Genomic DNA, 144,179 nt, shown 5'->3' with positions numbered 1-144,179 from the left:
GGGGCAAGGCAGGCACCGTTCCTGGCAGTGACAGCTGGGGCTCACAGCTGCCGGATGCAAACCCTTATCCGACCATGACCATGTGATTCATGCTAGTGGTAAATTTTGGTTGATATGATTTGCGTATATTTATTAAAATATCGAAAACTCGACAAAAAAATTAAGATTTCGCAATTTTCAAACTTAAAATTCTTATGCCCTTAAATCAGAGACGAATGTCAGGCAAAATAATCCTCAAAAGTCCTCAAAAACACATTCAAGAAGTGTATTAACCCTTCAGGTGCTTTACAGGAATTAATGGAATGTGGAAGGGAAAAAGGAACATTTTACTTTTTTCACAAAAACTTTGCTTTAGCCCACAATTTCATACTTTCACAAGGGTAACATGAGAAAATGGACCCTATAAGTTGTTGTGCAATTTCTCCTGAGTACGCAGATACCCCATATGTGGGGGAAAACTACTATTTGGGTGCACAGCAGGGCTCAGGAACGGCGCTGTTTGACGTTTTGAACATAAAAATGACTGGAATCATTAGCAGATGCCATGTCACTTTTGGAAAGTCCCTGATGTGCATAAAGAGGGGAAAAAAACACAAATGACCCCATTTTGGAAACTACACTCCTCAAGAATTTTATCCAGGGGTATAGTGAGGATTTTTAACCCAATCTTACTACACAGAATTTGATAACATGAGGTTGTCATATTGAATATGTTATCATTAGTGTTGTTAGTTTGGATCAGGTGCTCAGGTATGCACTTAGTATCTTGAGCGACCCCGATGCAAACTCGAGTAGCAAGCACTTGCGCTCAACACTAGTTGTCATATCGTCATAATTTTTTTTTACTTTTGAAAAATCCTTAACCCCAATGCTAACCCTAACCCTAGCCTAAGTCTAACCCTAGCATAACCTCAAACATAACCTAACCTCAACCCTAACACTAGACTAATCCCAAACCTAACCCTAATGGTAAAGAATGAAAGAAATAAAAATTAAAAAAAAATGTAATCTGACTAAGGGGATGACACAGGAATGGGGGTGCATACTAATTATTGGCTTTTGATCACTGTGATAGAGTCTATCAAAGTGAAAATGAACCAGTAGGAAAAATCCCTGCTGTTACCAGGTGCCAGCTGGCAATTCTCGGCAGGCGCACTGCGCATGCCCCACTTTTTTTTTTTCAGGAAGAGTTGGCGGAGGTACCGGGGGTGACTTGAGGACCTAATTTCTCTCTCCTCTGACATGCATATCATGTCAGAAGAGAGAGAGGAATGTTTTTAAGAGCAGGCACATTCTTTTTTCTTTTCTATGTGATCGCCGTTATTAATTATTAATTGAATAACAGCCTCATATGATCTTCCATCCTGGCCCCATATGATCTCCCATCCTGGCCTCATGTGTCTCCATCCTGCCCCCAGGACCCATATATCCTCCAACCTGCCCCTAGGCCCCATCTGTCCTCCCATCCTGCCGCCAAGTCCCATATGATCTCCCATCCTGGCCCCATACAGAAACCCTCAAAGTTTCTCCTTAACTGGCCGTGGTCCAGTGGCGTCTTCTTCCTCATCCATATGAGGTGCGAACACACCAGCACATGGCAATGAAGTCATAGGCCGGTGATGTGCATGTCGACATAAGCTGCCGGCCTCTGACGGCAATAGATTTTAACTGAGCGTTAGTCCAAGGATGCACATTCAGTTACTGAATTGTCTGAATCCTGCCCCTCCTTGCTTCTGCTCATTCAGCCCTATATGCCAGTAAGGGCAGTAATGCCCTGATGGCGGCCCTGAATGCTGTTATGTAGTGTTTTCCAAGGTGACAGGTTCTCTTGAAGAAAGATCTGCTCAGTGTTTCAAACAGAGCATTTCAGAGCCCATTTTTTTTGGGGTGATATAGGTGATAACTTCCCGAGATGAGATGGATAATTGATAAGACTATTTTGGAGCAGGTGATATGTAGCTATCTGCAATGATATTAATAAAATAGTGGAATGTATTGGTTTAGCATCAGAGAGTTCAAAAAACATTTCCTAATGTGTTGCAAATCAGCTCTCCATTCTAATCTGAAATAAGCTGCCACACATTTCAGAATATTATTGTGATGATAAATGCAGTGGTGATGGAATGTTACACATACCTTCTCCTCTTCTTACATTCCTCGTATGGAACAGTTAGAAAATACCTTAGGTCAAATACATCATCCAAATTCCTAAAACAATACATCATGGATTATTTTCACATATAAATTTTTTTTAAATAATTTTAAATTCTTATCACACATGGCAGCATATTACTTTCATTTATATAAACTGTACCTATAATTTTCATTTTTATTACATAAATCAATAGAACATGGGAAAATAAGCAACTTTGTAATATATCTTATCAGAAAAATTTGCTTCTTTCTCCTCCTGGACTGATCGTTCACTCTTACTTCATGGATAAAATCTTTATTCAGTGAAGACAAACTTTCCCATTACGGAGATAGGGGATAACAGCTGATGCTCATAAAGTTCTATGGAGGGGTGTGTGAAGAAAGAGGAGGATCAAGAGGCAGACACAGACATCCCGCTGCAAGTTCTCCTGAATCTACAGTTACACTTTAAAATAATATGTGACCTAAAAAGATATCAAAAGCATCTAGTATCTCATTAAAATACTTCAGTCTCTTCCTGAAACCACAAGTGTCTATTGGCTTTATCCAGTAGTCCCAATGAATGGAGTGGAGGTTGACTACTCAAGTCCATGTTCTGCACGTTCTGGTTCAAGAGATCCCTGCAGGTCCCAGCAGTAAGTTGTTCGCTATCCAATAGATAGGATAATGTATCATTTTGAGTTTAATACTTTACAGGGGTTGTCCTGAGTTAGCCTAAGTTCACACTAGGCGTTTTTGCTGCTTTTTTATGCTAATTTTTGTTGCATTTTGCTGCCAAGAGTGCAGGTTTTGCTGCAGAAAAACAGCAGCAAAAAAGCCTAGTATGAACTTAGCCTAACTCAGGACAACCCCTGTAAAGTATTAAACTTAAAATAATACATTATCTCCTATCTAGTGGATAATGGATTCACCAGTAGTCTGCAGCCATATAGAGTGACCCCAGCGTTCTACCCTAAGGTCGGACAACCCCTATAAGTTTTAGAAATTAGGTGTACAAGAGCTTCTCACAAAATTAGAATACCATCAAAAAGTTAATTTATTTCAGTTCTTCAATACAAAAAGTTAAACTCATATATTATATAGGGTCATTACAAACAGAGTGATCTATTTCAAGTGTTTATTTCTGTTAAAGTTGAGGATTATGGCTTTACAGCCAATGAAAACCCAAACGTCATTATCTCAGTAAATTAGAATACTTTATAACACCAGCTTGAAAAATTATTTTAAAATCCGAAATGTTGGCCTACTGAAATGTATGTTCAGTAAATGCACTCAGTACTTGGTCAGGGCTCCTTTTGCATCAATTACTGCATCAATGCGGCGTGGTATGGAGGCGATCAGCCTGTGGCACTGCTGAGGTGTTATGGAAGCCCAGGTTGCTTTGATAGCAGCCTTCAGCTTGTCTGCATTGTTGGGTCTGGTGTCTCTCATCTTCCTCTTTACAATACCCCATAGATTCTCTGTGGGGTTATTGTCAGGCGAGTTTGCTGGCCAATCAAACACAGTGATACTGTTGTTTTTAAACCAGGAATTGGTACTTTTGTCAGTGGGGACAGGTGCCAAGTCCTGCTGGAGAATGAAATTTACATCCTCAAAAAGCTTGTCGGCAGAGGGAAGCATGATGTGCTGTAAAATTTACTGGTAGACGACTGCCCTGACTTTGGTCTACTGCAGATGATATGGCTCCCCAAACTATCACTGATTGTGAAAACTTCACACTAGACCTCAAGCAGCTTGGATTGTGGCCTCTCCACTCTTCCTCCAGACTCTGGGACCTTGATTTCCAAATAAAATGCAAAATGACTCATCTGAAAACAACACCTTGGACCACTGAGCAACAGTCCAGTTATTTTTCTCCTCAGCCCAAGTAAGACGCTTCTGGCGTTATCTATTGGTCATAAGCTTGACACAAGGAATGCGACACTTGTAGCCCATGTCCTAGATACATCTGTGTGTGGTGGCTCTTGAAGCAATGACTCCAGCAGCAGTCCACTCCTTGTGAATCTCCCCAAAATTTTTGAATGGCCTTTTCCTAACAATCCTTTCAAGGCTGCGGTTATCCCATCTTTTTCTACCACCCTTTTTCCTTCCACTCAACTTTCCATTAATATGCTTTGATACAGGACTCTGTGAGCAGCCAGCTTCTTTAGCAATTACCCTTTGTGGCTTATCCTCCTTGTGGAGTGTGTCAATGACTGCCTCCTGGACATCTGTCAAGTCAGCAGTCTTCCCCATGATTGTGCAGCCTACTGAAACTGACTAAGGGGCCCTTTTAAATGCTTAGGAAGCCTTTGTAGGTGTTTTTTGCTAATTATTCTAACTTATTGAGATAATGACTTTTGGGTTTTCATTGGCTGTAAGCCATAATCATCAATATTAACAGAAATAAACACTTGAAACAGATCACTCTGTAATGACTCTATATGAGTTTCACTTTTTGTATTAAAGAACTGAAATAAATTAATTTTTTGATAATCTAATTTTGTGAGAAGCACCTCTTTGTCTACAAAAGAAAATGTATAAAAACTGTGTTTTCTTTATTTGCCAAAATCTTCATTGAACAGCCATATCGAAAATGCACAATTCCTTCCTGTATGAACTGTGTAGACAGTGCAACATGGTGTTGAGTTTATAGCTGTTGCAATGAATTGTAGCTGATGGGGTTGTCTCCAGTTGTGTAGCAGGAGTGCACCATTCCTCAGCCTCCCAGCTTCCTGCTTGCCGAGGACGTGTGCTCCTGACTGACCGTGTGGACCAAGGGTATCTTTGCCCTACCAGCCCATTCTGTCTGTTGCTTTGCCCCTGCACTCATCCAATGCTGCATAGACAAAGAAGCCAGTCAGATCTGGCTAGCTTCCAAATTCTATAGCAAAGAAATTGCAAGCATGGCACTCCTTGCCTAGGAGACCAACCGCTTCTCGTAGATTCCGGAGGTTGCCAGTAACCCAGGCAATAAGCAGTAGACCATAAACCAGGTATTACTAGCCAGGAAAACTTACATACTTGTAGTGGTAAAGAAGAAAGCCTTCAATTATCAAAAACTGCACAGGTTTTTCACATTTTTCTTGTAATGTTTTTGGTTGTTTCTTTCCTTTATGCTGCATGGTCCATGAAAGTACATCTGACATCATTGCTTCCATTTGTAAGGCCTCGAGCACTACAAAGATAGTATATGTTTGCGTTACTCATTAGAATTTAATTCTTATATATATATTTGTATTATAGGATACAGTTGATTAAGGTCACAAAATAATCAAACCATTATGTCCATAAGTTTTAGCCACGGTTGTTATTGATCTTTTACCACTGTTACCTAATTAGATTAAACATGGCCCCCAATACACAATGTGCAACCAGTAACTCCTGGAGTGAAGCTTGTCCGTATGTCTTTCTCCATTCTTGTCCACAATATTTTCATTCTTCTTTTTGGCATGTCTCGACTCGATAAAATTTTCATTTTTACATTGCCTGTGAGGGATAATTATACACTGAAAAGAGGCACATATTTAACTATTCTGGATGCCTACATACAGTGCCTTGCGAAAGTATTTGGCTCCCTAGAACTTTTCAACCTTTTCCCACATATCATGCTTCAAACATAAAGATACCAAATGTAAATTTTTGGTGAAGAATCAACAACAAGTGGAACACAATTGTGAAGTTGAACGAAATTTATTGGTTATTTTAAATTTTTGTGGAAATTCAAAACTGATAAGTGGGGCGTGCAATATTATTCGGCCCCTTTAGCTTAATACTTTGTTGCACCACCTTTTGCTGCAATTACAGCTGCAAGTCGCTTGGGGTATGTCTCTATCAGTTTTGTACATCGAGAGACTGAAATTCTTGCCCATTCTTCCTTGGCAAACAGCTCGAGCTCAGTGAGGTTTGATGGAGATCGTTTGTGAACCGCAGTTTTCAGCTCTTTCCACAGATTCTCGATTGGATTGAGGTATTCTGTACACCTACATTTTTGCATATTTATGCTAATGTGTAATGTATGAATTCATTTTGCCATCTACTCTTTTAAGAGGTTATAGAAATATACAAATGTTGGAACAGTTTGGATATTCTTGTCTCTACGTGCATCTAACGTTTAGAAAACTGTCATCCTATCGATTTTACTTAAGAGCTTCCAATGTACCGTAAATCATTAAGCCATAAACGACTACAATCCTTATATCTACTTTCTAGCTGCTTAATCCTGGGACAGCTGCAATATAAATATAATTGCACATCTTCATTTGAAGATCATTGCAGACCGAAACCTCAAAAGTATATATTTAACCCCTTCACCGCATTGGGTTTTTCCGTTTGAGTTTCCATTTTTTGCTCCTCTTCTTCCCACAGCCATAACTTTTAAATTTTTCCTTCAATATGGCCATGTGAGGGCTTGATTTTTTGCGCGACGAGTTTTATTTTGGAACAGTACCACTGATTTTACCATATCGTGTACTGGAAAACGGGAGAACAATTGCGGTGAAATTGCAAAAAACGTGCAATTTCACAATTGTTTTTTGTTTTGCTTTTGTTGTTGCCATGTACGCTAAAAATGACCTTCCATTATGATTCTCCAGGGCATTACCAGTTTGTAGCTACCAAACATGTCTAGGTTCTTTTTTAAGTGGTGTAAAAAAATCCACAGTTTCTTTAAAAAAAAACCGATGGGTTGGCATAACCACCAGAGGTCTCCTGCAAACGTCTATGGTTATCATAGCCAGATTGCTATAAGCGCTGACGGTGGTCGGTGCTCATAGCAAGTGAGTAATTCTGCTATATACAGGCAATCTGATTATCGCCTGTATGTAGCAGAAACGATCAAGTAATGGCAGCTTCTAGTCTCTCATGGAGAATATTGGAGCATGCCAAAAGTGATAAAAAAAGTTTTTAAAAATATTAAAAAAATAAAAATAAATAAAAGTTCAAATCACCCCCCTTTCGCCCCATTCAAAATAAAAGAATTAAAAAAAAATCAAACATACAGATATTTGGTATCGCCGCGTTCAGAATAGCCTGATCTATCAAGCTATAAAAAGAATTAATCTGATTGGTAAAAGGCGTAGCGGAAAAAAAAAAGTAAAAATGCCAAAATTACATTTTTTTTTGTTTGCCACATCATTCCTTTAAATCGGGTGATCAAAAGATCATATCTGCTCCAAAATGGTATCAATAAAAACGTCAGCTTGGCACACAAACAATAAGCCCTCACCCAACCCGAGATCATGAAAATTAGAGACGCTACGGGTATCGGAATATCACAAAGGTACCCAGAATATTTAGTTTGGTAGGATTAGAGCACTGCTGTTTACCCCTCTTATTACTGCTATTCTGCACCTCCAGCATATATGATGATCAGGGACATATGTTCTGTAGGTCTGATAATTAGCAGATCACATAGATCCTTTCTATATGATTATCACTATCAGCATTCTTACATAGATCAGAGCAATAATAATGACAGATAATCCAAACCTTTATATGTATACACAGTCTATGTATGGATATGACAATTAAGCGTACTTCATTTATGAGCGCACATGGTGATAACACAAGTTCTTACCATCAAACTGTTTAAATCCTCTTTCATCTGTTGCAACTTCTTCCTCTGGCTAAACTCCAAATGATAAAAATGTAACAGTCACATAATGACATGTCCATAAAAAAAGAGTAAGAATATAAAATTCAGAGTAAAAAAAAGCACAAACAGTATGATGAAGTTTAAATAAGTGCAAAGAAAAAAATTATTATTTTGAAAATGTTTTCTTTAGTAAACATATGAGAATTTTGTCTGTAAAGGTACCGTCACATTAAGCGACGCTGCAGCAATATCGACAACGATGCCGATCGCTGCAGCGTCGCTGTGTGGTCGCTGGAGAGCTGTCACACAGACCGCTCTCCAGCGACCAACGATGCCGAAGTCCCCGGGTAACCAGGGTAAACATCGGGTTACTAAGTGCAGGGCCGCGCTTAGTAACCCGATATTTACCCTGGTTACCATTGTAAATGTAAAAAAAAAACACTACATACTCACCTTCTGATGTCCGTCAGGTCCCCGGCCATCTGCTTCCCGCACTGACTGTGAGCGCCGGCCGGCCGTAAAGTAAAAGCAGAGCACAGCGGTGACGTCACCGCTGTGCTGTGCTTTACGGCCGGCCGGCGCTCACAGTCAGTGCGGGAAGCAGACGGCCAGGGACCTGACGGACATCAGAAGGTGAGTATGTAGTGTTTTTTTTTTTACATTTACAATCGTAACCAGGGTAAATATCGGGTTACTAAGCACGGCCCTGCACTTATAAACCCGATATTTACCCTGGTTACCATTGTAAAACATTGCTGGCATCGTTGCTTTTGCTGTCAAACATGACGATACACACTGATCTGACGACCAAATAAAGTTCTGGACTTTCAGCAACGACCAGCGATATCACAGCGGGATCCAGATCGCTGCTGCGTGTCAAACACAACGATATCGCTATCCAGGATGCTGCAACGTCACGGATCGCTATCGTTATCGTTGCAAAGTTGTTTAGTGTGAAGGTACCTCAAGAATAGCGACAGCTTTTTACATAAAGGAGTAGGATTGCTTTCTACGCAGCCCCTGATTTAAAGGGACTCTGTCAGCACACAATGTCTGTTCAAAATAAATCCCACTGCTCGGTGCTTCATGGCGGGGCCAATCAGTTATATACACCTTCCCACCTGCTTGGTTTCCTATCTCCTCCCTTCTCTGGTTTCATGAGGCCAGAGCTGTCAATCAAACAAGAGGGTGGTGAAGAGAGAGAGAGAGAAAACAAGCAAATGGGAAGGTGTATATTAGGCTACTTTCACACTAGCGTTTTTTGGCATACGTCGCAATGCGTCGTTTTGGCGAAAAAACGCATCCTGCAAAGTCGTCTGCAGGATGCGTTTTTTCCCCATAGACTAACATTAGTGACGCATTGCGACGTATTGACACACATCGCAACCGTCGTGCGACGGTTGCGTCGTGTTGTGGCGGACCGCCGGCAGCAGAAAACGTTACATGTAACTTTTTTTGTGCCGACGGTCTGCCATTTCGGAACTCCGCCCCCACCTCCCCGCACCTCACAATGGGGCAGCGGATGCGTGGAAAAACAGCATCCGTTGCCCCCGTTGTGCGGCGCTTGCACAGTATGCGCCGGTACGTCGGGCCAACGCAGCGCGACGGCCCCGTACCGACGCTAGTGTGAAAGTAGCCTTAGGCTACTTTCACATTAGCGTTGGACGACGCACGACGAATTGCGTCGTTGCGACGTACCGACGCTAGCAGTGAATGCGCCGCACAACGGGGGCAGCGGATGCTGTTTTTCAACGCATCTGCTGCTTCATTGTGAGGTGTGGGAAGGCGGGGGCAGAGTTCCAGCCGCGCATGCGCGGTTGGAAAAGACGGGAACGACACACCAAAAAATGTTACAAGCAACATTTTTTGGTGGCGACGGTCCGACGCAACACGACCCAACTGTCGCACAACGGTTGCGACGTGTGGCAATGCGTCGCACTGCGTCGCTAATGCAAGTCAATGGAGAACAAACGCATCCTGCAAGCACTTTTGTAGGATGCGTTTTTTCTACAAAACGATGCATGGCGACGTGCTGTGCACGACACTAGTGTGAAAGTAGGCTAAAAGACTAGTTCCACCATGACGCACAGAACTTGGTTTGAACAGTCATTCCGTCGCTTTAAGGCTATGTGCACACGTTGCAGATTTGACTGTGGAATTTTCTGCGCAGATTCTGCATTTCTTGGCAGAAAACGCAGGTCAGAATCTGCGCCTTTTTTTGGTATATGCACACGTTGCAGATTTTTGTGCAGATTTCTTCCTTTTTTACCCCTGCAGATTTCTATTATGGAATGGGTGCAGAAACGCAGCAGATCTGCACAAAAGAATTGACATGGTCCTTTTTTGAATCTGCTGCATTTTCCGTGCAGATTTTTCCACACCATCAGCACAGCATTTTTTTTTGCCATTGATTTACATTGTACTGTAAATCACTTGCATATCTGCAGCGTTTCTGCGCGGAAAAAAAGCTGCAGTTCTGCAGGAAATCCGAAACATGTGCACATACCCTTAAGCAGTTTTCCAAAACAACAATATTCTTGGCCTATCCTTAGGGATAACCATCAATGTCAGATCTCACGGCAGCTGTCTATGAGAGGGTGAAGCCATACCCCAAGGGCTAAATCCCCTCTATTGTTTACCAGGGGGCTATACTTTTAATAGTGGCTTTGCCTGGTATTACAGCCTTCTTCTGTTGAAGTGACACAAATTTCAGACTAAAAAGTACACACTGGGATACACATTTTTATGGATGATTTTTTTTGTTATTAAATAAACATATAATATAACAAAATACTCTGATGTTGTGTAATAAAGTCCAAAGCATGTAGGTAAAGTTCATTAAAGGGGTATTCCCAAGGTTTGAAGTTATTCGCTATCCATGAGAGAGGGGATAGCTTCCCGATTGCTGAAGCTCGTAGCACTGAAATCTCCACTGATCCCATAAACAGGAGCTCTAAAGAGCCCCATGTAAATAGAGCGGAGGTCAAGCGTGCACACTGCGGATTCCATTTGTTAATAAGACCGCTAGATACAGCGGAGCGGAGTGCTCAGCCGGTCTGCAGCAGTCCCATAATAATGAATGGAGAGGCAGCATGCATGATCGACCTCCGCACTTCCCCAGCTCTCGAAATCAATAGACATCCCAGTCCGAAATAGGACCCCCAGCAATCAAGAAGTTATTCCCTATTCCACGGAGAGGGGATAGCTTCGAAACTTGAGAATTACCTTTTAGAGATTGTAATCCTCCAATATGGTTACTGTCATTGATACCTTGAAATAGTTATCCTGGCTGATCAGACTGCAGTTCGGAAGTGTTTTCAGAAGTTTATTGGCAAGTGTTGTTTTTCCACCATTTGTCACACTACCAAAATAAAAATGTAATATGTCAAAATCCACATATATAATAATAATAATAATAACAACAACAACATTATGGATAAAACAATAAAGGGAAGCAGAGAACATGACTATCCAGATCTGTTACAGCTTTTCAACTGGCTGTGTACAAAAATGGGAAGAAGATTGCCTGGATACACTGGAACAATGTCCAGTCTCTGAAAGGAAACAATATTCCCAAGAAGAGCAATTGAAACACAATATATTAAAGAATCCCTCCCAAGAATATTTTTCTACATCAATTGTGTGTGTATATATGTATGTATATAATGTAGTGTGGTGTATTAATATACTCGCCTAGTGGTGCTCTCGCCGGTATCCTGCGTCATTGTGCTCTGCTTCTCAGTAACTTCACCACTCTGCAGAATCTCTAGGTCACGCATAGTGCAGTGGCTTTTACAATGTAAGTCTATGTAGCATCAGGATGAGGTTCCATAGACTTACATTGTAAAAGAGACTTCCGGCTTCCGCACTGAGTGAGCCAGATGGTCTGAATTGCAGTGACGTCACTGAAAAACTAAGCAGAACGGGGCTGGACACTAGAGAAGGAGCTGTCAATCAGGCTAGGTGGAGGAAGAGTGTCTGTAAACTTTAAAAATTAAAATTATACAGCCATTCTAACATGGATGTTCATAGTAAGTACACCAGCCTCATCGTATCTTCCATATGTACCGTATATTACTGAATTTAATAATCTGATTGTGGCTGACTGAAATATATGGAAGAACAGACAGTTCTAACATGAGCTGTATAACTGTATAAATATGTTTGTGTCGATTACATATAATGCACGTGCCCTATGATAGACCCTGACCCTGCAGTATCTGGTGGCTCCATGCAGAAAGGAGAGTCAACCTTATGACACTGGCAAGATGGAGGGGTGATTAAGAATCCACATTTAGGCTATGTTCACACGGTGCGTTTTTTGGTGCGGATCCGGAGCGGAATTTCAGCTGCGGATCCGCATCCGTTTTCCATGTAGGTTACAGTACAATGTAACCCAATGGAAAACAAAATCCGCTGTGCCGACGATCCTTTTTTCCCCAGGAAAATCCGCGCGGATTTGCCTGCGGAAAAAAGAAGTACCATGTCAATTCTTTCTCCGGATTCCGCTGCGGGTTTCCAGCAGCACCAATAGGAAACTGCATTTGGAAACCCGCAGTGGAATCCGCAGAAGAAAAAGGATCAAAATCCGCAGCTAAAATCAGCGCTGAATTTTAGCTGCGGATTTTCAAAACAGGACAGGAAAAAAAACTGATGAAAAAACTGAACGTGTGAACGTAGCCTAATAGTATAGTATAAGAAACATTGAGATGTGATCTGCTATGTTATTGTAAGAACACTTACCCACCAATTCCAACAATGAACGTTTTCATGGCCTGCCCTTCTTTGTTTCTACTTCTGTGTTAAAACAATGCAAGAAGGTATTATATTTTACAGTTTAAAACATCAGAAAATAGTATGTTAAATATCATATTCAGAAATGTCACTTTCTGTTAAATAAATGTCAATAAGAACTCATTAAAAATAAACTTTTTTAAATAATCTAACACCAGGGGTGGTGCAAAGGTCACCCCAATCCAAAAATAGAAAAGTAACACTACAGATAACACAGTTCTACCTCTCAGCATACAAATAATGTAGTAGATGATACCTGCTGTCCCATGCATAACTATGGACACCATTTGCAGTGATACTGTCACATGGTAACATTGTGCTGCTTGATAGATGAAGTGTCATGATCTGCCAGGGTAATGACGAGTCTCCTGTAGTCCTGCAGCTCCTGAACCCAGTCCTGAATCCAATAATTTTGTCATGTCTTGTGACATTTCTTTTCCATGTGGTGCCATTGCTAACAGCATGGAAAACGGAAGATGTCAAGCAGTTCTATCAGCTGATAAAAGGCAGCAACCAGTGGGACCCAGCTATACCCATCTACTATTTGGAGAAGTCTGACCAAAAGTGGGTCTTCGTGGAAGAATTGTGACCAAAAACTATGACTTTGATATGGAAAGAATGGCAAGTTGCTAAACTATGCATGAAAATGTAGAAACAGAGTGCAGAAAAATGGAAGTGGGTGTTCTGGACTGATGAGTCAAAATGTAAGTATCTATGAATTTTTGCACCTTTCTTTCTTCATGTGTTCAATACTTTTTCCATGTGTCATCGGTCATTATTACACATAACTTAATTTATGGACATTTCATCATAAATATGCCGCAACCAGGTACTCCCCACAAGATTCCAGATAGAGGAGTGAAAGGAATTACCAGAAAAGTTGTCCAAGAGCCAAGGACCACCAGAGGAGAGATACAGAAAGACATAAAATCAGCAGGTACAATTGTTTCAATGAAAACTATAAGGAATGCACTCAACCTGCATGGCCTGCATGGACACTCACCATGAAAGACTCAATTGCTGAACATAAAGCATGTTCAAGGGCATTTAAAGTTTGCCCAACAACATTTAGACCAGCCTGTGAAATACTGAGAGTATATTGTCTGGTCAGATGAGACCAGAATTTAAGTTTTTGGATGCCATAATACACACCTTGTTTGGAGGCCAAAAGGCACTGCATATCACTCCAAAAACACCATACCAACTGTGAAGTTTTGAAGTTGGAACATCATATTGTGGGCCTGTTTTTTCAGCACACTGCACTGGCAAATTTCATTTAATTGAAGGAAGGATAAATTGACAGATGTACCAAGACATTCTTCATGAAAAAATCTGCTGCCATCTACCATGATGATGAAGATGAAACAAGAGAGAACATTTCAACAAGACCATAATCCCAAACACACAGCCAAGGAAACTATTAATTGGTTTCAGAGAGAGAAAATAAAGCTGCTAAAATGGCCCAGCCAAACACCTGACCTGAATCCAAGCGAAAATGTATGGAAGGAATTAAAGTTCAGAGTCCATAGAAGGAGCCCACAGAGCCTTCAGGATTTGAAGAGTGTGTGGAAGAATGGGCCAAAATCACACCTGAGCAATGCTTGTACAAAGTATTACTGAAATTTAATTAAGCATATTCAATACTTTTACCCTGTGTCATTTCTCATTATTACACATAACTTTATTTATGGACATCAATGGTTTGATTACTTTGCTGTGTGGATTGGTTGGGTTGTTGTCTGGTGAGAATTTCATGTCAATCGCATCTTTAGAAATATATTTACTTAGAAAATTGGTGATGTGTTCAATATTTAAAAAAATAAAAAATCTTATTGTATGATTGTTAAATAATTAAATTGCATTTTATTGCATGAAATAAGTATTTGGTCACCCATCTACCAGCAAGAATCCTGGCTCTCACACACATTTAAATTTTTCTTTAAGAAGTCCTCCTACTCTGCAGTCATTACCTGTATTTAATTGCACATGTTTCAACTCATTACCTGTATAAAGTACACCAGTCCACACACTCAATCGGTCACACTAAAACCTCTCCACCATGGCCAAAACCAAAGGAAAAAAATGGTAGATCTGCACATGGCTGGGATTTGCTACAGGACAATAGGCAAGCAGCTTGTTGAGATGGCAACAACTGTTGGCACAGTTATTAGAAAATGGAAGAAACACAAAATGACTCTCAATCTTTCTTGGCCTGGGACTCCATGTGATCTCACCTTGTGGGGTAAGGATTCTTCGGAGAAAAGTCAGCAATCAGCCCAGAACTACAGGGGAGGACCTGGTCAATGACTTGAAGAGAGCTTTGACCACAGTCTCAAACATTATCATTAGTAACACACTATGCCGTCATGTCTTAAAATCCTGCAGGGCACGCAAGGTCCCCCTGCTCATGCCAGCACATATCCAGGTCCATTTGATGCTCACAAATAGCTATCTGGATGATCCAGAGGCAGCATGGGAGAATGTCATATGGTCAGATGATACCAAAATATTTTTTTTGGTATCAACTCCACTCACCATATTTGGAGGAAGAAGAACAATGAGTACAACCCCAAGAACATCGTCCCAACCTTTAAGCATGGTGGGGGGAAACATCATACTTTAGGAGTGCTTTTCTGCAAAGGGGACAGGAGGACTGCACAATATTGAAGGGAGGATAGATGGGGTCATGTATCGCAAGATTTTGGCCAACAACCTCCTTCTCTCAGTAAGAACATTGAACATGAGTTGTGACTGGGTCTTCCAACATGACAGTGACCCCAAAGAAACAGCCATCGCAACTAAGATGTGGCACTGTAAGAAGCATTTCAAGGTCCTGGAGTGGCCTAGCCAGTCTCCAGGCCTGAACCTAATAGAAAAACTTTGGAGGGAGCTGAAACTCAATGTTGCCCAGCGACAGCACTGAAACCTGGAAGATCTGGAGAACATCTGCATGGAGGAGTGGGCCAAAATCCCTGCTGCAGTGTGTGCAAACTTGATCAAGAACTACAGGAAAAGTAGTTTGTTTATTACAAACAAAGATTTCTGTACCAAACATTAAGTTCTGTTTTTCTATTGTATCAAATACCTATTTCATGCAATAAAATGCAAATTAATTATGTGAAAATCATACAATGTGATTTTCTGATTTTTTTTTAAGATTCTGACTCTTGCTGTTGAAGTATACCTACGATAAAAATTACAGACCTCTCCATTCGTTGTAGGCTTGAAAACTTGCAAAATCGTCAGTGTATCAAATACTTACCGTATTTGTCCCACTGTATGTACCTTATGTGGGCAAGAAAAAAATATATATATATCCCGTATTTGGAGACCTTGGCCTTGGAGGATGTTCATTCAGTTGTTTAATTTTGTAGAAAAAAAGCAGATCACAGACATGGCACAAAACTAAAGTCATTTTCTGGCTTTAAGAAACACTAAAAGAAATCAAGAACAAAAAATGTGCCAGTCAGTAATTTAATTTTTTTAACCAAGCATAGGGAAAAAATTATGGAATCACTTAATTCTGAGAAAAAATTATGGAATCATGAAAAACAAGCAAACTAAAAAACACTCCAACACATCACTAGTATTTTGTTGCACCACCTCTGGCTTTTATAACAGCTTGCAGTCTCTGAGGCATGGACTTAATGAGTGTCCACTAGTCTTCATCAATCTGGCTCCAACTTTCTCTGATTGCTGTTGCCAGATCAGCTTTGCAGGTTGGAGCCTTGTCATGGACCATTTTCTTCAACTTCCAAGAAAGATTTTCAATTGGATTGAGATCTGGACTATTTGCAGGCCGTGACATTGACCTTATGTGTCTTTTTTCAAGGAATGTTTGCACAGTTTTTGCTCTATGGCAGGATGCATTATCATCTTGAAAAATGATTTCATCATCCCCAAACATCCTTTCAATTGATGGGATAAGAAAAGTGTCCAAAATATCAACATAAACTTGTGCATTTATTGAAAATGTAATGACAGCCATCTCCCCAGTGCCTTTACCTGACATGCAGCCCCATGTCATCAATGACTGTGGAAATTTGTATATTCTCTTCAGGCAGTCTTCTTTACAAATCTCATTGGAACGGCACCAAACAAAAGTTCCAGCATCATCACCTTGCCCAATGCAGATTCGCGATTCATCACTGAATATGACTTTCATCCAGTCATCCACAGTCCACGATTGCTTTTCCTTAGCCCATTGTAACCTTGCTTTTTTCTGTTTAGGTGTTAATGATGGCTTTCATTTAACTTTTCTGTATGTAAATCCCATTTCCTTTAGGCGGTTTCTTACAGTTCGGTCACAGACGTTGACTCCAGTTTCCTCCCATTAGTTCCTCATTTGTTTTGTTGTGTATTTCCTGTTTTGGAGACATATTGCTTTAAGTTTCCGGTCTTGACGCTTTGATGTCTTCCTTGGTTTACCAGTATGTTTGCTTTTAACAACTTTCCCATGTTGTTTGTATTTGGTCCAGATTTTAGACACAGCTGACTGTGAACAACCAACATCTTTTGCAACATTGTATAATGATTTACCCTCTTCTAAGAGTTTGATAATCCTCTCCTTTGTTTCAATTGACATTCTCGTGTTGGAGCCATGATTCATGTCAGTCCACTTGGTGCTACAGCTCTCCAAGGTGTGATCACTGCTTTTTAGATGCAGACTAAATTTTATATAAAATATTATTTTTGGGTATGAAAATTTACAGGGTGATTCCATAATTTTTTCCTCAGAATTGAGTGATTCCATAATTTTTTCCCTATGCTTGGTTAAAAAAAGTAACCATTAGTGACTACCACATTTTTTGTTCTTGATTTCTTTTAGTGTTTCTTAAAGCCAGAAAGTTGCCATTTGAAATGACTTTAGTTTTGTGCCATGTCTGTGATCTGCTTTTTTTCTACAAAATTAAACAACTGAATGAACATCCTCCAAGGCCGGTGATTCCATAATTTTTGCTAGGGGTTTTATATATCCACGTTTTATCTATACACTACAAATGTTCAGGGATTTCCATAGGCAGTACATCTACACGGCAGCCCAGTTCTGTCCAGGAACAAAAACAGCATCATTTCGGATATGAACTCCATAGTCTCATTGATGCGTTGTGTCAGGTCATTCAGATCCTGTAGATTTCTGGTTTGGGGCATATACACCGAGTCCTTTATATAGCCTCCGTAGCGTAACTACTGGGGGGGCAGAGGGGGTGGTCGCCAAGGGCCCCGCACTCTGAGGGGGCCCACCTGGAGCTACGCTACTGTAACTGTATCGGCATGCATATCACGCCCATACAGTTACATTCTGTGGCAGAGCAGGGAGAATAGATCTCACTGCACTGCCGCTATGGGGCCCCTGTGCCAGTAGTGGGCTCCCAGCCCATCATCGCAGGGTCAGCTCCCTCTCCCATTATCCCCATCAGCATCTGATGTCACCGACGCCGACACTGACAGCGGGCGCGATGACATCAGTATTCGGCGCCTGCAGTCGGAGATGAGCGGGAGCAGGGAGCAGCGCAGGAACCAGGAGGAAGAGAGGTATTTAGTTTATGGGGCTAAATTACACTACAGAGGATGGCTATGGGGTGCATTATACTACAGAGGGTGGCTATGTGGGTTCATCATTACATTATAAAGGATGCCTATGGGGGTGCATTATACTACAGAGGGTGGCTATGGGGTGAATTATACTACAGAGGGTCGCTGGGGGTGCATTACATTATAAATGATGCCTATGGGGGTGCATTACACTACAGACGGTGGTTATGGGGCTGCATTACACTACAGGGGCTGCCTATGGGGGTGTAGTACACTACAGAGGCTGCCTATGGGGGAGCATTACATTATAGAGGATGCCTATGGGGTGCATTAGACTACAGAGGCTGCCTATGGAGGTGCATTACATTATAGAGGCTGCCTATGAGGGAGCATTACACTATACAGACTGCCTATAGGGGTACATTACACTACAGATGCTGCCTATCGGGGTGCATTACACTACAGAGGCTGCCTATTGGGGTGCATTACATTATAGAGGCTGCCTGCGGGGGTGCATTATATTATAGAGGCTGCCTATGGGGATGCATTACACTACAGAGGCTGCCTATAGGGGTGCATTACGCTATAGAGTCTGCCTATGGGAAGTTCAGGATACTATAGAGTCTGCCTATTGGGAGTGCATTTTACAGTATAGAGTCTGTCTATGTGGAGTGCATTATACTATATGGAGCCCTATGGGGAGTGCATTATACTTGATCCCTTTTTCCTATAGATTGTAAGCTTGCGAGCAGGGCCCTCACTCCTATTGGTATCTATTTTGAACTGTGATTTTTGTTATGGTGTAATGTCTATTGTCTGTACAAATCCCCTCTATAATTTGTAAAGCGCTGCAGAAGATGTTGGCGCTATATAAATAAAATTATTATTATTATAATTATTATTATATAGAGTCTGCCTATGGGGAGTGCATTATACAATATGGAGGCCTATGGGGCGTGCATTATACTATAAGGAGGCCTATGGGGCATGCATTATACTATATGGAGGCCTATGGGGAGTGCATTATACTATATAGATTCTAGCTATGGAGAGAGCATTATACAATATGGAGACCTATGGGAAATACATTATACTATGTGGAGACCTATGGGTAGTGCATTATACTATATTGAGGACTATCTGGTGTATTATGCTATATAGAGGCTTTCTAGGGGGCCATCATACAGTGTGGAGATTACAGTGAGGGGGCCATCATACAGCATTGGAGCCATTAAACAGTTTAGGGATTCTAAGAGGTCAGTATATATACTGTGAGGGGACATTATATTGTGTATAAGAGAGCATCATACTGTGTATAGGTGAGCTGTACAGAGGGAGACTCGGGACATTATTAAATATAAAGTGGGCACTCATTGTTATAGGGGAACTCAGGTTACTGTGACCATCAAAGGGGCACACAGGGTATTATTACTTTTTGGGGGGCAAAATGTGGGGCACTGTTTTCTAGGGCATTTGCACCCGGCATTACTATATTATAGAGGGGTGCTTTAGAATTTAGAGGGCACAGAGTACCACACAACAGGTGCAGTAATGGGGACACATACGACAGCAGTATTGGGGTACCAGAAGGATAAGGAGGTTGGGAATAGATGGTGATATGCTTAAAATGTGAGATGTGAAATGTGTTTTTCTTGTAATCTCTTCAGCCAAGTCCTGGGTGGAAGAAGTTGTCATGTCGGTTTGGGCAAGATGGCGAGAAAAGTGAACAACTCCATCAGAAAGGACGTCAGCTGTAAGTCACCATCTATAACTGTGCTGTGATCTCTTATATGTTCTGTAGGGCTGGTATCTACCACTGACCATATGGCGGTAATATCAATATTGGTCGTTATATAGAGATTATTTTCAGTAACAGCGCGGTCATCTGCTGGGGTTCTCCTCCACTATTAGGGTGCGTCACCCAGTGATAATCAAGGTTACCTGGTTAGGGGCCCACTCAGAAGTTCCCACCGAACCAAAATCCTAGGATAGCCTTATAGAAAGAAGTCATAGGGTGTTAGATCTGGTGATCATGGAGGCTAGTGCAACATTGGTGAATTGGTCTGAGACAAAAATGGAGCTCACTATTGAACATTCGAAGTGTATAGATAATAATAATTTTATTTATACAGCGCCAACATATTCCGCAGTGCTTTACAATTATAGATGAAAAGACACAATATCCGTCCAAGTATTATAAATGCTTGTCATGTCATGTTCTACGGTGGCTATCATGTTTGGATCATCCTTTTTGAATCACTCTGTATATTACCTATAAAGTAGATAGCTCTGGGTCAGTCTGCCACATGGGAATATACCCTGTAGGATCTTCCCACTGAGGTGATGAGCTGCGCAGACACAGCTCTCGTTCTCCTATAGCCAGGCTGTAATGTCTACAGCAAGGAGCAGATACAATACACAAATACATTCAGAGAAGTCGGATAATTGCCGTAATGATTAGTATCACGCCTCGCCTTATTTCATACACTATTCCTATGTCGTGTTGTGTAAATATGTGACTCTTCGAATACCATGCTTGATTAAGACAGCTAAGTAGTCTCGTAAGCTTGTATCAAGCACTGAGGACTCTCTATTTAGGAGTACATTTTATTTTGGGTAAATATATAGGAAGTTGTAACATTCACTTTTGAATGCAGCTGAAATAGTGTAGCCTACTATAGAGAATACATTGCATATGCCCCCTGCTTACCTTGTGTAGGGCCATGGAGAACGCCTCCTGTCTGCTCAGTGGAAGTGGGCAGGAGGAGCTCACATGGCTGTCCTAGTCACACATCATGTGCTCATGTAGCTGATGGGTGGAGATTCACTACAGAAAGGGAAAATGGCCCTATAGATAGAAAAAAAGGGAGACAAATTACACTGTCACAGGAGCGTATAACTCGGGCGAGTGCTATGTGATGTTTTATCGGACATCACTCTGACACACGTGACATAATCATCCCACATTTCTGGAGGAGATTGGGATAGATTGTCTTACATGGTCGTGAGACTCCAGTCTTAAGGTACCGTCACATTAAGCGACGCTGCAGCGATAGCGACAGCGATGCCGATCGCTGCAGCGTCGCTGTTTGGTCGCTGGAGAGCTGTCACACAGACCGCTCTCCAGCGACCAACGATGCCGAGGTCCCCGGGTAACCAGGGTAAACATCGGGTTACTAAGCGCAGGGCTGCGCTTAGTAACCCGATGTTTACCCTGGTTACCAGCGTAAAAGTAAAAAAAACAAACAGTACATACTCACCCAGCGTCCCCCAGCTTCTGCTTCCTGACACTGACTGAGCTCCGGCCCTAACAGCACAGCGGCTTTCACTTTCACTTTAGGGCCGGCGCTCAGTCAGTGTCAGGAAGCAGACGCTGGGGGAGGTATGACGCTGGGTGAGTATGTACTGTTTGTTTTTTTTTACTTTTACGCTGGTAACCAGGGTAAACATCGGGTTACTAAGCGCGGCCCTGCGCTTGGTAACCCGATGTTTACCCTGGTTACCAGTGTAAAACATCGCTGGTATCGTTGCTTTTGGTGTCAAACACAACGATACACAGCGATCGGACGACCAAATAAAGTTCTGGACTTTATTCAGCGACCAGCGACATCACAGCAGGATCCTGATCGCTGCTGCGTGTCAAACTAAACGATATCGCTAGCGAGGACGCTGCAACGTCACGGATCGCTAGCGATATCGTTTAGTGTGACGGTACCTTTAGTTTCACTGACGTCTGGAGGGGAAAAGGACTGTGGAATATAAAGAGATGACACCAGGCAAATAACAGCTTCATGATATAGTACAATTATCGGCAGCTTCTTATTAGGTGGACTTATAATATGTATGACCAAACATGCTTTCTAAGTGCTTTCTAAGATTGTAGAAGATTTTGTAGGATTTATTCCACACACTTTTTATTTGAGGCATCCTATTTTATTTAATTTTTTTTACTCCTGGATTGTGAGTAGCTTCTGTACACTACAGCTCACTCTCTAACTTCCCCTATACATTATCCCCTGCATTTGTCTGCGAATTGAGATACTGATTTGGCTCTTATACTTAAGTCATATTGCAAGACTCGTTAAAGGGTTGATTGTGACTTGTAGGATCGCTACTTCCAACAGGTGGAGCTATAGAGTTCAAGTCCTCTTTTTCTCTGAAGAAGCAATTAGGTTTAGGTCAGGGTCCTGGCTGGGCCAGTCAAGAATCGCCACAGAGTTGTTCTGAAGCCACACCTTTGTTATTTTAGCTGTGTGCTTAGGGTAATTGTCTTGTTGGAAGGTGAACCTTCGGCCAAGTCTGAGGTCCAGAGCTCTCTGGAAGAGGTTTTCATCCAGGATATCTCTGAAGGGTCAGTGTCACACTTGGGTGTGCAATACGAGAAACTCGCACGAGTCTCTCGCATCAATACCCGGCACTGACGCCGGCACTCGGGACCGGAGTGTGCAGCTGCATAGAAATATTGAGTGTCGGTGGCAGTGCCGGGTATTGATGCGCAAGTTTCTCGCATTGCACACGCAAGTGTGACCCCAGCCTACTTGGCTGCATTCATGCTTCCTTCAATGACAACCAGTCGTACTGTCCCTGCAGCTAAAAAACACACCCATAGAATGGTTCTTGCCGCCACCATGTTTCACTGTTGGTATTGTATTGGGCAGGTGATGAGCAGTGCCTGGTTTTCTCCACACATACCACCAAAAAGGTCTATCTTCATCTCATCAGACTAGTGAATCTTATTTCTCATAGTCTGGGAGTCCTTCGTGTGTTTTTTTAGCAAACTCTATGTGGGATTTCATATGTTTTGTCCTGAGGAGAGGCTTCCATCGGGCCACTCTGCCATAAAAGCCCGACTGGTGGAGGGCTGCAGTGATAGTTGACTTTGTGGAACTTTCTCCCATCTCCCTGCTGCATCTCTGGAGTTCAGCCACAGTGATCTTGGGGTTTTTCTTTACCTCTCTCACAAGGCTCTTCTCCCATGATTGCTCAGTTTGGTTGGACGGAAAGGTCTAGGAAGACTTCTGGTGGTCCCAAACTTCTGCCATTTAAGGACTATGGAGGCCACTGTGCTCATAGGAACCTTGAGTACTGCAGGATTTCTGTTGTTACCTTGGTCAGATCTGTGCCTTGCCACAATTCTGTCTCTGAGCTCCTTGGCCAGTTCATTTGACCTCATGATTCTCATTTGGTCTGACATGCACTGTGAGCTGTGAGGTCTTATATATACAGGTTTGTGCCTTCCCAAATAAAGTCCTATCAGTTTAGATAAACACAGCTGGACTCCAGTGAAGGAGTGGAACCATCTCAAGGAGGTTCACAAGGAAATGGACAGCATGTGACTTAATTTGCAAAAATTTCTACATTTCAATTTTTTTTCTTATAAGTATGACACTACATACTTATGCAGCATCAATCCCACAGCAGCCAGATATTACAATATTACAGCATAGTGGATGGGATTTCAAGAAATTCCATGTGCACTATGCATCCATAGACACCAGCGGAGACTGACATGCGGCGCATCTTTCCAGACCGCTGCATGTCAATTTCTCTTGCAGAGAAATTGCATCAATAGAATGTATTGAACGCTGTGAATCCGCACTCTTCATTGATCACATGTGGATTCACCTGCGTTCAACACAAGGCAGCGCTTTGGACACAGTGAACATGCGCTGCATCCAAAGCGCTGCTAGTTCCGGATCGTGGGAACCTGGCCTGACTTACCAGTCTAGTAATGAGGGTGTCTGTGAAGCGATGACCGAGGGACCACCACGGTGCAGGAAGACTACTGTACACAAGATGAGGTGCAAACAACAAAGGGTAGATTTATTGGAAGGCAAGGGATGAAGTGAATGAGGAAGATGCAAACAGGGGTATACAATGGCAAAAGACAATTTACAAGAGTTATAAACGTTATCTTTCCCGTAAAATAGCATAGTCCTCCAGCTATTACAGACTCAAAATATGTCTAACCAGCAAATGTAAACAATAAACAGGTGATGATGCTACTCTACGTATAACCTCCCTGGCCTTTACTAAGCATGCCACACGGCTCCCGTGTACTGACTATTGAAGCCTACACTAGGCCCTAACAGGTGCACCAAACAGGAACAAACTCACGGTGATGTTGGAGAATCAGCTCCAGTCCCAGGGGGCCCTGTTGTGAACTCTGTTCTCGAGCTCCCTCCTGTGGTCAGGAATGGTATTTCTGTGAGTTCTGTCCATGGGTTCCCTCTGGTGGCTGAAAGTGGAGCTGCTGGTCTGGAGGTGGCTTCCTCAGCTGCATCGTTTAAGACTGGGCTGGTTCCTCTATTTAACTCTGCTCAGATCGTTACCTGATGCCAGTTGTCAATGCATCTGTACTGGTTCAGATCTCACTTGGATCTCCTGATGACCTGTCTACTTCAGCAGAAGCTAAGTCCCTGTTAAGCTCATTTGTTGTTCATTTGTGTGCTGAATATATTTCTGAGTACCTGCTAAGTTTTGTCCAGCTGGCTATCATGATATTGTCTCGCTAGCTGGAAGCTCTGGGTTGCAGAGTGGCACCTACCGCGCCGTGAGTCGGCGCGGGGGGTTTCTTGCTCACTCTGCATGGCTTTTTGTAGTTTTTTGTGTTGACCGCAAAGATCCCTTTATCTATCTTCTGTCTATTTAGTAAGTCGGGCCTCCTTTGCTGAAACCTGTCTCATTCCTGTGTTTGTGCCTTCCTCTTAACTCACAGTCAATATATGTGGGGGGCTGCTCTTTTCCTTTGGGGAATTTCTCTGAGGCAAGGTGAGGCTATATTTCTCTTTAGGAGTAGTTACCTCTCAGGCTGTGAAGAGTCGTCTAGGCAGAGTCAGGTACGATCCACGGCTAATTCTAGTGTGTGTGATAATAGATTAGGGCTGCGGTCAGCAGAGCTCCCACTTCCCAGAGCTCGCTCTATTTTGCAGTTTTGACTATCAGGTCATTCCCGGTGCTCCTAACCACCAGGTCCAGCCATAACAGTACAACTGGCCCAAAAGTGTTAATGCATCTCAATAGAGGGATAAGAGAAGTTCTGAGACCATTTTTTTTTCTCTGCAGTGTGTTTAGTCTTTTTTTTCCCCTAAACTTCTGGGTGGTTCAGGACTCAGGTGTAGATATGGACATTCAAGGCCTGTCCTCTTGTGTGGATAATCTCACTGCAAGGGTACAAGGCATTCAGGATTATATAGTTCAGAATCCTATGTTAGAGCCTAGAATCCCAATTCCTGATTTGTTTTCTGGGGATAGATCAAAGTTTCTGAATTTCAAGAATAATTGTAAACTGTTTCTTGCCCTGAAACCTCGCTCCTCTGGTGACCCTAGTCAGCAAGTAAAAATCATTATTTCCTTGTTGCGTGGTGACCCTCAAGACTGGGCATTCTCCCTTGTGCCAGGAGATCCTGCATTGCTTAACGTAGATGCGTTTTTTCTGGCGCTTGGATTTCTCTATGACGAACCAAATTCTGTGGATCAGGCAGAGAAAATCTTGCTGGCTCTATGTCAGGGTCAGGATGATGCTGAAATGTATTGTCAGAAGTTTAGAAAGTGGTCTGTGCTTACTCAATGGAATGAGTGTGCTCTGTGTTGTGAATTTGGATTCTGGGCTCCCCCGGTGGCCGCTTGTGGAATTGGACTTGTCATCCTCTTTCCTGTTTCACCTGGTTCCATCAGTAGTGGGTGTCGCTATTTAAGCTCATTTCTCTGGTGGTTTCTTGCCGGTCAACAATGTTATCTGATGCCTCTCAGTGCTTGTTCCTGCTTCTAGACAACTACTAGATAAGTTGGACTTTTGTCCATGTTTTGTTTTGCCTATTTGTTCCAGTTCACAGCTGAAGTTTTGTTACTGTGTCTGGAAAGCTCTCGTTGATCAGGGATTGCTACTCTGGCGTTATGAGTTAATGCCAGAGTTTAAGGTAATCTCTGGATGGTGTTTTGTTAGTGTTTTTCTGCTGACCATGAAAGTATACTATCTGTCTTCTGCTATCTAGTAAGCGGACCTCAAATTTGCTAAGACTATTTTCCTGCTGCGTTTGTTGTTTCATCTGAACTCACCGTCATTATATGTGGGGGGCTACTGTCTTCTTTGGAATATTTCTCTAGAGGTGAGCCAGGTCTTATATTTCCCTCTGCTAGCTATTTAGGTCTTAGGCCAGAGCTGGGCATCTAGTGATAAATAGGAAATGCTACCTGGCTATTTCTAGTTGCGCGGCAGGCTTAGTTCATGGTCAGTATAGTTCCATCTTCCGAGAGCTTGTCCCTCTATAGGCTTGCTATGATCTCTGCCTGCAGAGATCATGACAGTTTGACCGGCCCATAAAGTGTTAAAGACCCAGGTTGAGAAAGGAGAGTTATAAGAAGTCTGCTGGAATTTTTTTTTTTTTTTTTTTTCCTTCAGTCTGCCTTGCTGCAGTCTTTTTTCTCTCTCTCCTCCTAATCTCTGTATGCTCTGTGTGCACCTGATAATAATGGATCTCCAGAGTGTAACTGTGGGTTTGAATAATCTCATCACGAAAGTACAAAATTTACAAGATTTTGTGGTACATGCTCCGGTATCTGAGCCGAGAATTCCTTTGCCGGAGTTCTTTACAGGGAATAGAGCTAGCTTCCAGAATTTCCGAAATAATTGTAAGCTTTATTTGTCCCTGAAGTCTCGTTCAGCTGGAGACCCTGCTCAGCAGGTTAGGATTGTGATTTCCTTGCTCAGGGGTGACCCTCAAGATTGGGCCTTCTCATTGCCAGCAGGGGATCCTGCGTTACGCGATGTGGATGCGTTTTTTCTGGCCTTGGGCTTGCTTTATGAGGAACCTCATTTGGAACTTCAGGCAGAAAAAACTTTGATGGCACTATCTCAGGGGCAAGACGAAGCTGAAGTTTTCTGCCAAAAATTCCGTAAATGGTCTGTGCTTACTCAGTGGAATGAGTGCGCCTTGGCGGCAACTTTCAGAGAAGGTCTCTCTGATGCCGTTAAGGATGTTATGGTGGGGTTCCCTTTGCCTGCAGGTCTGAATGAGTCCATGACAATGGCTATTCAGATTGATAGGCGTCTGCGGGAGCGCAAACCGGTGCACCATCTGGCGGTGTCTATGGAAAAGACGCCAGAAAGTATGCAGTGTGATAGAATTCTGTCCAGGAGCGAGCGACAGAATTTTAGACGGAAGAATGGATTGTGTTTCTATTGTGGGGATTCTACTCATGTTATATCAGCATGCTCTAGGCGTACAAAGAAGCTTGATAAGTCTGTTTCCATTGGCACCATTCAGTCTAAGTTTATTTTGTCTGTAACCCTGATTTGCTCTTTGTCATCCATTGCCACGGATGCCTATGTTGACTCTGGCGCCGCTCTGAGTCTTATGGATTGGTCCTTTGCCAATCGTTGTGGTTTTGATTTAGAGCCTTTGGAGACTCTTATTCCTCTGAAGGGGATTGACTCCACCCCATTGGCTAATAATAAACCACAATACTGGACACAAGTAACCATGCGTATCAATCCGGATCACCAGGAGATTATTCGTTTCCTGGTGCTGTATAATTTACATGACGATTTGGTACTGGGATTGCCATGGTTGCAGTCTCACAACCCAGTCTTGGACTGGAGAGCAATGTCTGTGTTGAGCTGGGGATGTAAGGGTATTCATGGGGACGTATCTTTGGTTTCTATTTCGTCGTCCATTCCCTCTGAAGTCCCTGAGTTCCTCTCTGATTATCAAGACGTCTTTGACGAACCCAAGCTTGGGTCGTTACCTCCGCACCGTGAGTGCGATTGTGCCATAGATTTGATACCGGGTTGTAAATATCCAAAGGGTCGTTTGTTTAATTTGTCTGTGCCGGAACATGCTGCTATGCGGGAATATATAAAGGAGTCTTTGGAAAAGGGACATATTCGTCCATCTTCTTCTCCCTTGGGAGCTGGGTTTTTCTTTGTCTCAAAAAAAGACGGCTCTTTGAGACCATGTATTGATTATCGGCTTCTGAATAAGATCACTGTTAAGTATCAATACCCATTGCCATTGCTTACTGATTTGTTTGCTCGTATAGAGGGTGCTAAGTGGTTCTCTAAAATTGATCTTCGTGGGGCGTATAATTTGGTGCGGATCAGGCAGGGGGATGAGTGGAAGACCGCATTTAATACGCCCGAGGGCCACTTTGAGTATTTGGTCATGCCTTTTGGTCTTTCTAATGCCCCTTCAGTTTTCCAGTCTTTTATGCATGATATTTTCCGCGATTTTCTGGATAAATTTATGATAATATATCTGGATGATATTCTGATTTTTTCTGATGACTGGGACTCTCATGTCCAGCAGGTCAGGAGAGTTTTTCAGGTTCTGCGGTCTAATTCTTTATGTGTGAAGGGGTCTAAGTGCGTTTTTGGGGTCCAGAAAATTTCCTTTTTGGGGTATATTTTTTCTCCCTCTTCCATTGAGATGGATCCCGTCAAGGTGCAAGCTATTTGTGACTGGACTCAGCCCTCCTCTCTTAAGGGTCTTCAGAGATTTTTGGGCTTTGCCAACTTTTACCGCCGATTTATTGCTGGTTTTTCGGATGTCGTTAAACCACTGACTGATTTGACCAGACAAGGCGCTGATGTTGCTAATTGGTCCCCTCATGCTGTAGAGGCCTTTCAGGAGCTTAAGCGCCGTTTTGCCTCTGCCCCTGTGTTGCGTCAGCCTGATGTGAATCTGCCTTTTCAGGTTGAGGTTGACGCTTCGGAGATCGGAGCTGGGGCAGTGTTGTCGCAGAAAGGTTCCGACTGCTCCGTCATTAGGCCTTGTGCCTTCTTTTCTCGCAAATTTTCGCCCGCAGAGCGGAATTATGATGTTGGGAATCGGGAGCTTTTGGCCATGAAGTGGGCGTTTGAGGAGTGGCGCCATTGGCTCGAGGGGGCTAGGCATCAGGTGGTGGTATTGACTGACCACAAAAATTTGATTTATCTTGAGACTGCCAGACGCCTGAATCCTAGACAGGCGCGCTGGTCTTTATTTTTTTCTCGCTTTAATTTTGTGGTGTCATACCTACCGGGTTCTAAGAATGTTAAGGCAGATGCCCTTTCTAGGAGTTTTGACCCGGACTCTCCTGGTAATTCTGAACCCACAGGTATCCTTAGGGAGGGAGTAATTTTGTCGGCCGTTTCTCCTGATCTGCGGCGGTCCTTGCAAGAGTTTCAGGCGGATAGACCGGATCGTTGTCCGCCTGATAGACTGTTTGTTCCGGATGATTGGACCAGCAGAGTCATCTCTGAGGTACATTCTTCTGCATTGGCAGGTCATCCCGGAATTTTTGGTACCAGGGATTTGGTGGCAAGATCCTTCTGGTGGCCTTCCCTGTCACGAGATGTGCGAGTCTTTGTGCAGTCATGTGACGTTTGTGCTCGGGCCAAGTCTTGTAGTTCTCGGGCTAGCGGACTGCTGTTGCCCTTGCCTATTCCTAAGAGGCCTTGGACACACATCTCGATGGATTTTATTTCAGATCTGCCTGTTTCCCAGAAGATGTCTGTCATCTGGGTGGTCTGTGACCGTTTCTCTAAAATGGTCCATTTGGTTCCTCTGCCCAAGTTGCCTTCTTCTTCTGAGTTGGTTCCTCTGTTTTTTCAGAATGTTGTCCGATTGCACGGTATTCCTGAGAATATTGTTTCTGACAGAGGTACCCAATTTGTGTCTAGATTTTGGCGGGCATTCTGTGCTAGGATGGGCATAGATTTGTCTTTTTCATCTGCTTTTCACCCTCAGACTAATGGCCAGACCGAGCGGACTAATCAGACCCTTGAGACATATCTGAGGTGTTTTGTCTCTGCTGACCAGGATGATTGGGTTGCTTTTTTGCCATTGGCAGAGTTCGCCCTCAATAATCGGGCCAGTTCTTCCACCTTGGTGTCCCCGTTTTTCTGTAATTCGGGGTTTCACCCTCGATTTTCCTCCGGTCAGGTGGAATCCTCGGATTGTCCTGGAGTGGATGCGGTGGTGGAGAGATTGCATCACATCTGGGGGCAGGTTATGGACAATTTGAAGTTGTCCCAGGAGAAGACTCAGCGTTTTGCCAACCGTCATCGTCGTGTTGGTTCTCGGCTTTGTGTTGGAGATTTAGTGTGGTTGTCTTCTCGTTTTGTCCCTATGAGGGTCTCTTCTCCTAAGTTTAAACCTCGGTTCATCGGCCCTTATAGAATATTGGAGATTCTTAATCCTGTTTCTTTCCGTTTGGACCTCCCTGCGTCCTTTTCCATTCATAACGTTTTTCATCGGTCGTTATTGCGCAGGTATGAGGTACCTGTTGTACCTTCAGTTGAGCCTCCTGCTCCGGTGTTGGTTGAGGGTGAGTTGGAGTACGTTGTGGAGAAAATTTTGGACTCTCGTGTTTCCAGACGGAAACTCCAGTATCTGGTCAACTGGAAGGGTTACGGCCAGGAGGATAATTCTTGGGTCAATGCATCTGATGTTCATGCTTCTGATCTTGTTCGTGCCTTCCATAGGGCTCATCCTGGTCGCCCTGGTGGATCTGGTGAGGGTTCGGTGCCCCCTCCTTGAGGGGGGGGTACTGTTGTGAATTTGGATTCTGGGCTCCCCCGGTGGCCGCTTGTGGAATTGGACTTGTCATCCTCTTTCCTGTTTCACCTGGTTCCATCAGTAGTGGGTGTCGCTATTTAAGCTCATTTCTCTGGTGGTTTCTTGCCGGTCAACAATGTTATCTGATGCCTCTCAGTGCTTGTTCCTGCTTCTAGACAACTACTAGATAAGTTGGACTTTTGTCCATGTTTTGTTTTGCCTATTTGTTCCAGTTCACAGCTGAAGTTTTGTTACTGTGTCTGGAAAGCTCTCGTTGATCAGGGATTGCTACTCTGGCGTTATGAGTTAATGCCAGAGTTTAAGGTAATCTCTGGATGGTGTTTTGTTAGTGTTTTTCTGCTGACCATGAAAGTATACTATCTGTCTTCTGCTATCTAGTAAGCGGACCTCAAATTTGCTAAGACTATTTTCCTGCTGCGTTTGTTGTTTCATCTGAACTCACCGTCATTATATGTGGGGGGCTACTGTCTTCTTTGGAATATTTCTCTAGAGGTGAGCCAGGTCTTATATTTCCCTCTGCTAGCTATTTAGGTCTTAGGCCAGAGCTGGGCATCTAGTGATAAATAGGAAATGCTACCTGGCTATTTCTAGTTGCGCGGCAGGCTTAGTTCATGGTCAGTATAGTTCCATCTTCCGAGAGCTTGTCCCTCTATAGGCTTGCTATGATCTCTGCCTGCAGAGATCATGACAGCTCTGGCAGCGATTTTTAGAAAGGGTCTTTCTGAGGGCCTTAAGGATGTTATGGTGGGGTTCCCCACGCCTGCTGGTCTGAATGAATCAATGTCCTTGGCTATTCAGATCGATCGGCGTTTGCGGGAGCGGAAAGTTGTGCACCATATGGCGGTGTCCTCTGAGCAGAGGCCTGAGCCTATGCAATGTGATAGGACTTTGACCAGAACTGAACAGCGAGAGCACAGACGTCAGAATGGGCTGTGTTTTTACTGTGGTGACTCCACTCATGCTATCTCTGATTGTCCTAAGCGCACTAAGCGGTCCGCTAGGTCTGTCACCATTGGTACTATACAGCCTAAATTTCTTTTGTCCGTTACTTTGATTTGCTCTTTGTCATCCTACTCTGTTATGGCGTTTGTGGATTCAGGCGCAGCCCTGAATTTGATGGACTTAGAGTATGCCAGGCGCTGTGGTTTTTTCTTGGAGCCCTTGCAGCATCCTATTCCATTAAGGGGAATTGATGCTACACCTTTGGCCAAGAATAAGCCTTAGTACTGGACCCAGTTGACCATGTGCATGGCTCCTGCACATCAGGAAGATATTCGCTTTTTGGTGTTGCATAATTTGCATGATGTGGTCATGTTGGGTTTGCCATGGCTACAGGTCCATAATCCAGTATTGGACTGGAAATCTATGTCTGTGTCCAGTTGGGGTTGTCAAGGGGCCCATGGTGATGTTCCAGCGTTGTCAACTTCTTCTTCCACTCATTCTGAAGTACCTGAGTTTTTGTCGGATTACCAGGATGTATTTGATGAGCCCAAGCCCAGTGCCCTGCCTCCTCATAGGGATTGTGATTGTGCTATTAATTTGATTCCTGGTAGTAAGTTTCCTAAAGGCCGACTTTTCAATTTATCTGTGCCAGAACACGCCGCTATGCGGAGCTATATAAAGGAGTCCTTGGAGAAGGGGCATATTCGCCCGTTGTTGTCACCGTTGGGAGCAGGGTTCTTTTTCGTGGCCAAGAAGGATGGTTCTCTGAGACCTTGTATAGATTACCGCCTTCTTAATAAAATCACGGTCAAGTTTCAGTACCCTTTGCCTCTATTGTCTGATTTGTTTGCTCGGATTAAGGGGGCTAGTTGGTTTACCAAGATAGATCTTCGAGGAGCGTATAATCTTGTGCGTATTAAGCGGGGTGATGAATGGAAAACCGCATTTAATACGCCCGAGGGCCATTTTGAGTATCTGGTGATGCCATTCGGGCTTTCTAATGCGCCATCTGTATTCCAGTCCTTTATGCATGACATCTTCCGAAAGTATCTGGATAGATTCATGATAGTATATTTGGATGATATTTTGGTCTTTTCGGATGATTGGGAGTCTCATGTGAAGCAGGTCAGAATGGTGGTCCAAGTCCTTCGTGCTAATTCCTTTTTGTGAAGGGGTCTACGTGTCTCTTCGGAGTTCAGAAGGTTTCCTTTTTGGGCTTCATTTTTTCCCCTTCTACTATCGAGATGGATCCAGTTAAAGTCCAGGCCATTTATGATTGGACTCAGCCTACATCTGTAAAGAACCTTCAGAAATTCCTGGGCTTTGCGAATTTTTACCGTCGCTTTATCTCTAATTTTTCTAGTGTTGTCAAACCACTGACTGATTTGACCAAGAAAGGTGCGGATGTGGTGAATTGGTCCTCTGCGGCCGTTGAGGCGTTTCAGGAGCTGAAACGTCGTTTTTCTTCGGCTCCTGTGTTGTGTCAGCCAGATGTTTCGCTCCCTTTTCAGGTCGAGGTTGATGCTTCTGAGATTGGAGCAGGGGCTGTTTTGTCTCAGAGAAGTTCTGATGGCTCTGTGATGAAGCCATGTGCTTTCTTTTCTAGAAAGTTTTCGCCTGCTGAGCGTAATTATGATGTTGGCAATCGGGAGTTGTTGGCCATGAAGTGGGCATTCGAGGAGTGGCGACATTGGCTTGAGGGCGCCAAGAATCGCGTGGTGGTTTTGACGGATCACAAGAATTTGACTTATCTCGAGTCTGCCAAGAGGTTGAACCCTAGACAGGCTCGATGGTCACTGTTTTTCTCCCGTTTCGATTTCGTGGTTTCATACCTTCCGGGTTCTAAGAATGTGAAGGCTGATGCCCTTTCAAGGAGTTTTGTGCCTGATTCTCCGGGAGTTTCTGAGCCGGCTGGTATTCTCAAAGAGGGGGTGATTTTGTCTGCCATCTCCCCTGATTTGCGGCGGGTTCTGCAGGAGTTTCAGGCGGATAAACCTGACCGCTGTCCTGCAGAGAGACTGTTTGTCCCTGATAGATGGACTAGTAAGGTTATCTCGGAGGTTCATTGTTCAGTGTTGGCTGGTCATCCTGGAATTTTTGGTACCAGAGATTTGGTGGCTAGGTCCTTTTGGTGGCCTTCCTTGTCCCGGGATGTGCGTGCTTTTGTGCAGTCCTGTGGGACTTGTGCTCGGGCGAAGCCCTGCTGTTCTCGTGCCAGTGGGTTACTTTTGCCCTTGCCGGTCCCGAAGAGGCCCTGGACGCATGTTTCCATGGATTTTATTTCAGATCTCCCTGTCTCTCAAAGGATGTCGGTCATCTGGGTGGTTTGTGATCGCTTCTCTAAGATGGTCCATTTGGTACCCTTGCCTAAGTTGCCTTCATCCTCTGATTTGGTTCCGTTGTTTTTCCAGCATGTGGTTCGTTTGCATGGCATTCCGGAGAACATTGTGTCGGACAGAGGTTCCCAGTTTGTTTCGAGGTTTTGGCGGTCCTTTTGTGCTAAGATGGGCATTGATTTGTCTTTTTCTTCTGCTTTCCATCCTCAGACAAATGGCCAAACTGATCGAACCAATCAGACTTTGGAGACCTATCTGAGATGCTTTGTTTCTGCTGATCAGGATGATTGGGTGACCTTCTTGCCATTGGCTGAGTTCGCCCTTAATAATTGGGCCAGTTCGGCTACTTTGGTTTCACCTTTTTATTGTAATTCTGGTTTCCATCCTCGTTTCTCTTCAGGGCAGGTTGAGCCTTCGGACTGTCCTGGTGTGGATTCTGTGGTGGACAGGTTGCAGCAAATTTGGACTCATGTAGTGGACAATTTGACATTGTCACAGGAGAAGGCTCAACGTTTCGCTAACCGCCGTCGCCGTGTTGGTCCTCGACTTCGTGTTGGGGATCTGGTTTGGCTGTCATCTCGTTATGTTCCTATGAAGGTTTCTTCTCCTAAGTTTAAGCTTCGTTTTATTGGGCCTTATAAGATTTCTGAAATCCTCAATCCTGTGTCGTTTCGTTTGGACCTTCCAGCTTCTTTTGCCATCCATAATGTGTTCCATAGGTCGTTGTTGCAGAGATATGTGGCGCCTATGGTTCCTTCCGTTGACCCTCCTGCTCCGGTGTTGGTCGAGGGAGAATTGGAGTATGTGGTGGAGAAGATTTTAGATTCTCGTATCTCGAGACGGAAACTTCAGTATCTGGTCAAATGGAAGGGCTATGGTCAGGAAGATAATTCCTGGGTTCTTGCCTCCGATGTCCATGCTGCCGATTTGGTTCGTGCCTTTCATTTGGCTCGTCCTAATCGGCCGGGGGGTTCTGGTGAGGGTTCGGTGACCCCTCCTCAAGGGGGGGGTACTGTTGTGAACTCTGTTCTCGAGCTCCCTCCTGTGGTCAGGAATGGTATTTCTGTGAGTTCTGTCCGTGGGTTCCCTCTGGTGGCTGAAAGTGGAGCTGCTGGTCTGGAGGTGGCTTCCTCAGCTGCATCGTTTAAGACTGGGCTGGTTCCTCTATTTAACTCTGCTCAGATCGTTACCTGATGCCAGTTGTCAATGTATCTGTACTGGTTCAGATCTCACTTGGATCTCCTTATGACCTGTCTACTTCAGCAGAAGCTAAGTCCCTGTTAAGCTCATTTGTTGTTCATTTGTGTGCTGAATATATTTCTGAGTACCTGCTAAGTTTTGTCCAGCTGGCTATCATGATATTGTCTCGCTAGCTGGAAGCTCTGGGTTGCAGAGTGGCACCTACCGCGCCGTGAGTCGGCGCGGGGGGTTTCTTGCTCACTCTGCGTGGCTTTTTGTAGTTTTTTGTGTTGACCGCAAAGATCCCTTTATCTATCTTCTGTCTATTTAGTAAGTCGGGCCTCCTTTGCTGAAACCTGTCTCATTCCTGTGTTTGTGCCTTCCTCTTAACTCACAGTCAATATATGTGGGGGGCTGCTCTTTTCCTTTGGGGAATTTCTCTGAGGCAAGGTGAGGCTATATTTCTCTTTAGGAGTAGTTACCTCTCAGGCTGTGAAGAGTCGTCTAGGCAGAGTCAGGTACGATCCACGGCTAATTCTAGTGTGTGTGATAATAGATTAGGGCTGCGGTCAGCAGAGCTCCCACTTCCCAGAGCTCGCTCTATTTTGCAGTTTTGACTATCAGGTCATTCCCGGTGCTCCTAACCACCAGGTCCAGCCATAACAGGGCCCCCAGCAGTCTAATATGGTGATGTGCACGGCTTTCTGTCAGCTCTGTGAAGCGTGGTCTTCTCCTTGCTTCTGAATCCTAAGGATGCTCCTGGAAACTGTAAATTCCTTTCTCTGTATCTTCGTGGCTCTCTGGCAGCTATATCAGGACACAGTTCCTCTCTTTTTCAGCTATCAGCACAAAAAGTCCTCTCTGCAGCAGCCTCAGCTCACACACGCTGCTCCAGCTCCACACCTGCACTCTGCCAGACTAGTTCATCACACCGACTATTGCAGGGGAGAAGCAGAACATTCCATCATGCCACACAAGGGGGTGCAGCCTCTTAAAGTGACAGCGTGTTCCTTACTGTCCATAACCACCCTCTTACATCTGGCTGACACCTCTTTATTCCTACACCTAGGGCTTGGTGTCAATGGCAGCTGCTGACAACAACCCCTAATCTAATTACCAAGACAATACTGAATCAGAATGAAAATGGTGCTGAGACAAAAAATTACATAAAAAACATTTTTTTAAATATCTCTATTTTGCTAAAAAAAAAGCATTAATTACTGTACAAAAACACATGCAATAAAAACGTATACAAAACAGCAGCAAAAATTATGCCAAAAAATGCAGAAATCTTGCAGAAATTTCTGCAAGCAAATACTCAACGTGCGCACATAGCTTAAGGGCTTTTTCAGACATTCGAGAAACTCTGATCGAGTTTCACAAAAGTCTAAATGAGCCCTAAGGGTGAGTGCACGTGGTTTCTTTCAGATACCGATGTAGCTGCATAACTTTTAAAGCAGAAGACACTTTATGAAAACGTCCGCGGTGGTTTCCCTAAAGCGTCTTATTAGACGTCCTTTGTGGAAACTTTGATGTTGACTTTTTTTATTTTATTTTAAATTCCATATATAACATTGTAGCATCTTCCAAGTGTAAGCCACTATAAAAATGGACGAGTCCCATCTTTTAGCTGATTCACAAAGCTTTTGAAGCCTGAAGCTGTTAAAAGAAGTTGCAAAAGATAAAATATATTTCCAGCAATATCATTTTTACATTGCTGTGCACATGTTAAAGGGAACCTGTCCGGCACAGGCGTACTTTTTCTGCCCTGTTGAGGGTAGAGCAAAGTACTGTAGTGCGCAGGTGCTGGGCCTCTCTGACCTTTCCCGGCACCTGCGCACTGCAGTACTTTGCTCTGCCCTCAACAGGGCAGACAAAGTAGTCATGAGCCGCAGTGTGACTACAAGAAGAGGATGTCATCGTAAGAAGATTGGAGGCCCCGGACCGCGACGCCTATCAGATCGGACCGCAGCGGGACCGCCCCTGGGTGAGTATAATATAACCTCTTTTTCTCATCTTTCAGGATACATCGGGGGCTTATCTACAGCATTACAGAATGCTGTAGATAAGCCCCTGATGCCGGTGGGCTTAGTTCATCTTCGATTTTGGGGGTGTCAGCTTCCCTTTAACTCTTTTGGAAGTCAGATGATTTTTGCTATGCAATCTGAGAGCTGCATGATGTAGGGGCTGACAGCGTGATTCCAGTGATGTGTCACTTATTGAGCTGCTTAGTGCAGTTTTGATAGAATCCCTATTTTCTCTGCTGTAGATGTAATATTGGTCAGAATGCTGAGCGGTGTATGACTTCGTCCACACCACTGATTGTACACTGTGAATTGTCTGCAAGCTGCCATTCAGTGAGAGGTGGGTCTGGGTTGCACAGATTAGCCGACTGGCCTGTTTGTGAGACCTAGTCTGGCAGTGATAATCTCCTGTTGATAAAACACTGATTGTATTTAAACTATAACTACAGCCTAGTGACATATCCCTGTAATCAAGCTCTCTTGCCCTACATCATGCAGCTCTCAGATTAAATAGCAAAAACCTGTTAACTTTCCCTTTAAGCATTTTTCTTATCAGTAACATACCCTAAGGGCTCCTTTTCACTTGCGAGAAATACATCTGAGTCTCGCAGGTTAAAACCCTGCTCTGGCGCAAGCACTCCAGAGCGTAGCGTGCGGCCGCACAGCAATACATGGAGCTGCACGCTCCGCTCTGGAATGCCGGCGTCAGAGCAGGGTTTTAACCTGCGAGACTCGGACGTATTTCTCGCAAGTGAGAAGGAGCCCTAAAGCAGAAAGTGAGATTTTCTAACCCCTTTATGAACGATGATGTACACATACGCCATCGCCTGTGTTCCTGCCTTTAATGCGGGCTCCGTCGCTGAGGTCACATCTTTCCCTGAGGTCACTGCAGATCATCATATAGGAGATGATGATTTCTGCTACACATAGCAGCGCTCTAATCATAGCTTCAAGTCTCCTAAGGAAACTATTGAAGCAAGTAAAAAAGGAAAATGATTAAAAAAAATTTAAAAAAAATATAAACTCCCCCTTTTGCCCCATTAAAAGTAGAACAATTAAAAAAAATTCACATAATTGGTATCACTGAATTCAGAAATGTCCAATCTATCAAAATATAAAGAGAATTAATCGATCAATAAATGGCGTAATTAAAAAAAAAAATCCAGCCGCAGATCCTAAAAAATTGTGACGCTGTGGGTGACTTTTTTTTTCTTACAATGTTTAGATTTTTTTTTCACCACTTAAAAAATAACCTATACATGTTTGGTGTCTATGAACTCGTAATGACCTGAAGAATCATAATGGCAGCAGGTCAGTTTTAGCATTTAATCAATATGGTAAAAACAATCCCCAAAAACAACTGTGGAATTCCACTTTTGTTTGCAATTTTGTAGCGCTTGGATTTTTTTTCCGTTTTTCAGTACATTATATGGTAAAATCGATGGTGTTGTCTCACAAAAAACAAGTACTCACACGGCCATGTTGGTGAAAAATAAAAAAGATATGGCTCTGGGAGAAGAAAAGGAGCAAAAAATGAAAGTGCAAAACCAGAAAATAGTCATGGATGAAGGGATTAAGCTATTCCTATGTTTGACTTAAAAACACTGCATTAAAAACTTCAGGTGTGATTCCAGCCTAATCCTGGTCTAGAACAGTCGCAGTAGAGATTCTAGTTGTATCTTTTAGGCTGCAGTCACACTAGCAGTATTTGGTCAGTATTTTACATCAGTATTTGTAAGCCAAAACCAGGAGTGGAACAATTAGAGGAAAAGTATAATAGAAACATATGCACCACTTCTGTATTTATCACCCACTCCTGGTTTTGGCTTACAAATACTGAGGTAAAATACTGACCAAATACTGCTAGTGTGACGGCAGCCTTAGGCCGGGGTCACACTAGCGAGTTTTACGGACGTATGAGCGCATAAACTACGTCCGTAAAATACGCATTGCACACAGCCCAATGATTCCCTATGTCCCAGCTCCTATCAGCCGTATGTTACGCATCCGTAATATACGGTCTTGTACGGCCGTACAAAATCGCAGCATGCTGCGTTTGTCACCGTATTGCGCAAAAAAATCGCCAATGAAAGTCTATGGGGGCGAGAAAAATACGGATTACACACGGACCAGCAGTGTGACCTGCGAGAAATACGCACCGATGTTAGAGAAAAGCCGGTAATTCAATTGCCGGCTTTTCATTTCTCCTTCCCAAACCTACAGCGGCCAAATTTTGCACATACACACTTCTAACAGTAGTGTGGAATACGCAAAAAAAAAAGGGATATGAGATGGTTTACTGTATGTAAACCATGTCTCATATCATGTCGGGTTTGTGAAGGAGAAATGAAAAGCCGTCAATTGAATTACCGACTTTTCTGCTATATCGCGCTGAAGTAAATCTAAATATATATATATGTGTCTCAATGACATACAGTTAGGTCCATATATATTTGGACAGAGACAACATTTTTCTTATTTTGGTTATAGACATTACCACAATGAATTTTAAACAAAACAATTCAGATGCAGTTGAAGTTCAGACTTTCAGCTTTCATTTGAGGGTATCCACATTAAAATTGGATGAAGAGTTTAGAAGTTTCAGCTTCTTAACATGTGCCACCCTGTTTTTAAAGGGACCAAAAGTAATTGGACAATTGACTCCAAGGCTTAAAATTAGAATACTTTATAACACCAGCTTGAAAAAATTATTTTAAAATCCAAAATGTTGGCCTACTGAAATGTATGTTCAGTAAATGCACTCAATACTTGGTCGGGGCTCCTTTGGCACCAATTGCTGCATCAGTGCGACGTGGCATGGGGGCGATCAGCCTGTGGCACTGCTGAGGTGTTATGAAAACCCAGGTTGCTTTGATAGCAGCCTTCAGTTCGTCTGCATTGTGAGGTCTGGTGTCTCTCATCTTCCTCTTTACAATACCCCATAGATTCTCTATGGGATTAAGGTCAGGCGAGTTTGCTGGCCAATCAAGCACAGTTATACTGTTGTTTTTAAACCAGATATTGGTACTTTTGGCAGTGTGGACAGGTGCCAAGTCCAGCTGGAGAATGAAATTACCATCTCCAAAAAGCTTGTCTGCAGAGGGAAGCATGAAGTGCTCTAAACTTTCCTGGTAGACGGCTGCGCTGACATTGGTCTTGATAAAACACAGTGGATCTATACCAGCAGATGACATAGCGCCCCAAACCATCACTGATTGATCCAAAGAAATTCTGGAACAAATGAGAAACAAAGTAATTGAAATCTATTAGTCAGAAAAAGGTTATAAAGCCATTTCTAAAGCTTTGGGACCCCAGGGAACCACAGTGAACTTTTTGAAGGTGTATGTCCCATTACATCTGGCGCAGAAGTAACACAGCATTTCAGAAAAGGAACATCATACCAACAGTAAAATATGGTGGTGTTAGTGTGAGGGTCTTGGGGCTGTTTTGCTGCTTCATGACCTGGAAGACATGCTGTGGTAAATGGAACCATGAATTCTACTGTCTACCAAAAATCCTGAAGGAGAATGCCCAGCCACCTATTTGTGACCTCAAGCTGAATCAGCACACTTGGATTATGCAGCAGGACAATGATCCAAAGCACACCAGCAAGTCCACCTCTGAATGGCTTAAGAAAAACAAAATTAAAACTTTGGAGTGGCCTAGTCAAAGACCTGACCTTAATCCGAGTGAGATGCTGTGACATGACATTACAAAGGCGGTTCATGCTCGAAAAGCCTCCAATGTGGCTGAATTACAGCAATTCTTCAAAAATTATTAGGCCAAAATTCCTACATAGAGTTGTAAAAGACTGATTGCCAGTTATCGCAAACGCTTGATTGCAGATGTTGATGCTAAGTGTGGCCCAACCAGTTAGTGGGCAATTTCTTTTTCACAGGGCCTTGTAGGTTTGGATTTCTTTTTTCCTTAATACCTTCTTTTAAAAACTGCATTTTGTGTTTACTTGTGTTATCTTTGTCTAATATTTACATTTGTTTCGTGACCTGAAACATTTAAGTGTGACAAACATGCAAAAGAAAAGGAAATCAGGAAGGGGGGAAACCACTTTTTAACACAACTGTATGTGCATATGTTAATGTATGTCATGTATTTAACCTGTAGATTATATAAGTGAATGTTATATTAATAATGGAGCTTTAAATTAACCCCTTTACCCCTGAGGGTGGTTTGCATGCTAATGACCTGGCCAACTTTTACAATTCTGACCACTGTCATTTTGAGAGGTAATAACTCTGGAATGCTTCAAAGAATCCCAGTGATCCTGAGACTCTTTTCTTCGTGACACACTGTACTTCATGATAGTGGTAAAATTTATTTGATATGACTTGTGTTTATTTGCGAAAAAAATGGAAATTTGGCAAAAATTTCACAATTTTCCAACTTTGAATTTTCATGCCCATAAATCACAGAGATATGTCACACAAAATAGTTAAAGGGAATCTGTCACCCCCAAAATCGCGGGTGAGGTAAGCCCACCGGCATCAGGGGCTTATCTACAGCATTCTGTAATGCTGTAGATAAGCTCCTGATGTAACCTGAAAGATGAGAAAAAGACGTTAGATTATACTCACCCAGGGGCGTTCCCGCTGCTGGTCCGGGTCCGGCGCCTCCCATCTTCATCAGATGACTTCCTCTTCTGGTCTTCACCCTGCGGCTCCTGCGCAGGCGTACTTTGTCTGCCCTGTTGAGGGCAGAGCAAAGTACTGCATTGCACAGGTGCCAGGAAAGGTCAGGGAGGCCCTGCGCCTGCGCACTGCAGTACTTTGCTCTGCCCTCAACTGGGCAAAGTACGCCTGCGCAGGAGCCGCAGGGTGAAGATCAGAAGAGGAAGTCATCTGATGAAGATGGGAGGCGCCGGACCCGGATCAGCAGCGGGAACGCCCCTGGGTGAGTATAATCTAACCTCTTTTTCTCATCTTTTAGGATACATCGGGGGTTATCTACAGCATTACAGAATGCTGTAGATAAGCCCCTGATGCCGGTGGGCTTACCTCACCCCCGATTTTGGGGGTGACAGGTTCCCTTTAATAAATAACATTTCACACATGCCTACTTTACATCAGCACAATTTTGGAACCAATTTTTTTTTTTTTTTAGGAAGTTATAAGGGTTAAAAGTTGACCAGCAATTTTTCATTTTAACAGAAAAATTTTTTTTTAGAGTCCACATCACATTTAAAGTCACTTTGAGGGGCCTATATGATAGTAGACACCCAAAAGTGACACCATTCTAAAATTTTCACCCCTCAAGGTGCTCAAAACCACATTCAAGAAGGTTATTAATATTTTAGTTGCTTAACAGGAATTTTTTGAAAAAAAAAAACATTTAACTTTTCACACAAAATTTACTTCAGATCCAATTTTTTTAATTTTGACAAGGGTAACAAGGCAAAACGGACCCCACAATTTGTTGTGTAATTTCTCCTGAGCATGCCGATACCACATATGAGGGAGAAAACCTCTATTTGGGCGCATGGCAGAGCTTGGAAGGGAAGGAGCGCCATTTGACTTTCTGAATGCAAAATTTGCTGGAACAATTGGTGGATGCCATGTTGCGTTTGGAGAGCCCCTGATGTGCCTAAAGAGTGAAAATACCCCACAAGTGACACCATTTTGGAAACTAGACACCTCAGGGAACTGATCTAGATGTGTGGTGAACATATTGAACCCTCAGGTGCTTCACAGAAGTCTGTAACGTTGAGCCATAAAAATAAAAAAAAATGTCACCACAAATGTTTTTAGCACAAAATATTGCTTTTTCATAAGGGTACTAGGAGAAATTGCACCAATTTGTTGTGCATTTTCTCCTGAGTACGCCAATACCCAATATGAGGGATAAAACTACTGTTAGGGCGCATGGCAGGGCTTGGAAGGGAAGGAGCGTCATTTGACTTTTTGAATGTAAAATTTCCTGGAATCATTAGCAGTGTCATATCCCATTTGGAGGTCCCCTGATGTGCCTAAACAGTGGAATCCCCCACAAGTGACCCCATTTTGGAAACTAGACCCCTCCCCTCAAGGAATATATTATGATGCTAGGTGAGCACCTTGAACCCCCAGGTGCTTCACAGAAGTTTATAACATTGAGCCGTGAAAAATGTTATTTTGGCCCCAAATATTGCATTTTCATAAGGGTAACAGGAGATATTGCACAGTACAGTTTGTTGTGCAATTTTTCCAGAGTACGCTGATACCCCATATGTGGGGCAAGGGCTGGCTGGCATTTTTCAGCCAGGGGGGCAATCACAAGACAGTGGCCCTCGAGTTGCATTCGCCCACCTTTGCCCTACTTATCTCTGGCTGCTGAATTAAAGCAACAGAGATAACAGACTTTAAAAACAGGTTTGTACATAGATATATAAATAGAATGGAGCTTGCTGCATAGATATGGGAGCAGAACCAAGCTTACTGCCTACATAGATACTGTAACAGAAGCAAGCTGACTACTGTACATAGACACGAGAAGGATGGATTACTACGTAGATAAGGGAGCAGAACCAAACTTACTACAGAGATATGGGAGCAGAACTGAGCTTACTACAGAGATATGGGAGCAGAACCGAGCTTACTACAGAGATATGGGAGCAGAACCAAGCTTACTACAGAGATATGGGAGCAGAACCGAGCTTACTACAGAGATATGGGAGCAGAACCGAGCTTACTACAGGGATATGGGAGCAGAACCGAGCTTACTACAGAGATATGGGAGCAGAACCGAGCTTACTACAGAGATATGGGAGCAGAACCGAGCTTACTACAGAGATATGGGAGCAGAACTGAGCTTACTACAGAGATATGGGAGCAGAACCGAGCTTACTACAGAGATATGGGAGCAGAACCGAGCTTACTACAGAGATATGGGAGCAGAACTGAGCTTACTACAGAGATAAGGGAGCAGAACCGATCTTACTACAGAGATATGGGAGCAGAACCAAGCTTACTACAGAGATATGGGAGCAGAACTGAGCTTACTACAGAGATATGGGAGCAGAACCGAGCTTACTACAGAGATATGGGAGCAGAACTGAGCTTACTACAGAGATATGGGAGCAGAACCAAGTATACTACAGAGATATGGGAGCAGAACCGAGCTTACCACGGAGATATGGGAGCAGAACCGAGCTTACTACAGGGATATGGGAGCAGAACCAAGCTTACTACAGAGATATGGGAGCAGAACCGAGCTTACTACAGAGATATGGGAGCAGAACCGAGCTTACTACAGAGATATGGGAGCAGAACCGAGCTTATTACAGAGATAATGGAGCAGAACAGAAATTACTAGAGATAAGGGAGCAGAACTGAGCTTACTACAGAGATATGGGAGCAGAACAGAGCTTACTACAGATGTAAGGGAACAGAATAGAGCTTACTACAGAGATATGGGAGAAGAACCAAGCTTACTACAGAGATAATGGAGCAGCAGAACAGAGCTTACTACAGAGCTGTGGGAGAAGAATCGAGCTTACTACAGAGATATGGGAGCAGAACTGAGCTTACTACAGAGATATAGGAGCAGAACCAAGCTTACTACAGAGATATGGGAGCAGAACCGAGCTTACTACAGAGATATGGGAGTAGATCCGAGCTTACTACAGAGATAAGGGAGCAGAAGCAAGCTTACTGAGTCTACTACATAGATACTGGAACAGAACCAAGCTTACGGCATGCATATGGTACCAGAATCTAGATTACTACATCGATACAGTACCACAATCAAGCTTACTGCTTACATATGGTACCATAACTGAGCTTACTTACAAACATACATATATCTCTAGAAACACTGACAAGTAAACACACGGTACGGCAGGGAAATCGCTAGGGTTCTAAAAGGTCAGGGGTCCAAGCCCCAAAGTGCATGTCTCCCCATTAATGATAAGCGAGTATACTCGTTGCTCGGGTTTTCCCGAGCATGCTTGGGTGTCCTCTAAGTATTTTGGCATGCTCGGATTTAGTTTTTGTCCACACAGCTGCATGATTTGCAGCTGCTGTACAGCCTGAACACATGCAGGGATTGCCTGTTTGTTAGGGAATCCTCACATGCATTCAGACTGTCTAGCAGCTGCAAATCATGCAGCTGTGTCAACAAAAACTAAATCTCTGAGCATGCCCAAATACTCAGAGGACACCCGAGCAACGAGTATAGTCACTCATTACTACTCCCCATCTAACCCCCCTATAATCATTTAAAAGAGCATCTATACATATAATTACAGTATACCACTGTTGCTAACCAAAAACATACAATCCAAAGACCAATATTATCAAAATTACTACTATAAAAGACCAAAACAATAAAACTACTCAATGTCCACCACCATCACCACTACACAGTGAATACATAATATAACATAATATGACCATTACCTTTACATAACAAAACAGTATACAGAGACCAATGACACCACCATACACCTTCTACTACATAATGACAAACAAATTCAGCTGTTACTAAATTAAAAAAAAAACTACTAGAAAGAGCAATATTACCACCTTACTGTAACCATATATAGGTAGACACCAGTCCCGCTGAACATACACATGAGTACAGTACAGTTATATATAGTGACTTACACATGACAATCTCTCTGATTCGGGTTCCTCACTTTTCCCATCTTTTCCATCTCGCCCAGACCTCCATTACCACTTCTCCAGCCACAACTCATCTGCACAGATTACTACAAAAACACATATGACTTCTCACATTTCTAGTGATGTCTCCATCTATTCCCAACCTACAAAAACTCCCCACTCTGCATGCACCTGAGGCATAGAATACTGACCCCAATATTTAAAAAAAAACTGTGTCATTACTATGATTACTCCCTCCCCCAAAAATTAAAGTGTCTCATAGAAAGTATTAATGCCCCCACTGTGAAAAGGCCTGTATGCTCCTTTGAAGGATATAATATCCCATGTGCCCCCTTCCAGCAACAAATAACCTTGAGTGTCCATTTCAAGATAAGTGTCCCCACTCAAAAAAAATACTGGAACCTGAGTGCCTCTATCAAAACTATGAATGTCCCCATTTATAACAAATAATGTCCTGAGTGCCCACACAGCTCTGTATATAGAGTATGATGGTCTTACATCCCTGAATACACAATATGGTGGTCCCCAAAGCCCTTTATTACACATTGAGGACCTCATAGCTCCCCATATAGTAAAATGGCTACATAGCCCCTACATACAATGTGATGTCCCCACTGCCCCGTATATAGAGAATGATGACCCCCACTGCCCCTGTATATAGTATCATTGTCCCCACTCCCCTATATATGGCCCCAGTTTTCACCACATATATAGTATGATGGCCCTAGTTCTCCTATATATATAGTAGGATGGCCCCAGTTCCCCCATATATATATATATAGTAGGATGGTCCCAGTTCCCCCATATATAGTAGGATGGTCCCAGTTCCTGTATATATATATATATATATATATATATATATATATATATATATATATATATATATATAGTTTAGGATAGCCCCAGTTCCCCCATATATATAGTAGGATGGTCCCAGTTCTCTCCATATCAGTATCAGAAAAACCTGACTGAAACGAGAACTAGTCTGAATAGGTGCATACAAAAAACGACTTGTATATCAAAATACGAAAAAAGGTTGCACTCAATAGTGTTAAAGCAAGTCAATGTGAAATACATGAAGTGTGAATAGCAAAATGGCTTTTGAAATTTAGTACAAAAATAAACGAGACGCTTAGCACAAAATTTGGTCAAATAATGTGAGCCCATCCACCATCGTCAAGGTAATCTCATGAATTGGATGGGTCCCTGGCCTAACTGCCCAGTGTGAACACTTACCTATGGCTAATCTCTGAATGTATGGGTGAATACAAACATCTTTGTAAAGCCTACATTTATGGGTTGGTCAGAACCTGATGTGATCAGATTAGTGATAAGCAAGTAAACTCGTTGCTCTCGTTCTCCCGAGCATGCTCGGGTGGTCTCTGAGTATTTTGGCGTGCTCGGAGATTTAGTTTTTGTTGACACAGCTGCATGATTTGCGGATGCTAGACAGCCTTAACACATGCAGGGATTTTTTGCACGACAAAATACTCGGCGACCACCCGAGCATGCTTGGAGAAACCCGAGCAACGAGTATACTCTTTTATCACTAGATCAGATGTAATTAATCTCACCGCATGGTGAAGGGCGGAGTGCTCAGTCAGAATGCTTAGCATATAAATTAGGCCGGGGTCACACTTGCGAGTGTGATGCGAGTCTCTCGCATCAACACCCAGCACTGCCACCGGCACTCGGAGCGGAGTGTGCTGTTGCATAGAAATATATGCAGCCGCATGCTCCGGTCCAGAGAGCCGGGTGTTGGTGCCCTCCGCCCTTCACCATGCGGTGATTTAAATTACATCTGATCACATCAGGTTCTGACCAACCCATAAATGTAGGCTTTATATTCACCCATGCATTCAGAGATTACCCATAGGTAAGTGTTCACACTGGGCAGGTAGGTCAGGGACCCATCCGATTCATGATGGCTCCAGTTCTCCCATATATAGTATGATGGCCCCAGTTCTCCCCATATATATAGTATAATGGCCCCAGTTCCCCCCATATATATAGTATAATGGCCCCAGTTCCCCATATACAGTATGATGGCCCCAGCCCTCATATATACAGTATGATGGCCCCAGTTCCTCATATATACAGTATGATGGCCCCAGTTCCTTCTATATATGCAATATGATGGCCCCAGCCCCCATATATACAGTATGATGGCCCCAGTTCCCCCATATATACAGTATGATGGCCCCAGTTCCCCCCATATATACAGTATGATGGCCCCAGTTCCCCCATATATATATATAGTATAATGGCCCCAGTTCCTCCATATATAGTATGATGGCCCCAGTTCTCCCCATATATATAGTATAATGGCCCCAGTTCCCCCATATATAGTATGATGGCCCCAGTTCCCCCCATATATACAGTATGATGGCCCCAGCCCCCATATATACAGTATGATGGCCCCAACCTCCATATACCCAGTATGATGGCCTCAGCCCCCATATATACAGTACGATGGCCCCAGCCCCATATATACAGTATGATGGTCCCAGCCCCATATATACAGTATGATGGTCCCAGCCACATATACACAGTATGAAGGTGCCAGCCCCATATATACAGCATGATGGCCCCAGCCTCATATACACAGTATGAAGGTGCAAGCCCCATATATACAGTATGATGACCCCGGCCCCCATATATACAGTATGATGGCCCCAGCCACATATACACAGTATAAAGGTGCCAGCCCTATATATACAGTATGATGACCCCGGCCCCCATATATACAGTATGATGGCCCCAACCTCCATATACACAGTATGATGGCCTCAGCCCCATATATACAGTACGATGGCCCTAGCCCCATATATACAGTATGATGTTCCCAGCCCCATATATGCAGTATGATGGTCCCAGCCCCATATATACAGTATGATGGTCCCAGCCCCATATATACAGTATGATGGCCCTAGCCTCATATATACAGTATGATGGCCCATAGCCCCCTTATATACAGTATGATGGCTCCACAGCCTGTTTATACTCACCTCATCTTAATTCCCGGAACCGCAGCATCCGTCTTCTATTCTGGCCTGTAGAGCGGCATGAAACAATGACGTCATCGCGCCCCACGCAGGAGCACGCCGAGATCTCACAAGCCGTGGTCTGTAGCTTATGAGACTGACTGATGCATGTGGCCGTGTTTGCTGCCTGCCACATCACAGCACAGCGGACACTGCCGAGCGCAGTTTGCTGTGCGTGGCCATCAGGCGGCCGGCCCTGCACAGCTGCTGGGGTAGCGGCCCGGGGGGCATTTGCCTCCCAGCCATCCGGCCCAGCCCGATCCTGTGTAGGAGAATACTACTTTTGAGGCACAGTGCAAAGCTCAGAAGGGAAGAGGCGTCATATTGGAGTTCAGCTTTCGCTGGACTGGTTTGCGGGTGCCATGTCACATTGGTAGAGCCCCTGAGGGTGAGAGAACAACAGAAATCCCCTATATGTGAACTCATTTTACAAACTAAACTCCCCAATGAATGGCAGGCACAGTACTGCACAAGGAATGAGCCTCTGACTGTGGAGCCCATATGACAAAACGACAATAAAATAATGTCAGTGCCCAGTCCCCCCCTCGCACCACTCCCCTTGGTGATGCACTAATTGGGATGCCCCTGCTGGCAAATGGTTCTTAAAGGGGAAGGCTCCTACGGCCACACCTACAGGGGTTAAATCCAGGTGTCCAGGCCAGTAACTTCCTCTTTCCCCCTCAGCGGACACCTGGAAGCTTTTGTCCCACCCTCCCTCCCTTATAGACGTCAATGAGGTGTGAACTGCTATACTAACTGGCGGATAGAAGTAAACGTGTAAAAAAAAACCAAAAAAAAAAAACACGATTATGTATATATAACTAACCATTGTTAACGATACTAAGTCACAGCGGAAGGAGCGGAGGAGGGCAAAGGTTCGTAACCGCTCGTTGGCCAAATTGCCTGCCAATCGCGGACAGGAGCTCAGCGACGAGCAGCCCGTTACAAAATGTAATTGCCTTTCTCTGCTGATGTATTTAATAAACTGTGACCGACCTGTTCAATCCACCTAGGAGTGTCTGTGTGTCATTGCGGGATTGGTGGGAGGGGGGGGAAGGCACTGTTTACGACACACAGGTCTCCACAGTCTTAATCTAGTGGTGTGCCTCACAGAATTTTATACCACTTAGCGATGAAGAAAGAATAAATTACATTTTTACCACTAAAATGTTGTTTTATCCCCAAGTTTTTATTTTTTCTTTTACAATAAACTGAGGTCTATTTTTCCTGAGTGTGCCAATACCCTACATGTAATCAGGAAATATTTTTCAGGCACAGTGCAAAGCTCAGAAGGGAATGAGCGCCAGATTTTACTGTTATGGTTTGCAGGTGCCATGACCAACTGGGAGAGCCCATGAGGTGCCAGAAAAGCAGAACCCCTCATAAGTGACCCCATTTTACAGACTACACCTCTCAGTTAATTCATCTAGGGTTGCAGTGATCATATTGATACCACAAGTGTGTCATAGAATTTTATGCCATTGGGCAGTGAAGAAAAAACAACTACATTTTTACCACCAAAATTCAGTTTTAGCCCCAGATTTTCCATTTTCATCAAAGAAGTGGGTAAAAATGGCACCAAAATTTGTCTCACAATTTCTACTGAACATGGCAGTACCCCATACAGATGTTTATCACAAAATTAGATCAAAAAGTTAATTTATTTCGGTTCTTCAATACAAGTGAAACTCACATATTATGTAGTCATTACAAACAGTGTGATCTATTTCAAGTGTTCATTTCTGTTTATGTCGATGATTATGGATTACGGCCAATGAGAGCCCAAAAGTCATTATCTCAGTAAATTAGAATAATTAACAAAAAACACTGGCAAAAGGCTTCCTAAGCGTTTAAAAAGGTCCCTTAGTCTGTTTCAGTAGGCTCCATAATCATGGGGAAGACTGTTGACTTAACAGATGTCCAGAAGGCAGTCATTGACGCATTCCAGGGCAAGCCACAAAAGGTCATTGCTAAAGAAGCTGGCTGTTCACAGAGTACTGTATCCAAGCATATTAATGGACAGTTGAGTGGAAGGAAAAAGTGTGGTAGAAAAAGGTGCACAATCAACAGGGATAACTGCAGCCTTGAAAGAATTGTTAAGAAAAGGCCATTCAAAAATTTGGGGGAGATTCACAAGGAGTGGACTGCTGCTGGAGTCATTGCTTCAAGAGCCACCACACACCAATGCATCCAGGACATGGGCTACAAGTGTCGCATTCCTTGTGTCAAGCCACTCATGACCAATAGACAACGCCAGAAGCGTCTAACCTGGGCCAAGGAGAAAAGAACTGGACTCAGTGGTCCAAGGTGATGTTTTCAGATGAAAGTAAATTTTGCATTTCATCTGGAAATCAAGGTCCCAGAATCTGGAGGAAGAGTGGAGAGGCACACAATCCAAGCTGCTTGAGGTCTAGTGTGAAGTATCCACAATCAGTGATGGTTTCAGGAGCCATGTCACCTGCTGGTGTAGGTCCACTGTGTTTTATCAAGACCAAAGTCAGGGCCGCCGTCTACCAGGAAATTTCAGAGCACTACATGCTTCCCTCTGCAGACCAGCTTTTTGGAGAATGAAATTTCATTCCCAAGCAGGACTTGACACCTGTCCACACTGCCAAAAGTACCAATACCTGGTTTAAAAACAACAGTATCACTGTGCTTGATTTGCCAGCAAACTTGCTTGACCTGAACCCCATAGAGAATCTATGTCAATAGGAAGATGAGAGACACCAGACCCAACAATGCAGACGAGCTCAAGGCTGCTATCAAGCAACCTGGGCTCACATAACACCTCAGCAGAGCCACAGGCTGATCACCAATGCCATGCTGCATTGAAGCAGTAATTGATGCAAAAGGAGCCCCGACCAAGTATTAAGTGCATTTACTGAACATACATTTCAGTATGCCAACATTTCGGTTTTTAAAATCATTTTTTCAAGCTGGTGTTATAAAGTATTCTAATTTACTGAGATGACTTTTGGGCTTTCATAGGCTGTAAGCCATAATCATAAACAGAAATAAACACTTGAAATAGATCACTCTGTTTGTAATGACTCTATATAATACAGGGTGGGCCATGTATATGGATACACATAAAATGGGAATGGTTGGTGATATCAACTTCCTTTTTGTGGCACATTAGCATATGGGAGGGGGAAAACTTTTCAAGATGGGTGGTGGCCATCGCGCCCATTTTGAAGTCGGCCATTTTGGATCCAACTTTATTTCTTCCAAAGGGAAGAGGGTCATGTGACACATCAAACATTGAGAATTTCACAAGAAAAACAATGGTGTGCTTGGTTTTAACGTAACGTTATTCTTTCATGAGTTATTTACAAGTTTCTCTTTGTTTACAGCCATTGACATGTTGCAGAGGTTAACACGTGAGGAGCGGGTAGAAATTGTGTTGATGTCTGGTGAACGCAGTACCCAGGTCATTGCAGCAAATTTCAATGCAAGACACCCTACGCACGAAAACTGTCACCATTCCCATGTTATTTAGGTGTATCCATATAAATGGCCCACTGTTATGATCTGGTGGCCTAAGCATGAGACGTACTCTGGAGGAGGTGGTACCTGTACTGACCGCAGACCCTGAACTTAACACCACAACTAGAAGTAGCCGTGGAATGTACCTAGCGCTCCCTAGACATCTCGACACAGCCGGAGGACTAATTACCCCTAGAGATAGAAAAGGGAAAACTATCTTGCCTCAGAGAAAATCCCCAAAAGATAGGCAGCCCCCCACAAATATTGACTGTGAGAGGAGAGGGAAAAAACATACACAGACGGAAATGAGAATTTAGCAAAGGAGGCCACTTCTAGCTAAACAGAAAGGATAGGACAGAGTACTATGCGGTCAGTATTAAAACACTAGAAAATATCCACCACAGAAAATACAAAATCTCCACAGCTAACTAAAGATATGGAGGGTATATCTGCATCTCCAGAGATACCAGCTTGGCTAAACAAATCCTTATACAGACCAAGCTGGACAAGACAAAAACATGGAAAAGAACTGAACAATAAGTCCACAGCATGTGGACAGCAAAATCAAGGTCAGAACTTAGCTTTGTTGAAATGAACTGCAAAGCAGAAGAGACCAGGCAGGCATGTGAAACCTCCAGGAACCATGGACAATTGGCACTGGCTAAAGGGTGAAGCAAGACTAAATAGCCCAGTCAAAATTGCAAAAAGTGAACACACCTGATAACTGCTGCAATTCAGAGACAGCAGCGCTACCACTTACAACCACCGGAGGGAGCCCAAGAGCAGAATTCACAACAGCCCACCCAAAAAAAGCTTGCCTCATCACTGAACATAATGTTCTGTGTAAACTGTGGGTCCTGTTCCAATTTTAGTTTTGCCCATTCTGCAAATTCAGCTCCTGGAATGCTGCAATCTCGTTCGATCGCAGCATTTCAGGGGTTAAAATGCCGGGAGTGGTGCGTAACCGCTCGTGGCACTTAGCGCCAGGTGTCAGCTGTCAGAATCATCTGACACGCAGCAGCGATCGCCCACACACCACCTGTGTGCAAGGGTGATTGCCCAGACGTAATAATCCGTCCCTGGTCAGATAGACCCAGGTCACATGGACGGATTATTACGTCTAATGTCAGAAAGGGGTTAATAATGTTTTGTTAAATATGAATGTGTGTATAGTGCAGAAACGAAAGTCTACAGATCTCTATTAAAATGATAGGTTTTTGTTTTGTAACAAAAAAAAAAAGAATACCAAGAAGAATCATTTTTAGATTTTTTTTCCACCTTTAATGTCACCCATAATCTGCACAAAATCAACGAGTAACAAACTGAAAAAATTTCAAGATAAAAATCTAAAATAATGTGGTTGCATAAGAGTGAGCACCCTCTTATAATTGGGGAGGTGGTTGTTTTCAGCATTAGCCTGTCACTAAAAGGGCTCGCTCATAATGGCGTGTAATACGGCGGAGTGCAATGTGAGAAAACATCATTGCACTGTGACCAAGGTTAGGAAATGAGTCAGTGCTCATCTGTGAGTTTTTTCTCAGATCGGATCGGTGTGCGGCCTGATTTTTACACACACATCTCAGAGGAAACCTGACATTTCATCAGCCAAGTACAGTAAATTCACAGCGTGATCTGTCAGAATAGAATAAATAAAATAGATATATTGAACAGATGTCATGTAGAAATTTAATGTCACAAGCACCCTACCCTAAAGTGGCACCCTTTTAGTGGCTTTCATGTGGCACTAAAGGGTGCTTAGCCTTATTAAACCTATTAAATAAATAATAGTTATACTAGGATGGGAGGCATATATCAGCATAGGGAACATATAGCAGGATGGGGGATCCAATTTAGCTATCTGATGTTCTCCCATTTCTAATGGATGTTTTTTGCTTTCTGGATCCTTTAGAAATGGAAGACAATGGATGGCTAATTAACGGTTCTGTTGTCTATAGACTTTAATGTTAAAAAAACGGATCCAGCAGAGATCACTTTTTGAATAGCGGACTAAAAGGTTGATTCTGCACAAAGGATTGCTGCTGGATCCATTCTAACACATCATTACTGGACATGTGAACATAGCCTAACAGGAGCGTGTAGACTTTTTATATCCAATGTATGTGTGAATGCTATTGTTTTGATATTTACATAATGAAAGAATCTCGCTTTCTGTCAGCAGGAAGCTCAGTGGAATAGCTGGTATATAGAAGTATTGTCTCCCATATGATTTATGCTTACTGACAATAGTTCTGTGTAACATAATACTGAGTTTATTGTGTGGCGGAGAGCAGGAGATTCTCTGATTACCATGATAATCCTCATGTCTTCATGTTTATCTAGGCCCCTGCAACCATTTCTGCTTATGAGCACTGTTTAGAGATGGCAAAATAGTAGGTTTACATACAACTGCAAGCCTCTGGAGGATCCTACAACTTGAGCTTCGTTGACTCGAGAGGCACCAGCAGCGTTTAATACCTGTTTGATGGTTTGTAATTAGGATGAGCGAATAGCTTCAGATAAGTCCTTATCTGAATAGCTGCATCGGGACCCCGGATACCTGGAGCACTCCCAATAATCAGCTGTTCGGCGCCGCAGCTGCATGTGTCGCAGCTGGGTGACAGTGAGCCTGTTTGTCCATGCATGTGTTGACTGTCACAGAGCCACAACACATGCAGCTAAAGCGATGAACAGCTGATTATCGGGAGCGCTCCAGTTAGCCAGGTTCCCGATTCAATTATTTGGTAAGTGCTATCCATTTTTTTTGCATGGATAGCACTCGTACCTATGGCAGTCTTATGGGGCTGTCCTATGTCAGTTTTGTTTGGTCCATGCAAAATCACAGAGAAATGTCCGATATTGATGCAAAGATCAGCAATGCAAGCCTACAGTTCAGTAAGTGAAAAAAAAAAAAAATTGGACAGCACTTGGATGACATCCATTTCGCTTGTGCGCACAAAAAACTGAAGTCTGAATGAGCGCTAACCAACATACACTGTGTGCAGAATTATTAGGCAAGTTGTATTTTAGAGGATTATTTTTATTATTGATCAACAACTATGTTCCCAATCAACCCAAAAGACTCAAATATCAAAGCTTAATATTTTTGGAAGTTGGAGTGGTTTTTTTTAGATTTGGCTATCTTAGGAAGATATCTGTTTGTGCAGGTAACTATTACTGTGCAGAATTATTAGGCAACTTAATAAAACCCAAATATATTCCCATATCACTTGTTTATTTTCACCAGGTAAACCAATATAACTGCACAAAATTTAGAAATAAACATTTCTAACATGCAAAAACAAACCCCCCAAAAATTAGTGACCAATATAGCCACCTTTCTTTATGATGACACTCAGCAGCCTTCCATCCATAGATTCTGTCAGTTGCTTGATCTGTTTACGATCAACATTGCGTGCAGCAGCCACCACAGCCTCCCAGACACTGTTCCGAGAGGTGGACTGTTTTCCCTCCCTGTAGATCTCACATTTTATGAAGGACCACAGGTTCTCTATGGGTTTCAGATTAGGTGAACAAGGGAGCCATGTCATTATTTTTTCTTCTTTGAGACCTTTACTGGCCAGCCACGCTGTGGAGTAGTTGGAGGCATGTGATGGAGCATTGTACTGCATGAAAATCATGTTTTTCTTGAACGATGCCGACTTCTTCCTGTACCACTGCTTGAAGAAGTTGTCTTCCAGAAACTGGCAGTAGGTCTGGGAGTTGAGCTTTACTCCATCCTCAACCCGAAAAGGTCCCACAAGTTCATCTTTGATGATACCAGCACATACCAGAACCCCACCTCCACCTTGCTGGCGTCTGAGTCGGAGTGGCGCTCTTTGCCCTTTACTGATCCATCCTCCGGCCCATCCATCTGGCCCATCAAGAGTCACTCTCATTTCATCAGTCCATAAAACCTTAGAAAAGTCAGTCTTAAGATATTTCTAGTCCCAGTCTTGATGTTTTATCTTATGTGTCTTGTTCAAAGGTGGTCGTTTTTCAGCCTTCCTTACCTTGGCCATGTCCCTGAGTATCGCACACCTTGTGCTTTTTGTTACTCCAGTAACGTTGCAGCTCTGAAATATGGCAAAACTGGTGGCAAATGGCATCTTGACGGTTGATTTTCCTCATTTCATGGGCAGTTATTTTGCGCTTTTTTGCCCAACACGCTTCTTGCGACCCTGTTGGCTATTTGCCATGAAACGCTTGATTGTTCGGTGATGACACTTCAGAAGTTTGGCAATTTTAAGACTGCTGCATCCCTCTGCAAGACAGCTCACAATTTTTGACTTTTCAGAGCCCGTCAAATCTCTCTTCTGACCAATTTTGCCAAAGGAAAGGAAGTTGCCTAATAATTAAGCACACCTTATATAGGGTTTTGATGTCATTAGACAACAGCCCTCCTCATTACAGAGATGGACATCACCTGATTTACTTAATTGGTAGTTGGCTCTCAAGCCTGAACAGCTTGGAGTAGGACATGTATAAAAAGTATCATGTGATCAAAATATAACTTGCCTAATAATTCTGCACACAGTGTATATGCAGACTGATGATGTCTGCTTACAGAAAATCTGTTGTCAGGATCAGGCACGTTACACTAAATGTATGGGCACAAAGGCGCTGTCCTACTGGTTTAATAGGCATCTTCACTGTAGAAACCGCAGCCTGGTTGTTCTTTAATTATCTTTAGAAGTTTGTGTGCAATAAGTTATTTGTGCACTGGGGCAGGCCTGTGGGGAGGGTCTTCAGCTTTGCACTGGCCCCTTAGCTGTCTCTAGTGTCCGCATCTTGTGCCGCAAGAGACAATTGTCCACATTGACTTTGCAGTGGCCTTCTGGAAAATGGTGAGCCAATATCTTAATCTGCACATGCGCCACCTCTGGTGCCATTTTTTTTCCCAACAATAGATCTTTATTGAAGAATTATTCAAATAACAAAAAGGTACATTAATGTGATCAAGAAGAAAACAAAACATTTAGATGGGTGGAGTACCTCCGGTCGCCATTTTACTGAAGCCTGCTGGGTGATCAATGTATGCATACGCTGACACCGGCGCCATTTTACTGAAGCCAGCTGTGAGGTGAATGTTCGCAAGCGCAGCCTGTGGATAGGACAGCGCCAGCGCTAAAATTAAACAGTAACAAGATACTGACACCAGACAGCTGAGAGGCCGGGGCAGAGCTGAAGACCCTCCCCACAGGCCCACCCTAATGCATGAACAGCATATTGCACACAAACTTCTAAAGATAATTACAGAACAACCCGGCTGCGGTTTCTACAGTGAAGATTAGAGTTGAGCGAATTTCATCGGGTCCCCGCTTATTTAGCAAACTATAGCGCTTACCGAATAATCTGCAGAGGGAACCGGATACATGGAGCGCACTGACTGAGCGGCGCCACAGCTGCATGTGCATGGACAGCCCAACACACAGGTTCTCCGTGCATGTGCTGTGACAGCCGCGACGCATGCAGCTGTGGCGCTGATCAGCCGGGTTCCCTCTGCAGCTTATTCGGCAAGCGCTACAGCTTGCCGAATAAGCAGGGACCTGAACAAATTCACCCAGCTCTAGTGAAGATACAGTACCTATTAAAACAGAAGGTCACCGCCTTTTTGCACCTACATCGTGTAAGATGCCTGATCCTAATGACAGGTTCTCTTTAAAGCCGTGTGACATTTTTTTTACGGAGACATATCCCAACTGGGGGAATGCTGGTAATTGTATATCAGAGGTCCCTCTTTTATTTTGCTGACCTTGCATTGTAAGGAATTAATTCTATGTATTGTACATGGTCCAATGCATCAAGATTGGCGTTTTTCACTCCGACCTTGAGGTGGAGTGCAGCAGTGTGTTCCCTGTGTACACCTGTGTAGTATTTGCAGTGTGCTCCCTGTGTACACCCGTATAGTATTTGCAGTGTGCTCCCTGTGTACACCCGTGTAGTGTTTGCAGTGTGCCGCCTGTGTACACCTGTGTAGTATTTGCAGTGTGCTCCCTGTGTACACCCGTGTAGTATTTGCAGTGTGCTCCCTGTGTACACCCGTGTAGTGTTTTGCAGTGTTGCTCCCTGTGTACACCCGTGTAGTGTTTTGCAGTGTGCCGCCTGTGTACACCCGTGTAGTGTTTGCAGTGTGCTCCCTGTGTACACCCGTGTAGTGTTTGCAGTGTGCTCCCTGTGTACACCCGTGTAGTTTGCAGTGTGTTCCCTGTGTACACCCGTGTAGTGTTTTGCAGTGTTGCTCCCTGTGTACACCCGTGTAGTGTTTTGCAGTGTGCCGCCTGTGTACACCCGTGTAGTGTTTGCAGTGTGCTCCCTGTGTACACCCGTGTAGTGTTTGCAGTGTGCTCCCTGTGTACACCCGTGTAGTGTTTGCAGTGTGTTCCCTGTGTACACCCGTGTAGTGTTTTGCAGTGTTGCTCCCTGTGTACACCCGTGCAGTGTTTGCAGTGTGCCATCTGTGTACACCCGTGTAGTGTTTTGCAGTGTTGCTCCCTGTGTACACCCGTGTAGTGTTTTGCAGTCCCACCTGTGTACACCCGTGTAGTGTTTGCAGTGTGCTCCCTGTGTACACCCGTGTAGTGTTTGCAGTGTGCTCCCTGTGTACACCCGTGTAGTGTTTTGCAGTGTGCTCCCTGTGTACACCCGTGTAGTGTTTTGCAGTGTGCTCCCTGTGTACACCCGTGTAGTGTTTTGCAGTGTTGCTCCCTGTGTACACCCGTGTAGTGTTTTGCAGTGTTGCTCCCTGTGTACACCCGTGTAGTGTTTTGCAGTGTGCCACCTGTGTACACCCGTGTAGTGTTTGCAGTGTGCTCCCTGTGTACACCCGTGTAGTGTTTGCAGTGTGCTCCCTGTGTACACCCGTGTAGTGTTTGCAGTGTGTTCCCTGTGTACACCCGTGTAGTGTTTTGCAGTGTTGCTCCCTGTGTTCACCCGTGTAGTGTTTTGCAGTGTGCCGCCTGTGTACACCCGTGTAGTGTTTGCAGTGTGCTCCCTGTGTACACCCGTGTAGTGTTTGCAGTGTGCTCCCTGTGTACACCCGTGTAGTGTTTGCAGTGTGTTACCTGTGTACACCCGTGTAGTGTTTTGCAGTGTTGCTCCCTGTGTACACCCGTGCAGTGTTTGCAGTGTGCCGTCTGTGTACACCCGTGTAGTGTTTTGCAGTGTGCCGCCTGTGTACACCCGTGTAGTGTTTGCAGTGTGCTCCCTGTGTACACCCGTGTAGTGTTTTGCAGTGTGCTCCCTGTGTACACCCGTGTAGTGTTTTGCAGTGTTGCTCCCTGTGTACACCCGTGTAGTGTTTTGCAGTGTTGCTCCCTGTGTACACCCGTGTAGTGTTTTGCAGTCCCACCTGTGTACACCCGTGTAGTGTTTGCAGTGTGCTCCCTGTGTACACCCGTGTAGTGTTTGCAGTGTGCTCCCTGTGTACACCCGTGTAGTGTTTTGCAGTGTGCTCCCTGTGTACACCCGTGTAGTGTTTTGCAGTGTGCTCCCTGTGTACACCCTGCAGTGTGCTCCCTGTGTACACCCGTGTAGTGTTTTGCAGTGTTGCTCCCTGTGTACACGCGTGTAGTGTTTTGCAGTGTGCCACCTGTGTACACCCGTGTAGTGTTTGCAGTGTGCTCCCTGTGTACACTGTTGTGAATTCTGTTTTTTGCTCCTTCTGGTGGCTACTGGTGGTACTGGCTTACTTTTGTCTTTTGTTTCCAGTGCACCTGTTCCCATCAGGGTTTGGGAGTTTCCTATTTAGTTTGGCTTCTCAGTCATTCTAGTGCCGGCAATCAATGTTATCAGAGCACCTCTGTTGCTTGCTACCTGCTCCAAGTCTGCAATTCAGCTAAGTTGGATCTTTTGTATTTTTGTGTTTGTTTTGTCCAGCACGCATTTATACACTCTTGCTGCTGGAAGCTCTAGTGATCTGAAATTACTACTCCGGTGTCATGAGTTGATATCGGAGTTAAAGTAATTTCAGGATGGCTGATTAGGGTTTTGAGGTGACCGCGAAGTCCTCTTTTGTACTTTCTGCTATCTAGTCAGAGGGCCTCTCTTTGCTGAACCTATATTCATACTGCGTACGTGTTTTCCTCTTACCTAACCGTTATTATATGTGGGGGGCTACTATCACTTTTGGGGTTTCCCTGGAGGCAAGTCAGGTCTGTGTATTCCTCTATTAGGGGTAGCTAGATCTTCGGCTGGTGCGAGACGTCTAGGGATAAAAACGTAGGCACGCCCCCCGGCTATTGTTATTTGTGTGTTAGGTTCAGCATCGCGGTCATCTGAGTTACCATCTTCCTAGAGCTAGTCCGTTTTTGCCTAAGTCCCTGCCATTGGGAATCATGACAGTATTGCCGGCCAAAATGTATTAAAGGTATTGGCTGAAGAAAGAGAGAAAAAATAAGTTTCTGACACTTTTTTTTTTTTTTTTACTCAGAAGTTCTGTCTAGCCATAATTTCAATCTGCTGTTTTTTTTTTTTTTTTCTCTCCTCTTAATCCCTGAATGGCTCAGATCTCAGCTGTTGAGAAATGGATATCCAGAGTTTAGCTTCAAACCTGAATACTCTTGCCTCTAAGGTTCAAAATATCCAAGACTTTGTTATACATGCTCCTATGTCTGAACCCAAGATTCCTATACCTGAGTTTTTTTCTGGAGATAGATCTCGTTTTTTGAATTTTAAGCACAATTGTAAATTATATCTTTCTCTGAGATCTCACTCCGCTGGAGACCCCGCTCAGCAGGTTAAAATTGTTATTTCCTTGTTACGGGGTGACCCCCAGAATTGGGCATTTGCATTGGCACCAGGGGATCCTGCGCTGCTCAATGTGGATGCGTTTTTTCTGGCACTGGGGTTGCTCTATGAGGAACCTAATTTGGAGATTCAGGCTGAAAAAGCCTTGATGGCCCTCTCTCAGGGGCATGATGAAGCTGAAATATATTGTCAAAAATTTCGAAAATGGTCTGTGCTTACTCAGTGGAATGAGTGCGCCCTGGCGGCGAATTTCAGAGAAGGTCTCTCTGACGCCGTTAAAGATGTCATGGTGGGGTTTCCTACGCCTACAGGTCTGAATGAATCCATGACTATGGCTATTCAGATTGATCGGCGTTTACGGGAGCGCAAACCTGTGCACCATTTGGAGGTGTCTTCTGAGCAGGCACTGGAGAATATGCAATGTGACAGAATTCTGTCCAGAAATGAACGGCAGAATTATAGACGTAAAAATGGGTTGTGCTTCTACTGTGGTGATTCTGCTCATGTTATATCAGCATGCTCTAAACGCACAAAAAAGGGTGATAAGTCGTTTGCAATTGGCACTTTACAGTCTAAGTTTATTTTGTCTGTAACTTTGATTTGTTCATTATCATCTATTACCGTGGATGCCTATGTGGATTCTGGCGCTTCCTTGAGTCTTATGGATTGGTCCTTTGCCAGACGCTGTGGGTTTAGCCTAGAGCCTTTGGAAGTTCCTATCCCTCTGAAGGGTATCGACTCCACACCATTGGCTAGGAATAAACCACAATACTGGACACAAGTGACTATGTGTATGACTCCTGACCATCGGGAGGTGATTCGCTTCCTTGTGTTGCATAACTTGCATGATGTCTTAGTGCTTGGATTGCCATGGTTGCAAACTCATAATCCAGCCCTTGACTGGAAGACAATGTCTGTGTTAAGCTGGGAATGTCAGGGGGCTCATGGGGAAGTACCTTTGGTTTCCATTGCTTCATCTACTCCCTCTGAAGTTCCGGCATTTTTGTCTGACTATTGTGATGTTTTTGAGGAGCCTAAACTTAGTTCTCTCCCCCCTCACAGGGATTGCGATTGTGCTATAGACTTAATTCCTGGCAGCAAGTTTCCTAAGGGTCGTTTGTTCAATCTGTCTGTGCCTGAGCATGCTGCTATGCGAGAGTATATTAAGGAGTCCTTGGAAAAGGGACATATCCATCCATCCTCATCCCCTTTAGGAGCAGGTTTTTTTTTCGTGAATAAAAAAGATGGCTCCCTGAGGCCCTGCATTGATTATCGCCTGTTGAATAAGATTACAGTCAAATACCAGTATCCTTTGCCACTATTGACTGATTTATTTGCTCGTATTAAAGGGGCAAAGTGGTTCTCTAAGATTGATCTTCAGGGTGCGTATAATTTGGTGCGGATTAAGCAGGGAGATGAGTGGAAAACTGCATTTAATACGCCCGAGGGCCATTTTGAGTATTTGGTAATGCCTTTTGGTCTTTCTAATGCCACTTCAGTCTTTCAGTCCTTTATGCACGATATTTTCCGTGAATATCTGGATAAATTTATGATTGTGTATTTGGATGATATTTTGATTTTTTCAGATGACTGGGAGTCGCATGTTCAACAGGTTAGGAAGGTTTTTCAGGTTTTGCGGGCCAATTCTTTGTTTGTAAAGGGTTCGAAGTGTATTTTTGGGGTTCAGAAGATCTCTTTTTTTGGGTACATTTTTTCCCCTTCTTCTATTGAGATGGATCCTGTCAAGGTTCGGGCCATTTGTGATTGGACGCAGCCTACTTCCCTGAAGAGTCTTCAGAAATTCTTGGGCTTTGCTAATTTCTATCGTCGATTTATAACTGGGTTTTCAAGTGTTGCTAAGCCTCTGACTGATTTGACTAAGAAGGGTGCTGATGTTGCCAATTGGTCCTCTGCGGCTGTGGGGGCCTTTCGGGAGCTTAAGCGCCGTTTTTCTTCTGCCCCTGTGTTGCGCCAGCCTGATGTTTCGCTCCCTTTTCAGGTCGAGGTTGATGCTTCCGAGATTGGAGCGGGGGCGGTTTTGTCGCAGAGAAGTCCCGATTGCTCAGTGATGAGACCATGTGCATTCTTCTCTCGAAAGTTTTCGCCCGCCGAGCGAAATTATGATGTCGGTAATCGGGAGCTCTTGGCTATGAAGTGGGCATTTGAGGAGTGGCGTCATTGGCTTGAGGGTGCTAGACATCAGTTTGTGGTCTTGACTGATCACAAGAATCTGATTTACCTTGAGTCTGCCAGGCGTCTGAATCCTAGACAGGCGCGCTGGTCGCTGTTTTTCTCCCGGTTTAATTTTGTGGTTTCATACTTGCCGGGTTCGAAAAATGTGAAGGCAGATGCCCTTTCTAGGAGTTTTGAGCCTGACTCCTCTGGTGATTCTGAGCCTACGGGTATCCTTAAGGATGGGGTGATTTTGTCTGCTGTCTCCCCAGACTTGCGACGTGCTTTGCAGGAGTTTCAGACTGATAGGCCTGATCGTTGTCCGCCTGGGAGACTGTTTGTTCCAGATGAGTGGACCAGTAGAGTCATCTCGGAGGTTCATTCTTCTGTGTTGGCAGGCCACCCTGGAATCTTTGGTACCAGAGATTTGGTGGCCAGGTCCTTCTGGTGGCCTTCCCTGTCTCGGGATGTGCGTACTTTTGTGCAGTCTTGTGATGTTTGTGCTCGGGCCAAGCCTTGCTGCTCTCGGGCTAGTGGATTGTTGTTGTCCTTGCCTATTCCGAAGAGGCCGTGGACGCACATCTCTATGGACTTTATCTCGGACCTCCCGGTTTCTCAGAAAATGTCCGTCATTTGGGTGGTGTGTGACCGTTTTTCTAAGATGGTTCATTTGGTACCCTTGCCCAAATTGCCTTCTTCATCGGAGTTGGTTCCTTTGTTTTTTCAAAATGTGGTTCGTTTACATGGTATCCCGGAAAACATCGTTTCTGACAGGGGATCTCAATTTGTGTCTAGGTTCTGGCGAGCGTTCTGTGCCAGGATGGGCATTGATTTATCTTTCTCGTCTGCTTTCCATCCTCAGACTAATGGCCAGACGGAGCGAACTAATCAGACCTTGGAGACTTATTTGAGGTGTTTTGTGTCTGCTGATCAGGATGATTGGGTCGCCTTTTTGCCGTTGGCAGAGTTTGCCCTTAATAATCGGGCCAGTTCTGCCACTCTGGTTTCTCCTTTCTTTTGCAATTCAGGGTTTCACCCTCATTTTTCATCTGGTCAGGTGGAATCTTTGGATTGCCCTGGAGTGGACACTGTGGTGGATAGACTGCACCGGATTTGGAGTCATGTGGTGGACAATTTGAAGTTGTCTCAGGAGAAGACTCAGCAGTTTGCTAATCGTCATCGTCGTGTGGGTCATCGTCTTCGTGTTGGGGACTTGGTGTGGTTATCTTCTCGTTTTGTCCCTATGAAGGTCTCTTCTCCTAAGTTTAAACCCCGGTTCATAGGTCCTTATAAGATTTTGGAGATTCTTAATCCTGTAGCTTTTCGTTTGGACCTACCAGCATCTTTCGCCATTCATAATGTCTTCCATCGGTCGTTGTTGCGGAGGAACGAGGTACCGGTTGTTCCTTCTGTTGAACCTCCTGCTCCTGTGCTGGTGGAGGGTGAATTGGAGTATGTTGTGGAAAAGATTTTGGACTCTCGCGTTTCCAGACGGAGACTTCAATATTTGGTTAAATGGAAGGGATACGGGCAGGAAGATAATTCTTGGGTGACTGCCTCTGATGTTCATGCCTCTGATTTGGTTCGCGCCTTTCATAGGGCGCATCCAGATCGCCCTGGTGGTTCTCATGAGGGTTCGGTGCCCCCTCCTTAAGGGGGGGGTACTGTTGTGAATTCTGTTTTTTGCTCCCTCTGGTGGCTACTGGTGGTACTGGCTTACTTTTGTCTTTTGTTTCCAGTGCACCTGTTCCCATCAGGGTTTGGGAGTTTCCTATTTAGTTTGGCTTCTCAGTCATTCTAGTGCCGGCAATCAATGTTATCAGAGCACCTCTGTTGCTTGCTACCTGCTCCAAGTCTGCAATTCAGCTAAGTTGGATCTTTTGTATTTTTGTGTTTGTTTTGTCCAGCACGCATTTATACACTCTTGCTGCTGGAAGCTCTAGTGATCTGAAATTACTACTCCGGTGTCATGAGTTGATATCGGAGTTAAAGTAATTTCAGGATGGCTGATTAGGGTTTTGAGGTGACCGCGAAGTTCTCTTTTGTACTTTCTGCTATCTAGTCAGAGGGCCTCTCTTTGCTGAACCTATATTCATACTGCGTACGTGTTTTCCTCTTACCTAACCGTTATTATATGTGGGGGGCTATCACTTTTGGGGTTTCCCTGGAGGCAAGTCAGGTCTGTGTATTCCTCTATTAGGGGTAGCTAGATCTTCGGCTGGTGCGAGACGTCTAGGGATAAAAACGTAGGCACGCCCCCCGGCTATTGTTATTTGTGTGTTAGGTTCAGCATCGCGGTCATCTGAGTTACCATCTTCCTAGAGCTAGTCCGTTTTTGCCTAAGTCCCTGCCATTGGGAATCATGACAGTACACCCGTGTAGTGTTTGCAGTGTTGCTCCCTGTGTACACCCGTGTAGTGTTTGCAGTGTGCTCCCTGTGTACACCCGTGTAGTGTTTTGCAGTGTGCTCCCAGTGTACACACGTGTAGTGTTTTGTAGTGTTACTCCCTGTGTACACCCGTGTAGTGTTTTGCAGTGTGCTCCCTGTGTACACCCGTGTAGTGTTTTGCAGTGTGCTCCCTGTGTACACCCGTGTAGTGTTTTGCAGTTGTTGCTCCCTGTTAACACCCGTGTAGTGTTTGCAGTGTGCCACCTGTGTACACCCGTGTAGTGTTTGCAGTGTGCTCCCTGTGTACACCCATGTAGTGTTTTGCAGTGTGCTCCCTGTGTACACCCGTGTAGTGTTTGCAGTGTGCTCCCAGTGTACACACGTGTAGTGTTTTGTAGTGTTGCTCCCTGTGTACACCCGTGTAGTGTTTTGCAGTGTGCTCCCTGTGTACACCCGTGTAGTGTTTTGCAGTGTGCTCCCTGTGTACACCCGTGTAGTGTTTTGCAGTTGTTGCTCCCTGTTAACACCCGTGTAGTGTTTGCAGTGTGCCACCTGTGTACACCCGTGTAGTGTTTGCAGTGTGCTCCCTGTGTACACCCATGTAGTGTTTTGCAGTGTGCTCCCTGTGTACACCCGTGTAGTGTTTGCAGTGTGCCACCTGTGTACACCCGTGTAGTGTTTGCAGTGTGCTCCCTGTGTACACCCGTGTAGTGTTTTGCAGTGTGCCACCTGTGTACACCCGTGTAGTGTTTGCAGTGTGCTCCCTGTGTACACCCGTGTAGTGTTTGCAGTGTTGCTCCCTGTGTACACCCGTGTAGTGTTTTATAGTGTTGCTCCCTGTGTACACCCGTGTAGTGTTTGCAGTGTGTTCCGTGTACACCCGTGTAGTGTTTTGCAGTGTGCTCCCTGTGTACACCCGTGTAGTGTTTTGCAGTGTTGCTCCCTGTGTACACCCGTGTAGTGTTTGCAGTGTGCTCCCAGTGTACACCCGTGTAGTGTTTGCAGTGTGCTCCCTGTGTACACCCGTGTAGTGTTTGCAGTGTGCTCCGTGTACACCCGTGTAGTGTTTGCAGTGTGCTCCCAGTGTACACCCGTGTAGTGTTTGCAGTGTGCTCCCAGTGTACACCCGTGTAGTGTTTTGCAGTGTGCTCCCTGTGTATACCCGTGTAGTGTTTGCAGTGTGCTCCCTGTGTACACCCGTGTAGTGTTTGCAGTGTGCTCCCAGTGTACACCCGTGTAGTTTTTGCAGTGTGCTCCCAGTGTACACCCGTGTAGTGTTTGCAGTGTGCTCCCTGTGTACACACGTGTAGTGTTTGCAGTGTGCTCCGTGTACACCCGTGTAGTGTTTGCAGTGTGCTCCCAGTGTACACCCGTGTAGTGTTTGCAGTGTGCTCCCTGTGTACACCCGTGTAGTGTTTGCAGTGTGCTCCGTGTACACCCGTGTAGTGTTTGCAGTGTGCTCCCAGTGTACACCCGTGTAGTGTTTGCAGTGTGCTCCCTGTGTACACCCGTGTAGTGTTTGCAGTGTGCTCCGTGTACACTCGTGTAGTGTTTGCAGTGTGCTCCCAGTGTACACCCGTGTAGTGTTTGCAGTGTGCTCCCAGTGTACACCCGTGTAGTGTTTGCAGTGTGCTCCCAGTGTACACCCGTGTAGTGTTTGCAGTGTGCTCCCAGTGTACACCCGTGTAGTGTTTGCAGTGTGCTCCCTGTGTACACCCGTGTAGTGTTTGCAGTGTGCTCCGTGTACACCCGTGTAGTTTTTGCAGTGTGCTCCCAGTGTACACCCGTGTAGTGTTTTGTAGTGTGCTCCCAGTGTACACCCGTGTAGTGTTTGCAGTGTGCTCCCTGTGTACACCCGTGTAGTGTTTGCAGTGTGCTCCGTGTACACCCGTGTAGTGTTTGCAGTGTGCTCCCAGTGTACACCCGTGTAGTGTTTGCAGTGTGCTCCCTGTGTACACCCGTGTAGTGTTTGCAGTGTGCTCCCTGTGTACACCCGTGTAGTGTTTGCAGTGTGCTCCCAGTGTACACCCGTGTAGTGTTTGCAGTGTGCTCCCTGTGTACACCCGTGTAGTGTTTGCAGTGTGCTCCCAGTGTACACCCGTGTAGTGTTTGCAGTGTGCTCCCAGTGTACACCCGTGTAGTGTTTGCAGTGTGCTCCCTGTGTACACCCGTGTAGTGTTTGCAGTGTGCTCCCAGTGTACACCCGTGTAGTGTTTGCAGTGTGCTCCCTGTGTATACCTGTAGTTTGCTCCCTGTGTACACACGCATAGTGTTTTGGCCCGTGGACTCTCCTGCTTGCGTGGATGAGGGCGGTGACGGCAGCAGGCCCCTCCTCCCGCGGTGGAGCGTTCACTTCCTCATTCTCAGCCCGGACAGTGACACCCTCATCCTCGGTCCCTCCGCAGCCTGCACCCGGGACACCAGCCCTGCTCACGCCATGTCCAAGCCGCCACCGAAGCCAGTGAAGCCAGGTAAAAGGCCGGCCCGGGGCTGCGTACCTGCGGGCACATCGGCAGACATGCGTGCCGCGCTCCGGAGCCGCCGCCTGCAGCCGGGAGAGGCGCTCTGCTACACTGCGGTCACCGGCTGTGCCGTGCAGAGTACGGGAGCCTGTCATGTGGGGTGATGGTGGCTCTCGGCTTCCTGTCATTAACCCCATGTGGAACTGCAGGCAGCCACTCCCCGAGCATTAATGGCTTCTACCTGCCCAGAGGTTGTGGTGGCACCGTGCATGGCGCCGGGTATGGGTGTGTGAGTGGCACTGGGCAGGAGCTGCAATATGCTGTTATTACTGCGCCCCAATACTACCACCATAGGGTGGACGATGGATAGTGCCCGAATATTACCACCATATTATACCTAAATAAGTTCACATTTGCGCATATGTGCGCAGCGTATCATCTGCAGACGCATGTAAAACCGCATGTTTACACAGCATTTTTTATCTGTATCCGCTTATGCATCACAGCAAAAAAACACGCTGCGTGTGCATGCGTCTGTATGCGTTTTTTGCCTGCGTTTGCGTTTTAATGCGCATGCGTTTGATATTTCCAGGAGGGCGTGTCTCATTCAGTTCCTGGACATGCGCAGTCCGAAGTACGCAAGCACATCGAACTCATGCATACGCAAGGACTTGCTTTCCCATTGACAGTAATGCGTTTTTTTTAATGTACTCGTCTGCATGCACATGACTGTGCATATTTGACGGATTTTTGGCGCTTCCAAAAAATGTAACATGTTGTGTTCGTCGGTCCCCGCCGCACACCGAGAAACGACGCATGCGAATTGATGCAAACGTATGTCCCTGCGTGCACCTTGTTAAAGATAGGTTTTCAAATTTGAAACCACCCTAATACCGCTGCATGGTGCCTGAATAATACCACCGTATAGTGGCTGAATAATTCCTCTCCATGGTGAATGAATAGTGCCACCATACAGCATACCCACTGCATAATGCCCATATATAATGCCCACTACATAATGCCCATATAATACCCAGCTTTTCAACACTTTCAATTCTCCACTCTGTCCCCCCACACCCTTTCCCTCCCCTCTCATTTCTGTTGAAGACTTTGCCTCTTTCTTTAAATAGAAGATTGATACGATCAGAGAAAGCTTTGGCCCACAGTGCCCAACGCCCCTCTTAGCTGCTCAACCCTGTTCCTCCAAAACCAGCTTCTCCACCATGACAGAAGATCAGCTCTCCACCCTCCTGTCAAGATCACACCTCACCACCTGCACTCCTGAATAGGTCCTGTCCCACCTCATCCCTAACACACCTCTTCAACCTCTCACTCACAACAGGTGTCTTTCTCTCATCCTTCAAACATGCCAAGATCACACCCATCCTCAAAAAGCCCTCCCTCGACCCATCCTCTGTGTCTAGCTATCACCCAATATCTCTTCCTCCTCCTCCTCCTGGACCTGTCTTCTGCCTTTGACACTGTCGACCACTCCCTTCTGCTACAGATCCTCTCATCTCTTGGCATCACAGACTTGGCCTATCCTGGATCTCATCATATCTAACAGACCGAAGATTGTGTCTCCCTCCCCCACACCTCCTCCTCACTTCGCCCCTTGTCTGTCAGTGTTCCTCAAGGCTCTGTTCTGGGACCCCTAATCTTCACCATCTACACATTTGGCCTGGGACAGCTCATAGAATCCCACAGTATGCAGTATCATCTCTACGTCAATGACACACAGATCTACCTATCCGGACCTGACCTCATCTCCTTATTCACCAAAATCCCACACTGTCTTTCTGCTATCTCGGCCTTCTATTCTGCTCGCTTTCTAAAACTGAAAATGGACAAAACAAAATTCATCATCTTTCCTCCATCTCACTCTACCCCTCCACCAGTACCATCCATCAATGTCAATGGCTGCTCACTTTCCCCAGTCCCCCACACCCTGTACCTCGGGGTTATCCTCGACTCTGCCCTCTCTGTCAAGCCACATATCCAAGCCCTTGCCTCCTCCTACCGTCTCAAACTCAAAAATATTTCCTGGATCCGCGCATTCCTTGACCGCGACACCACAAAAACCCTAGTGCGTGCCCTTATCATCTCCCGCCTTGACTACTGCAACCCCCTACTCTCTAGCCTCCCCTCTAGCACTCTGGCACCACTCCAATCCATCCTACACTCTGCTGCCCGACTAATCTACCTGTCTCCCCGCTATTCCCCAGCCTCTCCCCTATGCCAAGCCCTTCACTGGCTTCCTATCACCCAGAGACTCCAGTTCAAAACCCTTAGGCTATGTGCACACGATGCAGATTTTTCCGTGCAGAAACGCTGCAGATCCGCACTGTGATTTACAGTACAATGTAAATCAATGGGTAAAAAAAAAGTTGTGCAGATGGTGCGGAAAAATCAGTGCGGAATTGCTGTGGATTTCAAAGAAGTGCATGTCACTTCTTTTGTGCGGATCTGCAGCGTTTCTGCACCCCTCCATGATAAAAATCTGCAGTGGCAAAAACTGCAGACTGTGAGCCCTCGTGGGCAGGGTTCTCCCTCCTTATGTACCTGTGTTCCTTGTTGTTGCTCATGTTTAATGTATTTGTCTACATTTGCCCCCTTTTTCTCACGTAAAGCGCCAAGGAATAAATGGCGCTATAAAAATGTATTACAATAGTAATAATAATAATAATAATATGCCCACTGCATAATGCCCATAAAATACCCACTGCATAATGCCCATATAATGCCCACTGCATGTGCCAAGAATAATGCTTTTATTTAGTAGTTCAGCTCCACATCCTGTCCGTACAGGGCTTTCGCCACATTTCCATGTAGGTTACATAACATCAGAAGTAGCTGACTGTTGTGCTGGGATGTTCAGCAGACGTCTGAGGCTGACCGGGGGCTTCCTGATGAGACGCGGGGGCCTGGCATGCCACAGTTCATTCATCAGGACTAATACAGGCCGGTTGTTTTGTGTCTTATCAACATTCCTACTATTAGCCACATTTTTTTTTGTTTAAAATTCAGGTCAATCCCTTCAAAAGCCTTTTTTAGGCTCTGAGGGTCCCTAGGGTTTGGGAATTGATGTCCTCTGACACTTATGGAACACCATAACAGCAGGTGGATCTCGCCTGAATTTCCCGATATTGTGGAGTATTCTCTCGGCTGGTGCTTCATCTCCTTTCTATGGCCCTTCCTACTGCTGTCGCTGGTGTGTGCCACCTGTGCCCATAGGATAGGTATGACTTGTATACCATGGTAGCATCGAGGTCCTATCACTGACCCCTAACCAATCTGCGGGATCTGCCTGGGATTTTTCATCCTCGCATTCAGTTGTGCTGTGCACAGGGGATTGTTATTCTTCTGTGGGCATGGTGTGTGCATGGTGTTTTACACTGGCATACCGCAGAGTGGCATCACAACAAACGCCATGCACATACATTAGTATTATTAAGGTCCACCACTGATCGCTAGAACCTCAGGGAGTCTATGTCCTGCTGCTCCAATAGTTACTTATGGAGGGGACAGTATCTGTGCCAGAGATTTTAGAAGAAGTCCACTTCTGCACCTGGTCGGAGTTGGTCACAATGCTAGAGGTGGGAAAATGTTTTTTTTTTTAATTTCCCTTTATTACACAGCTGCACAGTACCAGGCTACTATGTGGACTGGCAAGTCAGCCATTACAGTAATGCGTGAGACGGCTGAGCGCTTCCTTTCTGGTAGGAAAGCAGAATGCTGTGCTCCCCTGTATCAGTCTATGATGGCAGAGACAGCGCAGAAAGCTATCTTTGCTATGGCTATTCATTTTACTCATTTTTATACCGCCATTACCACCACAGTGCTCCACAGACATCATCTCTGTCTCCGTTGGGGCTCACAGTCTAATTCCCTATCAGTATGTCTGTGGAGCGTGGGAAGAAACCGGAGAACCCGGAGGAAACGCACACAAACACGGGGAGAACATACAAATTCCTTGCAGAGGTTGTCTTTGGTGGGATTTGTACCCAGGACCCCAGCGCTGCAAGGCTGCCGTTCTGCTAACCACTAAACCACTGTGCTGCCCTAGAGGCTGTGTGCACACGATGCAGATTTTGAGTGCAGAATTAAGTGCAGATCTGCAGCGGATTTTTCTGCTGCAGAAACGCTGCAGAACTGCACTGTGATTTACAGTACAATGTTAATCAATGTGAAAAAAAAAGCTCTGCACATGGTGCAGAAAAATCCACGCAGAAACGCTGCAGATTTCAAAGAAGTGCATGTCACTTCTTTTGTGCGTTTCTGCAGCGTTTCTGCAGCGTTTCTGCACCCCTCCATTAATAGAAATCAGCAGTGGTAAAAACTGCACAAAATCCGCATCAATTCCGCACAAAAAACGCACTAATGCTATGTGCACACGTTGCGGATTAGGTTTAGGAATTTCTGGTGTGGATTCTGCCTCTCCTGGCAGAAAACGCACCTGCGTTTTTTTGTGTGTTTTTGCTGCGGTTTTCTTGCGGATTTGCTGCGTTTTTTATCCCTGCGGTTTTCTATAACGGAATGGGTACAAAAACGCTGCAGATTCACAAAAAAGAAGTGACATGCTACTTCTTTTAATCCGCAGCAGATTTTCCGCAAGGTGTGCACAGCATTTTTTTTTCTCATTGACTTACATTGTACTGTAAATCAATTGCGCATCTGCAGCGTTTCTGCACTGCAAAAAACGCTGTGGATCCGCCGAGAATCCGCAACGTGTGCACATACCCTTAAACCGCATAAAAAACGCATCAAAACGGCACCCGCGGATTCTGTCAGGAGATGCAGATTTAGTGCAGAAAATTTTGCACCACATTTCCTACGTGTGCACATAGCCTTGGGCCTGTGCAAACGATGCAGATTTAGTGCAGATCTGCAGCGTTTTTTTCTGCTGCAGATCTGCACTGTGATTTACAGTACAATGTAAATCAATGTGAAAAAAAAAAGCTGTGCACATGGTGCAAAAAAATCCACGCAGAAACGATGCAGATTTCAAAGAGTGCATGTCGCTTCTTTTGTGCAGTTCTACAGCAGTTCAGCACCCCTCCATGATAAAAATCCGCACTGGTAAGGCTACGTTCACGTTTGCGTTGTTGGGCGCAACCAACAACGCATGTACACAACGCAGCGTTTTGTGACGCATGCGTTGTCATAAGATCCTACAGATCGGGACTTTCGGCGCAGGGAAAACGCTACAAGTAGCGTCCCCTGCGCCCTGTCTTGTGCGTCTATATGATGCATGCGTTGTACAACGCATACCGGCGCACGTCCATGCGCCCCCCATGTTAAAGATAGGGACGCATGCGTCGGTGACGCTGCGCCCAACAACGCAAATGTGAACGTAGCCTAAATCTGCACATCTCTCAGCCCGGAGATGCAGATTTAGTGCAGAAAATTCTGCACCACATTTCCTACGTGTGCACAGCGTTGGTGGACTGGGGGATAGTGGAGAGCACAGTTCTTGTGTTCCCCACTCACACTATATAGGTGCATGCATGCGAACGTATTTTGGTCCGTGTGCGGTCTGTTCTCCAATGATAGCTTATGTGCTTGCCCACATGGTTTATTTTCCACATGGACCTCGGCCCAATTTGCGGACCAGGCTGGTGCATGTCAATAGCGGGCACTTCCTGACCCACCAGCTATGCAGACGGAGCTGCACTCGGACCCATTGGCAGACATGACTGGTGTGATAAATCCAACAGAACAGTGTGCAGGATAGAAAGCAGACTCTACCATAGGTAGCAGACATACCTGCTAATTATCTATACAGAGCTAATTGTAATTACATGTACACTTTTACTGCCAGTGCTTAGACTTAAATGAGGGTAAATTACCTGGTTGTTAGTCTGTGCCATGAGGTAGAATATTCCAAGCAGCCAGTCTCGTATGGCTTCTCACAATGACAGCGGCTAAGCTCCCATAAACCTACATGGCTGCAGACCACCGCCTGGAGTGCTGCACTTCTAATATTTCCCTGAGGTTTTCCTGTCTGACAGCCCGGTACATAACCCATAGAGCGCTATGACATGGTGCTTGTTCTACCGCCTACCGTGTAGTCCATGCTAGATACTGAATGGAGTTGTGCCGTGAGTGATAGGGTAGCGGGCGTATTGTGCACCAATTATACCGCCTGCCCTTCACAGTGAATGATTCTAATGCTGGAAGTGTCTGACTATGGCCTGTCACCAAAAAGACTTGGGTCGCGTAAGATTATCCTTTCCCATAATGCCAGTGTAATTGTATAGAATCTAAAAATGTTACATGTTATAAAAGGGATGTTGGTTAAAAGGGTTTTCCACTCCAAAAGTATCCAAAAGATCACAACACAAAGCCCTGCCAGTATCTCCTAGCCCTGCTCAGGTCCCATCAGTTACCGTGCTTACTCTTATAGGTGGGAAAGACATGTCACCACATATGTGGACAGGGATTGTCAGCAGTGGTTACATTTCAGTATGTTTTTTGCTGCGGTTTTGGCATGTGAGATTTGTCTCTTGTGCATGCTGATAAAGTTTAGTGTTGGGGTGGGGGAAAAAAAGCATATTCTATAAAATCAGGTTTTTGCACAAAAAAACCCTACAAAACCTGATACCTGCATTTTTGGTGTGTTTTTTCTCCACCTATTCATTTTAATGGGGGAAAAACGCTAAGGGTATGCGTCCACGTTCAGGATTGCATCAGGATTTGGTCAGAATTTTCCGCAGGTAAAATCTGCACCAAATCTGCACCTGAGGTCACTAGCAGGTCACCTGCATTGTTCTTGCGTTGTTTCAGCATTGTAAGGACATGCTGCGATCTGAAAAGCCGCATGTCCGTTTCTGTGGGTCTGCCGCCTGCGTCTTTTAATGCATAGTGGAGACGGCATTTCATGAAATCCCCTCCACTACGCTGTAACATCTGGACGCTGCGTGTTTGATGCTGCAGCTCAACGCAGCGTCAAACACGCAGCGTTTCCTGAACGTGGAAACGTACCCTAAAAGTGACATGCTCCATTGTGCAAAAACCATGCAAAGCACAAAATCCTGAGGACAAAAAACCCAATGCGTGTGCCCGAGATGTCTGAAATCTCATAGACTTTGCTGGTACTGTAAAACACAGCTGAAAATTTGCATTAAAAACGCATACAAAAAAGCTGCAAAAACACCTAGTGTCAATGTGGCTTTACTGTACAATACAGAAGTGTGCATTGATACTGAAATGGAGTCTCCCTCATCTGCTTTATAAGGAGCTCATCCTGGCAAAAGTAGATGTCAGCACAAGTATACAGTATGTAACATAGGTTGGGAACCGCACACAGAGTGCAGCTAGTGAGGGAGCAGCGCCCTACAGCACAGCTGGGGAGGGAGCATTGCCCTACAGCACACACAGCACAGCTGGGGAGGGAGCATTGCCCTACAGCACACACAGCACAGCTGGAAAGGGAGCATTGCCCTACAGCACACACAGCACAGCTGGAGAGGGAGCATTGCCCTACAGCACACACAGCACAGCTGGGGAGGGAGCATTGCGCTACGGCACACACAGCACAGCTGGGGAGGGAGCATTGCGCTACGGCACACACAACACAGCTGGGGAGGGAGCATTGCGCTACGGCACACACAGCACAGCTGGGGAGGGAGCATTGCGCTACAGCACACAGCACAGCTGGGGAGGGAGTATTGCGCTACAGCACACACAGCACAGCTGGAGAGGGAGCATTGCCCTACAGCACACACAGCACAGCTGGGGAGGGAGCATTGCGCTACGGCACACAGCACAGCTGGGGAGGGAGCATTGCGCTACGGCACACAGCACTGCTGGGGAGGGAGCATTGCGCTACGGCACACAGCACTGCTGGGGAGGGAGCATTGCGCTACGGCACACAGCACTGCTGGGGAGGGAGCATTGCCCTACAGCACACACAGCACAGCTGGGGAGGGAGCATTGCTACAGCACACACAGCACAGCTGGGGAGGGAGCATTGCTACAGCACACACAGCACAGCTGGGGAGGGAGCAATGCGCTACAGCACATATAGGGCAGCTGGGGAGGGACCATTGCACACAGCGCAGCTGGGGTGGGAACATTGCGCTACAGCACAAAGAGCGCACCTGGTGAGGGAGCATTTCGCTACAGAGCGCCGCTGGGGAGGGAGCATTGTGCTACAGCACACAGAGCGCAGCTGGGGATGGAGCATGTCGCTACAGCACACAGCGCAGCTGGGGATGGAGCATTTCGCTACAGCACACAGCGCAGCTGGGGAGGGAGCATGGCGCTACAGCACACAGCACACAGAGCGCAGCTGGGGAGGGAGCATTGCTCTACAGCACACAGCAGCTGTGGAGGGAGCATTGCGCTACAGCATAGAGCGCCGCTGGGGAGGGAGCATTGGGCTACAGCACACAGAGCGCCGCTGGTGAGGGAGCATTGCGCTACAGCACACAGAGCGCCGCTGGTGAGGGAGCATTGTGCTGTAGCACACAGCACAGCTGGGGACGGAACATTGCGCTACCGCACACAGAGCACAGCTGGGGACGGAACATTGCGCTACAGCACACAGAACGCAGCTGGGGAGGGAGCATGGCACTACAGCACACAGAGCGCAGCTGGGGAGGGAGCATGGCGCTACAGCACACAGAGCGCAGCTGGGGAGGGAGCATTGCTCTACAGCACACAGCAGCTGTGGAGGGAGCATTGCGCTACAGCACACAGAGCGCCGCTGGTGAGGGAGCATTGCGCTATAGCACACAGCACCGCAGGGGACGGAATATTGCGCTACCGCACACAGAGCGCTGCTGGGGAGGTAACATTGCGCTACAGCACACAGAACGCCGCTGGGGAGGGAACGTGCTGCAGCACACAGAGCGCCGCTGGTGAGGGAGCAGCGTCCTAGAGCGCAGCTGGTGAGGGAGCGCCACTTCGTAGGGTACACAGCACTCAACTAATTCTGCAGGCCATTAATGGGAATCCGTACTCAGGCTTTTGCAACTTAATCTGAGAGCAGCATGTTGTAGAGGCAGAGACCCTGATTCCAGTGATGTCACTTAATGGACTGTTTGCTGTAGATTTGATAATATCCCTCTCACAGAACAGTGACTTTATTACTAGAGGACTAATAAACTTGCCATTTAGTCCTCCACATTCATGAGCCCTGTATAACCCTGTCCCCACCACCAGTGGGTAGATTTCTGTGTACACTGTGCATAGGCAAAAGCTGTCACAGTGGTCTGGGTGGGGCTATACAGAGCTCAGCATTCAGGAAACTGCCGCAGATAAAATTGAGCTTTTTATCACAACTGCTGTAAGCAGACCAGTAAGGGTATGTGCACACGCTGCTTATTTTGCTGCGGATCCGCAGCAGTTTCCCATGAGTTTACATTACAACGTAAACCTATGGGAAACAGAGAACGCTGTGCCCATGCTGCGGAAAAAACGGCATGGAAACGCAGCGGTTTACATTCCGCAGCATGTCCCTTCTTTCTGCGGATTCCGCAGCGGTTTTACACCTGCTCCAGTAGAAAACCACAGGTGGAAAACTTCAGTAAAAACCGTGGTAAATCCGCAATAAATCTGCAGCAAAAACGCAGCGTTTTTGCCCTGCAGATTTATCAATTCTGCTGCGGAATGTACGGATGCTAGCTGGGGGTGTACGGATGCTAGCTAGGTGGGGAAAACACGCACACTCGCATGGTGTACGGGTGCTAGGTGGGGAAAACACGCACACTCGCATGGTGTACGGATGCTAGCTGGGGAAAACACGCACACTCGCATGGTGTACGGGTGCTAGGTGGGGAAAACACGCACACTCGCATGGTGTACGGGTGCTAGGTGGGTAAAACACGCACACTCGCATGATGTACGGATGCTAGGTGAGGAAAAGATGCGCACTCGCATGGTGTACGGGTGCTAGATGAGGAAAAGATGCGCACTCGCATGGTGTACGTGTGCTAGGTGGGGAAAACACGCACACTCGCATGGTGTACGGGTGCTAGGTGAGGAAAACACGCACACTCGAATGATGTACGGATGCTAGGTGAGGAAAAGATGCGCACTCGCATGGTGTACGTGTGCTAGGTGGGGAAAACACGCACACTCGCATGGTGTACGGATGCTAGCTGGGGAAAACACGCACACTCGCATGATGTACGGATGCTAGCTGGGGAAAACATGCACACTCGCATGGTGTACGGATGCTAGCTGGGGAAAACACGCACACTCGCATGGTGTACGGATGCTAGCTGGGGAAAACACGCACACTCGCATGGTGTACGTGTGCTAGGTGGGGAAAACACGCACACTCGCATGGTGTACGGGTGCTAGGTGAGGAAAATTGCATGATGTTCTCCAACTTTTCTGCCTGAGAATCTCGGCTACTATATATACGCAGATGTGAGCATAACCTTAGAGGTGTTGGCGACAAAAAATTATGTAAGAAGCTAGGTATTGAGTATCTGAAGGTATAATGGAGTTACTTTAGGGACGTTAACACATTAACACATGTATTGTCAACTAAAATAAGTTTTCTCTGTAGGATTATAACATTTTCTGCGGGTTAGCTCCTACCGCCTCTATGTATCACCGTACATAATATAATGAGCTTGTCTAATTACGAGACCTGTAACTTCTACGTCTCTTCTAAACCGGTTTATGACTACATGAGAATTCAGCATTGATACGGTTTTAAGTCTGAGTAATCATTCCTGCCGATTCTGCAGCGGCGACCTGAGCTGCGGGGGATTGCTTAGTAATGGCTTGTTAAATATTGTATGCCACCATCCTGCCTCCCCACCTATCAACTGCTAGCTCCCTGTAAACTTCCAGGAACCTTCAGAACAGCTGATATTCAGATACAGACATTATTCAAGAGAGTAGTAGCTGTTCTGCAGTACTTTGCAGCAGCCACTACACATTGAATGAAATCCTGGGTTCACACTAGCAGATTTCATGGCCCATATACGGACCATAATGCCCATAATGGTCAGTCCGGGCGTCTGTATACGCATCATGAAATAAGCTTAGAATGCTAAATAGAAGTGTCGGAGACCGCTGATGAGTGATAGGAGTCCCCTCCCTTTCCTGCCAATCATGAGATGACACCATCTCTGTATAGACATCTGCGGAGTCTTCACCACAGAGGAGGGAGCTCTGCTCCATACACAGTAACACAATCCATTGTACTGGATTCCACGTCATTGACATGGTGGGACGTAGAAGTGGGCATGACGGCTCAGATACAGACATTACACGTTTACTTACCAAGTATTGCACAGGGTGGAACTAGCTTCAGGTGCAGGAAAGATGTCTCAACTCGTTTCCTTCACTTCCTGTCATGGTGTTACAGCAGAATTTGGACACTAGTCACTCAGCGTGAACGGACAGGCAGCTCAGCAGGATTGCTGGTATTGCACAGCTTCTTCCTGCGTTTCCAGGCATACGTTGCATAATTGAGGTTTTCTCCACAACTGTATAGGAAATGCATTTGTTTACGCCTCAGACGCTTATGCATATAATCATGTTCTTCAAGGGATTGTCCTCAAGTTCATTAATGGGTAAAATTGCAAAGTGATTGTAAAAACAAGCAACTGTGCAATTTACTTATTAAAATCCTCTCTGTTCTCAAAAATGGAGGAATTTTCTAATTCTATAATTTACTGCTAGTTACCAGACACCTCAAAATGACCAGTGTCCTAGACAGGGAGCGTACACTTTAAAGGTCCACTCCTAAGGCTGGCCTCATTGCTCCAGCCAGTTTGTGTCTCGGCACTACTTCCGTGTTACTGATGCAAAGGCGCATACGAGAATACTCATCCTCGCGAGCACGCCACTGGTCTGAAGGGCAAATCCTCAGGAGTGCTCCGTCCCTTCTAAAGAGGGAGGTGGAGGAGCAGTGTGCTACTGAAGACAGATAATGAGCACCCCTCTTCAATAATGCCCGATGTTTGTTCCTATGGGAGAGAAACTGCTGCCAACGATGTCTGTCAGTGTCTAATTCCCCACTTTTTATTGAGGTGAACATGCATGTGTAGATCTGGGTGGTATGAAGAATAGCTGCTTAATGGTTGGTCAGTGAAAAATTTCTGTAATTGGTGTACAGTATAGGTTGTTAAACATGTGATGACTGTAATCCTGGCGGAGCACAACTCCCGGGCCCGTACATGTAGACTGATGGCCACCTGTGTGCACTCTCTCAGTATCCAAGGTCTATGGGACAAGTGAAAATGGCTGAACAATGGTTATACAGTAGGTACAGCTCAAGGATCTGCTCACGAGTACCCAGGACTTATTAAACGGGCAGTATGCTACAGTGGATGGCATGTCTGCACACACATTGCAGTTGCCCCCTGGGGAATCTCATTGTTTTGTTATTGGGTAAATTTTATAACCCCCCCCAGTTTTACAGTACCAGCAAAAGCTATGAGATTTCAGAAACACACACATTGTTTTTTTTTTTTTCCTGACTGATTTGGAAAACTGCTGCGCTTTTGCAGACTGCAGCATGTCAGCGTTTTTTGCAGTTTTTAGACAGCAGTGAATTCTTAGGCCATGTGCACATGTTGCGGTTTTTGCTGCAGATCCGCAGCGTTTTTGACGCTTTGACGTTTTCCATGCGGTGTACAGTACAGTGTTAACCTATGGAAAACAAAAAAACGCTGTGCACATGCTGCGGAAAAAAACGCGCGGAAACGCTGCGGTTTATTTTCTGCAGCATGTCAATTCTTTGTGCGGAATCCGCAACGGTTTGACACCTGCTCCATATTAAAAACCGCAGGTGTAAAACCGCAGTAGAATCCGCAGGATTCGCAAAAACCGTGGAAAATCCGCTGTAAAACCGCGATAAATCCGCAAGAAAAACGCAGTGTTTTTGCCCTGCGGATTTATCAAAATCAGTGCGGAAAAATCTGCAGACCAGTCCGCAGCGTGTGCACATAGCCTTAATGTGAGAGTTGCATACCCCCTTGGTGTCCCTGGGGCACATTCATAAGGTAACTATTCTCCTGCATTGTTTACCAGTGTCTTAACCCCTTAATGACCGAGCCAATGTTTACAATTCCGACCAGTGTCCCTTTATGTGGTTATAGCTCTGGAACACTTCAACGTATCAAACTGATTCTGAGATTGTTTTTTTCGTGACATATTGTACTTCAGGATAGTGGTAAAATTTGTTTGATAAGCATTTATTTGTGAAAAAAAACCAAACTGAAATCTGTCATATTTAGAAAATTTCACAATTTTCAATCTTTTAATCCTTATGCTTTTAAATCAGACTTATGTCACACAAAATAGGTAATAAATAACATTTCCCACATGCCTACATCAGCACAATTTTTGAAGCATCATTTTTTTTTTGTTAGGAAGTTATAAGGGTTAAAAGTTGACCAGCGATTTCTTATTTTTACGACAAAATTTACAAAACCAATTTTTTAGGGACCACCTCACATAAAATAACTTTGAGGGGCCTATATGAGAGAAAATACCCAAAAGTCACACCATTCTAAAAACTTCACCCCCTCAAGGTGCTTAAAACCACATTCAAGAAGTAAGTTAACCCTTTGGCTATGTGCACATGTCCGGAATTGCCATGGAAATTTCCGTGGCAATTCCGCAACTGTGCCGCGGGTAAAACGCATGCGGAATTGGCATGCATATTCCCTCTAAACACTAGTGTTTCTCTGTCGCCCATGACGGCACCACGGAGAGAGGGGATCACCAAGGACAGGAAACCTACAGATAAAAAGGCGGTACCACTCTCCTGCATCAGTTGGTTTCCTGTCCTTGATGGGAGACCTACAGACTTACCAGAAAGAAGATCGACGTGGGATTCCGGGGCCAATCAGTCCGACTCAGGCAGCTGGGGTCCCTCTGCCTCGGCTGGTGTGGTTACCCGAGGCACCACCGCTGGGGCTAGTAGGCCTTTAGGGTGTGTGGGGGAGGTGACATGGAGTTCGAAAAGACGGACACAGAGCATCCCCAACCGGTATTTATGGGTCCTGGAGGTGGTAAGTGATCTTCGTGAATGTCAGAGGCAGTAAGATTATTATTTGTCTCTCTTATAGGGGAAGAAAAGCTTAGGAAAAACTAAGCATAAAATCTGTGCCCTTTGTAGAGAAGATCTCCCATCTACCTGGGAGAAAAGACTATGTAATACATGCATACAGCAAACAGTATCTGAGAGCCTTCCTGGGTTCGCAGCCGATTTAAAAACCCTGATCAAGGATCAGGTCGAAGACACCTTTAGATCCCTTAAAAAAGGAAAAAAACGGAGAAAGACCAGACACAGGTCCCCGTCTCCGGCATCAGACACAGACAGTGATAGCTCAGTCTCAGTTCCCTCTGATTCCTCTTCTTCATCATCATCCTCTTCTTCCTCGGCGGGGCACAGTTGTTTTCCCATAGAAGACACTGATGGCCTCATAAAAGCAGTGAGGAGCACTATGGGGCTGGTAGACTCTCACCCCAAAAGATCGGTTCAGGACATTATGTTTGGGGGTCTAGAACAGAGAAAGAAGAGGGCCTTTCCGCTCAATGATGCGATCTCGTCACTAATTAAAAAAGAGTGGAAAAAACCCATAAAAAAATCACTGTTAACTCCGAAAAGAAAGTACCCCTTCGAGGACGAATCCTGCTCCTTCTGGGATAGAGCCCCTAAACTAGATGTCGCCATAGCTAAGGCATCAAAAAAATTTGCTCTCCCTTTTGAAGACATCGGGGTCCTGAAAGACCCTATGGACAAGAAGGCGGACGCCTTTCTCAAAAGCTCCTGGGAGGCAGCGGGAGGAGGTCTAAAGCCGGCAGTAGCAGCCGCATGTACATCCCGCTCCCTGATGATCTGGTTGGATCAACTAGAGGGCCAGCTCAAAGGAAATCATCCCGGGACTCAATCCTCAATACCTTGTAATGAAAGGGGCTGCGGCATTCCTGGCCGATGCTTCGGCCGATTCCATCAGATTAGCTGCCAGATCAGCAGTCTTCTCGAACTCAGCTAGGCGCGCGCTCTGGCTTAAATGCTGGCCGGGCGATCTGCAAACAAAAACAAAATTATGTACCATCCCCTGCGAAGGAGAATTTCTGTTCGGCTCCACCCTAGACGACATCCTGGAAAAAGCAGGGGATAAAAAGAAATCTTTTCCCTCTCTGAGTTTCCCCTCCTATAGGAAGCCCTTTCGGAGCAAGAGGGTTTTTCCGTAAAAAACCGGGGAGAGGCCAAGGGAGATGGGAAGATAAGAAAAACAAAAACAAGGGATTCATTTTTAACAAAAATCCCAACGATAACAAAAAGCCTCCCCAATGAATGTTGGCCCCAGGTGGGGGGAGATTGACACTCTTTCTCTCGGCCTGGGAGAGGATTACCTCCAGTCACTGGATTCTGAGCATAATAGAATCAGGGCTGAAATTGACATTTCAAAAATACCCTCGTCCCTCCTTTACGATGACATCTCCAAGGTCTTCAGCGGAAGAACAACTGGCATTGGAGAACGAAGTCATCGGGCTAGTAGGAAAAGGCGTACTCCTGGAAGTTCCCCCTCAAGAAAGAGGGCAAGGGTATTATTCTCCTCTGTTCCTGAGGAAAAAAACAGACGGGTCCTACAGGACGATCATAAACTTGAAAGCCCTAAACAGTTGTCTAGAGATTCAAGCATTCAAGATGGAAACAATAAAGTCATCTATAAAAATGCTGTTTCCTCAATGCTTCATGGTAGTCCTGGACCTGAAGGACGCGTATTACCATGTCCCCATACACAAAGATCACCAAAAGTTTCTCAGACTGGCAGTTTACATCGGGGGGTGGTACGCCACTTTCAATTCTCGGCTCTACCCTTTGGTCTAGCCATAGCCCCGAGAATTTTCACAAAACTGATTGCGGAGGTAATGGCTCATCTCAGGGAACAAAACACCCTGATTGTGCCTTATCTAGACGACTTTTTGGTGATAGGCTCCTCCCCCCAACATTGCGAAAATCAGCTGACAACAGTAATGCACTCTTTAAGGGAGTTCGGCTGGCTAATAAACTTACAAAAGTCCAGTCTGTTGCCTTCCCAGGTCCAGGAGTATCTAGGACTCACCCTAGACTCCATAAAAATGGAATGTCGGCTCCCGGGGAACAAAAAACAAAAAATTCAGGGTCTAGCATCAAAAATGCAATCTCTTCCCTCCATAACCCTCCGCCAGGCAATGTCCCTCTTAGGCTCTATGACTTCATGCATCCCCGCAGTCCAGTGGGCTCAGTTCCATTCAAGAGACCTCCAGTGGCAAATCCTATCAGAACAGGTCTCTCTAGGGGGGCATTTAGAAGGGCGGTTAACATTATCTCCTCGCACAAGTCACTCACTAGTCTGGTGGACATCGCAGGAAAATCTTTCCCGGGGAGTCCCGTGGGTGTTCCCAGTTTCAAAGGTCCTAACCACGGACGCAAGTCCCAAGGGGTGGGGTGCTCATCTCGACGATCTAGTAGCCCAGGGCCCTTGGTCATCAACACTAAAAAACAAATCCTCCAATATGAAGGAACTTTTAGCAGTCAAGTTTGCCCTGCGGGAATTCTCGGGTCCTCTCCACTCTCACCATGTCAGGGTGATGTCGGACAACCGGGTGGTGGTATCATACCTAAATCATCAGGGGGGTACTCGTTCCCAGAGTCTGATGGAGGTGACCAAGTCAATCCTACAAATAGCCGAGACCAACCTCCTTTCCCTAACAAGCCTGCATATAAAGGGGGTCGACAATGTCAAAGCAGACTTTCTCAGTCGCTCCAGCCTAAAACAGGGGGAATGGGAGCTAAATCAGGCAGTATTTACCCAGATCACAAAAAGATGGGGTGTTCCCAAAATAGACCTCTTCGCAAACTACCTGAACAAAAAAGTGGACTCCTTTTGCTCCATAGCTCCCCTGGGGAACCCAGTAGTAGTAGATGCATTCCTGATCCCTTGGCATCATCAGCTGGCTTATGCTTTTCCTCCTCTCTCTCTGATTCCGGCAGTGCTGAGGAAAATTCGGGAGGACAGGGCTCTTGTAATATTGATAGCCCCGTTCTGGCCGAAGAGGCCTTGGTTCTCCTGGATGAGGAAAATGTCAATATCCGACCCATGGGTGTTACCAGACCTCCCAAACCTTCTATCTCAAGGCCCGGTCCATCATCCGCATGTCAAGAGCTTGCACTTGACAGCTTGGCTTTTGAGAGGAAGCTATTAGAAGGCAGAGGATTCTCTCCGGGGCTAATTTCAACTCTCCGGGGCTAATTTCAACTCTACTTCAAAGTAGAAAACCAGTCACAACAAAGCAATATGGTAAAATATGGAAAAAATTCCTTTCATCATCAGGGGCGAAAATAGGGGAAGAAATCCCCCTTAAATCCATATTAGAATTTTTGCAAAATGGGTTGGAGATTGGTCTAGCCACGAGCACCCTAAAAGTTCATGTCGCAGCTTTAGGAGCCCTATTCAATTTCGATTTAGCCTCAAATAGGTGGGTCTCTAGGTTTATCAGGGCAGCCGGGAGATCTAGACCTCTTCCAGTAAGGGTTACCCCCCAATGGGATTTAAATTTGGTCCTTAAAGCACTGACTAAATCTCCTTTTGAACCATTAGATGAAATCTCATTGAAAAACCTATCTCTCAAAACCTCCCTGCTGGTCGCCCTCACATCCGCCCGCAGGGTTAGTGACATACAGGCACTTTCAGCTAACCCCCCTTACACTCAGTTCTTAGAGGATAGGGTCATTTTAAAGATAGACCCAGCATACCTCCCGAAAGTGGCTTCCAGATTTCACAGATCTCAGGAGATATCTCTCCCCTCCTTCTGTCCCCACCCTAAAAATAGGGAGGAACAAATATTACATACATTAGATGTCAGAAGATGCCTCCTGCAATACTTAGAAGCCACCAGGGAGAGTAGGGAGGATGCTTCTCTGTTTGTGTGTTTCCAGGGTCCCCGAAAGGGGAAAAAAGCCTCCAAAGCCACACTAGCGAGATGGATCTCGGAAGCTATCAGCCTGTCATACTCGGCAAATGGACTGTCCACTCCAGGGGAAGTCAAGGCTCACTCTACAAGAGCAGTAGCAGCCTCTTGGGCGGAGAAGGCCGGAGCTTCTATAGACCAGATATGTAGAGCTGCTACTTGGTCATCACCTTCCACATTCTATAGGCACTATAGATTGGACCTTATCTCCTCTTCGGACCTTACCTTCGGTAAAAGGGTTCTAGAGGCAGTGGTCCCTCCCTGAATGTACAATCTATTCAAATCTCTCCGTGGTGCCGTCATGGGCGACAGAGAAAAATATAGTTCTTACCGATAACGGTATTTCTCTGAGCCCATGACGGCACCCGTACATTCCCTCCCTTCACTTATGGGTGTACACATCAACACAGTGTCATAGATTATTTGATTTTAGGCACGCGGTATCTTAATTATACTAAGTAATGTTAAAACTAACTAACTTTTGTAGTCTCCCATCGTTCTCTATGTAAACAACTGATGCAGGAGAGTGGTACCGCCTTTTTATCTGTAGGTTTCCTGTCCTTGGTGGGCGGATCCCCTCTCTCCGTGGTGCCGTCATGGGCTCAGAGAAATACCGTTATCGGTAAGAACTATATTTTTTACAAGCATAATTAGCTTGCAGAATGCTAGCGTTTTCCAAGCAATCTGTAGCATCGCTTGGAAAACTGATTGACAGGTTGGTCACACATGTCAAACATAGTGTTTGACAAGTGTGACCAACTTTTTACTAATGATGCTGCCTATACAGCATCAATAATAAAAAGATCTAATGTTAAAAATAATAACAAAAAATTATAAATCGTGATATTCTCACCTTCCGGCGTCCCTCGCAGCATTCCCGCTCCTCGCGATGCTCCCGTTCCCAATAATGCCTAGCGGCAATGACCTCAGATGACGTAGCGGTCTCGCGAGACCAGACGTCATCACAGGTCATTGCCGCAAGCATCACTGGGAAGGGAAGCATCGCAAGGAGCGGGAAGGCTGCCGGGGACGCCGGAAGGTAAGAATATCACGATTTATTATTTTAATTCTTTTTTTTTTTTTTTTTTTTAAACAATTATATGGTTCCCAGGGCCTGGAGGAGAGTCTCCTGTGCTCCACCCTGGGTACCAACCGCACATGATCCGCTTACTTCCTGCATGGTGGGCATAGCCACATGCGGGAAGTAAGTGGATCAATGCATTCCCTTGTGTGCGGAATCCCTGCGGTTCCGCACAAAGAATGAACATGCTGTGTTTTTTTCCGGAATGCAACTCCGCCGCGGAAAAAAACGCCACATGTGCACAAAAATTGCAGATTGCATTCTAATAGGATGCTTAATGTATGTGTTTTTTATTGCGGTTTTATAGCGAAAAACCGTGAAAAAAAATGCAAAAAATCCTGAAAGTGTGCACATAGCCTTCAGGTGCTTCACAAGAACTGAAGCATTGTGCAAGGAAAAAATAAACGATTAACTTTATAAACAAACCATTGATTTTAGACCCAAACTTTTTTATTTTCACAAGGGTAACAGGTGCAAACAGACCCCAAAATGTATTGTGCAATTTCTCATGAATATGCCATTACCATATTTGTGGGGGAAATCTACTGTTTGGGCACACGGCAAGGCTCGGAAGGAGCACCATTTGACTTTTTGAATGTAAAATTTGCTGTAATAATTAGCAGACGCCATGTCGTGTTTGGAGACCCCCTGATTTGCTTTAACAGTGGAAACCTCACACACATGACCCCATTTTGGAAACCACACCCCTCAAGGATTTTATCCAGGAGTATAATGAGCATGTTGAACCCACAGGTACGACACAGAATTTGATAACATCTGGTTGTCATATTGAATATGTCGTCATTAGTGTTGAGCGAAAGTTCTCGCTACTCTGGTTTGCATCGGGTTTATAACAAATATCGCTGGTGCTCAAGTTTTAGTTTTTTCTTTTTTCTTTTTTAAACTTTTTGAAAAAGCACCAATTCTAACTCCAACGCTAGCAAAACTCTAACCACAGCCGTAGCCATAACCCCAACCCTAACCATATGCCCAACTGCAAAGAATGGAAAAAAAAAACATTGATTTTAATTTTTATCTAACTAGGGGGGAAAGGGGGATTTGATTTGCATTTTTTTTTATTTTGATCACTGTGCTAGTCCATCACAGTGATCAAAAGGAACCAATAGGAAAAATTTCCTATTGTTGACAGGTACTGGCTGGCAGACTTTTTTTTTTTTTGGGGGGGGGGAATGGCAGAGGTACTGGGGGGATATTGGGAGGTATCATGTCAGAAAAGTGAGAAATCATTGAAACAGCAGGCATTTTTTTTTTCTGTGATCTCCGTTATTCACTGAATAACGGCAATCACGTGATCGGACACCAGTAAATCCATCCCTGATCATGTTCTCCAGGGTTTCGGCTACCCCCGGTAGCAAAGACCCCGGAGATTTTTTTGACTGGGGTGCCACAGTTTTTAATGTGTATCGGTGGTCATTAAGGGGTTTAACATATTAATGGTTGGGTGATTATTTTATTTTGCACCTTGGTTTGCTCATTTGTTTGCACTAGCTAAGTTCTCCCTGTGTGAGATTTCCGTAGTGTCACACCTTGGAGCAATATTTGCACACACCCTGTTTACTGTTTTTATATATATACTATATGCTATACAGTACAGACCAAAAGTTTTGACACAACTTCTCATTTAAAGATTTTTACGTATTTTCATGACTATGGAAATTGTACATTCACATTGAAGGCATCAAAACTATGAATTAACACATGTGGAATTATATACTTAACAAAAAAGTGTGAAACAACTGAAATTATGTCTTATATTCTAGGTTCTTCAAAGTAGCCACCTTTTGCTTTGATGACTGCTTTGCACACTCTTGGCATTCTCTTGATGAGCTTCAAGAGGTAGTCACCGGGAATGGTCTTCTAACAATCTTGAAGGCTTTCCCTGAGATGCTTAGCACTTGTTGTCCCTTTTGCCTTCACTCTGCGGTCCAGCTCACCCCAAACCATCTCGATTGGGTTCAGGTCTGGTGACTGTGGAGGCCAGGGCCTCCCACTTCTCTTTCCACTCTTGTTAGAGCCTGTTAGTGCTCTCCTCTGAAGGGAGTAGTACACACCGTTGTAGGAAAGCTTCAGTTTCTTGGCAATTTCTTGCATGGAATAGTCTTCATTTCTAAGAACAAGAATAGACTGTCGAGTTTCCCATGAAAGTTCTTTTTTTTTTTTTTTTTTTTTTTTTTTTAATGGACAAATGCTCCAGATTCTCAACTAGCTCAAAGGAAGGTCAGGTTTATAGCTTCTCTAATCAGCCAAACTGTTTTCAGCTGTGCTAACATAATTGCGCTAAGGTTTTCAATGGTATTCTAACCAACCATTAGCCTTCTTACACAGTTAGCAAACACAAAGTACCATAAGAACACTGGAGTGATGGTTGTTGAAGTGGGCCTCTATATACCTGAATACTTGAAGATTACAAACCAGACGTCTGCAGCTAGACTTTACCACATTAACAATGTATAGAGTGTATTTCTGAATCATTTAATGTTAGCTTCATTGGAAAAAACTGTGCTTTTCTTTCAAAAATAAGGAAATTTCTAAGTGACACTAAACTTTTGAACAGTAGTGTACATGATACTGGAGCTTGTCCCCGGTGTGTGGTTCAAACCAGACGGCTTGGATATTAGAAATAATGCTATAGTATCATGATTCCAAACCATCTGGTAGCAGACAGACCAGAGCCAGTGAAACAAATATGGTTTACTAAGCATATATCTAAGCGCTCATTATAGGCATACAGACAGGCATATTTACCAGAGCTCCAGCCTGCAACAGTCGACCCCCTTAACGCATGTTTCGGCATTTCTTCCTCAGAAGGGGTGCATCAGAAATGCTGACGCAAGAGAAATGCTGCCTATGACCCAAAGAACACCTTCCTACTATTAAGCACGGAGTTGGAAACATGTTTTGGGGGTGTTTCTCTGCTAAGGGCACAGGACTAATTCACCGCATCAATGGGAGAATGGATGGAGCCATGTACCGTAAAATCCTGAGTGACAACCTCCTTCCCTCCGCCAGGATATTAAAAATGGGCAGTGGCTGGGTCTTCCAGCAAGACAATGACCAAAACATGCAGCCAAGGCAACAAATGAGTGGGTCAAAAAGAAACACATTAAGGTCATGGAGTGTCCTAGCCAGTCTCCAGACCTTAATCCCATAGAAAACGTGGGTTGCTCTACAGTTTTGGTAAGCAGCAAAGATAAGGCAGACAGCTGTGAGCTGTTACCAGGCTGGGAAGATCTCTTGTTATTGGGCCTGTCCCAGCCTAAAAATACTAGCCTGCATCTGCCCCAGAAGTTGCTCTTCACATTATATGTGCCAATTCTGGTGCTTTTCCCTTTTCTTCCTGATTGCCCTGGTGTGCCAATCGGCGTAACAGTGCTGAAGGTTGATGTCAGCTGTGAATTGTCCAAAAACACAGCTGACCTCAAACCCTGGTGTTTGTAATGGAGAGGTGTCTTATCAGACACCCTAATTACTAACCCAGTAAGTAAAAAGAAAAAAAAATACATACAATCTTTAAATAAACATTCCCTTACACTTTCCCTGGTTCACCATTTTATTAACAAGAAAAAGTTCCCACCCAGGTGTGACGTAGTCCATGGAATCCAATGTAGTCCAGAGCACAGACGAGCAGGAACTTCTGAAGAGCAGTGATGTTACTGATGTCACACCACTCCGTACAGGCGCTGGGTTTTGCTGCACTCCTCGACTCAGTGACTGTTTAGAGCAGTAACGTTACTGATGTTCAGAGACGCCAGGTCTTGCAGATAGCGATAGGCTGAAAATGGCTGCTGCTAAAGCCTATGGGGCCTCAGAATCAGCCTCCATAGGCTTTGAACGACTGATTTGGAGGACGTCGTGGGAGGCGCTCGACTATGTTGGGCCTGCATGAGAACTTTTTTTTTTTTTAACTTACTGTACTAGTAATGAAGCTGTCTGATAGATGCCTCTCATTAAGAACACCATGGCTTTTATGTCAGCTGTGGCTTTGGACAATTCGCAGCTGACATCAACCCCAAGCCCCATTACCCCTATTGCCAATGCACCAGGGCAATCAGAAAGGGCTAAGGCAAAGCTCCAGAATTGAAGCATCTCATGTGATTTACCACTTCGGTGGCAGCTGCGGGTTGATAATTTTAAGTTGGGAAGGGCCCGATAAAAAGGGACCTTCCCAGCCTAGTATTGGCTGTCTGCTTTACCTTATTTAATCATTAAAAGTTATCCAATAAGCTCCACAGGGTGCAATTTTGTAATATGTTGGGAAGTTGTGCAGTTAGGTCTGCCTGAATGTCTTTGTCTATATAATAATATTATTATTATTATTATTATTATTATCTACTGTATATCTGCTATCTATATAGCATTAATTTCTGTCCACAAACGCTGGAAAAACATGAATGAAAAAACGCATGCAAAAATAGGAGTTTTTGCCCCAGTGTTTTTCCTGCCAAGAAATGTAGAAATTTCTACATCCAAATACTCAGTGCGTGCACATATCCTAAAAGAAAAAATATAGTTCTGTGGTTAGTACTGTAAATAAGGGATATTATTAACCCCTTCACCCCCGGAGCTGTGTTCGTTTTTCGCTCCCCTCCTTCCCAGAACCATAACTTTTTTATTTTTCTGTAAATATGACCATGTGAGGGCTTATTTTTTGCGGGACGAGATGTACTTTTGAACGATACCATTGGTTTTACCATGCCGTGTAACAGAAAACGGGAAAAAAATTCCAAGTGTGATGAAATTGCAAAAAAAGTGCAATCTCACACTGGTTTTTTGTTTGGCTTTTTTGCTAGGTTCACCAAATGCTAAAACTAACCTGCCATTATGATTCTCCAGGTCATTACGAGTTCATAGACACCTAACATGTCTAGGTTATTTTTTTATCTAAGTGGTGGAAAAAATTCCAAAGTTTGCAAAAAAAAAAAAAAAAAAATTGCGTGATTTTCCGATACCCGTAGCGTCTCCAATTTTCGTGATCTGGTGTCAGGTGAGGGCTTATTTGTTGCGTTTTTGTGGCATTTTTAATGATACCATTTTGGTGTAGATACGTTCTTCTGATCGCCCGTTATTGCATTTTAATGCAATGTCGCGGCGACCAAAAAAACGTAATTCTGGCGTTTTGATTATTTTTCTAGCTACGCCATTTAGCGGTCAGGTTAATCCTTTGTTTTTATTGATAGATCGGGCGATTCTGAACGCGGCGATACCAAATATGTGTAGGTTTGATTTTTTTTAATTGTTTTATTTTGATTGGGGCGAAAGGGGGGTGATTTAAACTTTTATATATTTTTGATTTTTTTATATATTTTTAAACACTTTTTTTTTTTTAAATTTTGGCATGCTTCAATAGCCTCCATAGGAGGCTAGAAGCATGCACAACTCGATCGGCTCTGCTACATAGAGGTGATCACCTCTATGTAGCAGAAATCCAGGTGTACTCTGAACGCCAACCACAGGGTGGCGCTCAAAGCAATCGGCCATCAACAACCATAGAGGTCTCAAGGAGACCTCTGGTTGTTATGGCAATGCACCGCTGACCCCCGATCATGTGATGGGGGTCAGCGGTGCGAGCACTTCTGGCCACGCGGCTGGGAGCGCTAGTTAAATGCCGCTGTCAGCGCTTGACGGCGGCATTTAACTAGTTAATGGGCGCGGGCGGATCGCGATTCCACTCGTGCTCATTGCGCGCACATGTCAGCTGTACAAAACAGCTGACATTTCGCGGCTTTAAGGTGGGCTCACCGCCGGAGCCCACCTTAAAGCAGGGGATCTGCCAGCTGACGTACTATTCCGTCAGCTGGCAGAAAGGGGTTAAAGGAGTTGTCTGCTACTGGACTACCACTGCCTTAATCCATTCAGGCCCCCTGTATATTCTCGGATCCTGCAGCAGTGCCATTCCAGCAATGCTCCTATTCCTGGCTGCGGCCACTGCAGCGGTCCCGAGACAAAGCAATCTGTCATATCCCTCTGCGGCACGTACATTGTTGTACTACGTATACATTGTTTTTATTTTCTGTGGGGCACTGAATTGATTAAGCAGGGGTTGACCAGGACAGTTAAATCCCTTTCAATTACTGTTGTTGAAGCAAATGCCAGTCCTTAGCTGAGCAGGATCATTTTAGGGAATATTTGTGCAATTCTTATTGGTAAGAACAGAATAAAATTGTCGAATAGTAAAAAGAAAATGCTGGAGCAATAGTTTCACAGCCTCTTGTATGGAAAACCACTCATTTACAAGTAGTAAGAAGCCCTGACTTATCTGCTACTGGTATATCCCCTTAGGTCGTTGTCGTCTATTTGCTATACAGCTGGTCCACGTGCCATTTAATTAAAACTTGCAAAAGGTTTCCTTGATTGAATGATTACTTATTGAATGTTTCTATTTTGTTTTCTTTTTGCAGGGCAAGTGAAAGTGTTCCGGGCGCTGTACACATTTGAACCTAGAACGGTATGCACCATCTGCATTCTCATCGCTGCTCTTCTCCTTCTTTATGAAATGATTAGGATTAGCATTGTAAGAGTTCAGTTGCTTAAGATGGGCCACAGGTCAGAGGAGTGATGGCATCTTAAGTGTTAATATAGAACAAGAACAGATTGTGGCTTCCTCAGTCACAAAACCACCATGTCAGGGTGATGGGAAAGAATGAATGTATACTGGTCTAACAAATACGATATTTCTCAGAATAGATTTTACTGGGCAGCAGCAACTAGATAATTTCATCTCCAGTTTCCAGGTGTATTAGGATTGAGCTTAGATGTGTTGTCTGTTCTATTTTCAGCCTGATGAACTATACTTTGATGAAGGGGATATTCTTTACATTTCAGATATGGTAAGTGTGTCATTCACCCACAATCTCCGCCTGACTCATTTCCTAGATTTATACAGTTGAGTAAGAAAATACATGCATATACAATGTATGTATGTGGGGGTGGGGAATATATATACCATATGTGGGTGGAGAAAACTTATATACCGTATGTGGGGATATACATAATATACTACATCTGGAGGAAAACACTAAAATACCACATCCTAGATATCTCTGAAATATTCCAGTTGCAAATTTTTATTCATTGATTAGTGGAATGTGTTCATAACAATAAAACATAATTATCAATGTCAATCAAAATGAATATTCCATGGAGGCCTGGATTTGGAATGATACTCAAAATCAAAGTGGAAAATCAAATTACAGGCTGATGCAACTTCAGTGGAAATGCCTCATGACAAGCAAAAGATGCTCAGCAGTGTGTGTAGCCTCCACGTTCCTGTATGACCTCCCTACTGTACAACGCCTGGGCATGCTCCTGATGAGGCGGTGGAAGGTCTTCTGAGGGATCTCCTCCCAGACCTGGACTACAGCATCCACCAACTCCTGGACAGTCTGTGGTGCAACGTGACATTGGTGGATGGAGCAAGACATGATGTCCCAGATGTGCTCAATCGGATTCAGGTCTGGGGAACGGACGGGCCAGTCAATAGCTTCAATGCCTTCATCTTGCAGGAACTGCTGACACACTCCAGCCACATGAGGTCTGGCATTGTCCTGCATTAGGAGGAACCCAGGGCCAACCGCACCAGCATATGGTCTCACAAGAGGTCTGAGAATCTGATCTCTTTACCTAATGGCAGTCAGGCTACTTCTGGCTAGCACAAAGAAATGCCACCCCACACTATTACTGACCCACTGCCAAACCGGTCACGCTGAAGGATGTTGCAGGCAGCAGATCGCTCTCCACTGCACCTCCAGACTCTGTCACGTCTGTCACATGTGCTCAGTGTGAACCTGCTTTCATCTGTGAACAGCACAGGGCGCCAGTGGCGAATTTGCCAATCTTGGCATTCTGTGGCAAGTGCCAATTGTCCTGCACGGTGTTGGGCTGTGAGCACAACCCTCATCTGTGGACTTCGGGCACTCAGACTATCCTCATGGAGTCTGTTTCTAACAGTTTGTGCAGACACATGCACATTTGTGGCCTGCTGGAGGTCATTTTGCAGGGCTCTGGCAGTGCTCCTTCTGTTCCTGCTTGCACAAAGCTGAGGTAACAGTCCTGCTGCTGGGTTGTTGCCCTCCTACGGCCCCCTCCACGTCTCCTGGTAGCGCCTCCAGCCTCTGGACACTACGCTGACAGACACAGCAAACCTTCTTGCCACAGCTCGCATTGATGTACCATCCTGGATGAGCTGCATTACCTGAGCCACTTGTGTGGGTTGTAGGTGGGTTGTAGAGTCCGTCTCATGCTACCAGAATGTGAACCAACATTCAAAAGTGACCAAAACATCAGCCAGAAAGCATTGGTACTGAGATGTGGTCTGTGGTCCCCACCTGCAGAACCACTGCTTTATTGAGGGTGTCTTGATAATTGCCAATAATTTCCATCTGTCATCTATTCCATTTTCACATCAGCATGTGAAATTGATTGTCAAACAGTGTTGCTTCCTAAGTGGACAGTATGATTTCACAGAAGTTTGATTTATTTGGAGTTATTTTCTGTTTTGTTCTCTTTTTCACAGAGTGATACAAATTGGTGGAAGGGCACCTGTAAAGGAAAAACTGGGCTCATACCAAGTAATTATGGTAAGATTTTTCTGTGCCACCTTCATCATACTGGGGCCGGTCAAGAATTGCAGATTTTATGTCCCCTTTGTTTTCTGTGGGTTCAAAATATGGGTATTTGTCTGACTTCTAAATTATTTCTGTAATCTTCTAGGGAACTAGTCATGTTCCAAATGCTATTATCCTGCAGATACGGGGTTACTCTGCAGGTTTATGGCGTCGTAAAGCTGTGTTGCCACTGCGCTGAAAGCCTGGCAGTCGGGACGAAATCACTCAGCAGTCAATCAGAGCAAAGCTGGCTGTCAGTCAGTACTGGGGCGTGGTTACACCCACCACTTGCTCCTTACTGAAAGGTTACTGAAAGCCGCAGACTGCTTGGAGAAATAAACTTAATGTGCAGATATGGGGTTAATCTGCAGGTTAGTAGCATTGCACTGTTGTCCGGTCATCTTACTGAAATCCTGAGAGCCAAGAGAAAATGTACCTTGTTCCTCCTGTGAGCCGCCGGCTTACCATACGTCCCAGCACTTTGACAGCTCGCTTTTCACAGTTTCGTTGTAGTTTGGTCAGATGTTGAAATCTCGGTGATGTACTACTAGCAATAGACATTACATTGTAATCAGCATTTTTTTTCTTTTATTTACTTATATAGCGCCCACATATAGACCAAAGCTCTCCCCTGTTTGTTTAGGGCATTGATGTGTTTGCCAAGTGTGAATGTTCAGAGTTTATGTGGGATGATTTTTTTTTTTGGTGCTCCGAGGCTCAATAAGGCAGACCCTACCAAAACTGAGGCAAGGCGGAGGACATAATGACTCATTTGCCTCATTAAAGATTACACTCGAATCATGTTTTTCATGGCTTCAGTCAGAAGCCCTGAAGGATTCAGTAACATGTGGCCCAAATGCAATGTGGACAGCCTAAGACTGGACATACACTGAGCTGCAACTTATACATTTAAAGGAGGAAGACTGATTTTCCCCACTAAGAACGATTTGCAGAGCAAGCAGTTAGGCAGCAGGAGAAACTAGGGAGGGTATAGGAAGCCTTGATGTTGGCTCATGTCTTTGGGTTAAAGAGGAAGTCTTCATTTCAGCTTTTTAAAATGCAGAAATGGGCAGATTAAAATGTATTCCTCCTCACAGTGGTGATGCTCTCATTATTGGAGTGGTTTTTTTAGATGTGACTGTAGTAATTCCGGATTTGTCATCTAGCTATACAAATTGATATCTATTCCTTGGCCAAATCCAACAGACATGGTTATGGTGCAACTGGAGATGGCAACAGTACTTATGTCATGTCTGTGGCTAACTTTAGGCTTGTAGCCACCGATCCAAATGCAACATTTTAGTATAATCCTGCCTAATTTTGCATATTTTTTTGTTGATCCATAGTGATCAGTTTTTCTTATTATTACTACAGCCTTTTTTAGATGTTTTTCCACTTTTATTGACATACATCAAGACTCAATATTTACAGTGTTGACTCTTATTTTTTTTAAGACCTCGGCCCTTCGGCCCGACATGTTGGCTATCAGCTTCTGGCCAAAATTCTGATTTGTGCAACCCATTCTTAACCAGTGCTTTGAAGTTTATCACTATTTCTGTGTGTCCTCCAACTTTTTGAGAATTGATCAAGTTCTCAAGGGTATTTTGATCTGGGGAGGTTCCTGTCCAAGGGCCCTAAATTACTATGCTTTGTTCATTGAGCCTCTTATCATTTTTGCCTTGTGACATTGCGCCGTCATGTTGAAAAATGCATTGTTCATCACAGAGTTGATCTCGGAGGATGTTTAGATGCCACTCTTTATTCATGGCAATGTTCTTGGGTAAAATTGCGAGCGAGACCACTCCATTGATGATGAAAAGCTCCCACACGTGAAAGGTGTCAGTATACTTTAATGTTGGCATGACACAGGACTCATGATAGTGCTCACGTCTTATTCTCCCTATATTCATTCATCCAGATGTCCCAAACAGTCTGAAGGGGGCTTCATCAGAGAAAATAACTCTGCAGGAAGTACAGAGACTGGACTGCAGAGTACTGGGGTGAGCCATGCCAACAGTAAAGCATCATAAGACCATTCATACTTTTCATCCATGGAGTTGACTCGCTCCCAATTTTGCCCAAGAACACTGCCATGAAGAAATGGCATCTAAACATCCTCCAAGATCAGCTTCTACCAACGATCCAGGAGCAGTGTAGTGATGAACAATGTTTTGCAGCATGTTGGAGCGCCATGTCACAAAGCAAAGGTGATAAATGGCTGTGTCCGGCATGCCAAGGCAAATTGCAGAAGCTTTGAAAAATATGGGTCAAATTTTTAGTCTCTGCATACATTTGTCGTAAATGTCAATACAAGTGTGAAAGCGTATGGATTGCTTATAATTGTTCTCCAGTAACCATAGAAGCATCTGAATAAAAGTTCCAAAAACACGAAGGCTAAGGCTATGTTCACATGATGTGTTTTTATGGCTATTTAATGCATATTAAACGCTACTTTTTACAGTACCAGCGAAAGCCATGAGATTTCAGAAATCTCACGCACACTATTTTAAATTTTACTATTTAAAACCGCAACATCAATTCTTTCAGCATTTTAACAGCGTTTTTTCACCATAGAAAGCAATAAAAGTGCGAAAATGCAGCCATGAGTTTTTGCTGAATGATACGAACTTTATTAAACATGTACTGTAGATAAATGATGCATATAATCTACAGCAAAACCTTCTTGGAAGCGGGTTTTGGCTGCAGTAAAAAAGCAGTGTGTGAACATTGCTTAAAAGACCAAACTTTGTGAAAGCCAAAATTTGTATCCCTTTTTAAAACTTTTGCCCACGACTGTAGATTACGGCAGATTTAGCGCTTTAAAATGCGAAAAAAATGAGATCTGAACTAATTTCAAATGCAACGCATGCAAATTCTGTTGCAGACCTGCAAAATCCTGGATCGCTAAATCAATGGGGGCAGCACTATAGCGCTAATATTAAGTCAGCAATAACCATGTTTCCAAGACATGCAAGATAATTTAGCAGAAAATGCCAATGTGTATAAAAAATAGTATACTGAAATATTTCTTGATCCTGCTTGCACATATGTGTCCTAATGAAAAATGGAACTCTCTTCTTTTCAGTTGCAGAACAGGCTGAATCCATTGACAATCCACTGCATGAAGCCGCTAAAAGAGGTGAGTGTTATCTACTTACCAGGACTTTTTTTTTTCTTTTTAAAGGATCCTGTCAGCCCTTCCTGCATAAAATATTAGAAGATGCTTCTGGAAATGGTGACGTGGTTATTTTTTTGTGCAAATCAGGCTGGACGCGCACTAGGGTTAATGCACTTGGAGTACTTCTTCCCGATGTGAAAACTTGCTGACAGGTCCCATGTATACTAACGCCTTACACGACCTCTTTTTTTCTCCTCAAATTCATCTACTCAAATGCAATTTTAGTATTGATCGTTTTCATTGGATGATTGCTGTGTTTTTATGAGTGCCAGACTTCCAACAGGTGGTGCTATAGAGTTAAGTCCTCTTTTTCTCTCGAGAGGCAATTTGCATATTATATTTCCCAGAGGAGCATTGCACGGCGAATAAGCCTCCTTACCTTGACAAGCCAGAGCTGGTATGTCACTCTCCATAAGGAGAAACGATACCCCTTAGACCCCACTCCAGAGCCTCTCACCTAGCCAAATCCGTTCTCATGCTTCGCACTGACGAGGGCCAACAGCCCGAAACACCGTGTCTGCGAATTGAGATAGTGATTTGGCTTTTATCCTAGGTCATATTGCACGACTCGTTAAAGGGTTGATTGTGACTTGTAGGATCGCTACTTCCAATAGGTGGAGCTATAGAGTTTGTCCTCTTATTCTCTGAAGTGGCAATTTGCAGATTGTCACCATTAACCTTGTAAAAGGGTTTTTTTTGTTTTTTTTGTTCATTGACAATTTTTTTTTTTTTTTTTTAAAGGCCTCTGTTTTCTGTCAGTAAATTAAGACACGTTTTGGGAAAAATATAGAAAGCACAAATCTCTATTGTGCAAAAGTGTATCAGATAAGCTGCGTTCATGGGTTGCATGCTGCAGTGAGTTTTCTGCCATGATAGAATTGTGTGGTTTTGCCTTGATTAAAACAAAAAGAGCCACATGCCCAGAACATGTGAACTCGGCCTTAGGGTTGGGTAAAACCTCTCTCCTCAATCTGCAGTTTGTTTTAAAAACGCAAACCTTGCTTTCCTTACCCTCTCCGTGTCTGAGTCTATTCTGCCGTTCAAGGTGTCTGTTATCATCTGCAATGCTCATGTCACGTCAAGAGCTCTGCAGCCAATGTATGACTTCAGTCCCTCAAATTGTCTTGTGCCATCTACATGGGAAAGCCTGTAGTTCTATTGATGTGATGTCTGTCAGGCTATGTGCACACATATAATAGTCCACTCCCAGGGGTGGGATTCAAATTTTTAACAACAGGTCCTCTAAGTCGCGGCGGCCGGAATTTTGGCCACGCCCATTTTCAATAACCCCGCCCATACTAATAAGCCACGCCCAGTGGCACGATTCATATTTTTGGAAGCATGCGAGCAGGTCTGAGAGTGCTGGAGCGCATACCTGCGCTCCTGTTACAGAGCCCGCCCCGACCGCAGGTGTCCTAAACGGGACTCAGAGAGGCAGCGCGATGCTGCCTCTTTGAGTCCCGTTCAGGACACTTGCGGTCGACTCCGGGCTTTGAACAGGAGCGCAGGTATGCGCTCCCTCCAGCACTCTCAGACCCGCTCGCAGGGCAGGTTTGACAGCCGCTTTGCTGCGATTATACGCACCGTATAATCGCAGCAAAATCGTCCGTGTGCGCCTGCCCTTAGGTAAACCTGCATTCGCAGGGGGTTGGACCCGATGGCCCTTGAGGTCCCTTCCAACTCTACAATTTTATAATTCTAAGAATGCTAGCACCAAAGAACAGGGCGCTGATACTGTATATGGGAGAGGGGTGTTATACGGGTTGTGTACTACAGCTCTGCATTTCTCTATACATTATTCAAGGACCAAACAAACCTTGAGGAGTCTTCCATGATGTCAACGTGGCATCCACTGTGTTTCTAGCCAGCAGCTTCAGCTGGTAGCTAAAAATAAGAGAGAAAGTGTTAGGGGCACTGTGATGTCTATATGAACACGATCGTGTCATATACACATCAGCTTCTCCCTCCTATATAGTCCATGACTGGCTGCCACATCCAACAGGGCCCATGGAAGGCTAGAGGGCTGCAGGGCAAAGGAGGAGGCTAGTGGGGACTGGGTGCTGCAGGGCCCAGGAGGGAGGCTACAGAGTCCAGCGGGAGGCTAGTGGGACTGGGGGCTGCAGGGCCCAGGGGGGAGGCTACAGAGTCCAGCGGGAGGCTAGTGGGACTGGGGGCTGCAGGGCCCAGGGGGAGGCTAGTGGGGACTTGGGGCTGCAGGGCCCAGGGGGAGGCTAGAGGGCTGCAGGGCCCAGGGGGAGGCTGGTGGGGACTTGGGGCTGCAGGGCCCAGGGGGAGGCTAGAGGGCTGCAGGGCCCAGGGGGAGGCTGGTGGGGACTTGGGGCTGCAGGGCCCAGGGGGAGGCTACAGGGCTGCAGGGCCCAGGGGGAGGCTAGTGGGGACTTGGGGCTGCAGGGCCCAGGGGGAGGCTAGAGGGCTGCAGGGCCCAGGGGGAGGCTGGTGGGGACTTGGGGCTGCAGGGCCCAGGGGGAGGCTACAGGGCTGCAGGGCCCAGGGGGAGGCTAGTGGGGACTTGGGGCTGCAGGGCCCAGGGGGAGGCTAGAGGGCTGCAGGGCCCAGGGGGAGGCTAGTGGGGACTTGGGGCTGCAGGGCCCAGGGGGAGGCTGGTGGGGACTTGGGGCTGCAGGGCCCAGGGGGAGGCTACAGGGCTGCAGGGCCCAGGGGGAGGCTAGAGGGCTGCAGGGCCCAGGGGGAGGCTGGTGGGGACTTGGGGCTGCAGGGCCCAGGGGGAGGCTACAGGGCGCCCCCCCCCCTCTATAATACTATCTACAAGGCACAAATACCGCCACACCATGACCAGATGACATATTACCACCACAGTGATCGAATAATATCAAATACAAGGAACAAATACCAAAACATCATGACCAGACCACATATTACCACCACATAGTGACTGAATACTATAGTACTGATCAATAATAAAAAAAAAACCACAATACTATCACCATAAGTGCCATTATACACAGGAGATCTGTACTTAGTATGCAGTGTCTGTGTACAGGTAATCCAGTGATCACCAGTGACATTATACACAGGAGCTCTGTATATAGTGTATGGGTAATACAGTGATCACCAGTGACATTATACACAGGACCTCTGTATATAGTATACAGTGTATAGTGTCAGTGTATAGGTAACACACTGACTCACCAGTGACGTCTCTAGGTGAAGTCCTTCATCTTTCATCCCGCACAGACCGCCATCACTTCATCCAGCCAGGACTCGTCTCTGCAGGAAATAACACAGTTATCTCGAGTTCCACTTGCAGAACACATTACTTAATTTTCCCAACTTTTACATTACACCACACGAAGAAGGCGACATAGTGTCACTGTACACAGTAATAGGACCGCCCCTCCATTTAAATCAGTGTACTCAAAAAATAAAATAAATACATCACTGCAGTAATAATATCCCTTAATTAGCCCCCTATGGTAATAATATTCGCCATCCTAGCCCCTGTGTGTCTCATTCCTGGTGTCAGCCATATGTTCTCCCATCCTGCCCTAATGAGTATCCATCCTGCCCCATATGATCTTCCCATCCTGCCCCATCTGTCTCCATCGTATCCATCCTGCCCCATGATCCTGCCCCATCTGTCTCCAATCCTGCCTCCAGTGTCTCCAGTCATGCCGCCATGTCTGTCATCCTGCCCCCTGTGTCTCCAATCATGCCCCGTTTCTCCATTCTGCCCCTGTGTCCAGCAATCTGCCCCTGTGTCCAGCTTTCTACCCCCGTGTCCAGCTTTCTGCCCCCGTGTCCAGCTTTCTGCCCCCGTGTCCAGCTTTCTGCCCCCCTGTGTCCAGCTTTCTGCCCCCCTGTGTCCAGCTTTCTGCCCCAGCGTCCAGCTTTCTGCCCCAGCGTCCAGCTTTCAGCCCCAGCGTCCAGCTTTCAGCCCCAGCGTCCAGCGTTCTGCCCCAGCGTCCAGCGTTCTGCCCCAGCGTCCATCGTTCTGCCCCAGCGTCCAGCTTTCTGACCCCCTGTGTCCAGCTTTCTGACCCCCTGTTTCCAGCTTTCTGCCCCCCTGTGTCCAGCTTTCTGCCCCCCTGTGTCCAGCTTTCTGCCCCCGTGTCCAGCTTTCTGCCCCAGCGTCCATCGTTCTGCCCCAGCGTCCAGCTTTCTGCCCCCCTGTGTCCAGCTTTCTGCCCCCCTGTTTCCAGCTTTCTGCCCCCCTGTGTCCAGCTTTCTGCCCCCCTGTGTCCAGCTTTCTGCCCCCGTGTCCAGCTTTCTGCCCCCGTGTCCAGCTTTCTGCCCCCGTGTCCAGCTTTCAGCCCCAGCGTCCAGCGTTCTGCCCCAGCGTCCAGCGTTCTGCCCCAGCGTCCATCGTTCTGCCCCAGCGTCCAGCTTTCTGACCCCCTGTGTCCAGCTTTCTGACCCCCTGTTTCCAGCTTTCTGCCCCCCTGTGTCCAGCTTTCTGCCCTGGGCCCCCCCGATCGCCGCTCTCAATAAAAAAAAAAAAAAAAAAAGTTCTGCTTACCTGACCGCGATCCTGCTCTCTCTGGTTATCGGTGGGGGCGGCCATCTTCCTGAGGCCGCGCGTGCGCAGGTGGAGTGCTCTGCTGACCGGGGCTTCAGGAAAATGGCCGCGGGATGCCGCGCATGCGCAGATGGAGATCGCGGCGGCCATTTTTCTGAAGCCGAGATGCGAGCAGGTAAATTCTGCGCCGCCGGCGACCCGCCCCCCGTATTGTGCCGCCCCCCGCATTGTGCCGCCCGGGGCGGCCCGCCCCCCCCCGCTTCCTACGCCACTGCCAGTGGTAACCATTTTGAAAATTTCTATCTGCCAGCGTTCCGGTAATTGAAAATGGCATTTTCAATTACCGGAACGCTGGCAGATAGAAATTTTAGTAAACGGCTGCCCCGTACCGGGTCGTACCGGCTGAATCCCACCCCTGTCCACTCCGGATTTTTCCGCAGCGGATTTCATAAATCTGCAGGGCAAAAAATGCTGCGTTTTTGCTGCAGAATTATCGCGGATTTACCGCGGGTTTTCTGCGGATTTCACTGCGGTTTTACAACTGCGGTTTTCTATAGAAGCAGCTGTGGAATCCGCAGAAAGAAGCCACATGCTGCGAAATGCAGACCGCTGCGTTTCCGCACATTTTTTTCCGCAGCATGTGCACAGCGTTTTTTGTTTTCCATAGGTTTACATTGTAATGTAAACTCATGGGAAACTGCTGCGGACCCGCAGCTGCGGAAACTCTGCGGATCCGCAGCGTTTTCCGCATCGTGTGCACATACCCTCACTGCCGGGAGCAGTAACGGACACTCGGCGCTGGACCCGGGGAGAATGCAAAAAGAATTTTTTAAATATAAACAAACTGTGCTATGGGACAGAGTTTGTCTGTAACCAGAAAACACCGTTCATTCCTTAACACAGTATCATATACATGTATGTGATTGCGGGAGGTGAATGCTTGTGGAGTATAGCAGACGGTGGCCATTTATTAAATACTCAGCATCTGTCTCTGACAGCTATGGTGGGAAATGAACTTGCTCACTGTGGTATTGCAGTACATACTATAAGCAATCGGAGGATTGCAGGTTAAAGTTCCCTTAGGGGACTAAAAAATAAAGTTCAAATCGCCCTCCTTTTCTCCCATTGAAAATAAAAAAAATTAAACGTACCTTATATACTCGTGTATAAGTCGACCCGAGTATAAGCCGAGGCTCCTACTTTTGCTTCAAAAAACTGGGAAAACTTATGGACTCGAGTAGAGTCGGGTATAAATTCTCCCCTAATCCTTATTCTGGTATGCATGCCTCCTTATCCCCATCCTTGTCTGCATGGCTCCTTATTCCCTTCCTTGTATGCATGCCTCCTTATTCCCATCCATGTATACATGGCTCCTTATCCCCATTCTTGTATGCATGGCTCCTTATCCCCATCCTTGTATGCGTGGCTCCTTATCCCCATCCTTGTAGGTATGGCTCCTTATCCCCATTCTGGTATGCATGGCTCCTTATTCCCATCCTTGTATGTATGGCTCCTTATCCGCATTCTGGTATGCATGGCTCCTTATTCTCATCCTTGTATGCTTGGCTCCTTATTCCCATCCTTGTATGTATGGCTCCTTATCCCCATTCTATGCATGGCTATTTATTCCCATCCTTGTATGCGTGGCTCCTTATTCTCATCCTTGTATGCATGGCTCCTTATTCCCATCCTTGTATGTATGGCTCCTTATCCCCATTCTTGTATGCATGGCTCCTTATTCCCATCCTTGTATGCTTGGCTCCTTATTCCCATCCTTGTCTGCGTGGCTCCTTATTCCCATCCTTGTCTGCGTGGCTCCTTATCCCCATCCTTGTCTGCGTGGCTCCTTATCCCCATCCTTGTCTGCGTGGCTCCTTATCCCCATCCTTGTCTGCGTGGCTCCTTATCCCCATCCTTGTCTACATGGCTCCTTATCCCCATCCTTGTATGCGTGGCTCCTTATCCCCATCCTTGTATGCGTGGCTCCTTATCCCCGTCCTTGTCTGCGTGGCTCCTTATCCCCGTCCTTGTCTGCGTGGCTCCTTATCCCTGTCCTGGTATGCGTGGTTCCTCATCCCCGTCCTTGTATGTATGGCCGCCCATGAGAAAAGCATTAAAAAAAACCAAATCCTACTTACCTTCCCTGCGTGCCCTCGCAGCATCTCATGTGTTCCCGCTCATTGTTATTCACCTCTCTCCAGCCTATGGGAGTGGAGGGGGTGAATATTCATTACCTTAATGAGCGCACACCCATTAGAGCCCGGCAGCTGCTGGAAGATGGCGGCTGTGACTGTAACTGTGCACGCACTATAAGAGAAATTAATATTCATTGCCAGTGCAGTGAATAGTCATTTCTCTTTAGCAGCAGGCACAGGCTTTAGCCGCAGCCCCCGGCTCCTGCCTCCTGTGACTCCTGCTCCGACGCTCCCCCTCCTCTGCCATACACGAGTATATGCGGTATTTGCTATCGCCACATTCTAAAGTCTGATCTATCAAAATGCCATAATCGGAGAAAATCTTTTCGTGACCACTCCTCCCTAAAAAAAAAAAAAAAACATAATAAAAAAAATGCTCTACTGTGTTAGTTGTAATCATGCACAGCTCTGCAGTGAGAGCAGCCACTCCCTATCACACCAGTAACTTCTCATTTTATTTAAAATGTGCTTTGTAGGCAGATTCTTGGAGAGATCTTTGTTCGGCCCATAGGCCTTACTATCTAATTTATGTATTAAGGAAAATGTGGATTTCTCCGGAATAAAACAATGAATCGAAGGTATCATTATTTGGCTTCCTGTGACCTCTCTATGCGCATATAGATGACATGGGAGGGTTAGTCCCACTGACAGATTCTCTTTAATCAAATTCTATTAATTAGCTGGTTGAGAAACTTTCAATTTCCTGTATGAACAAAATTTCAAAATCCATTCTATATTGCCTAAATTTATTGAATGCCATGCCAAGCTCCATGAAGGAAAAATCCCTGCACATACTACGCACTATTGGCCTTGTCCTGGCAGCATTCTGACGCTCCTGCTGGTGTGGGGTACGTACTGCATGGCTGTTTCTGTACTGGAGGTAAATAAGACAGCACAGCCCAATCTTTCCCCAACTCCTGGCCATATGTGAAGTCCAGCCTCTAATCAGAGGCACTAATCTTTCTCCTTTGCTTCTAGTTTATTACAGTGTGTCATTGCAGGGGAAATTTCTTATTCTGGAGTCCAGACTGTTTAGCTCACACAGACAACTATTTTTTAGCTGTGAGCAGGCCTTGTTGTTTTTTTTTGTTTTTTTTGCTACAGGATTTAACCTCTGTATATTAGCAACATATAACGGACAGCGGGTAGAAATTTTAAAAGTGGCAAAATATCGGTAGACAGAAATGCATTCGAAATGTAGGTGACTGTTCACCAGTATTGCTCCAAACAGATAAGACTGATGTAAAAAGTCCACGTACCCTAGTTAAAATATAATTTTTTTTGACATGTAAAAAAAATTATACCAAGCTGAAGAATTTAAAAACTTTTTTTTTTTACCATTTAATGTTACTTATAATCTATACCCAGAGCAAGGCATGGTGGAGGCTTTATTCTGCTTCTCAGGCCGTTTTTCAGTAGCTGGAACTGGGACTTTAGTTAAGGTGGAGAGAATTATGAACAGCTCTAAATATTCAATTTTGCATGAAAACCTTCAGACCTTTGCTAAAACCGTTGAATTTCACCTTTCAATATGAAAATGAGCCTACTGCTACATCAACAAAAGAATGACTTCAACAGAAGATCAAATATTTGGATTGTCCCAGCCAGAGCCCAGACTTGAATCCAAATGAAAATCTGTAGGTTGACCTGAAGTGAGCTTTATGCAGGAGATGCCCTTACAATCCAACAGACTTGAAGCACTAAGGCGAGGAAGAGTGGACAAGGATTGCCAATTTTAGATGTGCCATGCTGAAAGCATTTAGTGTCTCATACAGTAGTTTAAGCATGTGAATATTTATGTAACCAATTTATTTTAGTTCTTTATTTTTATTTTTCCTCCCAAAAAGATTTAATTTTTTAATTTTTTTTTCTTGAATTGTGCAATTATGGGTTATAGTAAAGGTGTAAAAAAAAAAAAAAAAAGAGAGAAAAAAATCATACTGCGAAGAATAATTTCAGAACTTTCCACTGCAGAAACCTGGCATTTTAACACGGCTGTGTAGACTTTTTATATCCACCGTATATTAGTAATGATCTAATAATGAATCAAAACTTGTGACGGTTGGAATGTTTATAAGGAGGGTGATATCTTCTGGTTTGCCTTCCTATTACACCTTCCTTTCTACATTCCAGGTAACCTTAGCTGGCTAAGAGAATGCTTAGAGAACCGAGTTGGAGTCAATGGTTTGGATAAAGCTGGAAGCACTGCCTTATATTGGGCATGTCACGGGGGACATAGAGGTAATTTGTAGCTGCCGTCTTCTTATATCATTTGTTACATTATCTGGAACACGTTACTGAAAATGGCTTCTCCAGATTCCTTTTTGTTGGATTGAAGTGGACCAAATGTAAGAAGTTGGTCAAATTGTAGCTATTCTGTGACAGAAAACCCTTTTTTCTATGTTGAATTCATGTAATGTCACATTGCATTACAAACTTTATTGAAAAGGTATTAAAAGTGTAGCCCAAAGGATTTAAGTGTAAAATAATAATAATATAATACACATATTTTCATTTTTCCCTCTACTTTGCACGTACATATCCTTTTACTTTCTCTGAGGTCACCATGTGATTAGGAAAAAAAAAGAAGAGAAGGAGGTTTAGGTTAGGAAGAGCATGGTGCTATCATGGACAGCACTAGACAAATTGTAATGGTGGCAGCTCACTGATTATAGGAGGATGGAGAACTGGTCAGAAACAAGTGCTAGGCCATGTGCACATGTTCAGGATTTTTCGCGTTTTTTTCGCGTTTTTTCTTCCGGTCAGGTGGAGTCTTCGGATACGCTTACATATGCCTCCTATTATTTACAGGGTATTCCGCATTTTTTGTGCAAATGTTGCATTTTTTTCCGCGAAAAAATCGCATCGCGGAAAAAAAAGCAACATGTTCATTAAAAATGCGGAATTGCGGGGATTCCGCACACCTAGGAGTGCATTGATCTGCTTACTTCCCGCACAGGGCTATGCCCACCATGCGGGAAGTAAGCAGATTATGTGCGGTTGGTACCCAGGGTGGAGGAGAGGAGACTCTCCTCCACGGACTGGGCACCGTATAATTGGTTAATAAAAAGACTTAAAATAATAATTAGTGATATACTCACCCTTTGATGGCCCCCGAAGTGTTCCCGCCTCTCCGGTGCATGCTCTCTCTTCCGTTCCTATAGATGGTGTGGTTCAGGACCTGTGATGACGTCGCTGTCTTGTGATTGGTCGCGTGACCGCTCATGTGACTCACGCGACCAATCACAAGCCGCGACGTCATCGAAGGTCCTGAACCACACCGGCATCTATAGGAACGGACGCCGCTGAGGAGATTGGCTGTCTGCAGAGGGTGAGTATAACCATTTTTTTATTTTTTTTATTATTTTTAAACATTCTATCTTTTACTATAGATGCTGCATAAGCAGCATCTATAGTAAAAAGTTGGTCACACTTGTCAAACAGTATGTTTGACAAGTGTGACCAACTTGTCAGTCAGTTTTCCAAGCGATGCTACAGATCGCTTGGAAAACTTTAGAATTCTGCAAGCTAATTACGCTTGCAGAATGCTAAAAAAAACGTGAAAAAAACTGAAAAAAAATGCGGATTTCTTGCAGAAAATTTCCAGTTTTCTTCAGGAAATTTCTGCAAGAAATCCGGACTTGTGCACATACCCCTACTTCACGAGCAGTGAGGCTGCACAGGGAGACACATCAACAGCCATCGGTGTCCGTCATTGCCGAGGCAGGAAGCCTCTCATGAAAAAAGCCAACTCATAGCTATGGGTGCATTGGTTTGTTTCTTAGCAGCATTCGTGCAATTGGCCCATTACTTTTAGTAGACCATTTACTGTAGTATGGTGCTCTGAAAAAGTGCACCATAATCTCCTGATTGATGTGTATTTGGTCACTTTTAGACATTTTACTTTTTCACCTTCTAGATGTTGTCGAAGTCTTGCTGTCACAGCCAAACATTGAACTCAACCAACAGGTATGTGATCCCATCTTTTGCATATGCAATGGTAAGATGTATGTTTATGACATACTAGCTGTACTACCCGGCTTCGCCCGGGGTAATAACTGCTGTTAGCAAAATAGAATGTGTTAACAAAAATTTATTCTGCACAAAAAAAACACAAAACAAATAGATAGAAATGTAATTATTAAAAGGCAAAAACTAAGCTAATAGAAGCATTTTACAACATATATTTCAACACCAGAGATATTCCACACAGATTTAACTAAATTGGCCAAGTAATGTGAAGTAATCTTCTACTACTTATTCGAGAGCCTTTTGATAAACGACATTCTTAGTTTTTCCTTCAGGTGCAAAGACAAACAGATTTTTGGCCGTTCCAACTCTTGAACAGGCCACATAAAGTTGACCATGAGAAAAGCATGGAGATTGTAAATCTAAGCTAGCTGAAGAGCCCGGCGTTGCCTGGGCATAGTAAATATCTGTGGTTAGTTATAGCACCTCACTTGTCTTATTTTCCCATCACGCCTCTCATTTTCCCCATCACATCTTTCATTTTCCCCCTCACATCTCTCATTTTCTCCCTCACACCTCTCATTTTCCACCTCACTCCTCTTATTTTCCCCCTCACTCCTCTCATTCCCCCCTAACACTTGTCATTTCGACCTCACATCAGTCATTTTCCGATCACTACACTATTTTCCCTCACTCTTCTCATTTTGCACTCACACCTTTTCATTTTCACCTCACACCTCTCATTTTCACCTCAGTATATACATGTTTGTCATCTCCCTTATATATAGTATACACCTGTATGTCATCTCCTGTATATAGTATATACCTGTATGTCATCTCCCCTGTATATAGTATATACCTGCTGTGTCATCTCCCCTGTATATAGTATATACCTGTATGTCATCTCCTCCTGTATATACTATATACCTGTAGGTAATCTGCTCCTGTATATAGTATATACCTGTGTGTCATCTCCTTCTGTATATAGTATATACCTGTATGTCATCTCCTGCTGTATGTAGTATGTACCTGTATGTCATCTCCTCCTCTATATAGTATATACCTGTGTGTCATCTCTCCTGTATATAGTATATATCTGTGTGTCATCTCCTCCTGCATATAGTATATACCTGTGTGTCATCTCCCCTGTAAATAGTATATACCTGTGTGTCATCTCCTCCTGTATATAGTATATATCTGTATGTCATCTCCTCCTGTATTAGACCTCGTTCACACGTTATTTGGTCAGTATTTTTACCTCAGTATTTGTAAGCTAAATTGGCAGCCTGATAAATCCCCAGCCAACAGTAAGCCCACCCCCTGGCAGTATATATTAGCTCACACATACACATAATAGACTGGTCATGTGACTGACAGCTGCCGGATTCCTATATAGTACATTTGTTGCTCTTGTAGTTTGTCAGCTTATTAATCAGATTTTTATTTTTGAAGGATAATACCAGACTTGTGTGTGTTTTAGGGCGAGTTTCGTGTGTCAAGTTGTGTGTGTTGAGTTGCGTGTGGCGACATGCGTGTAGCAACTTTTTGTGTGTCGAGTTGCATGTGACAGGTTAGTGTAGCAAGTTGTGTGCAGCAAGTTTTGCGCATGGCGAGTTTTGCGCGTGGCGAGTTTTATTTGTGGTGCCTTTTGAGTATGTGCAAGTTTTGTGTGAGGCAACTTTTGCATGTGTTGCAACTTTTGTGCATGTGGCAATTTTTCCGCGTGTGCAAGTTTTGCGTGTGGCGAGTTTTCCATGAGGTGAGTTTTGCACGTGTGGCGAGTTTTGCATGTGGAGAGTTTTGCGCGTGGCGAGTTTTGAGCGGCGACTTTTGTGTTTCAACTTTTATGTGGCGAGGTTGGTGTATGTGTGGTGAAATGTGCGCTGAGGGTGGTATATGTGTTCGAGCATGTGGTAGTGTGTGGTGCATTTTGTGTGTGTGTTCATATCCCCGTGGTGGTGTGGTGATTATCCCATGTCGGGGGCCCCACTGTCATGGTTCCCAATGGCAAGGGAACGTCAGAGAACATAAATAACAGAACAGCTCTTGGGTGATGGAATCTCGAGCTGACCGTGAGCTAAACCTACCCACACAACTAACAGTGGCCGGGTGGCGTACCTACGTTTTATCCCTAGACGCCTAGCGCCAGCCGGAGGACTAACTAACCCTAATAGAGGAAAAGACAGACCTGGCTTACCTCTAGGGAAATTCCCCCAAAAAGGAGACAGAAGCCCCCCACATATATTGACGGTGAGTTCAGAGGAAAAGACATACGCAGTATGAAGGTAGGTTCAGCAAAGCGAGGTCCGCTTACTAGATAGCAAGAAGATACAATAGGGAACTTCACGGTCAGCTGAAAACCCTATTAAAGTACCATCCCGAAATTACTTTAAGACTCATGTGTCAACTCATGACACCGGAGTGGCAATTTCGGCCCACAAGAGCTTCCAGCTACAGAAAAATAACATAACTGTGAACTGGAACAAAAATGCAAAACAAACTTAGGACTAAGAGTCCAACTTAGCTGATAGTAGTCTAGAAGCAGGAACATGCAACAGAAAGGCTCTGGTTACATTGATGGCCGGCACTAGAATAACTAAGCAGCAAGGCTAAATAGGATACACCCATATCCTGATGGAAACAGGTGAACAGAGAAAGTGAAGCACACAAGTCCAGTACCACCAGTGACCACCGGGGGAGCCCAAAAACCAAACTCACAACAGTACCCCCCCCTCAAGGAGGGGGCACCGAACCCTCACAAGAACCACCAGGGCGATCAGGACGAGCCCTATGAAAGGCACGGACCAAATCAGAGGCATGAACATCAGAGGCTGTCACCCAAGAATTATCCTCTTGACCGTAGCCCTTCCACTTGACCAGATACTGAAGTTTCCGTCTGGAAACACGGGAGTCCAAGATCTTCTCCACAACGTACTCCAATTCACCCTCAACCAACACCGGAGCGGGAGGCTCAACGGAAGGCACAACCGGTACCTCATACCTGCGCAATAATGACCGATGGAAGACATTATGGATAGAAAAAGATGCTGGGAGGTCCAATCGAAAGGACACGGGGTTAAGAATCTCCAAAATCTTATACGGGCCGATGAACCGAGGCTTAAACTTAGGAGAAGAAACCCTCATAGGGACAAAACGAGAAGACAACCACACCAAGTCCCCAACACGAAGACGAGGACCAACACGACGACGGCGGTTAGCAAAATGCCGGGTCTTCTCCTGGGACAACTCCAAATTGTCCACCACCTGTTCCCAAATCCGATGCAACCTATCCACCACAGTATCCACTCCAGGACAATCCGAAGACTCCACCTGACCGGAAGAAAAACGAGGATGAAACCCCGAATTGCAAAAGAAAGGAGAAACCAAAGTGGCAGAACTAGCCCGATTATTGAGGGCAAACTCCGCCAACGGCAAAAAGGCAACCCAGTCATCCTGATCCGCAGACACAAAACACCTCAAATAAGTCTCCAAGGTCTGATTAGTTCGCTCAGTCTGGCCATTAGTCTGAGGATGGAACGCAGACGAAAAAGACAAATCAATGCCCATCCTAGCACAGAACGCCCGCCAAAATCTAGACACGAACTGGGTCCCCCTGTCAGAAACGATATTCTCCGGAATACCATGCAAGCGAACCACATTTTGAAAAAACAGAGGAACCAACTCGGATGAGGAAGGCAACTTAGGCAAGGGCACCAAATGAACCATCTTTGAAAAACGGTCACACACCACCCAGATGACAGACATTTTCTGAGAAACAGGGAGATCAGAAATAAAATCCATAGAGATGTGAGTCCAAGGCCTCTTCGGAATAGGCAAAGATAACAACAATCCGCTAGCCCGAGAACAACAAGGTTTGGCCCGAGCACAAACATCACAAGACTGCACAAAAACTCGTACATCTCGAGACAGGGAAGGCCACCAGAAGGACCTAGCCACCAAATCCCTGGTACCAAAGATCCCGGGATGACCTGCCAACACAGAAGAATGAACCTCCGAGATGACTCTACTGGTCCAATCATCAGGAACAAACAGTCTACCAGGCGGGCAACGATCAGGTCTATCCGCCTGAAACTCCTGCAAAGCCCGTCGCAGGTCTGGGGAAACAGCAGATAATATCACCCCATCCTTAAGGATACCTGTAGGTTCAGAATCACCAGGGGAATCAGGCTCAAAACTCCTAGAAAGGGCATCCGCCTTCACATTTTTAGAACCTGGTAAGTATGAGACCACAAAATTAAACCGAGAGAAAAACAACGACCAGCGCGCCTGTCTAGGATTCAGGCGCCTGGCAGACTCAAGATAAATCAAATTCTTGTGATCGGTCAATACCACCACCTGATGTCTAGCCCCCTCAAGCCAATGACGCCACTCCTCAAAAGCCCACTTCATAGCCAAAAGCTCCCGATTACCAATATCATAATTTCGCTCGGCGGGCGAAAATTTTCGAGAAAAGAACGCACAAGGTCTCATCACGGAGCAGTCGGAACTTTTCTGCGACAAGACCGCCCCAGCTCCGATCTCGGAAGCATCGACCTCGACCTGAAAAGGAAGAGTAACATCAGGCTGACGCAACACAGGGGCGGAAGAAAAGCGGCGCTTAAGCTCCCGAAAGGCCTCCACAGCAGCAGGGGACCAATCAGCAACATCAGCACCCTTTTTGGTCAAATCAGTCAAAGGTTTAGCAACATCAGAAAAACCAGTTATAAATCGACGATAAAAATTAGCAAAGCCCAAAAATTTCTGAAGGCTCTTAAGAGAAGAAGGTTGCGTCCAATCACAAATAGCCCGAACCTTGACAGGATCCATCTCAATGGAAGAGGGGGAAAAAATGTACCCCAAAAAAGAAATCTTTTGAACCCCAAAAATACACTTAGAACCCTTCACACACAAGGAATTAGCCCGCAAAACCTGAAAAACCCTCCTGACCTGTTGGACATGAGAATCCCAGTCATCCGAAAAAATCAAAATATCATCCAGATACACGATCATAAATTTATCCAAATATTCACGGAAAATGTCATGCATAAAGGACTGAAAGACTGAAGGGGCATTTGAAAGACCAAAAGGCATTACTAAATACTCAAAATGGCCCTCGGGCGTATTAAATGCGGTTTTCCACTCATCCCCCTGCTTAATTCGCACCAAATTATACGCCCCACGGAGATCAATCTTAGAGAACCACTTAGCCCCTTTTATTCGAGCAAACAAATCAGTTAGCAGTGGCAGAGGATACTGATATTTGACTGTAATTTTATTCAAGAGTCGATAATCAATACACGGCCTCAAAGAGCCATCTTTTTTAGATACAAAGAAAAAACCGGCTCCTAAGGGAGATGAAGAAGGACGAATATGTCCCTTTTCCAGGGACTCCTTAATATATTCTCGCATAGCAGCATGTTCAGGTACAGATAGATTAAATAAACGACCCTTTGGAAATTTACTGCCCGGAATCAGATCTATGGTACAATCGCAATCTCTGTGAGGAGGTAGTGAACCAAGCTTAGGCTCCTCAAAAACATCACGATAATCAGATAAAAATTCCGGAATCTCAAGAGGGAATAGATGACGAAATGGAAACCAAAGGTACGTCCCCATGAGCCCCCTGACATCCCCAGCTTAACACAGACATTGCTTTCCAGTCAAGGACTGGGTTATGAGATTGTAACCATGGTAATCCGAGCACCAAAACGTCATGTAGATTGTACAACACAAGGAAGCGAATCATCTCCTGATGGTCTGGATTCATACGCATAGTCACTTGTGTCCAGTATTGTGGTTTATTACTAGCCAATGGTGTAGAGTCAATACCCTTCAGAGGTATAGGAACTTCCAGAGGCTCTAGATCAAACCCACAGCGCCTGGCAAAGGACCAATCCATTAGACTCAAAGCGGCGCCAGAGTCGACATAGGCATCCGCGGTAATTGACGATAATGAACAAATCAAGGTCACAGACAGAATAAACTTAGACTGTAAAGTGCCAATTGAAATAGACTTATCAACCTTTTTTGTACGTTTAGAGCATGCTGATATAACATGAGTTGAATCACCACAATAGAAGCACAACCCATTTTTTCGCCTAAAATTCTGCCGTTCGCTTCTGGACAGAATTCTATCACATTGCATATTTTCTGGAGCCTTCTCAGAAGACACCGCCAAATGGTGCACAGGTTTGCGCTCCCGCAAACGCCGATCAATCTGAATAGCCATTGTCATGGACTCCTTCAGACCTGTAGGTGCAGGGAACCCCACCATAACATATTTAATGGCATCAGAGAGACCCTCTCTGAAATTCGCCGCCAGGGCGCACTCATTCCACTGAGTAAGCACAGACCATTTACGAAATTTTTGGCAGTATATTTCAGCTTCATCTTGCCCTTGAGATAGGGCCATCAAGGCTTTTTCAGCCTGAATCTCTAAGTTAGGTTCCTCATAAAGCAACCCCAAAGCCAGAAAAAACGCATCCACATTGAGCAATGCAGGATCCCCGGGTGCCAATGCAAATGCCCAGTCTTGAGGGTCACCCCGCAGCAAGGAAATTACTATCCCAACCTGCTGTGCGGGATCTCCAGCGGAGCGAGATCTCAGGGAAAGAAATAATTTACAATTATTTTTGAAATTCAGGAAACGAGATCTATCCCCGGAGAAAATTTCTGGTATAGGAATTCTAGGTTCAGATATAGGAGCATGAATAACAAAATCCTGTACATTTTGAACCTTCGTAGCAAGATTATTCAAACCTGTAGCCAAACTCTGAGGATCCATTTTAATCAGGTGAGATCAGAGCCATTCAAGGATTAGAAGGAGAGAGAGAGACAAAGGCTGCAATTAGAGCAGAAATGCAACTAAGTCAACTATAGAGCAAGCTCAGAGGAAAAAAAAAAAAAAAAAATCTGCAGACTTCTTTTTCTCTCCTTTCTTCTGCCAACGGTTTTAACACTGGGCCGGCCATACTGTCATGGTTCCCAATGGCAAGGGAACGTCAGAGAACATAAATAACAGAACAGCTCTTGGGTGATGGAATCTCGAGCTGACCGTGAGCTAAACCTACCCACACAACTAACAGTGGCCGGGTGGCGTACCTACGTTTTATCCCTAGACGCCTAGCGCCAGCCGGAGGACTAACTAACCCTAATAGAGGAAAAGACAGACCTGGCTTACCTCTAGGGAAATTCCCCCAAAAAGGAGACAGAAGCCCCCCACATATATTGACGGTGAGTTCAGAGGAAAAGACATACGCAGTATGAAGGTAGGTTCAGCAAAGCGAGGTCCGCTTACTAGATAGCAAGAAGATACAATAGGGAACTTCACGGTCAGCTGAAAACCCTATTAAAGTACCATCCCGAAATTACTTTAAGACTCATGTGTCAACTCATGACACCGGAGTGGCAATTTCGGCCCACAAGAGCTTCCAGCTACAGAAAAATAACATAACTGTGAACTGGAACAAAAATGCAAAACAAACTTAGGACTAAGAGTCCAACTTAGCTGATAGTAGTCTAGAAGCAGGAACATGCAACAGAAAGGCTCTGGTTACATTGATGGCCGGCACTAGAATAACTGAGCAGCAAGGCTAAATAGGATACACCCATATCCTGATGGAAACAGGTGAACAGAGAAAGTGAAGCACACAAGTCCAGTACCACCAGTGACCACCGGGGGAGCCCAAAAACCAAACTCACAACACCCCACCTTAGCAACTGTACAGTATATACTCTTTGGCGCCATCGCTCTCATTCTTTAAGTCCTCATTGTTCACATCTGGCAGCTGTTAATTTGCCTCCAACACTTTTCCTTTCATTTTTTCCCCATTATGTAGATAGGGGCAAAATTGTTTGGTGAATTGGAAAGCGCGGGGTTAAAATTTCACCTCACAACATAGCTTTGACGCTCTCAGGGTCCAGACGTGTGACTGTGCAAAATTTTGTGCCTGTAGCTGTGACGCCTCCAACACTTTTCCTTTCACTTTTTCCCCATTATGTAGATAGGGGCAAAATTGTTTGGTGAATTGGAAAGCGCGGGGTTAAAATTTCACCTCACAACATAGCCTATGACGCTCTCGGGGTCCAGACGTGTGACTGTGCAAAATTTTGTGGCTGTAGCTGCGACGGTTTAGATGCAATCCCGGACATACATACACACATACACACATTCAGCTTTATATATTAGATTATAATGTACATACTGGAGATCTCTCTATAAAGACACAGAATTGACACATCCAGTTACAGACCCAAATAAAATGGATATCATGGACCTGAGCTGAGGGTTTTCTCTCTTTAATCACTGTATTCTCAGTAGTTCTCCTGACGTCTTCAACCTTTTCCAAAATCTGCTCTTGGTAACATACATCTCGCCCTTATGTTAGAAGAAATATTCCTGTACTGTGAGTAGAGCAGATCTTGTGAGTGTGAAGGCATAGGGAATCATACTATTTAGACGTGCTTTTATCTGTGTGCGTTGTCAAGTAGAGAAACTGAGGCTTATGCTTTGCTTTAATCTGTTAGAACAAGCTTGGTGACACTTCTCTGCATGCTGCTGCATGGAAAGGATATGCCGACATCATAGAATTGTTGCTCTTAAAAGGTGAGTTTGTTACTTTTTTTTTTGTCGTCACAAAAGGAGCTATCTTATTGTTACCGTATTTTCCGGCGTATAAGACGACTTTTTAACCCCTGAAAATCTTCTTAAAAGTCGGGGGTCGTCTTATACGCCGGGTATCGCCTTGTACGCCGGGTGTATATGGTGGGTGGGGGGGGGGAGTGGTCCTGATGACGACGAGGGGGCGTCTCACAGGAAAGTGAGTATCCCCTATTACCTCATCATAGCGCTGCAGCGTGGGGTCTCTGTGCTGGGAGCGGCGGCTGCTGTGCTGTGGGGCGGCGGCTCCTCTTCTGCAGTGTGGGGCCTCTGGTGCTGTGGGGCGGCGGCGTATCTTCATGCAGTCGGGGCTCCTCCGGCATCTCCCTAAAGCCCGGAGTCCCCGCTGGCAGCTCCATCGGTACAATACGGTGGCCTCCGGGAAAATGGCCGCTGCTCAGATTCAGATCTCGTGTCTCGAGATCTTGGGACGAGATCTGAATCTGAGCATGCGCCGCCCCCAGCGGCCATTTTCCCGGAGGCCACCGCATCGCACCTATTGAGCTGCCTCCGGGAAAATGGCCGCTGCTCAGATTCAGATCTCGTCTCCCGAGATCTCGGGACGAGATCTGAATCTGAGCAGCGGCCATTTTCCCGGAGGCCACCGTATTGTACCGATGGAGCTGCCAGCGGGGACTCCGGGCTTTAGGGAGATGCCGGAGGAGCCCCGACTGCATGAAGATACGCCGCCCCACAGCACCAGAGGCCCCACACTGCAGAAGAGGAGCCGCCGCCCCACAGCACAGCAGCCGCCGCTCCCAGCACAGAGACCCCACGCTGCAGCGCTATGATGAGGTAATGGGGGATACTCACTTTCCTGTGAGACGCCCCCTCGTCGTCATCAGGACCACTCCCCCCCCCCCCCCCCCCCAAAAAAAAAAAAGGCACATATTCACCGGCCCTATAAGACGACATACGGTGTATAAGAAGACCCCCGACTTTTAAGAAGATTTTATATTTTAACTGGTAAAGTTGGGGGGTCGTCTTATACGCCGGAAAATACGGTAATAGGAACGTTCATCAAGTAAGAAAGAGTTGAATGTGAATCATATGACTTTTACTTGACGTCTATACACTTATCAGTCATGTGATTGCATTTTCCAATGCCCTTAGCGTAGGGATGTCAAACTCAAATACACAGAGGGGCAAAATTAAAAGCTTGAACAAAATCTCAGGCCAACCTTCATATTTTTGGAAAAAAAAAGGCTACAATCGAGGAGGTTTTTCCTTATCAAATATAATTGTGAACTTTTTCATATGGAAACAAACTTAAAGGGTTGTCCCATGAACAAAGTAGATTATAATAAGTAGATCTTAGAGTAAAATATTGGATTAAATATGTATTAACAGAGGATAAAAAGCTTTGAATAATACAGATAAAGTATTTTATTTTGCCAACAAAAGTGCCCGAAACACAGTATGATACCCCCACAATGAATTCTGCCACATACAGCATGATGACCCTACTGTATTGCTCTTCACAATCCCCTGACAAAGAATTGTGACCCCCCCCCATCACAGTTTGATTCTCCAATTGTAATCCCCACATAGCCCTCCTTACAGTATAATGGGCTCCACATAATCCTCCATACAGTATAATAGGGCCCCATAGTTCTACATACAGGATAATGGGGCCCCACATAGTGCTCCATACAGTATAATGGGGTCCCACATAGTGCTTTATAGTTTATTCACCAACAGGATATTAGTACCATCCAACTCTTGGAGATTCTATTCTGTGATTTCTATTCATTTTTTCCTAATCTATTTTGGTACTATCCATTCACTATTTAATGTTCATTACATTTAACATGGTGTTATAAAAAATATTTCCACATGTATTCTATTTTCTTTATTATTTTTTAAGTATCTTCAGAAGTCAATTTACCACTTGTTAATGTTAGAAGTGTGTTCACAAAAGGAAAGAGTTGTGCATCAAAAAAACAAAAACAAATTGTAAAGTGACCATGAGCGGAGCTCGGACTGGTTTAAACCTCTGTGTCCTCTGATATGCATGAATTGTTTTTATAGGAGCAAGGACGGATTTACGGAATAATGAGAAAAAATTGGCCTTGGATATGGCCACTAATGCACAATGTGCCTCACTGCTTAAAAGGAGACAGGGACAAGGTACGTAAACATTTTTCAATGATTTATGTTCTTAAAAAGGTGGTTAACATTTTAAAATTCTTCCTCTTTCAACCTACAAAGTTTCTCCTGTGGTACAGATGCCACTAATCACAATTCTTCATGATTTTCTTTACTTCTTTTGTGGCTTTTTTTCCCCATGCATTTTTCCAATCCTGTAGAGAAGTCTATGGGAAAATGTAATAAAAAAACGTTCCAGCGACCCAAAACTACTGAGGAGATATGTGCGCCGATTGTTTTTAAACTAAGGCAAGCTTAGCGAGATTTTCAAGCAGAAGACGCTTCTGGAAACTAGCGTTTTTTCCTGAAGCTTCCTTGAATAATACCGAAACTGCTAGTGTTTTATTTAAGCCAAATTGATGGCAAAGTGCTCCAAAAGACGTCCATGATTTTTTTACTACCATTTTCTAGTTTTTTCACTCCCATGGAATAATGAAGAAACAGGCTACTTTCACACATCAGGTTTTTGGCATAAGGCACAATCTGGCAAATTTTTTAAAAAAATGGATCCGTTTTTTTTTTTCTTGCAGAATCTGTTTTCCTCATAGAGTTGTATTAGCGCCGGATTGCGCCTGATGTCCTAACGTTTCATCCGTTTTTTGCCGGATCCATCAAAAATTAGTTTTCCGGCGGACAGAGAAAACGTCCAAAAGAACGTTTTTTTCTGTCCGGCGGAAAACCGCACAGCGACTGATCCGGTAAAAAACGTATGAAACGTAAGGTGAAATGGCCGAATCCGGTGACAATATCCAGTTTTTTACACAAATCATTCATTTTGCCATTCTGGAAAATCTTTCTTTCTTTCTTTCTTTCTTTCTTTCTTTCTTTCTTTCTTTCTTTCTTTCTTTCTTTCTTTCTTTCTTTCTTTCTTTCTTTCTTTCTTTCTTAAAACGGATCCAGCAGCAAAACTGATCCGATGCATCAGTTTTTCACTATTTGCGACGGAGCAGTTTTTTAAAAAAATTGGCCGGATTGTGCCTGAAACAAAAAAAACCTGACGTGTGAAAGTAGCCTTAGAATTTTTTTTATTTTTTAAAACAAAATCGATGGCGAAACACTCCCCCCAAAAATGTGTGGTCTCATTCTAAGCATCTTTCCCATTGACTTGCATTGTAAAGAACAGAACGTTGTCCGAGCAGAAAACAGTTTTTAGAAACCTGAAGCATTTAACCCCTTTACCCCCAAGGGTTGTTTGCACGTTAATGACCGGGCCAATTTTTACAATTCTGACCACTGTCCCTTTATGAGGTTATAACTCTGGAACGCTTCAACGGATCCCGGTGATTCTGACATTGTTTTCTCGTGACATAATGTACTTCATTATAGTGGTAACATTTCTTTGATATTACCTGCGTTTATTTGTGAAATAAACGGAAATTTGGAGAAAATTTGAAAATTTTCCAACTTTGAATTTTTATACAATTAAATCACAGAGATATGTCACACAAAATACTTAATAAGTAACATTTCCCACATGTCTACTTTACATCAGCACAATTTTGGAACCAACATTTTTTTTTGTTAGGGAGTTATAAGGGTTAAAAGTTGACCAGCAATTTCTCATTTTTACAACACCATTTTTTTTTTTTAGGGACCACATCTCATTTGAAGTCATTTTGAGGGGTCTATATGATGGAAAATACCCAAGTGTGACACCATTCTAAAAACTGCTCCCCTCAAGGTGCTCAAAACCACATTCAAGAAGTTTATTAACCCTTCAGGTGTTTCACAGGAATTTTTGGAATGTTTAAATAAAAATGAACATTTAACTTTTTTACACAAAAAATTTACTTCAGCTCCAATTGGTTCTATTTTACCAAGGGTAACAGGAGAAAACGGACCCCAAAAGTTGTTGTACAATTTGTCCTGAGTACGCCAATACCCCATATATGGGGGTAAACCACTGTTTAGGCGCATGGCAGAGCTCGGAAGCGAAGGAGCGCCATTTGACTTTTCAATGCAAAATTGACTGGAATTCAGATGGGACTCCATGTTGCGTTTGGAGAGCCCCTGATATGCCTAAACATTGAAACCCCCCACAAGTGACACCATTTTGGAAAGTAGACCCCCTAAGGAACTTATCTAGATGTGTGGTGAGCACTTTGACCCACCAAGTGCTTCACAGAAGTTTATAATGCAGAGCCGTAAAAATAAAAAATCATATTTTTTCACAAAAATTATTTTTCTCGGTCCCCCATGACAGCACTACGGAGAGAGGGGATCCGCCCTTCAGGGACAGGAAACCTACAGATAAAAGGGCGGTACCTCTCCCTCGCATCAGTTGGTTTCCTTTCCCTGACGGGGAACCTCTTCTCGGTGGTACCTGAGAAGCCGTATCGCGGACCGGGACCGGGCAGTCGGGTTCCGGCAGCGAGGAGGCTCCTGCCGCGGCTTGTCCGGCACCCGAAGCCGCCACCGCTGGAACCGAGGGGTTCTTCAGGGTGTGCGGGGGAGAGACCGCCGCCAGACCCTGAGGGAGGAAGGGGCGCTGGTCACCCGGAGCTCCTGTGCCGGCTACTGCACGCTCCGGGTGCAGAAAGATGGCCGCCGCTCCGGAAATGCGGCATTAACTTCCGGGTCATCTCCGCGCGCATGCGCGGTAATCTCCTCTCCCGGGTGGATGTGCGCAGGACCGGACGTGCGGGTAGAACGCCGGAGGTGGCGCCGGATTCAAATAGGGAGATGGTGCACACAGTGCAACAACTATCTCCCTGTAACCATGGAGGACAGCGATCCACAGCAGCTGCACCCCAGGCCGCAGCACCATAAGAAGGTGGACCCCAAGAGCTCCAGAAGAAGTGGGTCTAGCAGTCGGTCCACGCAGCGCAGCAGATCTGCTGCAAGGACTAACTCCCCTCCTCAAGAGACTCCTCTACCAGACCCGGGCCCTCCTCCAGAATCGGTACCTGCCTCCACATCCGAATGGTGAGTGATCTCCGTGAAAGTACATATTTTATAATGGGGTTCCCTCTTCTCCCTTACTAGGGTAAGAAGAGCCTGGAGAAAAAGAAAAATAGGGCCTGCCCCACCTGTAGCAAAGCTTTGCTGGTAACCTGGAGCAAAAAGCTTTTTACAAAGCTTGCATTCAGCGTTTATTGTGTGAAGAAACCCCTGATTTCGCATCTGAACTTAAAACTATAATTAGATCTGAAGTTCAGAATGCCCTGTTATCTTCCAAAAAAGGGAAGGATAAGGTGAAGGAGACTGTATATTCCCACTCTGTCCGATCCTCATCTGAGGACGTGGATTCTGACGATTCCAAATCCTCCCTATCTTCCTCCGATGAAGATTCGGGCCGTCATTGCTTCCCACTAGAGGAAGTGGACACTCTAGTAAAAGCCGTCAGAGCCACTATGGGGGTTGAGGACCCCAGACCCGATAAAACGGCTCAAGATATAATGTTCGGAGGTCTGGGACAAAAAAAGCGGAGAACTTTTCCATTAAATTCCAATGTCCAGACACTGATCAAAAAAGAATGGGAGAAACCGGACAGGAGAAATTCTTCAGTGCCCTCGCTTAAAAGAAAGTGTCCCTCTGAGGACGAGGCATCCACTTCTTGGGACAAGGCACCAAAATTGGACGTAGCAGTGGCCAAAGCCTCGAAAAAATTTGCGCTCCCGTTTGAGGATATGGGCACCCTCATAGACCCTTTAGATAAGAAAGCGGATACCTTTCTTAAAGGGGCATGGGAATCGGCTGGAGGTAGCTTGAGACCTGCAGTTGCAGCGACCTGCACCTCCAGGTCTTTGATGGTGTGGGTTGACCAGCTGGAAAGCCAGATTAAGGATGGGTCACCCAGGAGTAAATTGCTAGACTCAATCCCTGCAATTAGGGCAGCAGCAGCGTTCCTAGCGGACTCCTCAGCGGACTCAGTACGTTTAACATCCAAGGCCGCTGCCTTCTCCAACGCAGCTAGAAGAACCCTATGGCTTAAGAGCTGGCCAGGGGATCTCCAGACAAAGCTAAAATTGTGTTCTATCCCATATGAGGGGAATTTCTTATTTGGGGAAACCCTGGATGACATCCTCCAGAAAGCTGGAGACAAAAAGAAGGGGTTTCCAAACCTGGGACCAGCCCCATTTAAACAGTCCTTTCGGAACCAAAATTTTTTTCGTCTGAGACCTCCCAGAGAACAGAATAAATGGGAAGAAGGGAGAAGACGAGATAGAGGTTACCTTTTTGGCAACATCTCCCGTGACAAAAAGCCCTCCAAATGACATTTTCCCTACGGTGGGGGGAAGGCTCACCTCATTTCTTCCTGCCTGGAAGAAAATATTCAACAACACCTGGATTTTAAAACTCATACAATCCGGTCTAAAAATAGATTTTCTTTCTCCCCCCCCCCCCCGAAATTACATAGTGACAAAAGCAAGGTCTTCGGCAGCGGAACAAGCGGCATTAGAGAGAGAAATTATTTCCCTACTGCAGAAATCCGTAATTCAGGAAAACTCCCCTCAAGAAATGGAGGAAGGGTTTTTCTCCCCTCTGTTTCTAGTACCGAAACCCGACGGGTCCTTTCGGACAATTATAAACCTAAGAAACTTAAACAGTTATGTAAGAAATCACAAGTTCAAAATGGAAACAATAAAGTCTACAATAAAAATTATTTTCCCAAATTGCTACATGGTCGTGATAGACCTAACCGACGCATACTACCATGTGCCCATCCACGAACAATCTCAAAAATTTCTCAGGATGGCGGTCTCCTTAGAAGGAAAAATAAGAAACTTCCAGTACAGGGCCCTCCCGTTCGGGATCTCAATTGCTCCGCGAATATTCACGAAAATAGTAGCGGAAATGATGGCCCACATAAGGGAACAAAACATTATCATAGTCCCTTACTTGGACGATTTTCTTATTGCAAGCGACTCGGCTCAAAGTTGCAGACAACAAAGAGACCGAGTAATGTCTATTCTAACGGACTTGGGTTGGCTCATAAATATAAAAAAATCAAAGTTGGAACCCTGTCAAGTACAGGAGTTCCTAGGGCTGACGTTAGACTCCCAGGTTCAAGAATGCCGACTCCCTGGCCCCAAAAAAGACAAAATATTAACCATGATAGCACAGACCCTACAAAACCCCTCCATGACTCTAAGGAGGGCAATGTCACTACTGGGCTCTCTATCTTCATGCCTGCCGGCGATACCTTTCGCACAATTCCACACAAGGGAGCTTCAGTGGCACATACTAGAATGGCAGTTAATATTAAAAAACAATTTGGAAAGCAGGGTCACTCTAAATTCCTCTGTTATTCATTCCCTTCTCTGGTGGGGAAAGAACCAGAATATTTCAAAAGGAATTCCTTGGGTACCAAAAATATCTCGGGTAATAACAACCGATGCGAGTCCCAGGGGGTGGGGGGCCCACATGGAAGACAGAGTGGCTCAGGGCAACTGGTCAATTCAGGAACTGTCAGCATCCTCAAACCAAAAAGAACTTTGGGCGGTGCATCGTGCTCTTCTATCTTTCCTAACCTACATTCGGAGACATCATGTCCGAATTTTCTCGGACAACATAGTGACAGTAGCATATATAAATCACCAGGGAGGAACAAGGTCTCGGTCACTGATGAGTTCCTCCGCCAAAATTATCAGCCTTGCGGAAAAAAATCTATCCCTTTCTGCGCTACATATTCAGGGTTCAAAAAACGAGAAAGCAGACTACTTGAGTCGAACCCAGTTGAAACAAGGCGAGTGGTCCCTGAATCAGTCTGTCTACAACCAGATCACGGGAATGTGGGGAACCCCAACAATAGACTTGTTCACCAATTGCAAAAACAAAAAAGTAAGCAAATTTTGCTCACTAAGCCTGGAAGGGAATCCCCAAGCTCTGGATGCCTTTCTGATCCCATGGACACACAAGCTGACATACGCTTTTCCGCCAATCATTCTGATTCCGGCAGTTATTCGGAAGGTCAGATAGGACAAAACAAAAATGATCCTTATTGCCCCTTTCTGGCCAAAGAGGACATGGTTTTCCTGGCTAAGGATGCTATCGGTCTCAGACCCATGGGTTCTACCGAATTTGCCAGACCTACTACAGCAAGGACCAATCTTGCGTTTGACAGCCTGGCTTTTGAACGGGGACTATTAAAAGAAAGGGGCTTCTCAGACAACTTAGTTGCTACATTGTTAAAATGTAGAAAACCTGTTACTACTAAAATATATGGGAAAACATGGAAAAAATTCTTGTCTATTTCCAAAGTAAAAATCCAGGAGGATCCCTCAATTAATAAAATACTTGAGTTCCTACAAAAAGGTCTGGAACAGGGGTTAGCGGTTAGTACTCTTAAGGTACAGATAGCAGCCCTGGGAGCACTCTATAACCAGAATATTGCAGCTAACCCATGGATAATAAGATTCATTAAAGCGGTAACAAGAGCAAAACCTGTAGTTACCCAAAAGATGCCCCCATGGGACTTAAATTTAGTTCTCTCGGCGTTATCTAGTCCTTCATTTGAACCCATAGACATGATTCCCATTAAAACACTATCACTTAAGACGATTCTTCTGGTAGCCTTAACATCTGCGCGCAGAATAAGCGATATTCAAGCCTTATCCTCTAACCCACCCTTTACGAAAATAATGGATGATAGTCACTCTTAGACCTGACCCGGCCTATTTGCCAAAAGTGGCGTCAAAATTCCATAGGTCACAAGAAATATCCCTGCCGTCCTTCTGCCTGAACCCCAGAAATGAGAGAGAGCAGAACTTCCATAATCTAGATGTCAGAAGATGCCTAGTCCAATACCTAGATTCCACCAGGGAGTATAGGAAGGAAGGCTCTTTGTTTGTCTGTTTTCAGGGTCCCAGAAAAGGATTCCGGGCATCTAAAGGTACTTTGGCAAGGTGGATAAAAGAGGCAATAGCGTTGGCATACTCATCCATGGGGAATGCGATCCCGGACGGTACAAGAGCGCATTCCTCAAGAGCAGTAGCTACCTCATGGGCTGAGAGGTCAGAGGTATCAATAGAACAAATCTGTAAAGCGGCCACCTGGTCATCACCGTCAACCTTTTTTAGACACTATAGATTAAATCTAGCCTCTGTGTCCGTCTTGACCTTCGGTCGAAGGGTTCTTGAGGCGGTGGTCCCTCCCTAAGCTTAGTCTCTGCAATTCTCTCCGTAGTGCTGTCATGGGGGACTGAGAAAGTCATAGTTACTCACCGATAACGGTGTTTCTCCGAGCCCATGACAGCACTCGCTTATTCCCTCCCATCACGAGTGCGGTGAGCACCTTTAATTACATATGATTTATATAATATAGTCTAGGCACGGGGTTCCTTTTTTTAAGAAATGTCATATGGTTTTTTCTCTGTTGTAACTAACCTGGAGGTCCTCCGATGCTCTGTAAACCAACTGATGCGAGGGAGAGGTACCGCCCTTTTATCTGTAGGTTTCCTGTCCCTGAAGGGCCGATCCCCTCTCTCCGTAGTGCTGTCATGGGCTCCGAGAAACACCGTTATCGGTGAGTAACTATGACTTTTCGCCCCCAATTTTTTATTTTCCCAAGGGTAAGAGAAGAAATTGGACCCCAACAGTTGTTGTCCAGTTTGTCCTGAGTACGCTGATACCTCATATGTGGGGGTAAACCACTGTTTGGGCACATAGCAGAGCTCGGAAGGGAAGGAGCGCCATTTGGAATGCAGACTTAGATGGATTGGTCTGCGGGCGTCACATTGCATTTGCAGAGCCCCTGATGTAACTAAACAGTAGAAACCCCTCATAAGTGACCCCATATTGGAAACTAGACCTCCCAAGGAACTTATCTAGATGTGTTGTGAGAACTTTGAACCCCCAAGTGTTTCACTACAGTTTATAACGCAGAGCCGTGAAAATAAAAAATTTTTTTTTTTTTTTTATTGACACACATTTTTTTTTTAGCCCCCAGTTTTGTATTTTCCCAAGGGTAACAGGAGAAATTGGACCCCAAAAGTTGTTGTCCAATGTGTCCTGAGTACGCTGATACCCCATATTTTGGGGTAAACCCCTGTTTGTGAGCACGGGAGAGCTCGAAAGGGAAGGAGCACTGTTTTACTTTTTCAACGCAGAATTGGCTGGATTTGAGATCGGACGCAATGTTGCATTTGGAGAGCCCCTGATGTGCCTAAACAGTGGAAACCCCCCAATTATAACTGAAACCCTAATCCAAACACACCCCTAACCCTAATCTCAACTGTAACCCTAACCACACCCCTAACCCTAATCCCAACCCTATTCCCAACCGTAAATGTAATCCAAACCCTAAACCTAACTTTAGCCCCAACCCTAGCCCTAGCCCTAACCCTAGCCATAATGGGAAAATGGAAATAAATACATTTTTTTTAATTTTTTTATTTTTCGTAACTAAGGGGGTGATGAAGGGGGGGAGTCTGATTTACTATTTATAGCGGGTTTTCTAGCGGATTTTTAGGATTGGCGGCCGTCACACACTAAAAGACGCTTTTTATTGCAAAAAATGTTTTTTGCGTTACCACATTTTGAGTGCTATAATTTTTCCATATTTTGGTCCACAGAGTCATTTGAGGTCTTGTTTTTTGCGGGACGAGTTGACGTTTTTATTGGTAAGATTTTCGGACACGTGACAGATTTTGATCGCTTTTTATTCCGATTTTTGTGAGGCAGAATGACCAAAAACCAGCTATTCATGAATTTCTTTTTGGGGGTGCGTTTATACCGTTCCGCGTTTAGTAAAATGGATAAAGCAGTTTTATTCTTCGGGTCAGTACGATTACAGCGATACCTCATTTATATCATTTTTTTTTATGTTTTGGCGCTTTTAGACGATAAAAACTATTTTATAGAAAAAATAATTATTTTTGCATCGCTTTAGTCTGAGGACTATAACTTTTTTATTTTTTCGCTGATGATGCTGTATGGCGGCTCGTTTTTTGCGAGACAAGATGACGTTTTCAGCGGTACCATGTTCATTTATTTCCGTCTTTTTGATCGCATGTTATTCCACTTTTTGTTTGGCGGTATGATAATAAAGCGTTGTTTTTTGCCTGTTTTTTTTTTTTTTAGCGGTGTTCACTGAAGGGGTTAACTAGTGGGACAGTTTTATAGGTCGGGTCGTTACGGACGCGGCGATACTAAATATGTGTACTTTTATTGTTTTTTTTATTTAGCTAAAGGAATGTATTTATTGGAACAATATATATTTTTTTTTTACGTAATATATATATTTTTTTTTACATTTTTAGTTTGCCCCGGGGGGGCATCACAGTAAAGTGACAGATCGCCGATCTGACGTGCACTTCTCCTGGCGCCTGCTCTGAGCAGACGCAGTGAAGCCACCTCCCTGCAGGACTCGGATGCAGCCCCGTGGCCATTTTGGATCTGGGGCTTGCAGGGAGGAGACGCTCGGTACAAGGTGAGCACATCGCCTTGTACCGATCGTCTCAGGGAAGCACGCAGGGAGCCCCCTCCCTGCGCGATGCTTCCCTGTACCGCCGGAACACTGCGATCATGTTTGATCGCAGTGTGCCGGGGGTTAATGTGCCAGGGGCACACAGTGCCGGATGTCAGCTGCGATAGTCAGCTGACACCCGGCCGCGATCGGCTGCGCTCCCCCCCCCCCCCCGTGAACGCGGCCGATCGCGCTGGACGTACTATTCCGTCCTTGGGAAGTAGGGCCCACCCCACATGGACGGAATAGTATGTCCAATGACAGAAAGGGGTTAAACTACACCAAAAAGACTGAACAAAAGTGTTTGTTATATAGAAATGCATGCATTCATTCTTTTGAGCGATTTCTGTGCACTGAAAGCAAAGTGGAATGCTGAAAAGATGCACTGCTTGCAGTGTGTTTAATAACTTCCTATAGGGTTAAGCTAACATCTGTCTGCGCAACTTTATGCCTAAAATTCTTGGCCAATCATGTGTTTTTAGGTAAAAAGCCGTTTTGCAGATAAGTTTCATGAAAAATGTTGCCTATTTTGGGTTCTACAGCTTCTTTATATCGCAGTACTTGATTCACAGTTAATGGGGTATTCCCATTTCCAAGATCCTGTGCCAATATGTAGTAGGTGTATTAATCTTAGCAAATGCCTCCAATTAGATTCTTTTTTCTTCCGATTAGCTATGTTGCTTACCCCATGTGCAGAGCATTGGTTGCTTAGGTATGCAGGGTTACAACCACTCATATAGTGGCAGCTGTTAGTGGTCGTAACCTTGCATACCTAAGCTTCTGCAATGCCCTGCATATGGGGTAATAGTGAGTCAGAAAAACTGTACTACATTTCTAAATGGATGTGTTTGCTACTATTTGAGATGGGAATATTGCTTTAACCCCTTTCTGACATTGGCCGTAATAATACGCCGATGTTGGACACCCTCCCTATGGTGTGAGCCCACATCTCTTCCGGCACATGTTAGCTTTTTTGAACAGCTAACGTGCCGCTAACAGCTGTGGGAGGAATCGCGATCTGCCCGCGGCTGTTAACTAGTTAAATAACACTTTCAAACTCTGACAGCGACATTTAACATGCACTTCCAGCAAGCGTGCCGGAAATCCGCCCATTGGTGACCCGGGTCACCGATGGGTCGGCATGACTAAGGTCTCCTGCAGACCTCTGATTGTCACTGCCGGGTTGCTCGATAGTCGGCGCTCATAGCAAGTGAGTAATTCTGCTACATACAGGTGATCTGATCATCGCCTGAATGTTTCAGAGCTGATCGGGTTATGGCAGTTTCTAGTCCCATGGAGGCTATTTAAGCATGCCAAAAGTAAAAAAAAAAAAAAAAAGGTTTTAAAAATATGAAAGGTTAAATCACCCCCCTTTCTCCCCATTCAAAATAAAACAATAAAAAAATCAAACATGCACATATTTGGTATCGCTGCAACCTATCAATAACAAAAAATGATTAACCTGATCGCTAAACGGCATAGCGAGAAAAAAAAATTTAAAACGTCAGAATTACGTTTTTTTTTGTCGCTACGACATTGCACTAAAATGCAATAATGGACAATCAAAAGAACGTATCTGCACCAAAGTGGTGTAATTTAAAACGGCTGTTCGGCCCACAAAAAATAAGCCCTCACCCAACCCAAGATTAAGAAAAATCGAGACGCTACGGGTGTCAAAAAATGACTCAATTTTTTTTATTTTTTAAACAAAGTTTGGAATTTTTTTTCACCACTTAGATAAAAAAAAAAAAAAAAAACCTAGACATGTTTCATGCCTATGAACTCTTAATGACCTGGAGAATCATAATGGCAGGTCAGTTTGAGGCTACTTTCACACTAGCGTTGTGTGATGGCCGTCGCAATGCGTCGTTTTGGAGGAAAAACGAATCCTGCAAAGTTGCCCGCAGGATGCGTTTTTTTCTCCATAGACTTGCAGAATGGGCAGCGGATGCGTTGTAAAACTGCATCCGCTGCCCACGTCTTGCAGAAATTTTACAGCATGCGTCAGTACGTCAGCCCGACACACTGCGACGGGCCCGTACCGACGCAAGTGTGAAAGTAGCCTTAGCATTTATTGAACATAGTACAAAAGCAAAAAAAAACAAAACTGTGGGATTGCACTTTTTTTTTGGCAATTTCACCGCACTTGGAATTTTTTTTCCTGTTTCCAGTACACGATATGTTAAAACCAATGGTGGTGTTCAAAAGTACTACTCTTCCTACAAAAATCAAGCCCTCACATGGCCATATTGACCGAAAAATAAAAAAGTTATGGCTCTGGAAAGTAGGGGAGCAAAAAACTAAGACGCAAAAACGAAAATATCTCCGGTCATGAAGCGGTTAATCAGATCAGGTAGTGTCGAGCTGTGAAAGAAGAATGCTTATAGAATACTAGATGGTAGCCCGATTCTAATGTATCGGGTATTCTAGAATATATATGTAGTTTATTTATGAAGATTTTAGAATAATACATTGAATACACAGGATTCGGCCGGCCGGGCGCGACCAATTAGCGAAGCGTGGTTCAAATCCCACGCCAATTCGCGGCCGGACTGCGCCTGTCGCTGATCGCGGCTGGCCACGTAGTATATAGCACAGCCCACAGAGTGTATCAGCCCACGTAGCATATAACACAGCTCACGTAGTACATAACAGCCCACGCACGTAGTGTATAACACAGCCCACGCACGTAGTGTATAACACAGCCCACGCACGTAGTGTATAACACAGCCCACGCACGTAGTGTATAACACAGCCCACGCACGTAGTGTATAACACAGCCCACGCACGTAGTGTATAACACAGCCACGTAGGATATTGCACAGCCCACGCAGTATATAGCACAGCCCACGTAGTATATAGCAATGTGGGCATCATATCCCTGTTAAAAAAAGAATTACAATGAAAAATAGTTATATACTCTCCCTCCGTTGTCCCCCCGGATCCAGGCGAGGCATTTACCGATGCTCCTCGCGACGCTCCGGTCCCAAGAGTGCATTGCGGTCTCGCGAGATGACGTAGCGGTCTCGCGGTCATCTCGCGAGATCGCAATGCATTGTGTGGTCACCGGAGCGTCGCAAGGCGCTGGAAAGGCCTGTTCTGGTTCCGGGGGGCCTACGGACGGTGAGTATATAACTATTTTTTATTTTTTAAATTATTTTTAACATTAGATCTTTTTACTATTGATGCTGCATAGGCAGCATCAATAGTAAAAATTTGGTCACACAGGGTTAATAGCAGCGTTACCGGAGTGCGTTACACCGCGGCATAACGCGGTCCGTTAACGCTGCCATTAACCCTGTGTGAGCGCAGACTGGAGGGGAGTATGGAGCGGGCACTGACGGCTGGGGAGTAGGGAGGGACTAATTCTCGGCCGGACTGTGCAGCCGCGACCAATGAGTGACAAGGGATTTCCAGGACAGACAGACAGACGGAAGTGACCCTTAGACAATTACAGTATATAGTAGATTATGTCCCTACCCTTCTAATTATTTACAACTTAAAGCGAACTTGTCAGCAGGATTTTGTTAAGTAACCTACAGACACTGTCAGGTTAGCAGTGTTAAACTGATTAAAATGATACCTGGAGTGAAGAAATCCATCTTGTGGTTCTTGTGTAATCAGAGTTAGAAGTTTTTAGTTAATGATATGCCCATGCAGGCAGAACTGTAGGACAGAGTCTTATCTTCCTGCCCTAAGCCAGAGAAACCAAGGAAAGACCCGTCCACAGGCCGCCCCGAAGCACAAACATGTTCCTCATCATAGATAGACTGTTTGTGTTTTGGGACGGAACTGTAGGCAGTGTCTTATCTTCCTGCTTTAGGCTAGAGAAACCAAGGAAAGACCTGCCCACAGGCCGCCCCGAAGCACGAGCTGTCTGTGTGTGTGTGTCTCTCTCTATGATGAGGAACATGTTTGTGCTTTGGGGCTGCCAGTGGGCCGGTCTTTCCTTGGTTTCTCTGGCTTCGAGTAGGAAGATAAGACTCTGGCTACAGTCCCGCTCTGGAGCACGGGCATCTCATTAACTGGAAACTTCTAACACTGATTATACAAGAACCACAAGATGGATTTATTCACTCCAGGTATCATTTTAATCAGTTTAACAACTGACAACCTGACAATGCCTGTAGTTAACTTGATAAAATCCTGCTGACAGGTTCCCTTTACATAGATTATTAAATCAATCAGATAATAGAAAACAGCCCTCCAAATTATAGACTATACGTTAGCCTAACGGTCCAAAATTTGTAATGAACACTATTACAAAATCAGTTGCATGTATTTAACCTCTTAACATACATTAATTGCATGTATTTTAACATACATATTTGGCAAGAGGTTTCTCAAAATAAGTAAGGAAAATATGAAGGTGAAAACTCAAAAATCAGTATAAACACAAGGGACCCCAGTAAGCATAATTAAAGCAACAGAGGATCAAAGAGTTTATTCAACCATAAGATAACTTTTATTAGCATTATTAACACATTAAAAACAAGTCTGAACAGGGTATCACTACCAAAGCAGGAATAATTAAGGGATCAGTAATGGAAAGTATAGCCTGAGTACAGATATGTAAGGCAAGTAAGTTTGTTCAAAGCGTGAAGCCCTGTCTGTTATATTGCAAATAGATGCTAATTGCAAATAAAGTAAATTCTTGTCAGGCAGTTAATCGGTGTGCATAAACAGTGCAGCAGTAAAGAGTTAATGTGAACACAGTCATGGTTAAGTCTGGCACCCACACATGAAACCCAAGCATAATGTAACGGCCTCATGTAAGGTGGTAAATGTCAGAACATGATCAAATGTATTGAGTCATGATAAGGTAAGGTGCGTACTGTGCAGAACAAAGATATAAGGAGCATGTGTTGGGCTAGTACTGACAAGATAAGAGTGAGAGGATCCCAGCCTGCCGCCTCTACACACGTTTCGCCATATCTTCATCATGTTTGGCAGATACTGGGTTCAGGCTGTGTTATACAGCCTGCAGCTGCTTATAATAGCAGCAAAACTTTGATTTAAGCTGCTAGCTTCATCTCTGAAAGCGGCATATATATAATTTTTAGCTACATACTGAAGTGCAAATGTATTGTAATATGCAGTACAAACAATAAGATGTTTTGCAGGTTCAAGCCCTCTGCAGAGACTAAAGAAGTAAAGAGAGAAAAAATAAATGGTCGGGTCACTCACTCTTCCCTCTTTTCAAAATAAAGATCTGAAAAAAAAATTGTTGTCTGTAAAAGTCCAATCTATCAGGATGTAAAATTATTTAATCTATATGGTAAAGGCAGTACTGCAAAGAAAAAAAGCACATTTCCCTAAAATACAATACAATAAAAGCATTGTATCTACCCCAAAATTGTACAAAATTGTTTATCGACAGAAAAACCGTTATTACCTAACAACAATGGCAACATAACTATTTTTTACTTTTTTATAATATACTAATTTCAGATTATTTTTTTTACTGCTAAAATAATGAAAAAAAACAAAAACTAGATTGGTTTGCCATAGTGGTACTGAGCTGTAGAATCCTGTTTCCAGGTAATTTTTACAGCACTGCAAAAAAAAAAAAGCAAAAATAATGTGGTATTGTGTATTTTCTTTTCACCAGGCTTGACATTTTTTTCCCATTTTTAGTAAATTATATGGTAAAATAAATTCTGTCATTCAAAACTATAACTTGTCCCACAATAAACAAGACATTGTATGGTTACGTGACCGAGAAATAAGAAAGTTATGATATTTGGAATAAGCGGAGGAAAAAACAAAATCGCAAAAATTAGAATTAACCATGGCGGTCAGGAGTAGCGTTAAATATACCACTGAAGTTGGCCTTTGTCCCTTTAATGCCAGGAGCACGGTATCCTTTCCATGATGAAGTCCTGTTCAGAACCAGGTCTTTGTGAGTAGAAGTTCAGCACTCAGAATCTGCACCCAGAATTGTGGAACACATGTGGCTCAGTATGTCTACTCGGTGGCCAGCAGCATACTCTATTTTTTACCTATTACTGTCAGGCATATGTTGGTCATGCTACCAACACGTGGACACAATCTGCCAGTTTTACTATAGAGAAGGAGAAACCATGTTGATTTCATTAATCCTCTGCTTAGTATATATCTCGAGACGTTATGGATCTCTTCATCCTTCACCTTTGTTTTTGTAGACATTGTACGATCGTCCAGCAACGCAGAAGAATACCTTGATGATGAAGACTCTGACTAGTCGTCTGCGCGATGGTTCCTCTAGAAATCCTGCAATTCCGTGCACGTCTTCATCTGAAGAGCACCCAAGCTATGCAAAGAGTCAGCGGGAGAACGTTATCAAAACTGTCTAATAGAAAAGCCACCCTTGTTCTTCAGCCATTAGGACCTCAGTGCTGGTCCAAAGAAACCTGCCTTGTGGTGGTGGTCGGAAACAAGACTAGGGTTGTCTTTTAGGCGGTTATGATAAAGGAGGCCCAGTATTTCTGTAACATTATGCAAAATGCCTTATAATACTGTTTCCCTGGAAGAAATTGAATCCATTCCATGTTTGTTACCCGCGTCCACCTAATAGGAGGTCATTTGGTTTTCCTATGCCTGCACTTGACTTTTTATACTACTTTAAATGTTTCTTTTTGTTCAGCGTCTAACAACATCCAACTTTGATCAGTGTCTTTAATTTTCATCCGCTCTTCACCTAATAAATCTTCATGATCAAAATATTTTAAGTGACTGAAAAAACCCAAAAAAACTTTTAACATAAATTAAATGTTTATTTTTTTTTTTTAATTATTTGACAATCAGACCTTGGTTGTATTTAACTTTTTGCATATAATAAATGGTCTTTAAAGTCTTTAAATGGATCTTGTATTGTAATGATGCAACAGCCTTATGACACATGCACACATTATTAAAGCGGATTATCCTGAAGTCATTAATAAAACAATTGGTATCCAATATCACGTGAAAAAAATCCCCAAAGCATCTCTATTCTGCCATAGATGCGACGTTTATACCTGCCATCGGTCTTGTCCTTAAGTCATTATCTATTTTCTAACTCCATGTCATTTTTTTGTGTCCACGTATGTGCTGATTAATTTCACAATATATAGTGGTCAAGTATTAATTTAATAAAGAGCTCTAAATTCCTTCCATAAATATAGTCAGAAGCGTAACATTTTGTCTACCACTAGAGGGCGCTTACTGCATGCTATATACATTGATCTAAACAATAACATGCAGTTAGCGCCCCACTGACCTTAGCTGAACGTTATGTAGGGATTCTGGAGCTTTGTATCTATTCAACCTGCTTCCCACTGTGACTAATTTTGATTTTTGCACTTTATTTTTTTTTTCTCTCTTTCTTCCAAGATGTAAGATTTTCTTTCCCTATCTATAAAGCTATATGAGTGCGTGTTTCTTCTGGAAGAATTTTGAGGTTTTGAATGACAACTTGCATATGTACGATCATACAGTGTGCAAGTCGTACAGAGGAATGCAGCACTCTTGAAATTAAGTTATTGGGGTGTGATCGCAGAACTATCAAAAGTTTTGTTGTAAATAGTCAACAGGGTCCCCCAAAAAATGTTGAGAGAATAAAAAGCGCACATTAAGTGCTAAAGTTCTGAGACCTATTAACCCCTTCCCGACATGCGTTGTACATATACTGCTCTGAAGTATATGTACGGTGTGGCCTCACGGTGAGCACCGCGGCGATTGGGTGTGGGTGTCCGCTCTGTGAGCACTGATCGCGGACATTTAACTCCTATGATGCCGCTGTCAATAGTGAGGAGCGTCGCAGAAATACTATGCTCCCCGTCTGCTCAAATCAGCACAAGGTGATGTGATCGCTTTCACCGGCCGCAAGATGGCGTCTGGGTCCTTCTGGGAAGGTGGCTTGTCAGTGCCTGCTAAAAGCAGGAGCTGACACAATTCATCCTTGCCTGTCAGATGCTGATATGATGCTCTGCATTGCAGAGTATCAGATCAGCAATCTGTCAGTATAAGGCTGCCGTCACACTAGCAGTACTTGGTCAGTATTTTACATCAGTATTTGTAAGCCAAAACCAGGAGTGGGTGATAAATGCAGAAGTGGTGCATATGTTTCTATTATACTTTTCCTCTAATTGTTCCACTCCTGGTTTTGGCTTACAAATACTGATGTAAAATACTGACCAAATACTGCTAGTGTGACGGCAGCCTTAGAATGATGTCCCATAGTGAGACAATGTAAAAAAAATAAAATAAATTAAAAAGTGTAAAAAAAAAAAAAAAAGTAAAGAGAAAATTCCCCAGATATAGAACAAAAAAAAGAAAAAATATGAATCCAATAAATACATTTATCTAAAAAAATAAAAGTACAGGTATCGCTGTGTCCAGAACGACCTGCTCTATAAAACTGACCCACTAGTTAAGCCCTTCAGTGAACGCCGTAAAAAAAAAAAAAAAATCAATGCTTTATCATATCGCCAAACAAAGGGTGCACTAAAACACGATCAAAAAGAATGTAAATGGTATCACTGAAAACTTAATTTTGTCCCTCAAAAAAAACCAAGCCACCAGACATCTTCATCAGCGGAAAAAGAAAAAAGTTATAGCTCTCAGAATAAGGCAATGCAAAAATAATAATTTTTTCTATAAAATAATTTTTATTGTGTAAAAGCGCCAAAACATGAAAAAAAACTATATAAATGTTGTTCCATTGTAATTGTACTGATCTGAAGAATAAAGTTGCCTTATCAATTTTATCACACACTGAACGGTATTAAAAAAACAAACAAACAAAAAACAATTCCTGAATTGCTGGCTTTTGTTAATTCTACCTCACGAAAATAGGAATAGAAAGTGATCAAAAAATGTCATGTGCCCGAAAATGGTACCAATAAAACATCAACTCATCACGCAAAATACAAGCTCTGTTGGCCAAAATATGGAAAAATTATAACTATCTAAATATGGCAATGCAAAAACTAATTTTTGCAATAAAAAGCATATTTTAGTGTGTGATAGCAGTCAAACATGAAAACCCAATATAAATCTGGTATCTCTGTAATCGCACCAACCGAAGAATGTCACCTAATTGCTTACACCGCACGAGGAATGGCGAAAAAAATAAAAACCAATTCTTCACCTGCTGTTGATTTTTTTTTTTTTTTTTTTCATTCTGCCTTCCAAAGATCTCAGTAAGGCTCGACGCACATTTATCCTGCGTTCTGCGCTGAGTGCTTACATCGGGTTTCCATGTAAATATCTGAAATATGTGATTCAGACAGAGCCCTGGCGAAAGATTCCCTATAATGAGGCAGATAGAGACATTGTGGATGTGGTAGACCACAGTTTTGTGCACTTCTGAAAAGGACACCTCTGAACAGAGGCCAGACAGAGTCCAGAGTAACTCTGCTGCCTCATTTGTTGTGAATTAGACTTTTTTGGCTCCCTCTTGTGGTCACTTGTGATATGACTCTGGGATTGTCTTTCCTCAGTTTGGCACCCACCTGGGTCGTTAGTCCAGGGGTGTTGCTATTTGAACTTCCTGAATCCTCAGTCTGGTGCCTGGCATCGTTGTAATCAGTTCCTTACTGTTTGCTCCTGTCTGCTGGTCCTGGTTCTTGCAAAATTAAGCTAAGTCCTGCTTCCTTGTTTTTTGGTTATTTGTATTGCTCTTATTTTTTGTCCAGCTTGTACTAAATGTGATTCCTGATTTTGCTGGAAGCTCTAGGGGGCTGGTATTCTCCCCCCGGGCCGTTAGACGGTTCGGGGGTTCTTGAATATCCAGCGTGGAAATTTTGATAGGGTTTTTGCTGACCGTATAAGTCATCTTACTATATTCTGCTATTAGTCAGTGGGCCTCTCTTTGCTAAATACCTAGTTCATTCTTACGTTTGTCTTTTCTTCTTACCTCACCGTTATTATTTGTTGGGGGCTTGTATCCAACTTTTGGGGTCTTTTCTCTGGAGGCAAGAAAGGTCTATCTTTTCCCTTCTAGGGTTAGTTAGTTCTCCGGCTGGCGCGAGACGTCTAGAACCAACGTAGGCACGTTCCCCGGCTGCTGCTATTTGTGGTGCTAGGATTAGATATACGGTCAGCCCAGTTACCACTGCCCTATGAGCTGGTTTTTTGTGTTTGCAGACTTAGTATTTATTTCTGAGACCCTCTGCCATTGGGGTCATAACACTCATTATAGTGAATGGATCCCTCGTGGTTTCATCTGAATCATGTCTCATCTGACTCACTTCACCTTTCCGACGTCAGCGCGAGCACTGTTTGAAATTTTCCCACTGCGCTCACGCTGTCGTCACATAGGTGAATTGAGTTAATTGGCTGTGAACTACCAGAACCTGTCTGACAGCACCGCGAGCAGGAGAACTTTCTCACGCTCGCGGTGGCATCAGACAGGGAATAGGAGTTCACATGGAGACACGGAGCACAAAATGCTCAGTGTCTCTGCTGGATGACAGGCTGTATGGTCGCAACATACAACCATGCAGCCTTCCATCTAGATGTAGCAGAGCTAGACCTGTCATGGGACAAATGGATTAGCAGCATCTCTGCAGAAAGGTGAGGAATAGAGATGGGCGAACCTGAACAGTAAAATTCAGCATCCGTACCGAACACGTACTGTTCGGGCACGGATTTCATCAGGAAGTCCGTGTTACTGTTCGGGTTCGGCTGCCTGATCACCGGGTGTTTGTCACGCTGTCATGTGAGCGCTCAGCTGTGATCGGAGGTATAAAGTTTACCTCCGGTCACTGGTGTCAGCTGATGGGACTACTGCTCCTATCATCTGACGCCTGCTGCTGCTGATAACAGCGAGAGCAGAAGTCGCTGATGAGTGGTATTCATTAGCTGGCTCCTGTGCTGTAACTAAATAATTAAAAAAAAAATGTGTGTGTTCCCCTGTATTTTTGATAACCAGCCAGGCAAATCTCACAGCTCAACCTTCAGCTGTCAGCTTCAACAAGGCTGGTTATCAAGAATAAAGGGGTCCCCATGCCGTATTTTTAATTAAAGGGAACCTGTCACCCCCCCCCCTGGCCCCTTTTCCCCTGGACACAAACGCCTCCCAGCCATCACACAGCCCCTCCGGGCGCCGCCTCCTCTGCCTTCATTAACGTCCCCGGCGCCTGCGCTGTAAGTTCCCATCTTGTGATGCGACTCGAAAGGCAGCGCAAACTGCGCATGCCTGAAAAAGAAACTTACAGCGCAGGCACCGGGGACATTAATGAAGGCAGAGGAGGCGGCACCCGGGGCACGGAGGGGCTGAGTGATGGCTGGGAGGCGTTTGTGTCCGGGGGACAGACTGAAAGTATGACGGGCAAATTATAAAAAAGTGATATTGCACTTTAGTTAAGAACGCCAGGGGGGGTGACAGGTTCCCTTTAAGTAAACAATTTAAAAAAATGACATGGGGTCCCCCCATTTTTGACAACCAGCCTTGCTAAAAGCAGGGGGGACTGGTATTCTCAGGCTGGTAAGGGGCCATGGATATAGCACCCCCCAGCCTAAAAATAGCAGTCCGCTGCCGCCCAGAAAAGGCACACCTATTAGATGCACCAATTCTGGTGCTTTTTTTATTTCTAGTAAAAGGACTTTATTCTTCCTGTGTCCTTATTTACCATATAACTATAGGATTAGTAATCGATTAGTGCCTTATAGAAGCCTCTCCATTACTAATCCAGGGGCTTGATGTCACCTGATAATACAAAAGTGACCATAACCCCACAAATATTAACCCCACTTGCTACTGCTATAGGGCAAGTGAGGAAGAGCCGGGCAAAGCGGCAGAATTGGCGCATCTAATAGATGTCTTTTCTGGGCAGCTGCGGGCTGCTATTTTTAGGCTGGGGGGGAGCAATATCTATGGCCCCTTACCAGCCTGAGAATACCAGCCCCCAGCCATCTGCTTTAGCAAGGCTGGTTGTCAAAAATGCGAGGGACCCCACACCGTTTTTTTTTTTTTTTTATAAATAATTGAAATAAAAACAGCGTGGGGACCCCTCTATTCTTGATAACCAGACTTGTTGAAGCTGACAGCTGAGGATTGCAACCCCCAGCTGTGAGTTTTGCCTGGTTGGTTATCAAAAATACAGGGGAACCCACGCCAGGTTTTTTTTTTTTTAAATATTTACAGCGCAGGAGCTGACTAATGAATACACCTATCAACCGCTCCTGCTCTCATTGTTATTAGTGGCAGCAGATGTCGGATGGTGGGAGCTGTTTTCCCATCCGCTGACACCAGTGACTGGAGGTAAACTTTTATACCTCCGATCACAGCTGAGCGCTCACACTGTCTTTTGACGGCTCTGACAGTTGGGGATCAGGAGGACTGCTGATCAGAAGATATGTTTGCCGCGCTGTCATGCACATAACAGCGTGGCAAACACTGGATGTTCAAGCCCCTCTTCAAGTGAATGGGCTTCGGGTACTGTTCTGGTACCCAAACCCAAACTTTTTGTAAATGTTCGGCTGAACCCGCCAGACCCGAACATCCAAGTGTCCGCCTATCTTTAGTGAAGAATATTGTTTTTTTATTTTTAACTCTCTTGCAGATGACAAGGGCGTCGGTGGAATGAACGATGTCGTCAGTATGGTGTAATTAAGATTTATTAAAGGAGTCTGTGTCATTATTTCAATTAAAGGTCTTTATTTTGTGTGTGTGTTTTCATACAATGTGACTATGGGCTTAGTAATGGGGGTGTTTTATTGACATTTCTTCATTACTAACCTCGGGGCTTGATGTCACCTGCCAATACAAAGGTGACATGAACCATCCCAAATATCACCCCACTTGACACAGCTACAGGGCAAGTGGAAAGAGCTAGGCTAAGTGCCGGAATTGACCCATCTTAGAGATGCAGCTTTTCTGGGGCGGCTGAGAGCTGATGTTTTTAGCCTGTGGAGGCCAGTATCCATGTTCCCTTCCTAGGCTATTAATATCACCCCATAGCTGTCTGTATAACCTTTGCTGGTTATTAATTATAGGGAGACACTACTTTTTTTTTTTTTTTAGGGTACCCCATTTTAATAGCAAGTAAAGGCTAAGTATACAGCTGTGAGCTGATATTAATATCCCAGGAAGCTCCATGCGTATTACCCTCTTCCCAGGTTATAAACGTCAGCTTTCCGTCTGCTGGTTACAAAAATTCAATGGGAGCCCACGCCATTTGTTTCAGAAAAATTATCTTTCATTAAATACATGTACAGAAAGCTGCCCACACTGCACTAATTGTATTTGTCACTGACATCTGTATATCTACCTATTCTATGTGTATATACTGTATGTAATCCATCTCTTCTCTCCTGTCGGCTCCTGCAGTGATTATACAGTTCATGGCAGATGAATTGCCAGCTTTTCGTCTATCTATGTAATAAATATATAATGTGTGTCATTGATATATATTGTATGTGTGTTCTGTGTGTATATATCCTATTCTAACCTTTCAGTGTGATTTTACTGTATGCAGCACATTAATTGCCGGCTTTTCAAAGGACACCGATGCGTAAAAATCAGGTGACACTCGCATGGTCCGAGTGTGGTGTGTATTTTTTTTTTCCCCTTTTCTCGACCCATAGGCTTGCATTGGCGAGTCTCAGTGACGATTGTAGCATGCTGCAATTTTACATGCACGCCGAATACGGCTGAGAAAATAAACGCTGATGTGAGCTGCCCCATAGATTAGCACTGGGCCGAGTGCTATGCAATGTTTTCTCGCATAACACTCGCCCTTATTTTACAGTAGTGTGATTCCGGCCTTACCCTTGCAAAAGGGTTTTTTTACACAAATAAACGCAACTCATATCGAATAAGTGTTACCACTATCATGAAGTACAGTATGTCATGAAAAAAATATTGTCAGGATCAGTTGAAGCGTTCCAGAGTTATAACCTCATAAAGTGACAGTGGTCAGAATTGTAAAAATTGTAAACTGCAGCCTTTCAACAAGCTTTATTGGACTGGTGAACCTGAACAGGAAACCGAACATACAGTAAAAAGTCTGTGGTCGGGATTCTTTCGAGTTCGCCCATCCCTAGTGCAGAGTCTCAGCTGGTCGTCCAGCTATTCATTATGGTCTGCGTCGTTGACGTCTCATCGACAGCGCTGCAGCCAATCCGTGATATTAGCGGCTTGTGTTGTCAACTTACAGCTGCAGACAATAGTTAGCCAAAAGAAAAAAGAATAGGCCATAAAATGGGGATCACCATAGACAAGGATTGACCAAAAATATTTTTTTTATTGAAGTTAAACTCACAAGACACTTACATTTAAAAACATTAAAAAGGTTTCATACGAACACCATATTCACAAAACTAAGCCTATAACCCGCGCATAACTCCTAGGACTTACAAATACACTTAAACAATTACCCTTGGATTGGACACCTATATAGACAGCGTATCGGCTATAGGCTATAGGTCATGATTAGGATCCCATTATGTATTTGACTGTGGTGCCCCCTTAACTTATATCTATACTACTCAACTGCAG

The 144,179-nt window shown here is 44.6% G+C and overlaps 2 protein-coding genes across 2 annotated transcripts in view; one reads left to right on the top strand and one right to left on the bottom strand.

Moving 5' to 3' along the window:
• The window catches only part of NMRK1 (nicotinamide riboside kinase 1), a 31,225-nt gene extending 10,045 nt beyond the window's left edge, over positions 1 to 21,180 (bottom strand). Inside the window, exons 1-7 of the mRNA XM_077280940.1 lie at positions 21,057 to 21,180; positions 20,769 to 20,906; positions 12,473 to 12,526; positions 11,000 to 11,090; positions 7,712 to 7,760; positions 5,158 to 5,311; positions 2,137 to 2,208 (exon numbers count right to left, since the gene is read on the bottom strand). Of these exons, the coding sequence (XP_077137055.1) occupies positions 2,137 to 2,208; positions 5,158 to 5,311; positions 7,712 to 7,760; positions 11,000 to 11,090; positions 12,473 to 12,501 (395 nt within the window). The 5' untranslated portion in view covers positions 12,502 to 12,526; positions 20,769 to 20,906; positions 21,057 to 21,180. The remainder of the gene's footprint in view (positions 1 to 2,136; positions 2,209 to 5,157; positions 5,312 to 7,711; positions 7,761 to 10,999; positions 11,091 to 12,472; positions 12,527 to 20,768; positions 20,907 to 21,056) is intronic.
• A 46,583-nt stretch (positions 21,181 to 67,763) lies between these two features.
• OSTF1 (osteoclast stimulating factor 1) lies at positions 67,764 to 136,547 on the top strand. Its single transcript, XM_077249029.1, has 10 exons — positions 67,764 to 68,021; positions 93,453 to 93,499; positions 93,831 to 93,881; positions 95,567 to 95,630; positions 98,743 to 98,796; positions 107,662 to 107,769; positions 109,448 to 109,497; positions 118,024 to 118,102; positions 120,188 to 120,286; positions 135,877 to 136,547. The coding sequence occupies exons 1-10, from the start codon at positions 67,988 to 67,990 to the stop codon at positions 135,933 to 135,935; spliced, it is 645 nt and encodes a 214-aa protein (XP_077105144.1). The 5' UTR covers positions 67,764 to 67,987; the 3' UTR covers positions 135,936 to 136,547.
• The last annotated feature ends 7,632 nt before the right edge of the window (positions 136,548 to 144,179 follow it).

This window comes from Ranitomeya variabilis, chromosome 1, assembly GCF_051348905.1.
Source record: "Ranitomeya variabilis isolate aRanVar5 chromosome 1, aRanVar5.hap1, whole genome shotgun sequence".
NCBI classification, from domain to species: Eukaryota; Metazoa; Chordata; class Amphibia; order Anura; family Dendrobatidae; genus Ranitomeya; species Ranitomeya variabilis.
The sequence above is the reverse complement of the archived record's forward strand: the minus strand, read 5'-3'. Positions and strand labels throughout refer to the sequence as shown.

Coding starts and splice junctions, on each gene's coding strand:
- OSTF1 (XM_077249029.1), top strand. CDS start 67,988: ATGTCCAAGCCGCCACCGAAGCCAGTGAAGCCAG. Junction 107,770..109,447: donor ATGTCACGGGGGACATAGAG/GTAATTTGTAGC, acceptor TTCACCTTCTAG/ATGTTGTCGAAGTCTTGCTG. Junction 120,287..135,876: donor TAAAAGGAGACAGGGACAAG/GTACGTAAACAT, acceptor TTGTTTTTGTAG/ACATTGTACGATCGTCCAGC.